The sequence below is a fragment of the Anolis carolinensis genome, chromosome 1 (genome assembly GCF_035594765.1).
Source record: "Anolis carolinensis isolate JA03-04 chromosome 1, rAnoCar3.1.pri, whole genome shotgun sequence".
Lineage (NCBI taxonomy): Eukaryota > Metazoa > Chordata > Lepidosauria > Squamata > Dactyloidae > Anolis > Anolis carolinensis.
Genome location: NC_085841.1, coordinates 29,145,965 through 29,264,461, shown reverse-complemented (window position 1 = coordinate 29,264,461; position 118,497 = coordinate 29,145,965). Strand labels below are relative to the sequence as shown.

The 118,497-nt window shown below is 40.4% G+C and overlaps 1 protein-coding gene across 3 annotated transcripts; it reads right to left on the bottom strand.

Moving 5' to 3' along the window:
• Window positions 1-5,422: 5,422 nt before the first annotated feature.
• trerf1 (transcriptional regulating factor 1) lies at window positions 5,423-93,591 on the bottom strand. 3 transcript variants are annotated; one of them, XM_008125794.3, is made up of 16 exons: window positions 93,296-93,590; window positions 92,896-93,079; window positions 34,990-36,529; window positions 33,104-33,150; window positions 29,356-29,506; window positions 27,550-27,807; window positions 26,063-26,429; window positions 25,081-25,147; window positions 23,146-23,285; window positions 19,113-19,216; window positions 17,321-17,396; window positions 17,086-17,174; window positions 15,381-15,494; window positions 13,244-13,435; window positions 11,000-11,211; window positions 5,423-10,031 (listed from the first exon to the last, which is right to left on the bottom strand). In XM_008125794.3, exons 3-16 carry the CDS (start codon window positions 36,316-36,318, stop codon window positions 9,713-9,715), a joined length of 3,465 nt encoding a protein of 1,154 aa, XP_008124001.2. In that variant the 5' UTR covers window positions 36,319-36,529; window positions 92,896-93,079; window positions 93,296-93,590; the 3' UTR covers window positions 5,423-9,712. The 3 variants fall into 3 exon arrangements, with proteins under 3 accessions (XP_008124001.2, XP_008124000.2, XP_062827723.1); XM_008125793.3 differs by lacking the exon at window positions 92,896-93,079; XM_062971653.1 differs by lacking the exons at window positions 27,550-27,807; window positions 92,896-93,079 and having other exon boundaries at window positions 93,296-93,591.
• Between the last annotated feature and the right edge of the window lie 24,906 nt (window positions 93,592-118,497).

Genomic DNA, 118,497 nt, shown 5'->3' with positions numbered 1-118,497 from the left:
CCAATTCAAACCTGTGGCCTTTCGGTCCAGAAGTTCAGCAGCTCAGCGCTTTAACACGCTGCGCCATCAGGGGATATTATTTCCTAAAGGTTGTGAATATACAATATTTCTAATTGGTTTTTTTTGTTTGTTGGAGGCAAGTATGAATGCTGCAATTAGGAAAAATGATTAGGATGTAATGGCCTTGCAGCTTTAAAGCCTGGCTGTTTCCTCCCTGAGTGAATTTTTTGTTGGGAGGTGTTAGCTGGCCCTGATTGTTTCCTGTCTGGAATTCCCTTGTTTTCAGAGTGGTGTTGTTTGCAATATTTTATGTGCTTCTACTGTCTGTGGCCCTGAGAAAACAGGATTTTCCAGACTTTGATGATGGGAATACTTTGTTGGGAGGTGTTAGCTGGCCCTGATTGTTTCCTGTCTGGAATTCCCTTGTTTTCAGAGTGGTGTTGTTTGCGATATTTTATGTGCTTCTACTGTCTGTGGCCCTGAGAAAACAGGATTTGCCAGACTTTGATGATGGGAATACTTTGTTGGGAGGTGTTAGCTGGCCCCGATTGTTTCCTGTGTGGAATTCCCCTGTTTATTTACTGTCCTGGTTTTAGAGATTATATTGTTCTGCATTATTCTATCCCAGTAATTATTTCATATTAAAGAAGAATCTCACTTATCCAACATTCGCTTATACAATGTTCTGGATTATCCAACGCAGTCTGCCTTTTCATAATCAATGTTTTTGTAGTCAGTGTTTTAAATTCATTGTGATATTTTAGTGGTAAATTTGTAAATACAGTACAGTAGAGTCTCACTTATCCAACATAAACGGGCCGGCAGAACGTTGGATAAGCGAATATGTTGGATAATGAGGAATTAAGGATAACCCTATTAAACATCAAATTAAGTTATGATTTTACAAATTAAGCACCAAAACTTCATGTTAGACAACAAATTTGTCAGAAAAAGTAGTTCAGTACACAGTAATGCTATATAGTAATTACTGTATTTATGAATTTAGCACCAAAATATCACGATATATTGAAAGCATTGACTACAAAAATGCGTTGGATAATCCAGAACGTTGGATAAGCGAGTGTTGGATAAGTGAGACTCTACTGTAAATACTACATAGCATTACTGCGCATGGAACTACTTTTTCTGTCAAATTTGTTGTATAATATGATGCTTTGGTGCTTAATTTGTATAACGATTACGTAATTTGATGTTTAATTGGCTTTTCCTGAATCCCTTCTTATTATCCAACATATTCACTTATCCTGCCGGCCTGTTTATGTTGGATAAGTGAGAGTCTACTGTATATTGATAATCTTATATTCTCTGCTTAGAACTGGATTATATGAGGCCCCTTCTTCACAGCTATATAAAATGCACACTGAAGTGGATGATATGGTAGTGTGGAGTCAAGATAATCCAGTGCAAAGCAGATAATATAAGATTATAAATGGCTTATATAGCTGTGTTGAAGGGCCTTGAGTCTACACTGCCATATAATCCAGTGCAAATTAGATAATCTGTGGAAGAAGTCTAAGTGAGGCCAGGGCCGGCCCCACTATTGAGGCACCTGACGCCGCCGCCTCGGGCGCAGGCCCGGGGGGGCGCCGTCAGGCTGGGCGGGAGGCGGGGCACCGCCCTGACGGTGCCCCGCCTCCCGCCCAGTGCGCCCTGGCCCGTCTGGCCTTTTCTAGCTGGCCAGACTGCAGCGGAGGTCCCTGCAGGCCGCAATCGCGGCCTGCAGGGACCTCCGCTGCAGTCTGGCCAGCTAGAAAAGGCCAGACGGGCGAGCAGGAGTAGCGTAGGAGGCGGAGCCAGCTCTGACGCCGCCCCCCCCGCCCAGCGTGCCTTGGCCCTGCCTCCCACGCAGCGTGGGAGGCGGGGCCAGGGCACGCTGGGCGGGGGGGGCAGAGCTGGCCCCGCCTCCCACGCTACTCCCGCTCGCCCGTCTGGCCTTTTCTAGCAGGCCAGACTGCAGCGGAGGTCCCTCCAGGCCGCAATCGGGGCCAGGGCACGCAGCGTGGGAGGCGGGGCCAGGGCACGCTGGGCGGGGCCAGGGCGCGGGAGGTGGGGCCGGTGGCGGGGGCGCTTTTCAGCACCCCCGCTTCACATTAAAAAATATCTCCGGCCGGCCCTGAGTGAGGTCTAAATCTGCCTGTCCCCTAACTGAACCCTGGCTGTCCCTTTGCTGACAGGCTGGTTGCTAGGCAACCAATTAGGCAGCAATTGGATAAAAAAAAAATTATTGCTCTCCCTCTAATTAGGACTTTATTTTTCTTTTCTTTTTGTTGTATCAACCTTGAGGCGTGGATGATGGGTTGTGTTGTCAAATTTTGAGGTTGGGGGGCCTGTACTTTTGTTGTTTTGTGAATTGTCGTGATGCCATCACTCTTTTATATATATAGACTAGCTGTGCCCAGCCACGCGTTGCTGTGGTGTTGTCTGGTGGTGTTGGTGAGAACTTGTTGAGGCTGGATGGCCATCTGTCGGGAGTGCTTGGATTGTGTCATCCTGCATGGTAGAAGGAAGTTGATCTGGATGATCACTCCAAACCTTAGGATTGTATGATGATGTTGTTATTATTATTAGTAGTATTGAGAGGCTGGGTGGCCATCAGTTGGGAGTGCTTGCATTGTGTCCTGCATGGCAGAATTGGGTTGGACTGTATGGCCTTTAGGGGTGTCTCCTTACTGTCTGATGCTATGATTTGATGTGTATTATTATTGTGCAGATATTGGATGGGCATCTGTCAGGAGTGATTGGATTGTGTCCTCCTGCATGGTAGAAGGAAGTTGAACTGGATGACCCTTAGGGGTATCTGCTAACCTTAGGATTGTATTATTATTATTATTATTATTATTATTATTATTATTATTATTATTATTATTATTATTATTGAGAGGCTGGGTGGGCTGAGTAGGTTGCTAGGAGACCAAGTGGGTGGAGCTTGGCAGCAATTGGATAAAAACAATTATTCCTCTCCCTCTAATTAGGACTTTATTTTTCTTTTCTTTTTGTTGTATCAACCTAGAGGCGTGGATGATGGGTTGTGTTGTCAAATTTCGAGGTTGGGGGGCCTGTAGTTTTGTTGTTTTGTAGGTCGCCGTGATGCCATCACTCTTTTATATATATAGATATATTATAGTATTATATAATACTATATTATATAATACTGAGTTGTTATGAGTTTTCTGGGCTGCATGGCCATGTTCCAGATGCATTCTCTCCTGACATTCTCTCCTGAATTATATTTCAACTTTATAGTTCCAAGTGTTTAGGACTGTGTGGTGTATTTTCGTATTATTATTATTATTATTGACACAACGACATAATATGACACAGCAAACAAGATAGATATCCTGGATTTCGTATCACAAAATCACAAGTCAAACACTTCCCAAGCGTTTAGGACTGTGTGATGTATTTTCGGATGATGCACGCAGATCCCAGTAAGGTGGCCTTTTGCAGTTGGCAGATCGTAATTTTGTCAATGTCTGTTGTTTCCAAATGCCGGCTGAGATCTTTTGGCACGGCACCCAGTGTGCCGATCACCACTGGGACCACCTGTACTGGTTTCTGCCAGTCTTTGAAGTTCAATCTTGAGGTCCTGATAGCGGCTGAGGTTTTCCTGTTGTTTTTCGTCAATGCAGCTGTCACCTGGTATGGCGACATCAATAATCCAAACCAAAGATAATGGCTGGTATACAGCATATGTTGTGTATCTTAAAAATTAAAGCTAATAGGGGAAAACTATTTCTAAACGTACAAGTAGGCAGAAGCCAGAGAAAAGTAGGACTCCTCTCTGCCCTGGAGTGTGTGCGGTGAAAGCTTCTTCCTTGGAGGCTTTAAAACTGAGGCTGGATGGCCATCTGTTGGGAGTGCTTTAATTGTCCTTTTCCAGCTTGGCAGGGGGTTGGACTAGATGGCCCATGTGATCTCTTCCAACCCTATTACTCTTGATTTACACAGTGGCGAGATTATCCCACAAGAGAAGGAGGAAGTTCCCTCATGCTCCCAAGCTTCATATTCTACTGTCGAACAGCTCTTACCTAATATTTCAGTGAAATCTCTTTTCCTGCAATTTCAACCCACTGCTCCATGTCCTAGGCTCCTTCTACATTGCCATATAATCCAGATTATCAAAACAGATAATCCACATTATCTGCTTTGAACCAGAGTATCTGAGTCTGCCATATAATCCAGTTCAAAGCAGATGATCTGGATGTTATATGGCAGTGTAGAAGGGGTCCTAGTCTCTAGAGCACCAGAAAGCAAGCTTGCCCTGTTATTAAAGGGCAAGTTATTAAAACATGGCTATCATGTCCTCTTCTCCAAGCTAAACACACTTAGAATAAGATGTTCTTCACAGGGATTTTAAATCTTTGATCACTTTAGTTGCCCTCCTGTGGACACCTTCCAGCTTGTCAATCTCTCTTTTGAACTGTGGGGCCCAGAACTGGACACAGTATTCCAGGTGAGGTCTAATCAAAGCAGACTACAGAGGCACAATGACTTCCCTCAATCTAGACATTAGACTCCTTTTGATGTAGTCCAAAATCCCATTGGCCTTTTAAGATGATGCAACACACTGTTGGCTCATGTTCAGCTTGAGATCTACTAAGACTCCAAGATCTTTCTCTTATGGACTGTTGTCAAGCCAAGCGTCACCCATTTTGTATCTTTGCATTTCATTTTTTTTCTGCCTAAGTGTAGTACTGTACTGTACATTTCTCCCTGTTGAAATGCATTTTGTTAGTTTTGGCCCAGCTCTCAAATCTACAGTCATTTTAGATTCTGATCCTGTCCTTTGGTGTCTTCTGCAAAATTGGTACCCTGTTTCCCCTAAAATAAGACATCCCCAGAAAATAAGACCTAGTAGAGGTTTTGCTGAATTGCTAAATATAAGGCCTCCCCCGAAAGTAAGACCTAGCAAAGTTTTTGTTTGTAAGCATGCCCGCCAAACAGAATGCATGCAAGACTGGTAAATGTACAAACCATAAAGTGTTGTACATGGAAATATTGGTAGTAACAAGAAATTCTTGATAGGATTCACAGTTTGTCTGGTTATGCCGGTTTATGATGACAACTACTGTACAATATATAATAAATGTTCATTTTTTTGTTCAACAATAAATGTGATTTTTTCTTCATGGAAAAATAAGACATCCCCTGAAAATAAGACCTAGAGCATCTTTGGGAGCAAAAATTAATATAAGACACTGTCTTATTTTCGGGAAAACATGGTAAGAGTACCTTCTATCTCTCCTGTCATCCAAGTCATCGATGAAGATCTTAAATAAAGATTATGAATAGCATCATAACTAAGCCTTCTGACACACCACTAGTCACTACTTTTAATTTAGTATAAACTGTCCACTGGTAAGTTAATGAACCCAGTCATTTTTAAAAAAGTCTGTACACATTTTAAATGTATATTAATTTATTTAAAAGATTTTTTTCACCCTGTGAACAAACAAAATAAAAATTAACAAAGTACATCATATAAAAAGTATAAAATACTGTCCTTTTTTGGCAGAATGCTTACACAGATTCCCTTTGATTTTACAAATACAATTATTTGTCCATATAAGAAAAGGCTGACATATTCTATACAAAGTGAGCGCTCTCTCTCTCCCGCTCTCTCTCTCCCTCCCTCCATGTACCAAACGAGATTCTTACCCCCAAAATGCACCCCTCCCAAAAGGGAAACCATCAAAAACTTTACTATGTCATATAATATGAAATTAAAGCATTTTAGTGCAAACCTGAATAAATTACATCCTGAAGTTAAAGCACATGCAGATCAGGTGCAATTAAGCCATAACAGGCAAGTTTTACTTTAAAATAAAAAGAATTACAGTATTTTTCCCTATAACCTTTTTTTACACAAACATTTTAAATTATTTATAGTCTTTCTGTAACAAGAAAACAACAGTAAAATATGTCTGAAAATAAGATTTCTCCATAAAAATATTTTTCTTTTTTTTCTTTTGTTATGTACATTTTAAATCTAACTTGCAATAGAAACCATGCTGTCATACACGTGAAACATAAGCATAGGAGGAACAATATCCCAAAATTTCTACAAAATTAAAAAAGTTGTGATCATATGTATCACTACACTTTTTTAGGAATACAGGATTTACATAGAAAGGTTAAACATGCACCAATATTTTTCCAGGGGTTATTTTGATATTCTCTTTGGTTCCTGTAAGCCACATCCAAATCTCTGTATTGTTTCTGGCAGCATAAAACAATGGTGTCACACATTGGTCCTCCAGTTTGGGACTCCAATTTCCAGAAGCCCTGGACAGCTTGTCCAATTATGAGGAATTCTGGGAGCACAAAATCACCTGGAGGAGCAAAGGCTAGCCACCACTGGCGTAAAATAAAACATACCTTTAGGACTTATTCACTTGTTACTACAATAACCCTGTGGTTCTGAAGCTACTACACCGTGCTTATGCTTCACAGCTTGAAAAGTTTACTTTGGGGGGGGGGGGACTTCCAGAAACCCCTAATTCTGGCATTATATTGTACTTATGTCTCCCAATGTTCTCCTGCAACATTTGATAACCAAAGCACTGTGGCCTTATCTATCAATTGAGTCCCCTCAGGGGAATAGGGCAGCCAATAAATAAAGTATTTTTATTATTATTGACTATAGTGATCACAGTAACAGCAATTCTTCTACCTGTGTAAGAATACTAAATAGGTAGTATCAGCTTCTAGCTGCAAATTTCAATCACCAACCAGTACAGACATATTTTAGAACACAGATATATAGCACATATAGGAAACATGCGCTCCAGTTTTTTGGATGGCACCTCCCATTTGTTCTAGCCAGTAAATTCAATTGTGTGTGTGATCTTCAGTTCAGAAACATCTGGAAAACATCTTCAAATTAAGGAAGGCTTAATGTTTTAAACAGGTGTCTCAATTAACAAGCAATTTCCATGCAGTCTCTTGTGTAGCTTCTCAGGTATTGAAATGTAAATCAAACCAATCAATTTGGAAGGCTCTGTTGCAAGAACTATGTATCATCTGCTCTCCTGGGACAATAGGAAAGGAGGGGCTGTGGGCAAATTCCCAGAAATTACATTATTTCTAGTCTTTCTGCTGTAAAGACCACTGTGCTGAATAGACCCAACTTTTACATTCAGGATAAAGAAGGAATGGAAGACAGCTCACATTATTTGTTTAGTTGCTCTTTCCCCAAAACCCTGGAAAAGCTCCTCTTGTTCACTACTAAAAAAGTTGTTTCTCCATTGTGAAAAAAAACCAAAAAAACCCAACCACCTCATAGTTTATATAAGTTAAATAATAGCAGAATTTGTCTAAGCTGCTACAAAATGCTGATAAAAATCTATGATCATGTAACCTAGTGGACTGCAAACTTGAGTGTAAATATTTTATTTCTTGTGGATTTTAACTTAATATATTTTTAATTGTCATGGCCAAGGACTCCAATAAATTTTGATACATGTATTATTCGATACAAGGCCAATATTAACTTCCCCCTAAATGAGGTAAACAAGGTGCATTATAAACAGTGATATACAATGAAAGAAAATATGAACGATCGTGTTGGAGGTGAAGTGTAATTCTTATTCCCTTTTGGCTTGTAATTATTTTTCCCTTTTGGCTTGACTAATTCTTTTCTAGCACCCAACTACACCTTTTTAGCATACAAGTAAAGACAAAACGCGGAAAAGTCTCAACTTTTGAGGATTCTGAAGACTCTCAGTCTACAACTTTCAATCTGAAGACAGACCATGATTGGCTTTCATCCCCAATTCTCTCTTGGCTAATCTTCCTTTGAAGAACAAGTAAAATTAATGACCAGGGATTAAAGTATTTCCATGCCGGTATGACTTTAAAAGGAAAAATCTTTGCAATGTTTGTTGACTGCTTGGAAAGCTTTCAATATTCCCAAAAGTCGAAACCTGAGTTTTTCACATTCTGAGCGTTAACTTGTAAACTCTTATATAGGCCTGATTCATTGTTTTCCCATGCAGAATCCAATCTGAAATTAATTTGGGGCTAATATTGCCTGGAAAGCCGGTGCCTAAAACTGTTTCCTGTCACAAATTTGTATGAACATCTTGGCTTACTGTGGAGAGGTTCAAAGCGTGCCACTTTTCTCCTTACGACCTTGGGAAGGGATGCTCCATACAGAGAAATGTTTAGCGATCTAATGATCTGAGGGATTAACTTTCATTTTATCATGTCAGTTTTTAATCCTGAGTTCAGAATTTGACAATGTAGATAGAGTTGGGGTGTAAGAGATTTTTTTTCTTAGACTACCGAACTCTGTTTTTTCTTAAAATTTGGCTCTAGGATAATACTCATGACTGGGCATGCGCAGAGTAATGGGACTCATATGATCCTTATAATTTTAACATTTATACACAGTGATCAGGATTGCAAACAACTATGCATGTCTGGCTCAGAAAAAAGAATAAAAGCAGGGTACAGAGATGAGTTATTGGAAAGTTCTTGCAAGATGAAATCCCTAGGAAGGGATTAATAATTTTGTGTACCCACCATTATTTGTTCAGTGCAGCATGGGTAAAGTGCAGTCTGTAAGCCATACATAGGTCCCAATGCTCTGTATAAGGTCCCTAACCACTTGTTCTTTTGCTTATCTTTTAACTAAAAATGACCTCATTCCCGTTAGGTGTGAAGGGAACAACTTCTCTGTGTCTGTCAGGCTATTTGAGGTCCAGCAGAGGCCTTCTGGAAACCAAAAAGTAAACCAGTTTACTTTGCAATTTGTAAAAACCCTAAAACCGGTCATTATCTAAAGTGATAATGACCCTCATGCCTCCTAGAAGATGAGAAGAGCATTTTGAGTGTAAAAACATTCAAATGAAAGAAAACGCAAGTCCAATATGGATATGCCGGGAGCGGAGAGCCCACCAACATCCTGTGTGCACCAGTTCTGTAGGAATTGTTTACCACTGGCATAAAACATGACTCTAAATAGGCTAAACTACAACTGCTTTTTGAATTAGAATAGACTCACTGAACAAACTAAAGGCTAAATCAACATTTATGAAAATCTGATTCTAGTTTGGACTTAGCTTTGGATTTAGGATAAAAGGTTTTTCAGAACCTGGCAAACTTTCTAGGACTGCAACTCCCATAATTATGCTGGTGCGATGGTCCAGAAGTGTCTAGTCCTGAAAATAAACATTTCAATGTTATTGTTTTAAACCTTTGTTTGAATGGGAAGATGTGTGCAGTCTTTCTCTCTGGGTTCAAGCTGTGTTTATTATACTGACAACTATGGATGATTAAACTGGTCCATTTGGAAGCACTCTTTGTCATCACAGACATTAAAACATTTATAATTGTATTGTGTTGGCTCATGGAAGAGGAGGAATAAAACCCTGAGGAACTAAAGAATTTGGGGCTTTTCATAAAACAAAAAGGAAAGAAAAACCCCAACTTCTAACAACATACCTGTTTCTATGATAGGTAGAAGAGAAACCATTAACAGCTCTGCATATTTTGAAAGCAAGTTATTGAAATAAAAAACAGTAACAACAATCAGTTTGTCCCCGCCCCCCACCAATTTGAGAAAACGCTCCATATATTCACATAGCGGAAAAACAAGCAAATACACAGAAATTGAGATCTAGCCCTTCTCTGTGGAGGCAACCAATTTCAAGTGGCACCTGCAATTTTATAGACTGCGATTCTGGCTTTACAGCTCAACATCATCCTGAAGTAATTCTGTGTTGTCTTCTTCCAGTAGGAGGGCAGGGTCTATCACTTCGGCACTGTCAATGACTGCACCCAGTTCCTGAACCACATCACTCCCAAGGTCAACTTGTTCAACCTGTTTTATCAAATCCAGATGATCCAGTGGAATCAAGTCATGTCCCACTGGCCCCGTAGTCCTTGCAATTGTAGCTGCCATTTCCGCTGCCACAGAAGCCTTTTGGGCTTTCTGCCTTTGCTGCTCTTCTTGTTGCCGGTGTGTTTTCATGTGTGCATTGCGACTTTTGATTTTGAAAAACATCCTGGAGCATGGCAAAAGAAAAAGGAAGTGAGAAGGCGACATATTTAAGGAGGAGCAATACTTCTGAACATGAGGCTGTGTCTGTCTATGTGTGTTTTACAATTCATGTCCTAAAATCTGGTGAATGTCAATTGAATGGATAACAAATCATAACTTGGAAAAGTTACTTTTTGGACTACAACCCCCAGAATCCCTTGATGACTATGATGGCTAGAAGGATGCTGGTAGTTGTAGTGACCATGCTATATGGGCCACTGTGGGACTTGGACATACGTAAGTAATTAACAGGATAGCAATGTGACACCAGTTGAATTTGCACATTTCTGGATGTGCAAATTCTGCTTCTTGAAAGCAAATATGTAGCACCATATTATGTTCAGAAATCAATCCCATCAAGTTTACTGGAATTTTAATTTCCATGGCAACTAGCACCATAAAGCAAGTCTGGCTCATGATGGTTAACTATGGTTGGTGTTGTGTGCCTTCAGGTTACTTCTGACACATCGCAACCCTATACTTACTTAGGCTGAGAAGGTATGACTTGTCCAACAAGAGCCAGTGGATTTCCATAGCAAAGTGGAAATTTGAATCCTAGTCTCCAAGAGTCCTTGTCCAACACTCAAGCCATTACATAATGCTGGCATCTCACAATAGCCGGTTGCCATCTTGAAAACAGGTGATAACATTACAATGTTGTCATTGTTCATAAAAGGATGAACAGTGACAATATGACATGCCACAAGTCCCCAATGTGTCCTGAAGCTCACTATTTCTCACATATACCGCACACACTCACCCTTCAAAAAGCCCCTGGAAACCATCAGAAGTTGTCTGCCTTTGATCGTGTCAGAATTACCAACAAGAATGTGGCAACACCTCTCTTATCTCAATGGGGCTCTATTTTCATCTGTGGTTTTTAATGGGGAATAGCAAATACCTCTGTGTTATCATGGATGCATGTTTACTCACTTGCCACATTCTTTGCAAGGGAAAACTGTGGGTGGGTCAGTCTCGCCACTCGTGGTACTGTGAGCTGGGGAGCTCTTGAGAGAGCAGTAGTCGTTGTTCTGGGAGGTGGGCTTCTGCTTTGTGCCAGCACCTCCAGAGCGAGATTTGACTGCAGAGATTGTGCTGCTATGAATGCGAACGTGGCCATTCAGGGCCTGTCTGGAGCTGAACATCTAGGGAGGAAAACAAGACAAAATATCAAGAACAAACCATTAAATTGTTCAGTGTATTGTCAAGGGCTTTCATGGCTGGAATCACAGGGTTGCTGTGAGTCTTTCGGGCTGTATGGCCATGTTCCAGAAGTTTTCTCTCCTTTTCCAATTTCATTGTATCTTGGAACAGTTTCTCCCCATAGAGATGTTCAATGTATTGTCTAAGGTTTTCATAGCCGGAATCACTGGGCTGCTGTGAGTCTTTTGGGCTGTATGGCCATTAGTGTTGTGCCGTAATAAAGTTTATATATTTATTAGTGTTGTGCTTTTGTATGGAATTGCTGTTCGTTTTGTGTAGTTTCATTCGTTTTGTCTCATTTTCGTTTTTGGTCCTGCTAAAGAAAACGGGGTGCCTATACGAACAGAATTTTCGTCTGGCTTACAAACAAAACAAAAAATTTTGGACCATTGGCTGCAATGAGAGGGCTTCTAAAGACTCACTCCACCCACCCTCGGTTTTTGGGCTAGAGGTGTGAAAATCACCACACAGAGGGCATTCGACTCCTTTCAGCCCACCAACTTTTAAAACGTTTGGGTTTTCCCCAGAATACTATTGTTATTAATATTATTATTATTATTATTATTATTATTATTATTATTATTATTATTATTATTATCATTATTATTCTTAACACAGATTGGCACACATCAGCACTCCTCTCCCAAACTCAATTTTGGGTTCCAGAGTAACTATTGTTATTAATATGAATATTAATATTATTAAGACCCATTTGTACACATCAGATATAATGGGGAAGACTCCTCTCTCAGACTCACCTTAGGATCCCAGGATAACTATTGTTATTTATATTAATATTATTATTAACACCCATTGGTACACATCAGCTGTAATGGGAAAGCAGCCATCTGTCAGTACCTGTTTATTGTTACGGGGCCGAAACAAAAGAAAAACGAAAGCAAGCACAATGACTGTGCAGTTTTCATTTTCATGTCGCCTCTCATTTCCTATGAAATTGCCATTATTTGTTGTGTTTAGACGAATGGTCAAAACAAAACAATAGTACAAAGGAAACGAAGGAAAAAATTTCACTCACATCTCTAATGGTCATGTTCATGGCCATACAGCCCAAAAGATTTACAGCAACCCATTAAATTGTTCTCTGAGGCATGTCCAAAGTCTGGAAAAGTCAATTGTTCCCTTGACTCTCAGAATTTACCAACCAGCATGAACACATGCTGTGTGTATAAAGAGCAGCAAGGGAATATCTGACATTGTGAATACACACACTGTCTAGCCTTCTGCTAGATGTCCATTCATATGAATTACCTTCAACACATATGAACACTACACAATGAAGCAGATATAGAGGTTATTTCCTATCTTCAGGAATCTGCTTTGAGCTTAATTTACAAGAAAATCAGAATATAATTGTTTAAACAGAGTAAAAGAATCAAACTTTCACATTTGTCAGAACTGTGGTAGTGCTAGTAAAGAGTTTTTTAAAAAAGCAATTTATATATTTTTTGTTTTAATATATCATGAAATTCCTTAATATTAAGTATTTTATTATTTCCATTATGGTTTTAGTTTATAACCCACTTTTTGTTAAAAAGCTATATATAAAATATTAAAATAAATGTCTTCCAAATTTGTTCTGTTCTTGGAACTTTAGGGTTGGGGGCTCATTGTGCTACATCTGAGATTTCACTATTCATTATATTTTTTCAGGGGCAGAAATGTACTGTTTGGAAAACGAAGGCAAAAATGTTTCTCCCAGGAATTAAAAGACAAATAACAAACATGAAATGCAACTGGCATGCAACAACATTATCAATAAGCAGTTTGATCACACAATATTAAACAGCCATAATTGCATACTCCCACCCTTGTGCTATAATGTCCTCAATCTTTCCAGATTCTGCCTGTAATAACAATTTCTTGATTTCTATACAAAAGAATCTGCACAAGCCCTTCTCCCTTCACACCCACTTGTTTCTGCAATGACTATTAACCATTATCAAATACACCTACAGCTCCACAGTCTGGCATTTCACAGGAAAATGAGGTGACAGGAAGCATGATGCTTTGCAGAGAAGGCAGGTTAATAGGTGCAGAAGCAACAATCGGCGGAGGATCAATCTGGATTTCAAGTTCCTCTTCTTTGACAGATTTTCTATCTTCCTCTGCCTGCTCCTCTTCCTCTAATTCTTCCTCTTCACTTGTCTGAAAGGTAATTTTACAGCAAATTAGTGAAATAAACCCTTGGTTTTTTCACAAACTAGCACATCTGAGTAAAACATACATAGATTGACCTTGTCTTGTTAGATGGTAAACCATGAATAGAGACAAAAATATTTTCCTTCATTTTAATTTCTGTCTTGGTCCAAAACAGGCATGGGCAAACTTGGGCCCTCAGGTGTTTTGGATTCAACTCCCACAATTCCTAAGAGCTTAAGTTTGCCCATGCTTACTCTACTGGCTTCATAAAAATGTTTGTTTTTAACTAAAGTGGCTATTCTTCCTTTTAGTCTTTGTTGAACATACAATAATGTAAATTCCGTTTCTTAGGGAGGGAACGAGTTCTTGCGTTCTTTATAAGATGGTATCTCCCATAACTTATTTTAAGAAATAAAGCAGTGCATTTATGTAATATGGCAAAGGCACTTTTCTGCCTCTTCCCACTGTTCTAAAAATGTTACCTCTATCTTTACTCTTGCCATTGCATTGGTGTTTAGAAAATTAACGTTTTTCTTGCACCCACAAAGTGGCTGGAATCTGCCTTAACCAGACCAGAGTATTTCTCTGTGCATCTTGATGCTGTGTACACAGACTGGTAGGACAGCAGGCCCCTTGTATTTGATGGGGTTTAGTACCAGGACCCCCACCCACAACCAGAGATGCCCAAATCCATGGATACTCAAGTTCTATAATGTACAATGGTGTAGTAAAATGGTGGGTTTTTTGTTTGTTTTTTAAATCATTTTTATTGATTTTGGAATACACTTTTAAAACTTGGACGTGGGGATCGTAGTGGGGAAAGAGGGGGGATTGGGTAGGGGGGGTAAAGGGTGGGGACGGAATGGGTGGAGGGTGAAGACAAAGGGAAAAGGGCGGGACAGGGGAGAGGATCTGTGAGGTCTATCCGGATTCCATCTGGTACAGTATAGTCTTCTGTTTGTGGAGGCTTTGGCAGTGGAGGACCTTCTTATAGCAACACCAGAGGCACTCCAAGTGGCCAGCTACTGGTCCAAGAACTTTTAGTATAATGCCAAGTTGTTGTTGTTATGTTTTTTTTAACTTTGTGTTTTCAAATACATTACAACTTGTACCCTTGGTTTGCTTCTGACACAATAAATAAATAAATAGCTTGACTCTCTCATCAGCTAAAGGCAGGCCCATGCTTCCCATTGAAATACTAATAAGTTTGTTAAAATTGCTCTTCATTTTAAATACTATATTGTTCTTTCGTGTTTTTTGAATGACAAATAAGATATGTGCAGTGTGCATAGGAATTCGTTCATGTCTCCCTCTCCCCTTAAGTCTGAGGGACCGTGAACCGGTTCTCGGCTTAAGACATTTGAGGACCCCTGCTATATAACATGACATACAACTCAAACAAGTGCCGGAAAGAGTCTGAGGATATGTAAATTTTTGGGAGGCTACAACAGGGCGTGCCTACACATCAGTGTGTAATGCTTGGTGTGTGGCAAAATCAAAGTCTGATTTTTCAATTTCCCTCCCAAATATTTTCATGCCATGGTTGCTTGAATTCATGGATGCAGAACCCATGGATACTGTACTTCCCTAGGCAGAGATCAACTTCATAGGACCAAGTACCCAATTCTTCTGACTGGAAATGCTAGGGATTGAATATGGGACCATCTGCTTGCAAAGCATGAGCTTCACACTGACTAATAATACCCCGAGGCTACCTTAATATATCTTAAAGTGGAAAAAAACACCTTATGTATGGAAGTAAGTGAAACACCAGGCCCTTGATGACTGAGGGGGAAAATAATATCTCCATCTGCAATGTTTACAACATGTAACAAAGCTACTTTTTTGAATTTCTTGTTTTGTTACCTACATCAGTCCCCAAAGGTCAAAATTACATTTAACACAAAACACCTGAATTTCATCTTTTAAATGCACTGTTAATATGGCTTACCAGATGGTCGTCTTTTATTTCTGCTAGGCGTGTTCTATGCTTTCTTACTAAATGCAGGATTTTCTTCCAGGTGTAGTAGTATTCCACACATTGTGCAACTGTCTTAGACTTCACCTACAATTAATCAAGCATTCAGATATACTGAAACCTTATTACATGATTATAACACTTAATATGCACAGAGACAAAATGAAAAGCATTAATAGTTCATGGTTTGATTAATATGTTGTGTTTTATCAAAAGACTATACTTGTCTGGAAACAATACATTGAGGGAGGGCATGGGTAAAGCCTGATTGGTGACAACTCTGGTATCATTTCGGCACAAAATAAAAGCATAGCTTTTAAAGCCTTCAGGCACTATTAATTTTATCCAGTTTGCACCTCGTGGCATGAATCTGATGCTTTAAAAATTAGATTTAAAATTGTCCAGTTTCAAGGAATAAACGTTTTATATACAGTAAACCCATGCAGCAGTAAAATCAATACCTGTGGTTTCATTTACCTGCATCTGATAAAATATATCCTCTCTAGGTATTTTCTAGGCTCTCCAGGCCATTCTATAGTAGTTGATAGTAGACTCACACTATACCAAGAGAGGGGTCCTCACTAGGCATTTCCTAGATCCTCTAGCACAACTCTACAGTATTCATCCAGCGGAAATAAGTTCTACGCAAAGTCTGGCGATGTATCACCATGGAAATGGGGTTGCAATGTATTTCAGTCTTTTAAAATTAATGGTTTTGTCCAGAATTCTACATGAGCTTAGATACCACAGTTGCATAGCCTTAATTGTATAGGTAAGTAATAGCTATTGCCCTGAACTCCCCCACTCAAACATGCTTCACCAGCATCAGCTCCACAGAGAGAAGCGGGTTTGTTCTGGGGCACAATGGATGGCATTTCCACTGTCTCCTACCAGCCAGAGAGGCTGCAACAAGCAAATGAAACGGGGCTCCTGCTTCTGATCGTCAATAGTCCCAGTGGCTGGAGAACAGGTGGAGACATCTTACACCTTCACCCAATCAGAAGAAGTTTGGATTTGAAGCTTGCAATCATTTTATTAAAGTCTTTATCAACTGTTCCTCTGAACATATCAGCTCTGTTCTCAGTAAGATGAGGACACCTCCATGCAAACAGCTTGCGAGGGTAGAGAAATACACACACACATACACACACACACACACTTTAATAAACAAGCAAATAGGTTTAAAGGATAGAAGAACCGGGCTTTGGGTTATACCAAGATATTCTTCCTACACACTCATATCTATCCCTGTTGACATTTCATGGAGATCTGGATGGTGGGATGAAGAAGATATCCTGCTTCAGTTCAGGCAATAACTAACTTCTCAGGTAGGCAAGCTGAGAGAAAAATAGCCTAAGTGGCCCATGTCACCCAGTGAACTTCACAGCTGCACAGGAGTGACTTGAACCCAAGTCTCTCCCCTCTGACACGTGCAAGGTCATTCATACTCTGTTTCAGTCTTTCCCTGACAACCATTTTGTCTAAATCAGGAAGATAACTCACACTGCCTATAATAGGCACCGTAAAAGAAAACTAAATACTCCAACACAAATTCAGAAGTGTGAAATTCTCCTTTCAGACCCTAAAATTCCAAACCAGATAAATTGGGGAATAACACGCAATTGGCAATCCCATCATCACAATTTCTAGGTCTGAAGAACAGGTGAGAATGTCTTACCATTTTCTGTACCAAAATAAAATCTTTGCTGTACATGGAGAGCGCTTTGTTGAATAGCTTTTTCTCAGCAGGTGTCCACTGGTCTGAACCTGGAGGAAACATATGGGCAAGAACCACTGATATTTTTACTTTCAACTAACTGACTCCTTCTTTTCAGCACTCAAGCTGACAGCACCCAACAGCTTCTTTTTTTCTGTCTCTCTTTTCCTTTCTTTCCAACTTTTCTGGAACTTACCAGCATAATGATAATTTGCCAAAGGGTGTGACTTTGCTCTTCTCGGTTTCAACAAAAGAAGCATTTCTACAGCAACCTGCATGATGAGGGAAAAAAGCAAAACCAAACCATGTTGAATTGTACAGTCCATTTTAAATTACTATTTGCTATGCAAATGCTCAACACACACCGTGTGTCCATATAGCAAGCCCAACTGAAACAGGAAAATTTACTTCTAACTATATGTACACATGATTGCAGTTACCAGTAATTATTTTTTAAAAAGTAAATTATTAGTAAAAAGTTGACTAAGAAGGATGCGGACAGGTGTCCAGTCTCGCTGTAAATGTAAAATGTGTGGGAAATAGCAACCCCCCAAGCCTCTCACTGTCCGTTTGTTAATGTATATATTTAGTAACCTGTATTCTATGTGTATGATGATTTACCAGTTTGACTGTACCTCTTTGGTGTGGGAGGGGTTATAGACATGTGATTGTACTGAGCATGTTCAGACGCAGGACTACATTTTGTATTCAGTTCACATCAGACCTCAGTGGAGGTGGATGTGTGGCTGCATCACATCTCAATGGAGGTGGATGCATATTGCTGTTTGGACTTCAGTAGAGAAGTATGACTTTTGGATTTTAGTGAGTACAACTATACCTAAAGACTATGGGCTGTTAATTAAGAATGATACTCTGTGTACTCAACACAGAGAGAACCTTATCTTATCTATAACTGAATTTTAATAAGATATGTGCCTGTATGGTGAATTAATACAAGATGTTTGTGAGTAAACAAGGTATGTTATTTTTCAAAAAAGCCTTTGTTTTTTTATCTCTGAGTGCATATTTTAAACTAAAAGGTTTCAAGGGAGTGTGTGTCTTTTGGGCAAACTGCAATTTCAATTTCAAAGAAACAACCATCCTCTGCTAACCAAATATATTTTTGTAGTGACATGTCTTTGTCCTTGGCAGTTCAAAGACATGGTTCTTCAGTTTAACAGCTGAGTTACCTGGGTGCCATTACATGAATGCTTATGAATATCACTTGTTCAAAGGGTTGACTTCTAACAAGGTCATGCTTTTCTTGACTAGTGGTTTTCAAAAAGTGGTCTCCACATGTTCATGGAGATTCACATTTGCCAAACAGATATGACATCGTTTTTCTTTTTCAATGAGGTTATGATTGCTATTTGAGGGCAACTAAAATGATCAAAGGTCTGGAGAACAAGCCCTATGAGAAGCAGCTTAAAGAACTGGGCATGTTTAGCCTGCAGAAGAGAAGGCTGAGAGGAGACATGATGAGGGCCATGTATAACTATGTGAGGGGAAGTCATAGGGAGGAGGGAGCAAGCTTGTTTTCTGCTGCCCTGCAGACTAGGATGCGGAACAATGGCTTCAAACTACAGGAAAGAAGATTCCACCTGAACATCAGGAAGAACTTCCTCACTGTGAGGGCTGTTTGGCAGTGGAACTCTCTCCCCCAGACTGTGGTGGAGGCTCCTTCTTTGGAGGCTTTTAAGCAGAGGCTGGATGGCCATCTGTCGGGGATGCTTTGAATGCGATTTCCTGCTTCTTGGCAGGGGGTTGGACTGGATGGCCCATGAGGCCTCTTCCAACACTACCATTCTATGATTCTATGATTTATTACCAAAGGGATATGTGCCCAGAGAATGGGTGCAGTTATTTCCAATAAAACGAGACTACAGTTTCATAATTAATCATTCAAAAACTTCTTTGTGCCTGATAATTTTCTAAATAACGTATTATTTTCAACATATTGAGAGAATGTAAAGAAAAAAAATTCTTACCATTATATCCCCTTTAGCCTCAAAGAGAGAATGAAGTCCATATTCTAGATTAGTTCCTCCACCAGTTAATACACTTGAACAACACATGTTTAACAGGTTGGTCACTGTAACAAAATAATCCAGAATCATGCTGTCAGATATTGCTATTTAGCCTGTCAGTGACCACAGGCAACTGAATCTCATGAAGCCAATCATACATTCTAATTTTAAAAAGCTTGGATTTTTATTTTGCAAGTACTGAAGCCAAACAAAACAAATTTAAACAGCCTGTCAAAGGAGACCGACAGATGGTTGCATATGTATATACTTATATGTAAATATGTTGAAAATCACACTATTATAGCCAATAATTTAAATTAAATTAAATAAGTGCATGTAAGCAAGAGAAAGGGTGTGTGTATGTTTGTGTGTGATGTAACGAAGCAAGTCTGGAGGAAATGAATCAGGATGAAATACTATGGAAGGTGTTCATCTAGAGAGACATATGGGTCCCTTTCACACTATATAATTATAGCACTATGATTTCACTTCAACTGCCATGACGGCATCCTACAGAATTCTGGGTTTGTTTGTTCTTTCTTTAACAGGAAATAAGAACAATACATAATGAAAAGCAGACAAATGTAGGCGTAGGACACGGATAGAGAAACAGCAGGTTGCTTCTTTTTATTTGTGTCAGCTAAAAATATAACAGAAAATCATTTAGTTCACGCTTGATTCAAGTGCTCTGTCTGCAGAATTGGTTGGGTTGGAGGGGAGAATCTGTCCTTCTATATGTACAGTTGGCACTGCTATGAGTTACTGTTGACAAGATCAATAAAAAGTGACCAGTGTTGTCTTTTTTGCATTCATATTCCAGGCCTTGTTTGACACCTCTCAGGAGATTAACTGATGCAGAATCCATCCCATTAATCTTTGGAAGGTTTTTCAGCAAGTTTTCTCACAGTCTTTCCAGCAAATTTGAGAAGCGTAGATCTGTTGCTTATTATTGCTATCTACCTTTCCTTTACTTCTTTGCTGTTTGGGCCCTGTACCATGTTTGAGTTCTCTGCAGAAAAGTTTTCAGTTTCTATATAGGCAGGCAGAAATTGGAGATTGGCTAGTCTGCAAACCACTTTGCTTCTTGTATTTAAAAATAAATATTTTTTGTAATTTTTGCTCCAATATTATAAGATTACTGAGACTGTGCACCACATTCTCTCTAAGCGCCTCCTCCCATAACCCTGGGTGTAAAGTTTACTGAAGTACTAGAACTCTGTGGCTGAGAATGATAAAACTTTCTTCCTAAACTACAAGACCTAGTATTCGATAGGATAGAACCATAGCAGTTAAAGTGGAATCATATTTTATAACTGTGTAGCTCGTAGGTAGAGTTTACCCTTATGCAATAATAATGGCTATGCGCATTTCATAAAATTGGTGACATACATTCAAGTCCAAATCATGCCCCCAAACAAGCTGATGCAGGTAGATGAATGTATACGTTTCAAACCACTCAGTCTAATAAGAACTCAGCAGTTACTTGAAATAACTGTAAAAATTTTCTTGGCAAACCGGAACTTATACTTAATTACCAGGTTGGCTGTCTTAACCCAGTAATGGGACTCCTCCCTGTTCCCCTCTTCTTTCTGTGAAAACAACAACTTACTAACAAATCAGAATTCTACCTATTCTCTGTTGAAATGAGAGTAAAAATATCAAACACCTAAGATAACTGGAGCATACACTATCAATTACAAATGCTTACAATACAGTAAGAAATGTCATGGATTCATTTTTGGTGGTTATATCACTTTAAGACAGTGGTTCCCAAACTTATTTGGCCTACCACCCCCTTTCCAGAAAAAATATTACTCAGCGCCCCCTGGAAAGGAGGGTGTGGCTTAGAGGGGTGGGCGTGGCTCCTGCTCAATAGGGCGGGGCTGAGCCTCTCCCCTAGTCCAAGATCCAGGGCTAGGAGGGGGAGGTGGGCGGGGCCACAAATGGGTGGCCAGGACTAAGATGGGCGGAGTTATGAGCTCTGAGGCAGGGCTGAGCTTCTATCCGTGTCCTGTGGCGCCTGCCAGGACACAGGGGGCAGGGCTAGAGGAGGGGGCAGGGCCTCTTCCCAAGTGCCTGATGGGGCTGAACCTCTATACCCCACCCCCGTGTTCTAACAAGCGCCTCAGGAGGTATACAGAGGCTCTGCCCTGTCTCGCACTCTTGAGAGAAGGCCCTGCCCCCACCCCTAGCCCCGCCGTTTAGTTTTAAAAGGCCTGTCAGGAGAGGTATAGAGGCTCAGCCCTGTCTTGAGCTCTTGGAAGGAGGCCCCACCCCCTTCCCTAGCTCCACCTTCTGTGTCCCAACAAGCGCCTCTGGAGAGGTAGATTCTTAGCCCTGTCTCGGGCTCTTGGGAAGAAGCCATGCCCACTCCTCTAGCTCCGCCCCCTGTGTTCTAACAGGCGCCTCAGGTGCTCAGCCCTGTCTCCGGTACTTGGGAAGAGGCCCCGCCCCTCCCGTGGTCCCGCCCCCATGTCCTAATAGTTGCTATCACTGCCCCCCTGAATCGCTGCAGTGCCCACCAGGGGTGGTAGTGCCCACTTTGGGAATCACTGCTTTAAGAGCATTTGAATTACTTCTTGTCTTTTTGTAACTTTTTTCCCCTATACAGAAAGCCCCTGGTATCTTCTGGGGTGAAGTTTCAGGATCCCTTGAGGATAACAAAATCTGGGGATGCTCAAGTCCCATTATTCACATGGGACCCCTTATGTAAAATGGCAAAATCACTGTTTGCTTCTGTGATATTTTTGATTTCAGAATTTTTTCAATCCATGCATGATTTTTTTTTTAATGTCAGGAGCGACTTGTGAAACTGCAAGTCACTTCTGGTGTGAGAGAATTGGCTGACTGCAAGGATGTTGCCCAGGGGATGCCCGTATGTTTCTGTGGGAGGCTTCCACACATGGGAAGTTGGAGCTGACAGACAGGAGCTCACCCCGCTCCCCGGATTCGAACCGCTGACCTTTTGGTCAGCGGTCCTGCCGGCACAAGGGTATAACTCATTGTACCATGCATGATGGAGTCCATGAATACACAATACACTGATACAGATAGCCAATTGTATCTTTATGTATAGAAGCAAAACCACTACAAACACTTTGGGGAATCCACTGGACTAAAATGCACATAAAGTATTATTTCAAAATTTAATTTTGTTCCAATTTAGTACTATTTAGAGACCAGAGTTGAGCCCCCTGATGGCGCAGTGGGTTTAACCGTTGAGCTGCTGAACTTGTTGACCCAAAGGTTGGAGGTTCAAATCTGGGGAGCAGGGTGAGTTCCCGCTGTTAGGCCCAGCTTCTGCCAACCCAGCAGTTCAAAACATGCAAATGTAAGTAGATCAATAGATACCGCTCCTGCGGCCACATGACCTTGGAGGTGTCTACGGACAATGCCAGCTCTTTGGTTTAGAAATGGAGATGAGCACCAACCCCCAGAGTCGGACACGACGAGACTTAATGTCACCTTTACCTTAGAGACCAGAGTTAACTTCACAGTCCAACATGACAAGTCAATCATTCTGGGGTTCAATATACCATACTGGAGGGAAGTTATGTTTTAGATTAGGGAATAGCTCTAAATATCGCCCTCTACAAAAGGAAGAACTTTCACATTTCCAAGAGGAATTGGGATGGAGTAGAGATGCTGCAGTGGAAGAAAGCAAAGAGCCAGTGATTTCTTTTCCTTCCACAGCTCTCTGGAGCTCATGTAACATAGTTCTGAAGGCTTTCTCAACTTGGAATAATCAAAGAAAATTCCCAAAGACCCATTGCTCTTGCCAACAAAAGAACTCAACTGGTCAGAACTCCTAATCCCTATCTTTCTGGAATGCAATGGCAACAAAAATTATTGTTAAACAACACTGGTATAATATGAATTTCATCACAACTGAATTCCAGCAAGGTCCCTAAGAAAACCAGAAAATAAAGAGCACAGTTGTAATACAAAAAAGGAAGAACATAGTGATGAGTTAAAAATGGAAACAACATCATACCCTTTTGTTGGAAAGCTTTGTCTTCCAGTTGCAGCCACGGTTTCCAAACTAAGATGGCCTTGTGATTCTCTTTCCTCAACGAGGCTCTGTCTTTAAGCTCTGGGATGTCAGCCTGAAATCTGGATCCAATATTGATGCGCCTGGAATCCGTAAAAGAAACAGAAAGTGTGAAAAGGTGAAAGCCTAATGTGTGGTTTGAAATCTGTACAAGTAAGTGAAGCCTTAAAACATAGAGTTTGAATAGAAGAAACAGTAAGTTATACAGGAAAGGAAGTCCCAATATACAGAGCAGAAGAGAGAAAAACAATGCCTTCACCGATATTTTAAAATGAACTGTTTTTAGGAAAAAAAGGAAGTAGAGCAGTAAAGGTGAAGTCAATCATATAGAGCAAGATAAAAAGAATAAAGGAGGGTTTTATCTGTTACTAACAACACCTCCCTGCATTCCCAATTAATGAGTGGAATTTAATTACAAAATGAAGCAGGAAAGACTTTACATCTCGGGTAATAAGTATTTGAAAATTATATGAAAATATGTATGTATCTTCTAAATTACATTGAAATATTATCCTGGTAAAGAAGGAGGAATCAAAATAGAGAGCATAAGACATACAAGCAAAACCATCTGTAGTTTAAAATTCATTTGTTTTTTAGTAAAGAAAGGAAGCTGAGCACTCAATGTGATGTTATTCCCACAGAGCAAGGAAAGTAGAACTTCGGAAGGTTTTATCTGCTGACAACAACACCTGCCTGCATTATCAATTAATGAGCTAAATTTAATTGCAACGGGAAGCAGGAAAGGCTTCACATCTCAGGCAATAACTGTTTAAAATCCATATGAAAATATGTATGTTGGATAGTGTTGGGTGTCATTCTGGACTCCACAAGTCTCCAGTCCCCAATGAGTAGCTAGACTAGAAAATAGGATTAGAATGAGGGATACCTTTCCCCATGTTCCTATGCATGCCATCCTTGTCCCAGAAGGGCTCATGTTTCTTCTCTTCCTGCTTGACCACTATCTCCTCCCCCTTTGTTGATGTAGCAATGTGATCTCTTGAGGGATGAGGCAACTTCCTCTCTATTGGTATTTTGCTTGACCTAGGCTTTATTGGCCATGTGGTCAGCCTCCATTACTTCTTCTTTCTGCCTTTGTCTCCTCCAGTGAGGACAATTTTGCCATTCTCCAGGAAAGATGTAGCTGCATTGATATTTTTGATATTTTTAAGTTTTAGCTTCCTTAGAATATGAGATTTAGAAAATTAGTTAACTCCAAGAACTTTCCTATCCAGAATGTATTTCTCTTACTTCAATAAATATTTTTGAACCTAAAGTTTGCCTCTGCAATCCTGTGCCATCCTAGAAGCTTATCCCAGCTCACTGCACATAGTTTCTGCTGGTTATGCAGTGTGCTTCTTTTAAGTGGAATCGCCTCAAGAGATGGTTATTTTGAGTCTAACAGCTCAGAGATTCCTAAGAGATAACAACCAAAAATACTTCATGAAAGTTTGAGGCATCTTCGATGATACTCAAAGGAGTCAGAACTATCACCCTATTTTTGCATTTCTCCAAGTTAAAATATAATAACTTTAGAAAACAAAAAGAAATACCAAGTTAGCTATTAAAAGCTTTTGCAAACATGCAGACATTCTCTTTTATTGTAAATGTAAATGGTAATGGACTTATAGGTATGGTTGCTGACTTGACAAGGATCTTTACAAACAGCACCATAGGTTGAACGTGACAGTAGTTACAGGCTTACAAATAAACCATGGTTTATTTCACTGTTTTCTGTTAATTGTGTTAACTCATATATTGTTTTTATTCTCTTATTTGAGTTATGTTAAGGCTTTCCGTAGTAATAAAAATAAAATTTAAAAACTCATCTGGACAACTAGGCTATTAAATGTTACGTGTACATATGAGAATTATGCTTACGGCTCTATGTCAATGGTCTGTTCTCCAGGTCCTGGGATCACTGGGATATTGTCGCCGTCAACACTATCTGGTGGAAAAACAAGAATATGGCTTTTAATACAAAAATGAAACCACCCTTCGCTTTTCCTTTTTCCCAGATATGCTTGACTCATTCTAGGAGAATTTTAAGTGAAACACATCAAAAATACAGGACAGGATTGGCAGGAAGAGGAATAGGGCAATCTAACTGACAGATTGGAAAAGGGATGAAAATGTGACTGGCTCTTTCATAAGGATAGGAGAAGACTGGGAAGGAGTAGTGGAGTAAGAATATCAATAAGCTCAAAAGGGGGTGAAAACCTGATTAGCTCTTTGGTAAGGCTTCCAAGAAGATCAAAGCACCCTTTAAACAGACTGCAGAGACCTCTCCTTATCAGAAATGGCCTCCCAGGTCTCCCACGGAAGCCTATTAAATTCTCTGACTTGAATTGTAATTAATTGGGCAGCACAAACCTGGACACTGCTCATAAATGATAAGCTGGGATCCTCACACATCCCTGGTTTGTTTATTGTGTCATCAGAACTAGTTTACTGTGAGGAGCACAAGTCAAATCCCAATGATTGTTAAGCGAGGTGAACCAACCAATATAGAAGAGAACGAAATTAACATTACAAGTTCAACATTCCGTATCCAGAATTCCAAAATACTCAGAAATCCCAAACTGTCCACATAGGTGGCTGAGACAGCAGCACCTTTGTTTTCTGATGGTTCAATGTAGACAAATTTTGTCTCATGCACAAAATTATTGAAAACACTGTCTAAAATTACCCTTAGGCTATTAATGATAGACTTGGCCCCATCTCCCAAATATCTCACTATGGACAGATATGCAAATCCAAATCCAATCCAATCTAAAATTTCTGGTCCAAAGTCATTCCAGATAAGGAATGCTCAACCTATATGGACATGTGCTATATTTATAACGCAGCACAGCATACTTACTGGATCGACAGAGCAGTACCCGAGGAGTGGGCGTCAGAGGAGTGAGTGGCAGCTGGGGCTGAGATGTACCAAGAGAAGATGCGATAACGCTGCTGAAGAGGCCGGATCCTTGGCGTACGGGGCTGAGCATAGGAGGAGGGGTGTAAGGAGGAGGATCGTGGATTTTGTCAAGCAAATGGTCTCCTAAAACCCGGGGAGAGCGAAGCTGGCTTTGGTAGAGTGTTGCACCTGAGTGACACACGCTGAGGCTGAAGGAAGGAGGTGGTATGAAAAGTGGTTCAGGCCGGTGCCGGTGTTTCTTCTTGTCTTGGAAAGACCTGAAGCCTTCAGACTTGGGAGTGCTCTCATTGTGTTGTTTGCTGAGATCCTGAACAGAATGTATAGCATTTAAATATTATAGCTATAATGAGACTGAATTAATTACACTATGTAACAAAATTTGAAAAAAATCTGTTCCTGATTTGAAAGTGTTATTCCTCTTTAATTGTGTGGTATTTACTTTGAAAGTAGTTGTTATACTCCAGAAACTTTGTTTTTGTGGCTGCCACAAACTATATCACATTGCTTGAGACTTGAGGAGATATTCATTGAAAAACTACAGCAAAATGTGCTGCACAATGTCCCTCAAAAATAAAGTTTTTTCAATTTAATAATTTCCCCCCCTGCTTTTATGATAGAACCAATTAGGAAATGACATTTGTAACCCAGGAACAAAGATTGTGTTACATAGTGTTTATATAGGGTTTATCCAACACTGGGTTCTCTCAGGTGATATACAAATGGGAGGTGTCTAAAGATGGTTATGGAAGAGAATACCAACCTCTACAAATGATCAAAAGAACACATATGCCACTACTGGTATAATTAAGACTTATAATAGATGTCCATAACAAACAGAGAAAAATAGTACAGTACAACCCCCTGATCTACCATTTCAATATCCCATGGTTTCATTGACCTACAGTCCAAATAATATCCCCCCTGGAAGAGTTTGTGGATCTCTCTAAGTCTTCTAGTGTGATTTTATGGTATACTTTCAGCCCAAATATGCTCAAAATATAGGGCTGTGGATACCTGAAACCTACGGTTTCAGGTATCCACAGGGGGTCTTGAAACAAATCCCTGTGGATACTGTGCTTGTATTGCACACTGTTGTATGCAAAGAAAACCAACATGTTTTTAGCGATCAATCAATTCTTGTCAAACTAATTATCTTCAGGAAACAGTATTATGCAAAATAACTCATCCCACCCCTCCTTGAGAGAAAAAACAAAAAGGCAACAATGCTAAAACAAAGACGCACACAGAACACTGACAGGCAATAAATCCCTTTATGTTCCTCTAGGAATATTAGAGCATGAAACAAAATGAAACTATGCATTAGTTTTCAATAAGCTGGTAGGAACCTGAGATGTTTAAAATGTGAGAAAAACACAAAAGTATTTATTTGGGTTCCATGGCATGGTTAGTGGTGAGAGAACACTCACAGAAGACACGCAGGGGCTGACCGCCTTAGGGGAGTGTGGTGGAGAGTAAGTCATCCTCACAAGGACAGGCATCTCATCGTCTGAGAGAGGCTTATCTCTGAGTGCGGCATTGCCTTCAGTGGCCTGCATGTTGGCCTCGGGTGACAGAAGCTTTACAGGGACAGAAACTGGCATGACGATGGGCATGAAACTCTCCACTTCTGAGGGCAGCTGTTCTTGCTGCTGCTGCTGCTGTTCTGGCAGAATCTTGCCTTCCTCCTGTACAGACAACCAAAGGTTTTTTTTCACCCTCAACTCGTAGACGGTTCTCAACTGGAATGCCAAAGGCAGCATAAACAAGGACTCTTATGGCCATTTTCAAAAAAAAAAAAAAAAAGGGGGGGGGGGGGAATAATCCAAACAATCACTGCCACATCAGCTTGATATCAATACCAGGAAAAATTCTAAAGCAGTATATAAAACAGTCTCTAAGCACTGAGAAAGGAATACTGTGATCACTAAAAGTCAACATAGATTTCTCAAAAACAATTCACACCAGACTAATTCTATCTCCTTTTCTGAACAGAATTCAAGCTTAGTAGATGAAGGGAATGCTGTAGATGTAGCCTATCTCGATTTCAGTATGGGTGTTGACAAGATTCCCCACAATATTCTTGCAAACACGCTAGTAAAATGTGGACTAGACAATGCTACTGTTAGGGTGATTTGGGAATTGGTTGATTGAACAAACCAAAGGGTGCTTCCTAATGGCTCCCCTTCGACCTGGAAAGAAGTGACCAGTGGGTTTCCACAGGGTTCTGCCCTGGGCCCGGTGCATTTCAACGTATGTATCAATGACTTGGATGATGGAATGGAGGGCATGCAAATCAAATTTGCAGATGATACCAGGGATAGCTAATATCCTAGAGAGCAGGATCAGAATTCAAATAGCCTCAATAGATTGGAGAGCTGGGCTCAAATGAATGAAATGAATTTCAACAGGGAGAAATGTAAGGTACTACATCCAAGCAGAAAAAATGAAATGCAGATATAAGATGGCTGACAACTGACTTAAAAACAGTACATGTGAAAGGGATCTAGGAGTTTTAGGATACCACAATCTGAACATGAGTCAACAGTGTGATGTGGCATCTTGAAAAGTTATTGGAATTCCAGACTGCGTCAAGTATGGTGTCGAGACTGAGGGAAGTAATAGTACCACTCTATTTTGCTTTGGGGTTCAGTTCTGGGCACATTTCAAGAAGAATACTGAGATGCTCTACTGTGTCTTGAGGATTATGAAAATGATACAAGGTCTGGAAATCATTCCCTATGAGGAGCAGCTTAGAGAGCTGGGTATCTTTCCGAGAGTGTTTAGAGAACATTAAGAAGGAGTATGATAGCTATGTTTAAATATTTAAAAGGGTTCAGACTACAGGTGGAACAAGCTTGTCCTCTGCTGTTCTGTAGGCTAGGCCACAAGACAATAGATTAAAAATACAGAGAAAGAGTTTCCATCTAAACATTAGGAATAATTTCCTGAGGTAACAACTGTTTGGCAGCGTAATGCACAACCTCTGAGGATTGTGGAGTCTCCTTTTCTAGAAGTATTTCAACAGAGCCTGGGTTAGACTGGGATACGCTCATGGCTTCTTCCTACTCTATGATTTCATTAAAGAAAAGCTGAAGAAAGACATATTTTAGGTGAACAGTAAGATCATTTCAAAAACTTCTACAAGTCTAAAAAGAAAAAAAGCAAAGCAAAGCAAGCAACAAACTTTAGCAAGAAAGGGCAAGTTAAAATATAAAAAGGGGGAATAAAGTTACCTGTCTGAAAATAGGCGATGCGCGCATCCCTGCATGAGACCTCATGTGTCCATTAAGGGCTGGTAAACTCTTAAACTCCTTCAAGCATACAGAGCAGGCTAGTTTGGTCTTTGCTTCAGATCTTTCAATGTAAGTTTCTTTATCATGACCACTGTTATTGTGAGAGAGACACAAACACAAGAGATACAGACATGAAGACACAATTTTCACAGGAAATTTAGAAAGTACTTTATATGCATCCAGATATAAATACTTGAATAAAATTTGAGACTCAGCACCAGATTACATGTTTATGATATGTATATGGATCCAATCACTTTAATTTTTGTTTATTCACACATCACACAACATCCAATTGTTTCCTGTGTTCACTGATCATACATAGAAATCAAATAGCTTTCTCCAACATGTGGAAGAAATATACAGAAGCCAAATCCCATCTGTGCTGAAATTAAATGCATCAAAATCAAAAGGGCTGGTTGCAAAATATAGGTATTTAAAATAAGTTTGCAAAATGTAGTAGTTGGCCTGTACGGAATCCCTGTAGATCCTCTCAAAATGCTGGAAAGATTAAAGGAATAGGATTTGAAAAACAGGGATGCCCCAAAACGAATAATGAAACCAGCATCTGATCACTTTCTGATCCATTTCCCACGCACCAGTTTTATAGGATTGGGTTATTTTTTTGTTTACCTGTTTTATAGTCGATGTGGCCCACAGCTGATGCCGAGGATATGGTTTTCTTCCCAGCCCTGCTCCTATCAATCTTGTTTTCCCCAAAATGCCTTTTTGGCATCAAACTTTTATCATTGAACCTTAAGGCTACAATCTTGCAGAAGCATGATAAAATATCCCTACAGAACCAAACTACAAGTGAAGTACAAGTTGGGAAGGATCCAATATGATCTCTCTGCCAAGGGAGTTATGTCCTTTCAAATCTGATCCAGAGGGTTGGAAAACCTCCAGGACACATACTCTGACGGCATAAGGGGCCTCAGGGGTGAGGTCCATCTCCAGGCCAGGAGTGATGGATATGCAGTCCCTGGGTTGTTTGAGGCCCCAGTCAAAATTTTAACCCCCCCCCCATGACTAACAAACTAATTTATGATTTTGAGGAGGGTGTTGAAGAATCAGCCCTAAAGAGCAAAGAATGGTGCAAGACCACCGCATGTATGACTACCATGTCAACCAACCATCCTTCCTCAAAGGCCAAAAATATTCTAATTCCAGGTTGCCAAAATCAAGGTTGCACTAATCACTGTGAGTCACGTTGGCTAAAAGTGAGCCCAAAAAATAGGGATGAGTGTGATAGTGACAATACTTATAATGATTTTAGTGCAAGGCCTTATGAAATAATTTAGAACAAATAGCTATAACAGTTATTAAATATTACAGTTATATTAGTTCAATAATATTATTTTAAATATTATTCTGACTATATTACAACTGTCTTTTGTTGGCTGGTTTGATTTCCTCCCATTTTTAAAGAATGTTGATGTACAAGTTTTTTACCAGTTGATAAGATGTTAGTTATTCAGTGTGTGTGTGTGTGTGTGTGTTTCAGAAGAGGGTTTCCAGTAATTAGGCAATGACAAACTAAGATCTGTAAGTATCTTGAAATTCAGAGCTTATTTATCATAGAAGGGGAGAGTTAATTCAGTAAGATCCTAGAAGTGTTATGTGGTTAAGCAGTATTACCTGTGAAACGGACTTTGGAATTATTGTTGATCAGAAGGTGAAAATGCGCCTGCAGTGGAATGCTGCGGCAAAGAAGGCAGATGCTATTTTAGCCTTCATTATTAGAAACGTAATTTCCAAGCTGAGCAAAGCAACAGTCCCATTATAATTTGCATTGTTGAGACCTTATCTGGAGAACTGCACTCTGTCCTGGGTACCTCATTCTAATATGTTGCTAGTTCACAGAAGGGCAACAAGGATGAGGACTAGATGTATGGAGAAAGTTCAAAAAGAAGGGCATGTCGGTGATCAGAAGATGGATGGGTGACATGACTGCACTCTTCAAGGGTTGTCACATACGATAGGACAAAGTCTAATTGAACTTTAGAGGGGCAATCCTGACATTAAAAGTGATTTAATAAGGGAACAAATTGCTAAATGGGCTCCATAGTCCATCAGATCATTTTTAACTCTATGATTCCATGTTCTCCATTATATTTAGACTAGTATTTAGAAATACCACCTGAAGCCTCTGCATGTTCACAGGTACATGGGGTTCTGTTTTCTCCTTAAGGATCTTTGTGCAGCCCTACATTACAGGACATAAAGAACGAATAGCTCATCCGTACTAAGATATTCTGCAGGACTGCTTTGTTCACACTAGTTTTCTCTGTGGCATCAAAAGTCATGTTGCAGGATGCCTTGGATAGCAATATTGGCTGCACAAACTTCTCCCAATAGTTTGCTCAATCCAGAATTCCTGAAGATAGCTGCTGTTTAATTTAAAAGCACAGTTCCTTGGCCAGTAGTTTTGATCAATGCGTGAGCTGTGGATGGTTTGTAAACAAGTAACTGGTTTGTAAACAAGCAGAATGAGAGAACATGGACAAAGGCGTTCTAAATTGAGATCTTTTTTTAGGCATGCTATACTCTCAGTAATGCAGAATATATTCTCTATCCTTAGAAAGTGGAAGGCAGGTGGGAATACAGCCAAAACCATATCTCAATTAACATGAAAAGATTAGACCTTAGGGAGACCTTTTTGGTTGTATCTCAAAACAGTCTTTATCTTTTTAAAAAATGAAATATTAATAAAACAAACATCAAGAAATACACTCTACTGAGAAACTTAAATTAAATGCTGGGTACTTTCTGGAGATTGCATAAACTCCAAAAATTAAAATGTAATTTTGGCAAAATAGCAAATTTTAGTGAAATATTAATAAATCTGGTAAATAGAAACCAAGCATTAAAATATTATTTCTGTTCTTCTGATTCTTTGTTTTCTGAATAATAAATATAGGAAACCAGCTTTTCCATTAAAGCAGTATTCCAGATTTTCATCCATCCATGCATCTATTGAGAGGTTATATAAATATTTCCACTGTAGAACAAACCTTATCTTTATGAGCTTTCAAGAAATGTCCAAAGTATCTAATTTTTTAAGTGACTGCTATTAAAACATTTAAAAGATAAAATAATGCAATGAAGATAGGGCCAGTGGCTTCAAATGATTAACTGTGAGAAATTATGGAAATAATCCATGAAGGAATAAGAACTTGAACTTGAGGAAAGATTATATGGTCACACTTAAAAGTTTTTAGCAGAAAGGCACCACAAGAGTGTTGGATGGAAACATATGTGTGCATCAAACACTTTTTAAAGCAATTTTAGGAGAGATAACAACATGTCTAATGTGCAATCTGCAAGTCTGCATAAGGTCGCTTGGAGACAGAGAACACAAAATTTTGTTTTCATTCAAGTGATCACTTTTGTCGATAGAAATTGTTACATACTCCCAGGACCACTTTAATAATGGAAGGGGAAAGACTGAATAAAAGTTTCCTCTACAGTCTAATAAGTAGCAGTTTTGGTAGAACAAGATCACTAAGGGCCATGTTTACAAACTCCCTTCGCTACATTAGTCCCCTCTTTCAATGCACTGAAACAACTGCCACCAAAAACAATAGGTCAAGAGTTAGTATTAAAAAGCACAAGACACTATAAAACATCAGCTATACAGGTGTTACATGGACAGATGAGAGTGTTTGATATTGAACAAATACAGTACCTTTGTTCAGGAGAAACCGATTGGCGTCTGCTCTCAGAGAGCTGGATCTGTTGCGATAGAAAGTAAAGAGATATAAACATGTGGAAAAATTATAATTCTCTTTAGAGAGGGGGCAACTAAGGCCTGTTTGGACTGCAGGGGACTTTGTAGGGCTGTATCCTCCTCCTATGTCTCCCAGCAAAAGAAGTCTTAACAAATTACTGGTCCCTCAAAACCCTGTAGGGCAGTGATTCTCAACCTGTGAGTCCCCAGATGTTTTGGCCCACAACTCCCAAAAATCCCAGCCAGTTTACCATCTGTTAGGATTTCTGGGAGTTGAAGGTCAAAACATTTGGGGACCCACAGGTTGAAAACCACTGCTCTCCTCATTTTTAGGGGCCAGGATAGGTCTTTTAAAATTAATATCTAGTCATTTCCTGTTTACTTCCTATTATGAAAAAGACCTCTCTGGAACCTAGGGGGGGGGGCAAAAAAATGCTCCCTTGCCCACTAAAAGGCATGTGATAGCATTTGAGCACAAAAGGTTACAAAATATTGACTTTGGGAGGCCACAGAAACAGCCTGGAACTGCACATTTGCTGGCTATGCCCTCTCACATGGATGCACTCAACATCCAAGAACTTAGCAATTAAATATTTGGTATCAGTGTGAAAGGTCTATATCCACATATGATTGTACATGTGCAACATTCTTATGGATTCACCTTCATGCAGAGAACACCTCTTTATGTATATCATCCCTGTATCTAGCTATCTATCTAACTAACTCAAGACAGCAGGGGATATGGGCAACACCTACACTGATAGCAGGACTGGAGTGTGACCCTGCTTCCCCTTCAATGAGAGAACAACCAGAAAGAGAACCCAGATGTGCAATGCAAGGGTAATCCTATGCAGACAGATGCTCATTTTTAGCATCATCCTAAATGTGACATGTATGGGGATGCCACTTCCAAAGCTCTGCTAGTATAAATAATCAAAAGCAGGAAATTTTGGCAGGGAGAGGGGGGAAGAGAATTTATTTATGTGCTGGCTTTATTTTATACCTGCTCAACTTCTGTCAATTAGGGTATTTGAGTGTTGTGTGGTTGTATGGCAGAGTATGGCAGAGTTCTAGCAGAAATCCCAATTAGAGGATTATTTGTGCGTGAATGTGGGCCTCCTAGTTGCCCAACATGGCCCAATATAGTTTCCCACAGGAGCCTTTGCTGACATCAACCAGCAAGACAGAGGGGGGGGGGGGGCTTGCATTCTGATCTGCAAAAGAAGTATATGAACAATTTAGCAAATTGCTGTGAAATACTTTGAGGCTATGATCACTCAGATCCTTTCTGATGTGGTTTCTACAGTTGACACTAGTCTTATGGCTGCAATGCTTGTCCAATGCTATTGGTTACACTTCACATTGTACCACCTAAGGATGTGGGCAGGAGCTGAGGGGGTCAAAGCCAGCATATGCGAATTGGAAGTTGACCATAGAGTCATGCTGTAAGACCTAGACATTCCTAGAGAATTGATCTTTCAAGTAAAAAAGAAAGGTTTTTTTTTGAAATTGTGACTTATCCTCTGCAAGAGGGTTCTGAGCCTCTAGCCCCAATAAATGTAAAAGGTTGACTGTATCAGTGCTTAGAAAAAATTACTTTTTAAAAAACGTGGTACTTCCAGAATCCGTCAGCCCTCATGGCCAGGAGTTATGCTAGATGAGGATTTCTAGGCATCGCAGTTCCAAAAAGGTACCCTTTCCAGTGCAGTGAAACAATAAAAGGTTCAACACCTTATCCACTTAATCTTCTTTGGTCATAGACCCTTTCTACATTGTCCCATCTACACCGCTTATACTCAGGCTGAGCTATCCAAAAGAAAACTTCATGGCAAACTTTGACATACCTGAGGCCATACTGTGTTTGGAGACAACTGCTGAGATCCTCTGTTGCTCATGTTGATATTTGCTGGAGATATAAGAGGCTGATGTGGGATGCTGCTATTACCAGAAGTGATGTCTTGCTGTGGTGGATGCTCAGCTCCTTCTGCCCCAGGAAGTCCAAGATGCGAGTCCATCAATGCCTGAGTCTTGTTGTCATTGTGAAAGTCGTTTGGCTGGTTGACATCTCCTGCTGGCTGTTGTTGCAATAGATTTTGTGGAAACAAATGTCCGAACCGTTGCTGTGGATCCTGGGGGAAGTAGTGAGGAACTGATGCCAGTTGGATAAGCTGTACAGAATGTCCCCGGTCTTGGGAATAATGGTGAGTTTCATGCAGAGGTCTCTGGTCAGGATCTCTGTGACTGAGAGGAAGTTGCATTTGCTGTGTCTGTTGTAACTGTTGCATCATAGGCTGTGATGGATAATATTGAGCTGTTTGCACTGGGCACTCTCTCTGTTGCTGGTGCATCTCATGCATCAAGAGCCTGTGCTGCCCTTGGTGGGAGGACTGCTGCTGCAGATAGTACTGATCCTGATGCAGCTGCTGTGGCAGAAGGTGCTGGGAATGCATCTGCTGCAAGTGGGCTTGGCCTTGGTGCACCGTAGAGTGCATCTGTAAGTGGGCTAAATGCTGCTGGTTCTCATAATAGAGAGGCTGCTGGTGCTGCATTAAGAGCATTTGTTGCTTCTGCTGGGCACTCGCAAACCCTTGATGAATTTGCTGTGGCATCTGCTGGTATCTCTGGACCGGCTGCATCTCCACAGACGGCTTTTGAGACAGCAGTTGCCGAAGGGCACTGTCACCAACATTCTCCATTCCTGAAGGCTGAATGATCTGAGACACATTGTTGACTTGGATTCTTAAGTTCTGGTTATTAAATGCTTGGGCAAAGGAGTCCAATTTATGCATTTTCTGGGACCTGACTTCATTGGCTTGGGAACACAGGTGGTCATATCCGTCCATAGGTTCGTTCTGTGCTGCCGAACTCCACATGACGTTCTGATTGTTTTTCAATGGGAGGTGGTTCCCAGAACCCAAATGGGACCAGCCTGTTTGCCTTGGAGAATCCAACAGCCCAAGAGATTTGGAGCCAACATTTGTATCATGCGAGAATGAGGGGGAAAGGGGGGAATCCTGAGACGAGTCCATGGTCGGTGTTCCATAGCTATGGTTTAATGGTGTGAGGGAATTCATGTGTTGCTGCTGCTGGTAATAAAAGTTTTCATTGTTGTTAAGAACGCGGTTTGTTTTGTACATTTGCTGATCCCCCATTTTTTTCTCACCAAGGACCATTTAAACAAGCAAACCAAGAACTGTCAACTCTCAGAGGTCTTTGGCATGCAGGCTTGGAATGGTGCAATATTATTGTTTTTCCAGATCCATTTGAACTACAAAATGAAAATCTTCCTGGACGGTCATTCTGATTTCAGTCTGAGGACGCTTCATGAAAATCCCAAAGTCTTTACATTCAAACAAAGTAAGAAGCATGGCATTTCCTAAGAACCTGAAAAGGAAAAGAAAAATTATGTTGTTTTCTTCTGGTGTGCATACCTACATAATTTGGCTTTTGGACAAAAATGTATCTAGCCAGTTTTTTAAAACCTACTGGGCTCCTGATAAATAATCATTTACAAGGCTTGCTAGGATAATTTTGCTTTTTATAATGTACATCTGAAGCATTTTCTGCAGAGTCTATTGCAAACACTGTACAACAGATTTGTGAAAAGGTCTAAACAGCAACCAGGTGTTATTCAAAAATGTTTTACTGCATACACATTTTTAAGGACCCAACATGAAACTAAGGGGATCCCCTTTGGGGTCGGGGCTCACAGTTTAAAAAGCCCTGGTAACTTGGTAACTACCCACCACCCTTTTCCTGCCTTCAAATCACTCCACTCTTCTGATTCCAAATCCAATTTCAATTGGTCGCATTGGGCACACGTGTAAAAAAGCCAGGATTTCTTTTTTTCCCCTTTTAAAAAAATATTTTTTATTTTGGATACAAAATATAAAAAAGAGAAACATCTATAGATAAACAAATACTGTATATACTCGAGTATAAGCCTAGTTTTTCAGCCCTTTTTTAGGGCTGAAAAAGCTCCCCTCGGCTTATACTCGAGTGAGGGTCCTGGCTGGCTTCTATTCAGGTCAGCTTATACTTGAGTATATAGGTATTCAGAGTTGGACAGTCTTATCTTATTAAAGTCTTATTATCATCTTAAATTACAGTTTTATATAAATATTCAAAAAAACATTTAACCTACTTATGCCTCAAATAACGCAATTTTATTAATATCTATTTTATTTTTGAAATTTACCTGTAGCTGCTGCATTTCCCACCCTCGTCTTATACTCAAGTCAATAAGTTTTCCCAGTTTCTGTGATAAAATTAGGTGCCTCGGCTTATATTCGGGTCGGCTTATACTAGATATACGGTACATCTAACCTTAACAACACTGGATTATGATCTGGAAGCACTCTCGGTAAAAATTCTACTTATTCAGTTTTTACCATCAGCTCTTTTGTTGCGAAAATGTAATCAATTCTGGATGAAGTTCCGTGTCTATGAGAATAATACTAGTATTCTCTTCTACCTAAATTATGTAATCTCTATGTGTCATATAATTCCCAATATTGTAATTCTTCCAACAGTGAGCCTGGAAGTCTCCCTTCCTTTATGGCCTTTTTTCTTCTGCAGTTTCTATCTAAATTAGGGTCCATTACCCCATTAAAGTCTCCCAGTCTAAACATTTCCTTTTCCCCATATTCTGCCAAAATTAATAGTTGAGTTTTTGTAAAATGTATTTTGATTACCATTTGATGCATAAATCCCTACTAATAAAACTTGCTTATATTGAAATTTCACTTTAACCATTAGAATCCTGCCTTCCTGGTCATCGTATACTTTCTCCAGCTCCAGCTCACTTTTTATATAAAACAACACCCCATTGGTTTTTTTTAGATACAGGAAGTAATTAGCTATCCTAATTTTTCTTGATTTAAGAGATATTTATGTTGATCCAAAAAGTGTGTCTCCTGAATACAGACTATGTCTATCCTATCCTATCATATTCAGATTTTTCATTACCTGCACAAAACTAGAATAGACATAGCCGCAAATAAAAAAGCCAAGTTCTCCTAAAATAGCAGAGTAAAAAGTGTTTTTTTTTTTTAAATCCACATTGAAGCCCAAAAGAAACAGTTTCACTTTAAAAATGGGGGAATGTCATGTGTGCACCCTGCAAGTCGCTTCTGGTGTGAGAAAATCAGAAAGACTGGAGAAATTATACTGTTTAGCTGGTATTGCACCACCTAACATCTGCCAGAAAGTAGCAACCAACAATGAAAGGACCAAGGCAGTGGCATTTCCGGTTCATCTCAGTTGGATATCACCAAGCACGCCAGCGCCTTAAATCAAGAAATAGCTTTCTAAGATCAACAGAGATACTCTCAGGAACATCTCAGCAAATGAGAGTGCAAAAGCGGCAGGCTAAAACCTGGGACCTCAATCTATGGCTGAGGCCGGATGAGAGACTCCCTCGTGGGCACACAGAAGACTGGGCAACTTGGAAAGCACTGAACAGACTGCGCTCTGGCACCATGAGGTACACAGCTAATCTTCAGAAATGGGGCTACAAAGTGAAGTCCACGACATACGAGTGTGGGGAAGAGCAAACCACAGAACACTTACTACAATGCGGTCTGAACCCTGCCACATGCACAATGGAGGACCTTCTCGCAGCGACACCAGAGGTACTCCAAGTGACCAGATTCTGGTAAAAGTACATTTAGTATAATGTCAAGTTTTTAATTTGGTGTTTCTAAATACATTACAACTGTACTCTTGGTTTCACTTCCGATACGATAATTATATATGTGTCTGCACCAAGTGCACTATCCTCACAAATGTTTTATTCCCCTCTTCTTTATTGGATCATAAAATTTAGAGAAGCGTGAATTCTGAAACAGACCTGTATTTTGCTCAACATCTTGTGCTCAAAAGTGTTCCATGAACTACTGAATTAAATCTCTCCCTCACCCGAGGAAAGCAGATGAGTTCAAATACGTTCTTGCCTAAGGAAGCTTCACTGAGAAAAACTGGAAAATAGTTTATTCAAAAGAGTTAGAATAATTCTGTATTTTTCTGGTGGTTTGCTCAAGGGTACCATCAAAGGACCATTTTTAATTATCTTCTCCACTTATTAAAATTTTGGGGAAAACATCAAGGGGACCATTATAGAAGCTAAAATAAGAAGAAATTTTAAAATAGGGGAACTAATGCACAACTATCAGTTTATTTAAGTAGTGAGTGATTAAAAATAAAACCAAATAGCACGATCACAGTACTGTATAATAAGAGAAGCATATTAATTTCTAACTACAGTAATTGCATTTATTCAATTTAGTGGAAAAGAGACACTTTCTTGTTGCTATAATTATTAAAGAAATCAAGCAATTCCATTCTGCAAATGTCTGCTCCTATCTTATAACTCTCCCCACCCCCCAAGATACTTCAAATAACTCTTGTGCCTAGGAGTAATACATTAAATGAGATAAATCTGGGGCACTACTACAAAATGCAAATGCTAATTCAAAAAACGGTTTAAGAATTTAGCAAAAGGACTCCAGGCTCAAATATCTATATTGTTATGTATGAGGTCCATCCATATTGAGGAGTATACTGTAGAACTGAAAAATGTACAGCAGCAAGCAACCACAAATGGTCAGAAAAAGGAAAAAAATAAGATTGCTGTTTCATAGAAACATAGAATAGTAGAGTTGGAAGAGACCTCATGGGCCATTCAGTCCAACCCCCTGCCAAGAAGCAGGAAATCGCATTCAAAGCACCCCCAACAGATGGCCATCCAGCCTCTGCTTAAAAGCCTCCAAAGAAGGAGCCTCCACCACACTCCGGGGCAGAGAGTTCCACTACCGAACAGCTCTCACAATGAGGAAGTTCTTCCTGATGTTCAGGTGGAATCTCCTTTCCTGTAGTTTAAAGCCATTGTTCCACATCCTAGTCTCCAGTTTACCTGTTTGTTGTTACGCAGTGTTACAAAAAGAAACACCCTACACATTCACATGGAACAATAAAAAACAAAGACCAACTTTAAAATGGTAGAAGCACAAAGTTGTGGCAAGGAAGCAAAGTGAAGAGGCAGAAGCATCATTTTCTTCATACTGTACTCATTCCAGCCTCCTTCCCTCTCTTGCTCTCTCTCTCTTCATGAAGCCAAACATACTAGGAATAAAAACCACACAAAATCAACTAACTCAGTGTTCCTCAAAGAAGGTAAGAGCAAAGCAGACAGCAATCTCCCAAAGCGGACAAGAGAATGAGGCACGGAGGCTGCTCCTCTGAAGCCCTAAAGTCCTGTATTCTGGCACCACCTCTTAACTCAAAATGCCATTCTTATGTCAAAGCAAAACAAGGCTGAGTGACAGCTCTTAACTCAAATACTCTTACGTTGTGACACTCTTAAGTCGAGGTTCTACTGTATTCCTAGGAAAAGAATTCCCCACTTAAGACATTCAAACAGATTGACTTGGAATGGCTAAAAACCCACAAATAACACAATAAAGTAGGAAGGGAGCTGAAATAAAATGGAGAAGAAACATGGCTACGCAAATTTGTAATTTTATTGGAGTATGCACACAAAGTCCAAACTTGAGTTTAGGACCTTCATAATGAAAAATGAAAAAGCTACGATGCTGTAGCTCCACCTTAGATCTTTGAAGGAAGAACATATTTCACTGAACTGAATTCATTCATATACAATAATAGTCAGCAAAGCCCTAAGGGACCTGTGTACATTTTATTCCAGCACCTCTATTTCAGGTGAGTTGAACAAAAGCCCAGTCTAGCCTGAATACCATATCTATGTCAAGAATTGGTTTGGATTTGAATAGTATTGTTACCACTTGATGCTCACATGCAAGTCAAGACTGTTGAGGTCCAAAGTATTTTTGAAATGACACAAAAGTAAAGAAACAAAGTGGTACTTGTTGCTTTCATAGATATTGTATTCAGTCACCCACCAAAAGTCCATATTTGGAAAAAATATTTTAATTTTTATTCCATTTTCTCCTAGTTTGAGATTCTACGTTCTTGTAAAACTTAAAACAGAACTTCCTAACAGTGAGAGCTGTTCAGCAGTGGAAGTCTCTGCCCCGGAGTGTGGTGGAGGCTCCATCTTTGGAGGCTTTTAAACAGAGGCTAGATGGCCATCTGTCTGGGGTGCTTTGAATGTAATTTTCCTGTTTCTTGGCAGGGGGCTGGACTGGAAGGCCCACGAGGTCTCTTCCAACTCTATGATTCTACGAACATTCTTTCAAAGAAGAATGTTACAGTAATCCAAACAGGAAACAACAAAGGGATGTGTCATTGTCACCAGACCTATAGGAACAAGTCCAGCCTAGCCCATAACTACTCTTCTGAAATTTGAGCTTCCAAGGTTTTGGGCTGAATCCAGAAATATGCTCAAACTATGAATTTACATCTTCAAGGAAAATGTAACCTTATTCAGAACATGCTGACTCTTATTTGCTGGTCTGTTTTTCAAGAAACCAGAAGTAGCATTGTCTTGTTTAGATTAAGTTTCATTTTTTTCCATATCCAGTATATTACAGACATCAGGCACCAGTATAGCAAAAACATAGCTTCTCTGGGATGAAATGAAAAGGAGAATAGAGCTGGGTGCCATCTGCACAGAAGCACTTTCAGAAGTATCGGTTTTTTGTATACCTGTGTAAGTCTTACCTGCCCTGGTTATTTCATTTCATACGTACATGTTATTCGTTCTGAATAAAACGTTTGCTGAAACATGAGAAGCAGTCATTTTTATTTTATAAGCCATTTCTACATGCATTTGCTTATAAATAAGTCCTACTGATGTCAACTGATCTAATTTCCAAATATAGTTACCAACACATACTGCACTTGCTTTATTCTGATTAAAATACATGAACACTGCGACAAAGAATTGTTCTATTTTGTGATATCACTGATTCGAAAACACTGAAGAACTAACTGCCTGCCACCTGCCTCAACCTCTTTTTTCTGTTATCTATAATTAGTTGCTTTTTTTTATCATATCTAGAAAAAGGCTCAGAATACAGACTCAAATGCTAAGAGACAATCGCAAGCTATGCAAAAAATATGTAATCTACATTAAGCTTGCACAGCTGCTTTCAAATATTTTGGTGTATTTATTTTGCTACATGCCAGGAATCCAAACAACACTCTAATGGCTCAATACTAAATGTCTGAAAGACAGTCCTTTAGCAATCTGAGAATATAGTATCTTTCTTTTGAATTTCTTTTGAACCTTCAACATTTGCTGGGATTTAGCTTGTAAATCTTGGATGGAGGGCGATTAATAAGTAATTAAATGATGATGATGATGATGATGATGATGATTAGAGGTGACAAGATTATGGCAACCAGACTGATTGATAACCGGCAAACAAAGGGAGAAAACGTGGAGGCAGTGACAGACTTTGTATGTAAATCAGAAGACGTTTACTTCTTGGGAGGAGAGCAATGACCAACCTCAAGAAAATAGTGAACAGTAGAGACATCACACTGGCAACGAAGGTCCGCATAGTTAAAGCAAAGGTATTCTCCATAGAGAGAGCTGGACTGTAAGGAAGACTGAGCAAAGGAAGATAGACGCTTTTGAACTGTGCTGTTGGAAGAAAATTCTGAGAGTTCCTTGGACCACAAGAAGATCAAACCAGTCCATACTCTAGGAAATAATGCCCGACTGCTCACTGGAGGGAAGGTTTAGAGCAAAAGATGAAGTACTTTGGCCACATAATGAGAAGACAGGAAAGCTTGGAGAAGATAATGATACTGGGGAAAATGGAAAGAAAAAGGAAGAGGGGCCAACCAAGTCACAATGGAGGATCTAGGTCAGTGGTTTTCAACCTGTGGGTCCCCACTCTCAGAAATCCCAGCCAGTTTACCAGCTGTTAGGATTTCTGGGAGTTGAAGGCCAAAACATCTGTGAACCCAAAGGTTGAGAACCACTGATCTAGAGATTCCTAAACAAGTAGTCTCTCAAGTTAAAAACCAATTTTAAAATTGTATTTACAGTTTTCCCACTTTTGCAAGGGTCCAATGCCCCTAGCCCCAGAGAATGGGGATGCCCCACTCTACATTATAAAAATTCTCTCACTCTTTCTTTCTCTCACTCTCAAAACTGGTATTTCAGCATGATCAAGGATAGTGGTACATAACTCAGTTAAGCAAAGATTCTCTGTACAATCAGGGGACTGACCTTGGGAGATGGAGAAGCAAAACAAAACATTTCTTTGTTTAACACAGATGTCTAGACTAGTTTAAACATCATTAAGAAATATCTACTCTATCACAAACACAGGCCAATGCCACTTTAAACAAACTAACGTCTTTTGGATTAATAGAAAGTTCTTATTCCTTACTTTAAAGAAATAATAAATATATGTAAACCATTTGGCAATTAAACATAGTGTGGAATTTTCCAATTTTTTAAAAAGACCTAGTACACAGTATTCATTTACATCTATGCAGCTTTTCTACCAAAACGTACAAAGATCTCTAATAACACTAAAAAAGAATAATTAAAAATAATTATTTTAACGAGCTAGATTATCAAGAGAAAGGAACCTTCACATTTTTACATTACTGACAAAGGGTAATATATGGCCAAGAAGGTGGTTATGAGTAATTCATATTTCAGAGTTAAAGTGCAATTTAATTCCTCTTGGCTGAATATGAATCTAGTCGATAAAGATCTTCACAGCTTATCATTCTGAGACTGCACTGACCCAGATCCACAAGAAATTGATTTTCTCTTCCTTTTACAGAAGTGCCTTGTGCTATTTTGATTTTATAAGCATTTTGGTAGTAGAGCTACACAAATTAACATTCTCAAATCTTGGTCACACTTAATTGTCCTTAACCTTATATTTCTAGTTCCTTCGTTCTTCTCTTAAGACATGTCACTTCCCAGACCTATCCTGCCTTTTATACATTATATGTGTAAACGTGTATGTGCTTATTTCAAATAAGAAAGAAAAAGAATACCCCACATTTAACTGAAATACTATTTTTAGCAAATGGCACACTACAATTGGAATAGTCAGAACAAATATTCCAGTGTTATACTCCTTCCTTCTCAATGTACCCCACTCTCCATCTGTCCTTACTTTCTTCTTCCACATTTCATCTTCACCAATGTTTCTGCTAAAGTGCCAGTCTCCTACTTTCATCAAACATCGAAGCTGTTCTGCAAACAGATCTCACTCTTCCAATATGAAATAACCCAACTCAACTGAAATATGGGAAACGCTCTTGCTTTAACTACCACTGGTTCATCAAATCCTTGTGACCCCTTGTTGATTTATACTTCAGACAAAAGATCAAGATGAATACTGGAAGCAAGGGGTACAATATACTAATAGTGTATAATTTAATGGCAGAAGGTGGAATTTTTTTGCTGTCACATTTTAGAGGTGGCAAAGATCTCTGCATTAACGTCCAAAGCGAGTATGGTCCAAAACATCAGGAGTGCCTAATGTTCCCCCTAAGCCTGGGATAGACAAAATGGCATAGATTGATAAATTATTCTACTCCACAAGTAATTATCTTCATGGGTACATACTCATGAATTGTATGCATACTTTGTGTTCCAATATCAGAGCCCAAGTGCAAAATGTCATGTAAGAAGCTGCTCCAAGAGATAATTATATAATCATAGTTACAGTTTGAAGAACAATAAGAAGAGATCACAGAATGGTAGAGTTGGAAATGGCCACAAGGGCCATGTGGTCCAACACTCATTGTACAGGAATAAACAATTACCAAAATTACTGAAAAATGAAGTTGACTCTAAGAGTGGTACAGGAGAACCTGTAGATTCTTAGAGGTGTGCCTCTGGGTGAATAAATAGCATTTTATTGATCCCTCACACACACACACACACACACACACACACACACACACCAATTTTCATAGCTACGTATGTTGCACCCTTAACTGCAGAATTGTGAAAGCAGAGAACATACTGTACCGGAAGAGAAAGCTCTGATGATGATGCAACATGAAGTCATGAAGGAACTAAGCCAATGGGCTCTCTTTATCATCCAGGGGGAAATAAAAATATATAAAAACATTAATTATCTAGGCTAGCTATACTATTTTTATTCAGTATTCATGTAGGACCTTTCTAAAAGAGTGGCCGTATTTAACTACTGGACTGGTTCCGACTAAGTCCATTTCTACCTATACCTCAAGTTTCTGAAATCCGGCAACTGCATCTGTTACTGAGACAGTTTCATTGTCATATCTGCAAGAATCCTGGCACAGAAGGGGAGAAGGACACTTAAAAATAACAATCTGATACGCAGTGCTTAGATAAAGCCATGCAATTATAAATATTTTCCTGGAAAGGAAGCATAAACACACTCTAACATGCCATATGTGCATTTTTCCATCATCTATTCAATACTGTAAATAGCATTTTAAAAATTCATGAGAGACCCTTTTCTGTCTATAATTACCTGAGGAACTTTTGGTAGACACATGAGGAAATATAGTTTTAGTTGCTGTGCCCAGGCAAGCGCCATGCTAGCTGGATAATGCTGGGAGCTGCTTTCCAACAAAGTAACTTGTCCTAAGTCTGAAAGAAAAGTCAACTTCCCAGGAGCAGTTCACCAGTATTTGGCTTTTTAAAAAAAGGTTTTAGATTACTGCAATTCTTAATTTGCCTTTTTTCTGGTTTTACCTGCTCTTGCTTTAACTTTTAAAACCTTCTTACCTGTGGCTTTTATATTTTGTATCTGCCTCTAGGCTGTAATTAAAAAATCACATATTATTACTGCTACAGGAATTTATGTAGAAAGGCAAGGCTTGAAATGATGTAATAAGTAACTTCCATATCATTACTATTTCTCAGTAACCATTAGGAATAAACAGAGGATAGGATTCCATTTAATTCATCATAATTTTCTTACAGAACAAATGAAAAATCACTGCTTCTGGTCCAATTGCGGTTTACATGAACCTACAGCTGCTATAGATTTGGGTGGTCTGTTTTACTTTTTTATTAGATTGTTGTTCCATCAAACAGATTTTCTGCTCCAAAGGTATTTGAGATGAGAAGGCTGCAAATAAATCTTCTACCTGAGTAGGCATCTGAAGCTTGATTTTTAGTGCAATTACTCTCCACATTTGCAATTATGACTTCTGCAGATTTGATTATTTATGGATTGGATTTAAAATATTCTCTTTAAGGATCTTTAGGTCCTACAGTGTGATTCTACGGTCAACTTTCTCCAGTCACGCTGGAGGACCTACAGCAGTGGTTCTCAACCTGGGGGTCCCCAGATGTTTTTGTTCAGCAACTACCAGAAATCCCAGCCAGTTTACCAGCTGTTAGGATTTCTGGGAGTTGAAGGCCAAAAACATGTAAGGACCCCCGGTTGAGAACAACTGACCTAGAGATATCAATAGACAACATCTCTCTAGTAACCTCTGTGTCCTCCCATTAGATTCTATAGTCAGTTTTCAGAAGAAATTGACTATGGATCTCATCACACGGAGATTGGTCTCCGTTTCTAGGCAGTTCAAACACAAAATCCCATGGATCTTATCAAATGATGCACGACCCAGATCCCCTCTCTGCAGCATGTAGTAATTGGTTGATTTTAAATACAGACTGGAGTCAACTCCACTCGTCTCTGTGTGCTGAGAAACACTTTAAAATGGGTATTTTTCAGTAGGATTGAAATGGTGCCTTTGACTGTTTTCTGACATTTCAAGTGTGGGCATGCATATGGGTGATCTTTTCATGTCCTTTGATCTCTGTCTGCTGCTATTACTCATCAGACACAGGGATGGACTAGTAAAAAATTATTTCCTCCTTAATTTTTTTTAAAAATGTTGCTGTAAATTCAAATCTTTAAAATCCTGAACTCGTAATTTTTAATTTTTTGAAAAAAAAACATCTTGTGAGGTGGGCACTTTGCCGAAGACAGAATGGGTGGCGACAACTGCCTCCTCCCAATCTGTTATCTGCGAAGTGCCCACATCACAGGATTGTTGTTTTTAATTGTGCGATTTCAGAATTTCAAAGGTTTGAAAATGTGAAGTGACAGAAACATTTTTAAGGAGGCTAATGTAATGAGGAATGAAGCACATAGTTTAACTAGAAACGAGCAAGAACGCATTCTGTGTGTTGGGCTAAGTAAATCTCCATCTTCTTTCAAAACAGAACGCCAGGGAACGTAACAGGAAAAAGACGCTACCAGCCACATTCACCCCAAAGTGTGATGTGGTCCTATAAAGTCATGCTGAAGACCTAGAAGTTCCTAGAGATGTATAATTTCCACTACACTCCAAAGCTACACATTCCATTGTTGAACAGGTCTTACCATCAAAATGTTTTTGCTCATGTTTACTGTCCCTTTTGTTATATTGTGAACTTTACTATTGAATACTCAAAAAGGTTCCAACTATGGTGACTTGGAAAAATAACTTCTTCAGGCTACATTTTTCAGATTCCCCCAGGCAGTATGGCCAACTTATACTGTGAATCTGGGTAATATAGAATCATAGAATCATAGAGTTGGAAGAGACCTCATGTGCCATCCAGTCCAACCCCCTGCCAAGAAGCAGGAAATCACATTCAAAGAAACCCTGACAGTTGGCCATCCAGCTTCTGCTTAAAAGCCTCCAAAGGAGGAGCCTCCACCACAGTCCGGGGCAGAGAGTTCCACTGCTGAACAGCTCTCACAGTGAGGAAGTTCTTCCTGATGTTCAGGTAGAATCTCATTTCCTGTAGTTTAAAGCCATTGTTCCGTGTCCTAATCCCCAGGGCAGCAGAAAACAAGCTGGCTCCTTCCTCCCTATGACTTCCCCTCACATATTTATACATGGCTATCATGTCTCCTCTCAGCCTTCTCTTCTGCAGGCTAAACATACCCGGCTCTTTAAGCCACTCCTCATAGGGCTTGTTCTCCAGACCCTTGATCATTTTAGTCGCCCTCCTCTGGACGCTTTCCAGCTTGTCAACATCTCCCTTCAATTGGAGTGCCCAGAATTGGACACAGTATTCCAGGTGTGGTCTGACCAAGGCAGAATAGCGGGGTAGCATGACTTCCCTGGATCTAGACACTAGACTCCTATTGATGCAGGCCAAAATCCCATTGGCTTTTTTAGCTGCCGCGTCACATTGTTGGCTCATGTTTAACTTGTTGTCCATAAGGACTCCAAGGTCTTTTTCACACATACTGCTGTTGAGACAGGCATCCCCCATTCTGTATCTTTGCATACAGAATGTTCTTTCATACAGCAGGTGAAGACATTTAATATTTACTAAGGCTTTGAATTTCAATTATGAGATTGTAGTTTTGTGTGCAAGCTGTTTATTAAAATTTATTGATAATATTTTAAAGGATGATTCTAAGTGTTTTAAACTGTTTTCAGAAATAGTTATACTTAAACTTATGTTTTAACTTTGTACATTTAAAGCTTTAGCTGCAACTTTTAAAAATGATTGTAAGCCATTCTGAATCCCATTTTGTGAAAAAAGTGAGATAAAAATTAAAAAAAATAAATACTATGTTGTCAATAGAGAGACTGGAAAAGTTACCCTTTTGGGCTAGATAACTAGTATTCAGCCATAATAATCTTAATAACACCAATAATGAACTTCAAGCAGGAGCTAACATTGCTGTGACATTGTTCCTTGTGGTTTCTCTCATTTCCTTTTTTAGAAAATGATTACAGCATTTCCTAGCTAGCTAGCTTCCTTTCTTAAAAAATGTGTTTGGTGGTAACTTCCTCACTTGGGGTAGTAGACTGTATTAGTAAATAATCAATCATTCTTTGTGTTGTTGTGTGCCTTCAGGTTGCTTCTGACTTAGGTGAACTTATCATGAGGGTTTTGGGGGACAGGATTTGTTCAGAGTGGAAACCTTTGCCTTCCTTTGAGACTGAGAAAATATAACTTAAGTTTTCTATGATCCAGCAGGGATTGAAACACTTGATTTCAGAATTATAGCCCAAAGACTGGCTTCCGTTTTTCAACAATTTTCTGTTTTTAACAGCACCCTGATCCCTAACCCATGGACCAGAGTCCTGAAAAGGTCAATGCATGGGAGAAAGTATGGCTGAAAAATAATGATGCTGAACAAGTATTCACAGCAATTGGGAATTATAGTTTCCTACCCTGTTTCCCTGAAAATAGGACATCCCTTGAAAATAAGACCTAGTAGGGGTTTAGCTGAATTGCTAAATATAAGGCCTCCCCCGAAAGTAAGACCTAGCAACGTTTTTGTTTGGAAGCATACCCACCAAACAGAACACCACAGCATGCAGGATCGGTAAATGTACGTACCATAGATTGTTCCATAGATCATGGAAATAATGGTAGTAACAAGCAATTCTTGATAGGATTCACAGTTTGTCTGGTTATGCTGGTTTGTGATGACAGCAACTGTACAGTATACACATTCATATTTTTTAAAACAATAATTGTGAATTCTTCTTCATGGAAAAATAAGACATCCCCTGAAAATAAGACCTAGAGCATCTTTGGGAGCAAATATTAATATAAAATATTTATTTATTTACAACATTTATACCCCGCTCTTCTCACCCGAGGGGACTCTTATTTTTGGGGAAACACGGTATTTGATAAGACTGTTGTCAATGAAATAATAAAAAGTTAGAGAATTTCGGCTGTTACTATGAGGGTTATCCAGAAAGTACATTACGTTTTGGAATTAAAAATGAGCAAAGTATAGGAGAAAACATTTGCCATATATGCAGTTGAAAGCCACACCCAAATACCACATCTCACGTAGTCGCCATTCAAATCTAGGCACTTACCGTAGCGATGAAGGAGCCCCCAGATGGCGTAGTGGACTAAGTGACTTGAAGGTTGGGTTGCTGACCTGAAAGCTGCCAGGTTCGAATCCCACCTGGGGAGAGTGCGGATGAGCTCCCTCTATCAGCTCCAGCTCCATGCGGGGACATGAGAGAAGCCTCCCACAAGGATGGTAAAAACATCAAAACATCCGGGCGTCCCCTGGGCAACGTCCTTGCAGACGGCCAATTCTCTCACTCCAGAAGCAACTCAAGTTGCTCCTGATACGAAAAAAAGAAAGAAAAAGTAGCGATGAAGGAGCTTTGCAACTCCTTCCCCACTAAGTTCTGCCTCTTGCTTCCCCAACCATTTCTTTCCAACAATGGGGGTGTGGCTGGCAATGCAGCGTTTTGGGAATGCAGCGTTTTGGCGATGCTGCGGGAATGGGTGGCTGGCTGGCTCATTACGTTTTTCTATTCTGGGATCCGTTTGCATAGTCATTTTAGGTTTCAATCAGCAGAGTACTCCTAGATCCATCTCTCCAAATGTCAGTCCAGGTAGATGCTACAGTCAGGAATGCTTACTATCAGCTTTGGCTGATACGCCAGTTGCACCCCTTCCTAGATTTGGAGGACCTGAAGATGGTCCTCACTGGCAACCTCAAGGTTGGACTTCAGCAATGCGCTTACATTGGGCTACCTTTGTACCATGTTCTGAAACTCCTGCTGGTTCAAAATACGGCAGTCAGATTGGTTACAGGAACATCTAGGAGTGAGCATATTACACCTATTCTAAAGTCACGCCACTGGCTGCTAATTAGTTTCTGGGCAAAGTACAAAGTGTTGGTTTTAACCTTTAAAGCCCTACATGGCTTTACCTAAAGGGTTACCTTTTCCCGTACAATCCATCTCGTACACTGAGGTCCTCTGAGGGGCATCTACTCCAACCAGCCAGAAACCGACTGGCAACCACCACCCAGAGATTCTTTGGAACAACCTGCTGGAAGAGCTCCAACAGCCAAATGAGCTGTCAGAATTTAAAAACCATGTAAAAACCTATCTCTTCCAGCAGGTCTACCCAGACAGTCTTTAAGCATGAATTTTAAATTCCTTTGTTTAATCTGTTTTGTGTATTTGAATATGTATTTTACAGAGATATGTTTTGGTGTTTAGCTTTTATAGAGGTACATTTTGATATGTGTGTTTGTGGTACTTTTTCAGTGTTTATGTATTTTAATTGTTCTGTAACCCACCTCGAGCCATGAGGAGAGGCAGGTTAGAAATAAAATTATAATAATATGGATGCAAAAATAACCCAAGAAAGCCAGCACAGTATAGCAACAAGAATTAATATACAGCCAGCCCTAAACATCTGTGGGATGACTCTTGTGACTCTTTGATTAAAATGTTATCTCTATAAATCTCTGTCTTTCTAACTCAAAGCTTACTATAGAGTCATGCTGGAGAAGCGAGAAATTCCTACAGAAATGTTCTTCCAAATCGAATAATAACATTTTTTTCCATTTTTCACTTTTCCACTGTGTCCCTAACTGTAGAGGGCTGACTGTACCAATAACTATCAAACAATTTGGCAATCTAGAATTAATTATAAATTAATACAATAATAATAACGGAATACTTTTTTACTGTCCTGTGTTTTTGTAAAGTCAGTCCCAATATACAAATCATAAACTGATAGCACAAGAAAACATCCAATAACTGGTATCATTTTTGTGAAATAAATACAAGGCTTCTGTTGAATGTAAGCCTACAGAAGCTTACTTATTTACATAATATATTTAAATGAATGCAAAAGTAGCCGCTGGCTTGTGTTGAAGCTAAGCTGAAAATAAATTAGTCAACAAAAAAAGAAAAATAACAACAGAGCAGTCAGCATTCTAAAAATATTGGAAATTTTGGGGATGGGACCCAAGTCTAAACATAGAGTTTATTTATGTTTCAGATATACCATCTACACATAAACTGATGGTAATTTGACACAATATTTGTAAGAGGTTTGGGCATAGAATGTTGTGTGTATATTGAGCCATGAGAAAGAAAAAGTGTCAGCCACCCATGTGGACAATCTCAAATTTTTGGAGTATTTCAGATTTTGGAATTCTGGATAAGGGATGTTCAACCTATATCTTGTCTTCTTTAAGAAGTATGCCTATGAGATGTGCACTGAATGGGGTTAATGCAAAATATTTACTACACGTTAACACATCTTTGTTATTATATTTCCACTTGGCATCATTTTGATCAGGATGGCAATGGTTATTAGGTCTCAGATTCCCTTAACCTACTTTTTTTTCATGCCAGAAGCAATTTGAGAAACTGCAAGTTGCTTCTTGTGTCAGAGATTTAGATGTCTGCAAGGACGTTGCCCACATGGGGAACTGGAGATGACAGAGAGAGCTTATCCACACTCTTTGAATCCACCGGATTCGAACTGGCAACCTTCACGTCAGCAACCCAGCCTTCAAGTCAGCAGTCCTGCAAGGACAAGGTTTAACCCATAGCACCACCAGGGCTCCTCTTAACCTACATGATCACTAGCCATTCAGCCCTAAGGGATTCTGGAGATTGTAGTTCAAAATGTAACTGCTCTAATCTTTACCTACCATCTTTCCCCGAAAATAAGACAGTGTCTTATATTAATTTTTGCTCCCAAAGATGTGCTAGGTCTTATTTTCAGGGGATGTCTTATTTTTCCATGAAGAAGAATTCACATTTATTGTTGAACAAAAAAAAATGAACATTTATTATATACTGTACAGTAGTTGTCATCACAAACCAGCATAACCAGACAAACTGTGAATCCTATCAAGAATTTCTTGTTATACTACCATTATTTCCATGTACAACTGGTAATGTACATTTACCAATCCTGCATTCTCTGGTGTTCTGTTTGGCAGGCACTGGGAATGCTTCCAAACAAAAACTTTGCTAGGTCTTACTTTCGGGGGAGGCCTTATATTTAGCAATTCAGCAAAACTTCTACTAGGTCTTATTTTTTGGGGATGTCTTATTTTCGGGGAAACAGGGTAGATCATACTCGAATATAAAATATTGACTTTTTTTCTTTGTTGGCAAATAGTGCCAACAAAGAAAAAAAATAAGACAAGTGGAAAGAAGCCAGAATGGATATCCAAAGAACTTCTAACCGGGCTAAGATTCAAAAGAGACATGCACAAGAAGTGGAAAAGGGGAGTAATCATCAAAGAAGAATTCAAATGAATAACCAACTCCTGTAGGGAAAAGGTTCGCAAGGCTAAAGCGCAAAATGAGCTCAGGCTTGCCAGGCACATTAAAAACAATTAAAAAAGGTTTCTTTGCTTACGTTGGTAGAAAAAGGAAGAACAAGGAGGTGATAGGGCCTCTGCGAGAAGAAGTTGGGGTAATGCTAACAGGGGATAGCGAAAAGGCAGAACTACTTAATGCTTTCTTTGCCTCAGTCTTCTCACAAAAAGAAAGCTGTCCTCAACCTCAGCAATATGGAGTGGATGGAGGATTAGGGGAAATCCAACTCCAAATAGGAAAACAGGGGGTTGGACTGGATAGCCGCCCTGAGTCCCCAATGGGTGAGAAGGGCGGGATATAAGTATTGTAATAAATAAATAAATAAATAGCCCATGAGGTCTCTTCCAACTCTTATGATTCTATGACTTTCATGGCTTACTATGCCTTACATGATACATGATATTATTTATGTTCTTGTGTTTGTTATGCACATTCATGTTGCTTCCAACATGGCAACCCCAAAGCAAATCTATCACAGGGGTTCTGAGGCTTAGATGTGTATAACTCACCTGGGGTCACGCAGTGGTTTTCAGGTACAATCCATTAAAGACTATACAAACAGGCATAAGAAAGCTGGATTTGTCATAGCTCCCTGTCAAACATACAGTCAAATGCAGCCCTGTAGATATTTCATAATGTCTAAAATGAGACTTCACCTTTCATTTTCCTCTTAATTATGGTGGGTAAAAAATAAATTACTAGCTATGGTTCTTTGCTTTAACCTATACACTACTAGCAAACAAATCAAACAAAAAACTGCATATGATACAATCATATTTAACCCACATGTATGCAGCAAATGGAGCAATGGAACAAGAAGAAGAAAATTCCAGCACTTCTTTTGAAATGACGAAGTGCCCCCTTCTTATTTTAGCCACAAGAATCTAGGTTTGCCAGGTTCTAAATTAGGCTATGGCAATATTTATTCATTGCAGCATAAATCTCATTTTACGCATCACTCATACTGCCTAATAATTTAATAGGCCATAACTTTAACTGGGTCTTGTTTGTAAAAAAAAAAAAAAAAGTAATCAGAAATAGGCATCTGGCTTACAGCCTATTTTCCATCTGTCTGTATTTTTAGAAATACGCATATTTTTGACATAAAAATGTGAATACTGTACATTTAGGTGCAAAGTAAATGAAGCAATTTGATTTTTAAAATGGGTTAGTACAAAGACTGCAAATTCTTTTCTCCCTGTAAATGCCAGCGAAATGTTTATCATTAGACTGGACTGTGGGGAAAGGAAAAATTAGAGCTTTAATGCTGCAGGGGCAGAGGACAAAATCTTCATCTTTTAACAATAGAGCTCACAAGCTGCAGATACAGTACTAAGGGCTTGCCTATAGGTTAGGTAAAGGTTTTCCCCTGACATTAAGTCCAGTCATGTCCAACTCTGGCGGTTGGTGCTCATCTCCATTTCTAACCCAAAGAGCCAGCATTGTCCGTAGAAACCTCCAAGGTCATGTGGCCGGCGTGACTGCATGGAGCGCCGTTACCTTCCCGCCAGAGCGGTGCCTATTGATTTACTCATATTTGCATGTTTTCAAACTACTAGGTTGGTAGAAACTGGGGCTCACAGTGGGCACTCCCTGGATTCGAATTTGCAACCTTTCAGTCCGCAAGTTCAGAAGCTCAGCACTTTAACATGTTGCGCCACCGGGTGCTCCCACGGCTTGCCTATAGTTGGGGAGAAAAACCCAACCTCACCTTGAATTGAAGGTTGTATGTATGTCTTTGTGATGCACAGCTACTTCTGGTGATTATCCCAGGTTTTTTTTTTTTAACGGTCTTTGCCCCACTTTGGGAAAGTTGGGATAGTCAAGTTTGTTGGAAATTGTGGACTGTTCCATTATTTTGTAGTCATCTGGACAGTTACATCAGGTTCAATTCGGAGTGATATACTGTTCAAATGAAGCATTGGTGCCATAACCCTGTCCTTGTGCTCACTGAACGGAGAAAGGGGGTGAATCATGGCCATCTTGTTCTGAAATCACCAGAAGCGCCTATGTGACCAGGTGGCCTCCCCTCCTTCTTCCTGGTTGCATGGGCATCTCTATCAATGTCAGAACAGGGCTGCCTTTGTGACCAAGAAGGAGGAAGGGGTCCAGCCCGTGCCTTCATGCTGATTATGTGGGAATCCAGTTCTGGTGCAAAGACCAGGAGCTTAGATCATGCCACCTCAGTGGAGCAGATGCATTGCCCAGCTATGTGAACAACAGCCCCGAATTCCGCACAAACATGTTGAAGCTTGGGCTGCTTCAGAGGAACATTTATACCAGGGGCTATGGTGTCAGTGGGCCCTAGATTCCTTGGGTTGGGGTAAATTCACTCCATTTGAAAATGCCACAAGCACACAATAGGTAAAGAAGATCTCAACATTATTGGTTACTGATGTAAACAAGATTGGACTAAGAACATGGGTACCAAATTTAGGCATCAACCAACCCCCCATTGATCAATATGCCTGATACTTTAGCCTGCTGCCAGAACCCATGAGATAACAAAAAATGGAACTGCAGACTAGGACGCGGAACAATGGCTTCAAACTACAGGAAAGGAGATTCCACCTGAACATCAGGAAGAACTTCCTCACTGTGAGAGCTGTTTGGCAGTGGAACTCTCTCCCCCGGACTGTGGTGGAGACTCCTTCTTTGGAGGCTTTTAAGCAAAGGCTGGATGGCCATCTGTCGGGGGTGCTTTGAATGCGATTTCCTGCTTCTTAGCAGGGGGTTGGACTGGATGGCCCATGAGATCTCTTCCAACTCTACTATTCTATGATTCTAGGGGGAGTGCGACCCCATCCAACGCAGGCTGTAATCCTATTCCCTGTTCAGCCTTACGACTGACCAGGAGGACCTCTGTCTTGTCTGGATTCAATTTCAATTTGTTGGTCCTCATCCAGTCCGACACAGCGGCCAGACACCGGTTCAGGACCTGATGCACAGCCGTAGCCAGAGGTTGGGGTTTAAAAGTTCAAAACTCCCCCTGAAACATGTCAGGTTTAAAAAAAAACTGGTTTACTTGTAAATTGGTTAACCAGTTAAAATTCATGAGTAAACCAGGTTTTGGGCGGTGGGGGACTGAACCCTTTCGGAGTAGAGTTAGAACCTTAACCAGCACCCCCACCAACACCACCACCACCAACACCACCCCCTCCGGGCTACAGCCCTGCATCTATGCCACTCTGGTGAGGCCCATCAGTCAAAGAGCTTGAGGCAATTTCGAGCTCATTGGCTGGTGGTTTCCATGTCTCCCAGGACCTCATCAGAGTCCACAGACCTCTTGGAGGAAGATGACATGGCAAGATAGCGCACTCTACAATGTATCACCATGCAATGCCGGAGTAGGCAGCTCCTGCTTGAATTCTGTTCCCGCACACCAAGCCGCAAATTTATTTATTAATATCCTGCTTTCTCTCTTTCAAGGACTGTCTGATCAGTAAGTCATGTATGTGGCTCCCTTTTATCTGTCCTGTAAAACTCAATAGGAATCACGTAAGAACCAGAGGTACATCTACACTTAGGTTGGTGCAAAAGGAGCAGAGAAGGAAGGGATTTCACTGGGAGGATGATTACACCACTTTAACTGCCATGGCTCAATGTTATGGAATCAAGGTAGTTATAGCTTCATAAGGTATTTTGCCTTCTCTGGCAAAGAGTACTAGTACCTCACCAAACTACACATCCCAATATTCCATAGGCTATTCCTTCTACTCTGCAAGATACTGGTCTGTCTACCAGAGAAGCTCTGTGCTTTATTTCCATTCATAAACAGACAAGATCATAACCTTTTGCTCACTGCATGCTCAAATCTAGTCCAATGCTGACTCAGCAGCCTACATCTTGCTTTCATTTTAGCAACATGTCTCTTGAAATGTTTGTGTGCTGTGTTTACTGGTTATGTTAGACAAAATATGGGGAAAGGGGGTTGGTTGTGCATCTTACAATCAATGGTGTCTTAGAATCAAAGAAATTCGGTAGTTTTTACCAGGTGAATAAACTGTAAATGACTGAGGTATATATTATGAGATGTTAAACATACTTCAACACTGCCCAATATCTAGTCAAATCTGTTCCTAAAATAGTTTAATGGGTTTGAAAGATCGTTAAAATCTGAAAAGTGTTTTTAGAAAGGCTGATCACAAGTTAATTGAATTCAAGGTCTATGATACATATGACACTTCTGCACCTCCTGAGATACACTCAGAAAAGAAACACATCTCACCCTAAGAATCTGCATGCTTACAAAACCTACAAGTTTATGTTTGTTTAGGAAGAAAGTGCACACAAAACTTTACTTTCTAAAATGTGAGCAGCTAAAAATATACACAACTGAAAAAAACCATACACATCAAATATACAGTCATATTTAAATAAGGTCACGAAGCAAAATGGGGAGGGGGGGAATGTATGGTTAAATGCTAAAAAAGAAAAACCCAAAATTTCAAACTCCAATTCAAAAGGGGGAGAAGAAAACGTAGGCGGGATTCCGAGAAACACAGCAAAATCAAAACAGAGGCATATTCACATTCTTAGCTAATAGAGTCAGCCCCAAATACAAATAGACATTCCTCTAACCCTTTTGGAGAGAACCAATTTTCTGTTCTCGTCTTTCAAGCCACAACTGGGTTAGTTTTGCTCCATTGATAACCACCATTCTTTTCTGATATTTTATTTTTGAACTTTAAATCATTTTAAGGTTAGAATAAAAATGACAGGGGTAAAATACCTGTGGCGCAAGCTATGTATGCCTATGAAAAAGATGAAAGAGATTTAATGTTTCAACCTAGGATTTAAAAGTGAATCCCAAGTCTTTAAAAGGATGAAGACAAATCCATCTGAATATTCCCAGACTTTCAAGTACATTACATTAGAAGTACTGACAACTGTTTTACTACCGATATTACCCTTGAACTGCAGATAGAAGAAATGAGATGATAAAATACCGACCTTCATAAAAACTCATAAAAGGACTTTATCATATGACGCAAGCAAACTGGAATTGCAGATGAACCATCACCAAAGATCTCCAAACTCTCTCCAAAATGTCTGTTATGTGTTTATTTTAGTTCAAAAAGTTGTATTTCCTTCTCTCTCTTTTTTGCTTTTTCAAAGCTTGAATTATAAAATTAGTTTAAAACAAAAATGTAAAACTTAAGGAACACAGAAGTTTGAGAAGACAGGGTTAGGAGGGTATGTGAACGTGCGATTGCAGGACACAAATTGGCAAAATTGAAGAGGGGTTTGATATCAAAAGCGGTCAACAATATGGATCCACTATCAATGATAACATACCTGCCAGGAGAAGAGGCAGGTCCATGCAAGTAAATCTTTAATGAAATCAGGCAGAGGCAATATCTGATTCAGTGACAGTACAATTCATGCATTTATACCAGGCATGGGCAAACTTCGGTCCTCCAGGCATTTTGGATTCTAACTCCCATAATTTTTAATAGCCGCTAGGCTGTTAGGAATTGTGGGAGTTGAAGTCCAAAACACGTAAAGGGTGAAGTTTGCCCATGCCTGATTTATACCATGCTTTAAATAAGACATAAGGTGGGATTAATTTTTTTTTAATCAGAAAAATAAAATTTCAAGCACCTAGAACCTGCAAAGATGCCACAAATAACACAGAAAGTATTAGATGGCAACATCATGCAATCCAAGCCACAAAGCTCCAATGTTGTTAATGATGACCCAATGACATGGATATTTTAGCCGTACGTATATCATCAGATTCAGAATTAGGACTGTGCAACTAGGTTAAAAGAAGAGAGCTTGTCCGTCGCAGTATCTCTAGCTCTTTTTTGAAAAATTACACAAGGATTAGGAACCTTGATGAATGGAGTGAGCTGCGATTAGAGGGAACTCGTGGAAGAAATCTTCCATGGACAGCAGAAGACAACTCTTGGATCCGAGCCATTAGGTCTCGGGTCCTTGATCTTTTTAAAGCATCAGACTGAAACCAGACCTTACCCAGTATACTAAATGAGCATTCATCGCCATATACGAGTCAAAGAGAAACCAAACTGCCAAGCTGATGAGTAAGAACATCAGTGTGTTTATGGGTCTAGAGAAACAACATACAACAAAATGGCTTCTTGGGATTGACAGTAAACAAAAGTATGCTTCATCTTCATCCTGCTGATATAAATCTGGCTAGTTATAGAATAAGACACAGATTGTGGCCGTGCTTACACTCCTTTACGTAGGTCATCTTGTTGGGCTTAACCCATTTCCCCCGCACACAAGCTTCCTCACACTCATAAGCACAGGTCTGGAATTTCTAATACTTTAAATGTTAAGTACATCTAGATTTCTGCATCTTTCGGTTTATTTTACATTCAGTAAAGAAATGAGATTTCACGATGATCAAAATACGAAACGGCATACACTAGTAACAAACAATGGCACAGCACCACTGTATTTCTTGCCACCATCACAAAGCTGCAGCCATTCAAGTCTATGCTCACACATCATTCTTGCATTCCTTTATATTGTACTTTGAACACTATTTTCTCTTTTAATCCTATTTTATCAGCCCGGAAAAATTCTTTCATGGCACTTTGAAATCAGATTTTCCCCTTATAATCCCAGAATAATTTGTTTTTATATAAGGCTGATTACTTACTTACAAATTAAGTACATAGAAAAGATAATTTCATCTGTTTGTTTGTTTGATTTATATCCTACCTAGTGACTTCAAGAAAATTAAAACATGATTAAATCAAAATCCCATTTTACAAATCTAAAAAAATAAGTAACTATATACTGAAACCACAATTAAAATGGTTAAAAAAAATTTTTTAAACACGAAGACAAATAAGAGATGAAAAATAAAATAAAACACTGCTTTAACTTCACCAGTACCACTGTTATATAAAGTGCAATCCAGGCCCCTTCTACACTGCCATATAAAATCCAGATTTGTTGTATGTCTTTCGGGCTGTGTGGCCATGTTCCAGAAGTATTCTCTCCTGACGTTTCGCCCACATCTATGGCAGGCATCCTCAGAGGTTGTGAGATTGTCTGTTCTGAACTGGATTATATGGAAGCGTGGACTCACATAATCCAGTTCAAAGCAGATGTGGATAATCTGATTTGATAATCTGGATTAAATGGCCATGTAGAAGGGACTTAAAGGCCTTCCTAAATAAAAACATCTTCACCTGCCAATGAAAACAGATCACCAGGAGAACTAAAGTGGATTTCCCATGGAAGGGAATTCTATAGCTGGGAAACAACAACTGTCTCCCAATGTCCTCGCCAAATGTGCCTCGGAAGGCAGTGGGTCGAAGAGAAAGTCTGCCTCTGCAGACCTTCAAACTCATGCTGGCTTGTATGGAGAAATGTCAGCTCCAAGCAAGCACTTCTGAAGATGACAGACACAGCTGCAGGTGAAACGTTGGCCATATAGCCCGAAAAACTCACCGCAACCCAAGCATGAAGTCCTATATGGACCCATAACACATAGGACTTCAAAAACCAAAAAGAGCAGTTTATTATGTCACCATGGCCATCTGCTAAAATACAGCCATAGAAATTACTCAAGGTTATTTATGGTTTAATAAAAAATCCAACTTACAAACAACTCACAGTTAAGAACGGGGAGAGACAACAGGAAGTGAGAGAAATCTACCACTCAAAAGGGAAATTCACTCCTGAAAGTGTTACCACAGGGAAAAGGTGTCTACTGAAGCTTTATCACCTATCCTTTTTTCCACAACAACCCAAATTTTAAAGCTCAATTATCAAAAGGATAGAAAGTGAGTTGAAATCTCCTGAACAAGGCCACAGACAGTAAAACAAACATTGGGGTGTTAACTCTTCCCTATGGTATCCAAAACGTTTTAAAAAATGAAATCTACCTGTTCCGACTTGTATGCAAACTCAGTGTAAGAATAAACCTACAGAACCTATGTTGTTTGTAATGTGGGGACTGCCTGTACATTGTGCATCTGGTCATCACAATCAAATGATTTCTCCAGACGATGACACATGCTTAGCAACCAGCTCACCATAATACGAAAACACTGGTCAACACACATTTTGGTGCCTCAAACGTTAGACCCATTTCTGGGTATGTTTGACTTGCTGATTTCAAAAATGGCACCAGTTTCCCCTTATCAGCTCTAGTTTTACAGAACATATTCCATATACCAGTCTTCATCTGCTCACACATAAAAAAATCATAACCATATCTACGAAACGAGAGCTGGTGTGGTCTATCTAAAGCAATTTTCTGGATCAGCACCCCAAATAATCCTAGGAACAGGCCAAAAGATTGAGGCACCAAGATTTTTATTGTTTCTTTCTTTTCTCTCTCTCTCTCTCTTTTTTTTGCTGGGCTGTGAAATCTACAAAAGGGTGACATATCAGATGTTTCTATTGTATTTTAATTGTTTTGGAGGGATCGCAATGCAGGTAAAGGTGAAAGTCTCAGTCTTGAAGATACAAGTATTTTTTCATTTTGTGTACTTTGGCCAATAAAGGCATTGCTCTTTTGTGGATTTTCTTGTGTTTGGCTGCATGGCCAACATGCCTAATTTCCACAACTCACAGATTCTCTGCACACCATATCAAGGCTCACTTGCTTATTGAAAGCTCCTCTGTATTTAGAGACATTGGCTTCAACAAAATGACAGGCTTAGATGGACACTAAAAATGAACAATACAGTATGTTATATGGGGGAGATATATAATGTAAATAGAACTTTTGTACCAAAATGGATACAATTATTTCTGCCCTACTTCTGAACTTTTGAGTTCCACTGAAACAACTTGAGTGATGAGTCTATTTAAGCAGAACAGGTCAAAATATAACTCAACTAGGAAGTTTTTATTTGCAAATCCTCCATGCTGTTTCAAAGTTTATAACTCAGTTTCATGCACCCACAGATTCTATTCCTTCTCTAGCAATTTAATTAAATGTAATAAGCAGAAGTCTTACGTAATAGCAGCAACTTTCCTTCTACCCTTTTCCCTTCAGATGTCTGCATGTCTCAATTTACTTCTAATTTTGACTCAGTGTGAAAACAGCATTTACAGTAAATCAGGTCACACTGTGAGTTATCACAAGCAACATATACGTACGTAAAGAATTACAGAAAGTGACACAATTAGTATTTGCAACATACATTGTTGATGAACCAGAGACTTAGATGAAAATGGTACTTAATTTACAGAAATGTTTAACATGCTTGAAAAAGACGCACATCGAAGACCCACTCTTCAATGTGTGTCTTTTTCAATCAAAAGCAAAACTGAACTTTTGATGTAAAAAAAGATCAGAATCTTGTTTAAATTGGAGAGACTCTCACAAAGACCTAAGAACAGAATATGGCCATGGTAGATGGGACACTCTGAGAGCCGCTCCCAAAATAACACTGTCTGTTTTCCATCATACTGGAAAATGTTGTTGATTTTTAATACTTCAGCCAATGTAACTGAAGGACTACTTCCTCTTATACGAACCTACCTGGAATTTGAAATCTTTGGTACCGGTTGTGTCGTCTATGACTCCTTCCAACCCCAAGAAGCTAGATGGGTGAGTACACAAGACAGGCTCTCTTTGTAGCAATACCTCACTTACAGAACATCCGCAAGTCAAAATGTCTTCCAACAGCCAGTGAAAAATATATTATTCAGTCTGACTTGTTATTTCTAAAACAGGTTCTAAAATTGGTTGTTGATCTGTTTTTAAATGACTGTTATACATTCTGCTGTACATCACTGTGAAGTCCCCGTGGGTGGAAAAGCAACACTAAATGTTTTCGACAAATAAAATAATGCAGTATCCCTTATCCAAAATGCTTAGGAGCGGAAGTGCTTGGATTTCACATCTTTTCAGATCTTGAAATACTTGCATATATATTCAGCCTCCATATCCACAGAATCAACCATCCACAGCTTGAAAATGTCCCTCCCCCCATTTTTAAAATAAATCTTGATATTATCATTTGATATAAAGAACACCATTTTACCATACCACTATATATTATGAGGAGCACTTATGGACTTTGGGGTCTTGGGGGGGGGGGCAGTCCTGAAAACAAAGCCGAGAAGATACCAAGGGCCCTCTGTAGAGAAAACGATATATCTTGGAAAAGGGACCAGAATTCATTTATAGTTCATATCCACCGTATGCACATAACCTGAAGGTAACTTTATACACAATATTTTTAATAATTTTGTGCATGGAACAAAATTTATGTACATTTAGCCATCAAAAAGCACACTATCTGAGACACCCATGTGAACAATGTTGGAGCATTTTGAATTTCCATATAATGGATGCTCAATCTGAACTTGTTCATCTAAAAATAAGGATGCATCTTCTCTTCCAGCCTTCTCTCCGATACAACCACAATTACTCTTTTTCTATCCACTGCATGCTAAGTATTTATTCATAGCTATTACTCACATATTTCACATATTTATTACACAGTGTTAGTAGCTCAAAGCTGAGATTGCTCCTGAAATTTCTAGCCCAAAAACACAGAAACTTTAGTTTACAGTAGAGTTCAACCTATTTGATGTCGGAGGCCAGTTATTTAATGCAGCGTGCTAGAAACCAGTATCATATTATTGTCAATTGGCTATAGTAACTTATTTCTTTCCTAAACTTTGCCACAGACCAGCAGCTGATGGCTCATCGACCAGCATTACCCACATCCCGTAGCTTTTGGTAGCACTGAGTAGCATCAAACAGTTTTTAGAAATGTTCTGTGGAATCCATTAAGCATGCAGATGCGGATTTGAATTTCACAGTGCCTAAAATAAATTGCATGTGTTCTTTTGTTTGGCTTTTTACTTTCCACGACTTAAAGGATTATAATTGGAAGGATCCACAAAAGAATATAGAAATTTAATTTGACATGCAACCAAAGCTACTACACTTAAGCAACGCATGAAGCTTAGAGCTAACAATTGTTCTTTGCAAATTACAATGTCAGTGCCTGCATAATTATAAAGCAAGTGTTATTTCTCCTCGAGAAAAAGAAACCACATTTGTAATTTTCTTACATAATGGTACAACTAGAAAAGGAGACAACTAAGCCCAACTCTCCTCAGTCTAGTACCTTCCAGCAGTTCTAGACTACTCTGGGCTCTGAAGATTTTGTCTACCTTTATTTTGCTCAAGTTTGTTCTTTCCCAGTGCTATGTTTATTCTATCTAAATTTTGTGGGGCAATGTGTATTCTTTTTTGAGTAATATGCATGATTTTTTCGTGTGAAAAAATTAGCAGTTACATATACTTTTTAAATGTGTGTGTTTTAGAAACAAAGAGACATTTCCCAATAATAAAGAATTTGTCCACTATTTTTTCCCAAAATATTTCTCAAATGTGTTTACTTGTTGTTGTTTTTTAAAAAAAAATGCTGTGCAAAATGATATTGTAGATGTCAAGGACAGTAGGAATATTCTATAAATGTTTTCCAGTGGGTGTTTATATTTTTGTAACAGAAATTTGGTAATGAAATGTCAAGCAAAGAAATTTCTCACAGTCCTTAACTACATCTTCCACCATCCCCAGCCAGCATGGGCAATGTGCTACAATCGTATCAGAACACACCATTATTGGAGAAGATTACTTACGTCTGTTTCTCTCCATGCTCCTATGTATACTGATTTGGTACAGCATCATGACTCTGAAAATGGTACCACAAAGGCATCCCATTCTTATTTTTGATAATTCTGATAGTACCTACCTTAATTTAACAATTCCTAGTATACTTTTCATAGCATCATAGAGTTGGAAAAAATGAGTTCAACTGGTTACCACAAACAATCAGAGCACTCTTGACAGATGACCTGTTTAAAAACTCAAAAAAATGAGACTAAAATGTGATCGAGGTGACCACCCTCCCCCCCCCAGGACTTTGTAAAAGATAGTTCAAAAGTCAAGAATTTATGTTCTATATTCCATATATTTATAGTAGAAGGTGATTGAGACTTTTTTACTGGAGTTTACTGTGGATTATCCCTGCACTCTGAGGCAAGAGATAATAACTTCATGAATTGTGAAATCATGCTGCTAGAACTCCACTCCTATGACTTTCCATATTGGGTTCCCCAGATGTTGTGAACTTCGTTCTTATCAAATGTTTTCAATTGTTTATATCATTCATGATTCCCCTTTATGCAATGTAACCCACCTTTATGGATTCTCCCTTGCTTCCTTGAAATCTATCTATCTGCCTATATGTATTTGTACTCTTTGGGATCCCCGGAAAATATGTGCTTTTCCCAGCTGGGTTTATGTTCCAACTTTATTTTAATTTTCATTCTATTTCATATAATTGTCAAATCATGAAATCAAATGGGAAATATTTTGACCCCAACATGAACCCCTGCTCCTATGACCCAGGCTCCCTTTCCCAAAAAAACAAAAGGATAATCTGCCACAGCTTAACCCAATCTAATTCAGATTGCATGGACAATATAAGGCTTGAGTCACCGAATTCGGAGTATAGTCCTAAAGGTGATTCAGCCCCCAGAGCAAACATTGTCATATCCCAGGAAATTCCAGGACACCTCAGGAAGGCGCCCTGTGGCTCATCAGCACCCATCACCACTTCCCCTCTGACACCCCAAGGCATATCTAAAATCTGTGAACGTGACAGGAACCCGGACATCCTTGATGGGTGCCATTAATTCCTTTAGAAATCGGTCTGGCAGGAGTTAATCTGATATTTCCTGCCCTGGCACTTCATTGTTTCAATAGCTCCCGCCTCCTCCTCTCTGATTGGCCCGAGTGGGGACAAAAAGCGGCTCCCCATTGGGCCAGCAGAGCAAGGCGGGAAACGAAAGCCCGCCTCGTTCAGCCTTCTAGCCTATCCGCGATCAGATGGGCGGGGGAGCGGGGCGGGAAATTCAAAGGGCTGTCAGACTGAAATTTTGTATAAATATGGCTGTATTTTGATTATATGGTACGCTAGTAGACTGAATGATCGCTACTAGTGTCCTTTTCAGCTGAATCGCTCAATAAAGACTCCTTGGCGGATTTTCCTTCATCTTTGGCGGACCTTCTTCATTTCGGCTCCAGGTTGTATTGCGGCTCATATTCTCTTATTGGCTCCGCCAAGGTCCGTTCTCTCAGGACCGGATCGGCTCTCTCCTTAAGGGGTCCGATCCCCTAGAAACGCGGTCGACAACATAATTTGGCTTTACCACGAAGGGACTTGCTTGGAAGTTCCAAAGATCAATTTCTAGGCTAAAATTCCAAGCGGCGACCTTGGTCCAGATATTCTGGAACAGGTTGGGGAGAGAAACGGCTGCAAGGAGGGCCCTCCGACCAACAATTTGACCTCATTTCACATCTAAATTTCTCTGGCAGTCCCTTTCTCTCTCTAGATCTGATTCAGGGTACTGAACAAAGGAGCCAGATAGGAGGAAGCAGATTTTTAGCTCCTCGAAGGAAAGGCGCCAACGTGAAACAGGGGACGCCCTGAAAAAAAGGGAACCGGCTCCGTTGTTGAGACCCAGGTGGGCGGAGCTCTGGAGGTATTGCACTTCGGATCAGGGCTCGGTAACAAATTCCTGGTGAAACGCGGGAACATCTGGCACCTGGAGGCGTGTGAGAACAGTCTGGCTTGCAGATTACAGGTTCAAGGATCGTGGGGTAGGGGAACGGTTGTGTTCCCGGGGCACCTGCGGATTCCACGAACGCCAGCCATTCAGCCTTGGTGGAAGGAACTCTTGGAAGGACGAGCTGCATCTGGCCGGTTGGGTGAGTCGTTACTCCATTAACTGTCAGTGTAGGCAGGGGCTGAGCCAAGGATGGGTGTTTGTTCAGCACGACTAGGGTGTCCCACCCCAGCAGACATCCCCAGGGATTCTCCATTGGGCAAGATCCTGGCCAATTGGGGTGGGCTTGCATCGAAAAGCATGGTGCAGGCCAGGTTGGGCTAACTCAGCGCGCATAAGTGGCCCCTTGTGGCCCTTGAAGGGGGAACAGCTTGCCCCCCCCCGCTTGAGTCGCCGAATTCGGAGTGTTGACCTAAGGTGACTCGCCATGGGGAAGGCAGGTGGTTCCAGCTTGCTTATGCCGCAATGTTCATGGCCCTAAGCCAGGGAGAGAATTGGAGGGGGGAGGGGGTCCACGTCTTCCCATGCAGAGATTTGGACTCCAAAAACAACCCCCCCCCAAAGATTCCTCTCTAGACCCTTTCCCCTTACCCCCTCCTCCAGAGGATTTTCTGGACACATTTGCTTGCCCTCTCCCCCACCCCATCAACCCCCCCCCCCCAGAGAAATCCTGCTGCTTCTGTGGTTTTAACTTTTTCTTGTCTCTCTCTCTTCTCAAACCTCCCTTATCTTAGGGACAAAGGGGGGGTGGAAGAATGCTTGTATTTTTCTATATGTGAGTTTTTTTTTTCTCTCTCTCTCCCTTCCACTTCATGTTTTCCTAGGCCAAAATGCACTTCAACATTCTCCTTTTTCAAAGCTTTCTCTCCCCCCTTCCTTCCCCTGTGAAGGGAACTCCCAGCATCCCCATTTCTCCTTATAAACATACAGTCAAAATCCTGGTTTACTTTTATAGTAAAGGCACTCTTTCACTCTTCGCAGTTCCCCAACAATCTCTTTTCTTCCTTTCGGGTCCTTCTCCCTCCCTTTCCCTGAGTGCATGCGTGTGAATGTTTTAAAAATCCCTCTAACTGTCTTTAAAATATGAGGAGGGCATTAGAAGTCCAGGGGACCTTCCAGGCACAGCTGAAGAGATCCAGAGGACCGGACCCAACCACCTGACTGAGGACATCAGACCAGACTGCAAGACCCATAATCCATACCTGCCACCATGAACAGTTCTAAGACCTGGGTAAGGGCTCTCGGAGTGCGCTGTGGATTTCATGCAGCAGCTAGAACCCGGAGGCCATTGGAGATGGTCCTGTGAGGGTAAGCCCGGACCCCCAGTCACCCAGAAGAGACAGCCCCACCTGTGGCTGATCTGAGACCCCTACGGGGGAAGCAGCCCCATCTGCCTGGCTCAGGGGCTAGAGACTAAGACACTGCTGAAAGGATTCTTGCGCATGGCAGGCTTTTATGGCCAGACCACCGTATGGTGCCCTCCAGCTGGCCTGGTTCTGCCCTGGCAAAGGGCTACTGAGTGCAGGTCTGCCTTTGACGCTGCCAAGGAGGCCCTCATGACATCACCAGGGGACAGAATTGGCCGCCATGGCAGAAGATGTCCCAGAAGAAATGAACAGGATTCTACCAGTGACCACCATGAGGGAAGGATGTTCCACTTTCACCAGAGCTGTGCCAAAGAAGGACCCCAGGACTGCTGGAGCCCTCACAAGGTATGAGTGACTTCCCTGACTAACCCCACCACGGGAGGGAGGGGGGCTTATAATTTGTCCTTAGTTTCCCTAGGCACTCTCTCCTTTCCGTCTCCTCTGTTGGAGTGCTGGACCTGCCTGCAGTCACCAGGAGGCGCCGTGCTGTGAGGCGCAGAAGCTGTGCCCAGTTGCCCCCAGCTGCCAACTACAAAGGGGGGCCCAAGCTGCAGCCAAGAAAAGGCAGCCAAATGGGAGTACTGCATCACAGCCTCCATCATCCCCAGCCCTCACCACCTCCACCTTCATGCTCCATTTCCCATGACTCCAGACCAAGGGACATCTGCTTCAACACCATAGGATCACCCACCACTGACTGAACCTCAGCTTTCACCTCTTCAAGCTCCTGCCCTCCAACAAAAAGGCACAACCTGATCTACCAAGGCAGAGGCCCTGCATGCAGTGAAATGTCGGGGCTTTGGGAAATGTTCATAGCCATTTCCAAGCCCCGAAGGGGGGAAAATGTGATCGAGGTGACCACCCTCCCCCCCCCCCCAGGACTTTGTAAAAGATAGTTTAAAAGTCAAGAATTTATGTTCTATATTCCATATATTTATAGTAGAAGGTGATTGAGACTTTTTTACTGGAGTTTACTGTGGATTATCCCTGCACTCTGAGGCAAGAGATAATAACTTCATGAATTGTGAAATCATGCTGCTAGAACTCCACTCCTATGACTTTCCATATTGGGTTCCCCAGATGTTGTGAACTTCGTTCTTATCAAATGTTTTCAATTGTTTATATCATTCATGATTCCCCTTTATGCAATGTAACCCACCTTTATGGATTCTCCCTTGCTTCCTTGAAATCTATCTATCTGCCTATATGTATTTGTACTCTTTGGGATCCCCGGAAAATATGTGCTTTTCCCAGCTGGGTTTATGTTCCAACTTTATTTTAATTTTCATTCTATTTCATATAATTGTCAAATCATGAAATCAAATGAGAAATATTTTGACCCCAACATGAACCCCTGCTCCTATGACCCAGGCTCCCTTTCCCAAAAAAACAAAAGGATAATCTGCCACAGCTTAACCCAATCTAATTCAGATTGCATGGACAATATAAGGCTTGAGTCACCAAATTCGGAGTATAGTCCTAAAGGTGATTCAGCCCCCAGAGCAAACATTGTCATATCCCAGGAAATTCCAGGACACCTCAGGAAGGCGCCCTGTGGCTCATCAACACCCATCACCACTTCCCCTCTGACACCCCAAGGCATATCTAAAATCTGTGAACGTGACAGGAACCCGGACATCCTTGATGGGTGCCATTAATTCCTTTAGAAATCGGTCTGGCAGGAGTTAATCTGATATTTCCTGCCCTGGCACTTCATTGTTTCAATAGCTCCCGCCTCCTCCTCTCTGATTGGCCCGAGTGGGGACAAAAAGCGGCTCCCCATTGGGCCAGCAGAGCAAGGCGGGAAACGAAAGCCCGCCTCGTTCAGCCTTCTAGCCTATCCGCGATCAGATGGGCGGGGGAGCGGGGCGGGAAATTCAAAGGGCTGTCAGACTGAAATTTTGTATAAATATGGCTGTATTTTGATTATATGGTACGCTAGTAGACTGAATGATCGCTACTAGTGTCCTTTTCAGCTGAATCGCTCAATAAAGACTCCTTGGCGGATTTTCCTTCATCTTTGGCGGACCTTCTTCATTTCGGCTCCAGGTTGTATTGCGGCTCATATTCTCTTATTGGCTCCGCCAAGGTCCGTTCTCTCAGGACCGGATCGGCTCTCTCCTTAAGGGGCCCGATCCCCTAGAAACGCGGTCGACAACACCACCACATTCCAAGGAAACGTATTCCACATATCTTACCACTAGGAAGTTCTTTCTAATGTTTAGATCAGTGGTTCTCAACCTGTGGGTCCCCAGATGTTTTGACCTTCTACTCCCAGAAATCCTAACAGCTGGCTTAACCCTTCCCTATTTTATCCAAAGTGTGTGTGTGTGTGTGTGTATATATATATATATATATATATATATATATATGTATGTGTGTGTGTGTATACATATATATATATATATATATATATATATATATATATATATATACACACACACACAAACAAACATATGTATATGTATCTGGCTGGAATTAAATTCGATGCTTTAAAAAATCTACATGCCATACCACAGTAGCATTATTGGGTGTACGCAGCACTTGTATCAAACTAAATTTTCTATATATGACAACACTAGGAAATATTTTTCTAGTAACAAAATATTGCATATCAAGTGCTGAGAAATTATTGTTATTATTATGTATTACCACACACAGAGTTGCTGCACAGTGATGGCAGAAATTGCTTAATTCTCCACAACAAATATCAATTTACCCTATTATTAGTGGATTCAATATCCCTGGTTCTACTTACACTCCAAAAGTATTCCTTCCTGGAAGTGTTTGTGAGCCTCTCTACAGTCAAAATGTACAGTTCGCTATTATCCACTCAAAGGACACACTAGGTCTTTGGAAAACAATCACTAGTATAAGAGCAAAATCAAGCATCAACTATAGTATACACTTATGGGAACCAGTATGGTGGTTTGAGTGCTGGATAAGGACCAGGATACTAGGTTTCATATCCCTACTCAGACATGGAAGCTACTGAGTGAATCTTGAGCAAGTCACATTCTCTCAGCCTCTGAGCAAAGCAAGGGCAAACTTGCTCAGAACAAAAACAAATTCATGATAGGGTCATCATATGTCAAAAAATGACTTGAAGATACAACAACAACAACAACAACTTAAAATAAACCACTGGAAAAAAACAACTGCACAATACACATTTATAAATATATGCCAAATAGTTCAAAAAGGTGTTTCTTTTTAAAGCCTAAAAGGTTAGTCTTATATGTGTAAAAAAATTAAAAACAGTAATATTCAATTTGAAACTGCTTTAAAGATTGGGTTTTAGAAGGCCTTAAAATTTTAAACATAACATAATGGAAGCCTTTTAAAATTAAAGAGAATATTTAGCAACACGCGTGCAAATATTTCATTCTTTAACATTAAAATATATTTTCACAGAAAGTTCAACCAATATTTATGAATAAGAAACACAAAAAAGAATGAGTAGACAAATAACATTGACATATTTATAAGGAAACTTAAAAATAATGATACAAAACATTTTTTTTAAATTACATTGCTAATTAGAATATCATGTGTCTACAAAGGAAAGTTTGAAGACAAATATCATGGGAATTTTGATCGTTAAATATACTGAATATATTAAACAAACAAAATTTCACAGACCTTGAAAAAAATTCCCAGTACCTCACTTACTTTACATATTTTTAGAATACAAGAAACCAACTTTACAATATAGCCTGTAACTTCCACGCAAAACTTGGAGAGTAAAATTTCCAGAGTCTTGGAGAGGAGGAAAAACATTTTGCTGCTTCCTCATAACAACTTAATGATAGGGCTAGGCAGGTCTCTCTAGGGAGAGAAATTCAAAGTTGCATCACTCCAAAAGGATGAGATAGCTCTGTGTGCTCCCTATATGAGCTTATATGACCAACATCTATGGTTCTCCAGAAGATTTAAGATAATCTTGTGTTTACCTTCTGCTTTGACCCAGGATACACAATACAATGAAAGGATGAAAGCAGGAAATGGAGAAGTGGCCAGTGTAGGGTTGGTATTGTCTTCTAGCTGTGTAAACCTCACAACTTTTCAATCCCAGGTTGGAATCTGAAGCCCTGTTGAAGTTCTAAGTCATTAGGAAGGCTTCTCCAAAAACATCTTCCAATGATATCTTAAATCAGAGCTTCCCAAAGTGTGTGTCACAACACATTAGTGTCGGCTGAAGAGTAGGTATGTCGCATGAACATGATGAGAAACCCGAGTCTATGTGAAATAAGCAATATATCATATATATCTAAAAGGTTTTCATGAGATAAGTTGTGTCCCCATAAATTTCTTTATTACAATTTTATGTATGTGCCATCACACATACATAAGTTGGTTTAGCCTCCGGTTTGCTAGTAAAACCAAGTTATTATTATTATTATTATTAAACTTTATTTGTACCCCGCTAGCATCTCCCGAAGGACTCGATGCGGCTTACAAAGGCCAAGAAGTTACTGTGTCGTGAAATGATGCATATCTAAAAAGTGTGTCCCCAACATGAAATGTTTGAAAAGCTCTGTGTTAAATTAACAGACCTTTTAGTCAAGAAACTACTGCTTCCGTAATGCCTCCATATTTTTCTGCCTGGCATTTATGTGGCATTTTATCACACATCCACATCACACCATTTAACATGGTAATTCTGAAACCTTATGGATTGTGACTCCACAAGCAACAGAGTCATTTACAAAATCTGGAAGTAATATATTACACACAAACAGGAATATCACAGTGGAGAACTGGAGAGCATTCCTATAGCTTTAACACTTCTATCAATGGTTCCCAACCTTTGGTCCTCCAGGTGTTTTGGACTTCAGCTCCCACAATTCCTAACAGCTGATAAGCTTGCTGGGATTTATGGGAGTTGAAGTCCAAAACACCTAGAGGACCAAAGGTTGGGAACCACTGGCTTATATGGAAGATGAGATTTCAGCAAGTGTTAGTTACCTGGTTGTGTAACAAGAAATACCTGCTAAACTTCCCTCTGCTGGACAACTACTAAAGATACAGAAGCCACCAGCAGCTTTACATATGGCAATCCAATACACACATTAGTTTTGGGGGTAATAAGAACATACCAAATTCCTTTCCCAAAATGTCAGATGACATTCATTCTTTTTTTTCCCCTGGGAAAAATAGTATTTGCTCATTATTATTTTTCTAGGATCTTTATTGAGTACAATGAGGGTATTTTTTCAATTATTAGATTATTTTCTTACGTTTTCAACTGGGTTTGGGAAAAATTATTCTTCTTTTTAGAATTACGTTTTTCTTCCAAAAGGAACTAAAAAAGTAACATGAAATATAAGGTGAGGGTTGTTGTATGTCTTTCGGGCTGTGTGGCCATGTTCCAGAAGCATTCTCTCCTGACGTTTCGCCCACATCTATGGCAGGCATCCTCAGAGGTTGTGAGGTAGGGTTCACAACCTCTGAGGATGCCTGCCATAGATGTGGGCGAAACGTCAGGAGAGAATGCTTCTGGAACATGGCCACACAGCCCTAAAGACATACAACAACCCTGTGATCCCGGCCATGAAAGCCTTCGACAACACAAATATAAGGTGAATTTTTTTAAAGGCAAAGTTGGTAGCAACAAGAAAGATTTTGGGGATTTAATAATGAATTACCCAATGAATTACTTTTGTAAAGTAACTTCCTAACCTCTGGTTACGTATCAGCTAGTTCCTTTGATTGAAATTGGCAATACCCCCTTGCATTATTTTAATAGTACCAACTGTGAAAACTGCACAAGTCACAACTTGATTTTTATGTAAGTAGGGTTTTCAAGCCTTGGGTCATGTTTGGATACATTAAGGTACAGAGAGAAATAATGTCCTTGATTTTGGTTTCTTAATAACCATAAATTGGTTGCCTTGTGAAGTGACTTGGTTAAAAGGGAACTCAGAAGTTTAATTAAGCAAAATAAATCCATGTGGTAGTGACATTTTTATTACTACGCTACAGCTGTATTTGCTTTCCACATATACTAAGCTGAGTCTGAAGGAAACCAAGCCAATTCTTTTTTAAACCTATAACATTTAAAAAGCCACATGATGCTAACCCGCTGCTTCTCTACTTTCATGGACATTAGCATTCATCTGAAACATAGCAAGTCATCACATCAGAGGTGACAAAACTTAATACAGAGCATGTTTTGAGTTTTCTTTTCTGCCTAATAGACCAGACACAGATGTCAGAAATAAGCTGCATTATTTGAATATCCTGCCATGTTAAAAATAGTGAAAATGCGCGGCGGGGACACCCCAACAGACTTGCCGTTGCACAGTACAACTACTATATTAAGAATCTGTACATACATAAAACTCAAGAAATCTTAAAAATTAAATTTAAATTGGAACCCAAAATGTATTTATTAAGCTTAACAAATACCAAATTTAGCAAAAATCAGGATAATATATTTTTCTACACAAGCACCGCGGCAAGACTGGTCCTGGCAAGAATGTGGAAAGAAACAAAAATACCAACCATAGAGGAATGGCTTTTCAAAGTGATTGACATAATTCAAATGGACAATCTGGCACAAAAAAATAAAGAGAAGTAAAAAAAAAAAAGCTGACTGGTCAGGTTTTAAAGACTTTATTAAAAAAACTAGTGTTATTCTAACAATAGATTTGTCTTACGCCTGAGGGACAATGAAATTAAAGGAAAGCTGGAATCTATATGAGAGACTAAACAACGGGAAAAGAACTCTTGAATGGAGGATGGGAAGTCATCACAACCCTAACCACCTTTTTTTTCCTCTGTGTATGGTTCTCCGTTTGTCTCTCTCTTTTTGTTTTCTTCACTTTTTCTTAAACAATTTATGTTTCCCCACTATCACTGTACACTATTTCACTGTACACTAAAAAATTAAATTTAAAAAAATCTGTACTTGCTAAATTGTAGTCTTCTTTTCATATATTAAGTGTTTCAACAGAAAATGCTAAAGAGGTTTTGCCACTATATTTATGTAACTGACATTCTCAACCAGGTACTTTTATACAAAAAATTATATAATGCTTCCTTTCACATTTCTGTCGTTGCCTATGTTCCAAAACATGGCCAACGGATAGTGACCCCCATACAGTAATTGTAATTTCTTAACAAGATTTATATTCGAAAAACTTTGCTATTGCCTTCCTAATAGCCTAGCAAAGTACAACTTAATCAGAGTCATCCAGAGCAGTGGTCCTCAACCTGTGGGTCCCCAGGTGTTTTGGCCTTCAACTCCCAGAAATCCTAACAGCTGGTAAACTGCCTGGGATTTCTGGGAGTTGTGGGCCAAAACACCCGGGGACCCACAGGTTGAGAAACACTGATCCAGAAGGAAGGGATTCATGAGAATCACCAACAGCAAGAGTGTCCCTGTGGGCAGCTAAACCAGGCAATTCTAACTGGATGGCCCCCAGGGGCAAACCAAGAATGGGCAACTCGGAAGTCCCTGAACAGACTCAGAAGGGGAGTGGGCAGATCAAAAGACAACTTGGCAAGGTGGCACTACCTGGAGGAACCCTCCGCCTTGTGTGACTGTGGAGCAGAACAAACAACTCCACATATGCATGCTTGCCCACAATGTCCTGCCTCATGTACAGAGGAGTTGTTGTTTAAAGCTACAGACAATGCAGTTGCTGTTGCCCGCTTTTGGTCTAAAACTATTTAGCTGCTTGTGATTTCCTTTATTTCATCACTTTTTAATTTATTTATTATGCAATGCTTTTGACACGAAATAGATAAAAAATAAAAGGGGGTTTCCATGACTGAATGGGGAATTGAATCCTGATCTCCTGTAGTCAAGGACTGGTCAAATGCAAACATAGAACCATACATCCAATAAATCACTTTTCAGTGAAATCATGGAAACTACAGGAGGGAAAAGAAGTGTAAGTAAACTTTTATTACGGTCAATGACCAGCTCATATCAAGAAAAGAAGTGGGAAAACGTTTTTTTTCCCCAGACCTATCAATCCACTGGTTGTACTTGAGTACCTTACCTTTCACAAAATATAGTAACAAGTCCATGAACATTTTACTGCCACACCAACATCCTATATAATGCTGGAATTTGTAGTTCCCCAATGCACTGAAGTCTTTGGTTGAGAATTCTAGGTATCTCTCCTGACTGGTCAAATCTCTGGACTCCACAAGATGTTGTCATGGCAGTTTAGATGGAATGAAATCACTACTATTGTATAATGCAAAAGAAAGGCCATGACCCTGCTGTAATATTTGAGGTCATACTTTGCCTTTGCTGGAAAAGCAGTCATGCTCTAGCATTGCTCATGTAGTTTCCCAATCTTGTTTCCTGACATTCCTGCTTTTCTGTTGTATTCCTGTTTATCTACTTCTCTGTTAACTACTCTATCCGTTTGCCTGTCCTACAGCTTTACTAATCCCCTCTTTCCAGTTCATGGTGTAATCCAGTTCTGCCTCCCCACTGACCCTACTGGGGTGCTCCCTAGTAGTCAATTGAACTCCAGTCCTAGTGCATTAGAACATGTACATCACGGTTCAAGAGCATTGCAGTCTTATAAGCTCCTGTGTCGCAGGATTAAAAAAAACTGCAGTGTATTGCTGCAAATTGAAAGAAGAAGTGATCATCTCAGACATTTATTTGGGGGGGGGGGGGTCATGGAAAAGTCACAAATAGTTAGTAATTTAATGTTACAGTATTGCATTTTTTATGCCCAGAGAAGACACATGTAGGATTATCAACCTAGCTACAATCTCCCCCTTTACTTATATAATTTTGAGCATCTTTGGGAACTATGAAGCTTAATGGAGACACAGGAGAGGGACACCGAAAATTTCAATGGGTTTAATCATGTTCAACTGTACAATACATTATAGCTTTGCATACTTAAATAGTATGATAAATTAGACTGTAGACAGAAACACGAACTCTTTATATGTAGATCTTGAACATATAGATTAAGCTAAAAGCTGCAACCTGGACAGCACTTCAAAGGAAAGAATTTTTACTAAAAACAGAACATGATCAACTAGGACTGGGAACTGGGCTGAAGAAAAGTGGACAGCCTGCCACTGATTTCCCTTCCACCTCTGCCACAAAGTCTATATGGGAAGGGAAGGAAACTTTACTTACATGGATAAATATTTTAAGGCATGCATCTTTTAAACCTGAACTAGCTCAAGTCCCAGCATTGGAGAAAAAACAGGAATAACACAATAAATAAACAGATTACAATCCCCATATCCACATGCCTGCTATCTGATATTTCATTTATCCGTGTCTAACATATTCCTCTCTAGATATTTTTGAGATCGTCTAACAAAACGCCATGGTATTCTTGGGCCACAAAGCCTTCATTTCATTAAGGTTGCTATTATCTGCAATTTCATGCAGTCATGGAAGATCCAGTAATGTATCCTCCATGGATATGGAGGGGTCTAGTATACTACCATTACTACCATCACCTTAATCTCCGCCCACAACCATTTATGTCAGAACTATCTAAATTGTGTGTCACGAGACGTTAGTGTATAGGGATGTCGCATGAACATAACGAGAAACGTCTATCAGTCTATGTGAAATAAGCAATAAATCATATATTTTAAAATATATAAATGAAAGGTTTTCATGAGATATTTTGTGTCACCATACATTTTGTTATTACAATGTATATATGTATCTGTATTTCTTATAAGGGGTTGGTTTAACATCCGGTTTGCTAGTAAAATTTAATTACTGGGTAATGCAATGATGCATGTCAAAAAATGTGTCACCAACCCTGTTTTATGGCACATAGAGCCTGCTTCACACGTTGGTGTAGTGCAGTGCTTCTCAACTTGTTGGTACCCAGATGTTTTGGCCTTCAACTCCAAGAAATCCTAACAGCTGGCAAACTTGCTGGGATTGCTGGGAGTTGCTGGCCAAAACACCTGGGGACCCACAGGTTGAGAACCACTGGTGTAGTGGGAGAGGTGGGACACACTTCCCATTCTCTGAATAGTCTTTGAGAACGCGTCCTCTAAAGAATTATGAGCTCGATCATTTGTCTCCAAGTATACACTTCCTCAGTGCCTAACTTCAATGGCAAAGACACAAACATTTCTTGAATACATCTTAGCACAACTTTTGTGATACCCACTTAGGGGACATCAGAAATCTATGCTGTCTGGCATCATCACATGTATGGGCATCAGAGTGCCAAATAAGAAAGACTGGGTGAGGAGATTGCTATTTGTCATTTGGTGAGATATTTCAGACACACCCTGCCTTCACTAATAAGTCCTACCCACACTATGGTATGGGTGAGGCACTCTCTAGCATGCACTCTTTGCAATATACCTGTCAGAGTTGTTGTTGGGCGAATGCCACAGCTTAGCAGCAAAGCATATAAAGTGCATACACAAATAGAGGTTCCTGGGAACAAATGAGGGGGGAAACAGCCAAAGTTTTACAGAGCAAATAACAATCAAAACAGCTGAAAATATTGAGCGAGACAAGCAACTGCCTAGTTCAATATAAGGCAGCATAATACATTTACTGCATTTCACACTTGCTCTTGCAACATGACATACCCCCTTACTCATGAGTAACACAGTTTTTCCTCTCTACAGCATCCCAGCTCTCATTCTGGGTTGCTAGGGGAAATGTTCTTGTTTTACCAAAGTCAAAGTCTGGCATGATTAAAAGCCTGAGAGTTAATTTCTCATTAGTCGAAAATAACCTTTGGAACCCCTTCCCTTCCAAGCGATGATATTCAATATTTTTATGAGTTGTTTTGAATTACAGCAAATCATTAATCAGTTTGATGGGGTTAGTACATGGTAACAGAATGCCTCAACTATGCTGGAAAACTGCCAAAGTTTCATTTCCATTTTAGCCTCCTTGGCTGGTAAGTTGTACAGCGCGGCCAAAGCCTAGCAATTAAAAACCCAATTTGTAAGCACCTCTAACCTAATGCCCACCAAACCCTTCCCTGAAGAATGTGTACAGTAATTATGTGCCCGTCACAACCGGCTTCCTCAGCAGTTCGAGAGCCACTGCAGTAAAATGCAAACCAAAAATGGAATAATAAAAGTCAAAGGAACTATTTATGTGAGATTTTCCTCTTGCGGTCACACTGTCCATAGAGAAATCATCACATACCTAGCTTCTGGTTCACTAGAGTAGATATTTGCAGTGTCTTCCATATACATTTTATTTTCATTTTTTCTCCTATTTCATCTCAAAAACCAACACCATAAAAATATCTCACGCAGTTTTAAAGGCCCATGTAAAAACAAAATACTCCAAAGCTCCAGAGCAGATGAGAACTATGAGCCATAAATTATCTGTGCTACAATTTACACATTCAAAATAATTCATCAAATGCTCACCAGAACATTATAGTCTTCATCATTATCCCTCCGGAATTGAAGAAATAGAAAACCTGACAAACTATTCTCAGAAGTAGTTTTGCAAACATTCTCAAGTCGGAGTTTCAACTGTGCTCATCCATCTGACCTCAAACATCATCTGAAATACATTCTGCCAGGTCTGTAACTGACATAAAAGCAAAGTTGGGCAGTACTATTCAGACTTAACAAGATCTACTTCATTTTCGTTGTTACATTAGAACCCACTAATTTGAGTATGGTGCAAAAATAAGAATTTAAGGCTAGGGATTTATTTTTCAGTACCAGAATTGCATGGAGCTCATATTTCTTCCACATACAAAACCCATTCTTGGTTTTTCCTGTACGGTCTTCATTTCCACAGTAGTATTTAGGCATTTTGTTGCTGCAGTTAAAACAGACATAAATCTTTGACAATCTATGGCAGTAGTTCACAACCTGTGGTTTCCCAAATGTTTTGGCCTTCAGCTCCCAGAAATCCTAACAGCTGGTTAACAGGCTGGGATTTCTGAACGTTATAGGCCAAAACACCTGGGGACCCACAGGTTGAGAACCACTGATAAGGCAAGACATCCCTTAATCTACTGGTAAATCCAGATCTGCCTTCTACCCACACCTAAGCAGAGCTTGTGTAAGTGGCAGACTTAATGTAACTGTATCAGTGGCCGAGCTGGATTCTAGCCACTGTGGGTCAATTAAAGTAACACTGACAAGCTCTATCCCTGAATTAGAGGTTGTGCATGACATATATATTATTTACAACTTAATAGTGGGGTGCATGTGACTGATTATGCAGGTGTAGTGTGGAAATATTATTACACTAATGAAAAACAAAATATTTCAAGATTTCCACAGTATGCAAGGTAAACCAGAATAGAGATGAAGAAATCTGAAAATCCATCTCTGACTAACATCTCAGTCTGGAGCTTTCGGACTGCAGTGCACACAACACTCTTCTATAGAAAGTAACTTCTTGAGGCTCAATGTCGCACTCACCCCACTACCTTGCAAAACTACTGCCAAACTCTTTAAACTGAATGTTGGTGAAAAGATTTTCTTTCTGAAGACAAAACACAACACTTTTTCTAAAAACGCCCAGACAAAACAAACTGCTGCTGAACGTGGGCAGGTTGCCTTTTCCTCCTGAGAACAGAGTCACTCCCCTCTGACAATCTATTTGAAGGAAGAATGAGCTACCAGAAATGAAAAGTTATTGGCAGAATGTTGAAATCACCTTGCATTATTCCAGTGTGTTTCAATGCATACAGTTAACGGTGAGTCATTTTGATAAGAAATTAAGTGACTTTGTAGACATGTATGGACTTGCATGAACTTTTCCAGTTTGTCTACATGCAGATGAGAAAGAAGGGCAGAAACTGAAAATCAACAGTTAAGGAGATATGAATTGCTCCTGTTAGATCAGACATCTTTGGCAAAGCACCCAATAGTTCTGGCCAAATGTCCGACTATTCAATTTTGAGATTTTGAACACTGAATTGTTTACAATGGCATTTTCCACTCCTACATCCATTCATATCTACATCCATTCATGTCCTAGATATACCAGGCTTTTGGTCAATGTGTGTTGCTGGCTCAGCAGACTCTCAAACAATATGCAACTTTTAATTCCTACCTGGGAAGCAATTTTCATGCATCCCTTCTATGAATACAGACACATTCCTCCCATAAGGTTGTCCCTTAATATCTATGGCTCCCTTATACACTGCCATATAAAATCCAGATTATTTGATTTGAACTGGATTATATCGAACTGTAGACATATAATCCAGTTCAAAGCAGATAATGGGGATTATTTGTTTTGATAATCTGGATTACATGGCAGTGTGGAAGGGACCTGTGTTCCCAGTCATGCACAATATCTATTTTCTAATTTTTCTTTATTATTTCAGGTTTTTATATAATATATGCCTACATACCCCAAATGCATCAGATCCTGTCTGATCAGGCCAGATTAGTACTTAGGCCCCTTCTACACTGGCATATAATCCAGATTATCAAAGCAGATAATCCATATATGAGTCCACCCTGCCATATAATCTGGATTGTATATGGCAGTATAGAAGGGACCTTAGAAAGGAAACTACAGTATTAGGGAAAACCAGTTGATGCAGGCTATATTCAAAGGAACACAACAGTAAACGGTCTCTGAATAAATATTGCCAGGAAATCATATGATAGTGTTGCTATAATTGACTTGAAGGTACGTAACAACAACCAATATGAATAATACTAAAGTAATATAAGGCTATAGCATTTTACAATTGTAATTTTGAAAAAGATACAGAAAGCTTCAATCTGGTAACCGGGACCTATAATTATGATTTTTATTTATCTATTTATACTCCGCTTTTCTCTCCTGGTTGAGACCCAACAACAGATCTAAGTTCCCTGTCTTTCACATTATTTGTATTTTCTATTTTTAGCTTTCTAATTTTTTTTCTTTTAGCTTTTCTCATTAGTCATAATGATAACACACTATTATCACAATAGAACTGCAAGTCTAAAAAAGCGAGGCGGGAGCAGAACATTCAATTCTGCAAACCAGAAATATAATATAATGAGGGAACAAAGGTCAGCAGGAAACCTCAGTGACACCCATTCAAAATGTCATCAGTGTAACCACCAAAAATATATCAGGAGGAACCAAGGCAATGGATACTGACATGTGATAGTTATCCTGATGTGTTTCAGAAACTCCCACACAGAAAAAAGGCACCCATCCCCCGCAGTTAGTATAAAACGTTGCTTTAAGTAAACTAGTTGAATTTCAGAAGAGAAAAAAGAGACAGGAAGAATGCTATATCAATGTTCAAAAAATCAATACACCTACAATATCCACTACAACTTTGGGCTTATAACCTGACAGAAGAGGTGCTAATGGTCAACATAAAATTCCCATTTCTTCTTCTAATGGTGCATCTACACTGTAGAATTAATGCAATTTGACACCACTTTAATTGCCATGGCTCAATACAATGAATTCATGAAAGCTGTAGTTTTACAAGGTCTTTAGCCAACTCTCTGCCAACAAGTGTTGGCGCCTCACCAAACTACAAATCACACGATTGAGCCATAGCAGTGAAAGTGGTGTCAAACTGCATTAATCCTACAGTGTAGATGAAACCTAAGATGGACAAACTAAAAGACTATTTTAAAGGCTAAACAATTTTATATTATCTCACAACAATTGCACATGAAGACTGAACATTTCCACATTTTGGAACCAAACGAGAAATGTTTTGAAGGCTAAACAGTCTAATATATTTTCACACAATTTTATAAAATTGTGCTCAGAAGCAAAAACATATGAATGTTCATGCATATACTATTGCTGATTCAGATGCAATGCCAAATTGTGATTCTGATATTCCATGAATGGGCTTCAGGCTGTTATGTTCCCCAAATTTCATAATATACCCAGACCAATCTAGTAATATAATTAAAGATTAGTACTGAAATGTGGGTTTGTTGGGGAAAAAATCAAGACTATATACTATCATTGCAAACAGCTCAGGGCATTCGGTTCTGCTATGCCTCTAATATTCATTCTATGGTGGATACCCAACAGTAGTCAATGGGATTACTTTATAAATCAGCATGCATTTAAATGTACATGCTAATGAACATTGGCATTTCCTTCTTCACCTGGAGGCATGGGCCTATTTAAAACCCCTTAAGTTAAATGCAGTCTAAAAATGTACCTGCGCTGCATGTATTTACTAACTAAATTCAAATGCCAATCCACATCCAGCATGTAAGAATTGCTCTATAATTTGTATCTCGCCTATTTGTGTCGGGCAGGAATACAAACATGGAAAATAAATGTGACATTGACAGTTAGGATGTATCTACACTGTAGACTTAATATAATTTGACACAACTTTAACTGCCATAGCTATCCGTGAGACAGAGTGATCTCCCATCTGTCAGCCCTAGCTTCCCATGCGGGCACATGAGAGAAGCCTCCCAGCAGGATGGTAACACATCAGGGCGTCCCCTGGGCAACATCTTTGTAGACGGCCAATTCTCTCACACCAGAAGCGACTTGCAATATGTTCTCACTTCGCTTCTGACACATTAAAAAAAAACTGCCATAGCTCAAACATGTGGGATCTTGGGACTTGTAGTTTAGTGAGTCACCAGCATTCTTTGGCCAAGAAAGCTAAAGACTTTGGAAAGCTACAACTCCTATGGTCCCACAGCATTAAGTCCAAGCAGTTAAAGTTGTATCAAACTGCATTAATCATACAGTATAGATGCCCGACAAAAAAATATAGCAGTTGGAGATCAACTGCTTGATGTTTGGCATCCAAAGCTACTACGCAATCTCTGTTTGAAAGCAAATGAAGAACAGAGAATTGGGGAGGGGGTTATAATATCCTGCTATTTAAGATGTTTAACAGATGTTACCACATCTGTCCTTAGTCTACTCTTCTCCATGCTGAACATATCCACTTCCAAGAAACATTAACAAAAGGTGTAGTTTTCCATATCCCGGCTCATCTCTGCACCTCTATTTTGTGCTCATTTTAATTTGTTTACATCGTTCTTGGTGTCTAAAAGTGCATCTGAACTGTAAAATAAATGCAATTTGGCACAACTCTAACTGCGAGAACTCAACTCTGTGGAATTGAATGTTGGAATTGTAGTTTTACAAGGTATTTAGCCTTCTTTGCCATAGAATCCTGGTGCCCTACCAAACTACAACTCCCAGGGTTCTATAGTATTGAGCCATGTGGTGGTTCAAGTGGTGTCAAGCTGAATTCATTCCACAATGTAGATGCACCCTAAGACTGGTGGATACAGAGTTCCAATTGAGGCCTTTACATTATTTTGCTGCAAAAAAAAAAGTTTAATGGGGTCACACCCACCCCACCAAATTTATTTTATCAAAGTGCAGGGGACCAACAGGCACAATTATGACGAATAACAGACAGACCTGGATTATGACTCAAATTGCGCTCTCTAAATGTATGTTTATATGGATGTTTTAATTAATATTTAATTGTTTTAATTGCAATTGTTTTAAATATTATGTTTTTAAGCATCTAATGATTGCTGATTGTAAAGTCCCCCCTTGGGGGTGAGAAGGACAGGATATAAATGTCCAAAATAAATAAATAAATTTGCTTTGTTAAATTGTCACCATCTCACCACACCCATGTTAATCCTTTTCCCCCTTTAAATGAAAAAAACCCCACACAGACTAAAATAATGTCAGCTTCCTTTCAAATTCATCGATATTTACCTTTCTTTTTCATACAAACCACACTTGCAAAATAAATTCTGCAAAATTATTTGATGCACACCAATGTCGAGATTGTTCTTCATGAGAAAACTATGTTAAAGTGCTTCACAAAGTAAGCGGTTAATTTTCATATGGAAATCTTTCTCCAAAGGAGGTTAAGTTCGGGCTGAAAGTACAGGCCTTGCTGCACCCAATACAAGTATTTGTTAAGGCTGCAAAGGACATAAGGAGCCACTTCCTCACTGAGAGCAGGGAAGGGCCTCTCCTTCCTTCTTGAGGAATGGCACAGGATGGGAGAGAGAGGGGTCATTACTAGTATGTTTATAGAAATGTATGAAAACAGTAAAACTCGCCATTGCGCACACAGTTTAAGAGCTGAGACTACATAAAGCCCAGTGCATTACTGAAAACATTTTTTTCAACTGCTGCTGTAAGGTGAAATTTAAAACTAACTGAGCAGTTGTCAATCTCCTCTACAGGAACAGTATCAAATATTGAGGCTTTTTTCTAAGGGTGCATCTACACCAGGCATGGGCAAACTTTGGCCCTCCAGGTGTTTTGGACTTTAACTCCCACAATTCCTAACAGCCGGTAGGCTGTTAGGAATTGTGGGAGTTGAAGTCCAAAACACCCGGAGGGCCGAAGTTTGCCCATGCCTGATCTACACTGTCAAATTATAGCAGTTTGAAACCACATAAACAGCTATGGGTCAAAGCTATGGAATCCAAGGATCTGCAGTTTGGTAAAGCATCAGCTAAAGATCTTGTGACATTTCAAGTCCCATGATTCCACAGCATTGAGCCACGGCAGCTAAAGTGATATCAAAGTGCATTAATTCTACAGTATAGATGCACCCCTAGTCCCAGGTTTGAGACTAAGCACATACTAAGGACTAATAATAGCATTTGAGTTGAGATGCATTGCTAGATCCCGTGATATGTTTTATCAAATTTGGTAAATGGAGCTGAAAAAAGGCATAGATTTTATAGCACAAAAAAAGAGTAGTTCAAGATATTTCAGTGAACTTTTGATGCAAAATTAGCAATATGTGCATGTGAAATGAACAAACAAGGAAGCCCCACATAAATAAACCGGGGAGGGGGATTACGAATCTAGAAATTATTTGAGAGCTTCTTCTTGAGCCAGGCATGACTTTTGCCTCCACTTCCTAAAATTATTCCTCCCTGTTTTGCTGTTCACACATACTGTGTTACCCCGAAAATAAGACAGTGTCTTATATTAATTTTTGCTCCCAAAGATTCTCTAGGTCTTATTTTCAGATGATGTCTTATTTTACCATGAAAAAGAATTCACATTCATTGAACAAAAAAAATGAACATTTATTATATACTGTACAGTAGTTGTCATCATAAACCAGCATAACCAGACAAACTGGGAATCCTATCAAGAATTTCTTGTTACTGCCAATATTTCCATGTATAACACTTTATGGTACGTACATTTACTGATCCTGCATGCTCTGGTGTTCTGTTCGGCTGGCATACTTCCAAACAAAAACTTTGCTAGGTCTTACTTTTGGGGGAGGCCTTATATTTAGAAATTCAGCAAAACCTCTACTAGGTCTTATTTTCTGGGGATGTCTTATTTTAGGGGAAACAGGGTACTAAGTAAGGAATTCTGGAGGAAATTCCCATTTCCCTTGACTGTTGCAGGCAGGCTAACACAGCTATAGTGCAAACACACCACTGCAATACAACAACAAAAATCTGTATTTCTGGGAGATGCTGACAGACTGGAATGTGTCCAGAGGAGGACGACTAAAATGATCAAAGGTCCGGAGAAAAAGCCCTATGAGGAGCGGTTGAAAGAGCCAGGCATGTTGAGCCTGCAGAAGAGAAGGCTGAGGAGACATGATAGCCGTGTATAAATACCGCATGTGAGGGGAAGTCATAGGGAGGAGGGAGCAGGCTTGTTTTCTGCTGCCCTGGAGGAAAGGAGATTCCACCTGAACATTGGGAAGAACTTCCTAACTGTGAGAGCTGTTCAGCAGTGGAACTCTCTGCCCTGGAGTGTGGTGGAGGCTCCTTCTTTGGAGGCTTTTAAACAGAGGCTGGATGGCTATCTGTCGGGGGAGCTTTGAATGCGATTCTCCTGCTTCTTGGCAGGGGGTTGGACTGGATAGTCTACTAGGTCTCTCCCAACTCTATGATTTTAGGATTCTATGGTTTTCTATCCTTCCTTTACCATTTTCCTTTTAAGGACGCCGATAAAAAGAAGTCCAGCTAGACTAGAGAAAGAAGGAAAAATGGGAAGTTGGCAGGGCACAAACAGTTTTCATAAAAATGAGTTTCCTTGTCAGAGGTTTTCTAAACTGATGAATGGCTGGCTATACATACAGAGGGATTCATTAGGCCATTTGCTTTGCCCAGGCATGTAAGGAGAAAAGATGGGCCCTGAGACATTAGAATGAAATTTCATGAACACATAGAATGGTTATAATTGGGAGTTGTGACCCAGTAGGCTGTTAGGAATGGTGGGAGTTGAAGTCGAAAATACCTGGAGGGCCGAAGTTCGCCCATGCCTGGACTAGAACATGAACCAACAAATTGCAAAAAAGAATGGTTTGGTAGTGGAACAGATTGATTCATAGGCTGGCGACCTAAATGGCCCTTGTGGCCCCTTCCAACCTTAAGAGTGCATCTACAGGCTTAAGCTGTTGTGAAACTACAACTTCCAGGATTCTGCAGTCATCACAGTTCAACAGGTGTCAAACTGCATTCATTCCACATTGTAGATGCACTCTATGATTCTATAATCTCTACAGTTTGTGAAATAAACCAGCCTCCTGTTTCCCATTGTGATCCAAGCATGGATCCCAGAGAAATAGACCACTACCTCAACCAGAATCTCAAGCTCCCAAGTGAACTAAAAACAGATACCTCCTAGACATGAAGCTAATTATTTCGGTGTAGCAATAGAACAATTTTTATTACTATTCTGAAAGAGGGGGGGGGGGGTTGAATAGCTATTATCCCCAAATACCAGACAGGTTATAGTGATAATGAACTTTAACTAAAACTGGTCCATGAGTCGACTGCATGAACCAGGTTCAGTTAGGTCCATAGATCCATCATTGTTTGGAGTCCACAGTGTTCTCTGGGTGTAGGTGAACTACAACTCCCAAACTCAAGGTCAATTCTCACCAAACCCTTCCAGTATTCTCTGTTGGTCATGGGAGTTCTGTGTGCCAAGTTTGGTTCAATTCCATTGTTGGTGGAGTTCCGAATGCTTTTTGATTGTAGGTTAACTATAAATCCCAGAAACTACAACTCCCAAATGTCAAAATCAATCCCCCCCAACCCCACCAGTATTCAGATTTTCGCGTATCGGGTATTTGTGCCAAATTTGATACATTTACATTACGATTCATAATAGTAGCAAAATTACGGTTATGAAGTAGCAACAAAAATAATTTTATGGTTGGAGGTCATCACAACATGAGGAACTGTATTAAGGGGTCGCGGCAGTAGGAAGGTTGAGAACCAGTGATCTAGATTATATGGCAGTGTAGAAGGGGCCATAGAGTTCCTCTCTACTGACAAGGGTGTATTACCACCCCCCATCCTAACCTTTTAAAACCACAAAAGATGGCTCCACATCTGTACATAAAGTATTATGTTACATGTTTGAAAGGACCAAGCTATAGAACAACTGATCTTATTTCTGAAGATCCATTCGCACAACACAATTATAGCCCCATTCACTTTAATTGCCATGGTTCCAATCCACGGAATTCTGAGATTTGTAGTTTAGTAAGGCAGTTAAAGTGGAATAATGGCACTATAATAGTGTAGTATGAAGTCACCCTTGGTCTACAGCATTACTCATCAATTTCAATTCTTGAACAATTCCTGAACAAGAACAATTATTATTATTTGAAACACAACAAGATGAGTCCACAGCAGACACTCTGCTGACTGTTGTATTGGATCACATGTCGGACACTTCCCAAGTGTCTAGGACTGTGTGATGTATCGGCGAATAATGTGCACAGATCCCAGTAAGGTGGCCTTCTGCAGCTGGCAGATGGTAATTTTGTCAGCGCCGATTGTGTTTAAGTGCAGACCAAGGTCTTTAGGCACTGCACCCAGTGTGCCAATCACCACTGGGACCACCTTGACTGGCTTGTGCCAGTCTTTGTAATTCGATCTTTAAATCCTCATATTGTGTCAGCTTTTTATTATTATTATTATTATTATTATTATTATTATTGACAATTTCAACAATAGGAGGAAACAATGAAAATGAACAAAATCTGGCTACCAGTATTTAAAAAACCTCTAAAATTAGGACAGTAAATAAAGAACAACACTCAGAAAACAGGGGAATTCAGGGCAGAAAACAATCAAGGCCAGCTAACACCTTCCAACAAAGGATTCCTCTGAGCAAGAAGAAGCCAGGCTTTGAAGCTGTAAGGCTATTCAATGCAATCAAGCTAGCCAATTGCAACATTCACACTTTCCTCAGGCAGACAAGTGTTCTTTCTCCCACCCTGGACCTTCCACAGATATATAAATCCCACTTGCCTAGTTCACAACTTCTGAAGATGCCTGCCATGGGTGTGGGCGAAATGTCAGAAGAAAACGCTTCTGGAACATGGCCATATAGCTCAGAAAGCTCACAACAACCCAGTGATTCCAGCCATGAAAGCCTTCAACAACACATTATTACTACTACTATTTACCCCTTTTGGTATCTGAAAAAGACTCAAAACATATAAAGACTTGAAAACTTTAACATTCAACTTGAACGGCTCGACGCGGTCTGAATTACGGCTCTTGTATAAGGTCTGGTGGATGAATGGCATAAGCACTTTGCATTGTTTTAAACTTGTATATTGTATTTTATGACTATTTTATGACTGTTTTAACTGTTTTAATTGTTTTAGTTTATTGTATATCAGTGTAATGGCATCAATTGCCACTTGTAAGCCGCCCTGAGTCCCCTCGGGTGAGAAGGGCGGGGTATAAATAATTGAAATAAATAAATAAATAAAAATAAACGGTGAGCTGGAGTGCATCTATACTGTAGGATTAATGCAGTTTGATACTCCTACAACAGCCTTGGCTCAATGCTGTGGAATTGTGGGAGTTGCAGTTTTACAAGGACTTTAGCCTTCTCTGCCAAAGAGTGCTGGTGCCTTGCCAAAGTATAACCACTCTGATTCCATAGTAGTTAAAGTGGTGCCAAACTCCATTAATTCTACAGTGTAGATGCACCTTAGGTTAAAGAAATCACAATGGATGGATTATTCAAGTGTTAATCAATTGATAAAGGAATCAAATCAATGGGTAGTTATTAGTTAAATAGCAGCAAAGGTTCTGAAGGCAGGAGAACACTGCTTTCCCCCCAGGAGGTGAAGGTTTCCTACAAAACACAATAAAACAACAGATGCGTCTGCAAACATGGAGCCCTGCAGCCAATTTTTTTCTATGTACAGCATTTGATTTGAAAATAATTTGTTTTTAAAGGGAAATTGCTGGCAAGTGAATTAGGGGTAATCTTTTCAGCAAAAAAAAAAAAAGAGCAGCTGATCAGTGGTAAAGTTGTGGTCATAAAACATACACCCCTTGACTCTGAGGATGTATCTACACTGTAGAATTAATGCAGTTTGACTCCAATTCAACGGCCATGGCTCAAGGCTATGGAACCCTGGGAGTTGTAGTTTAGGGAGGTCTCAGTACTCTGCAGAAAAGGCTAAAGACTTTCAAAACTAGTGCGAAACTGCATTAATTCTACAGTGAAATGTACCCATGATCATGCCTGGATTCTGTCCCTGTAAAGCATGAAATGATCTTGAGTCTTAATTCCTCAAAAAATGGGCAGTATTAGTATTTCATATCTCCCTCTCCAGCTTTTATTTGATGAAACAAAAACCCCTCCATATCATTTTTCTGAGTTTTCAAGAGTAGAATCTGACTCATCTTTTGGTTCTTCTTGTTTCCTTTGTATTTATTTCATTTTTTAAGAAGTGCATCCATTTTACTTTAAGCGTCTCTTTTGCTTTTGCAGAATGCGAAACAGCAGGCGCCATGGGGAGAGAAAAAGCATGGCTTAGGGAGTGGCTAACATGCAAATCTCTCTTTTTCCCAAGCCCCCACTGCTTGCAAACAGGTAAAGCAGCATGGTGTGCCCAAGTGTCAGAGCCACACAAACGGTCACTTGCCACATTGAGTAAAAACCCTGGGACACAAAACATCATAATTTAAAATACCACCCCCTTCTCCCCTCTCATTTATGCATGTTTGGTTGCTGCAGCATACGGCTTTCTCCCAGATCCCCTTCAAACTTTGCATGAAGAAACATTAATACAGATACAATATATATTTCAAAATCTATCAGTCTATTTTCTTATTCATTTCCTGCATCATATATCTCTGTATATATGTATATAGATATTTTTAAATTGCCTATTTCCTTGCTCTTTTCCTGCTTGCAGGATATGTAAATGTATATAATTGTTTTAATATTGCCAGTCCCAATTTTCTTGCTCTTTTCCTGCTTGAAGCTTATAAACGTGTATATGTATAAATGTATATAGTTTAAAAACGGCCAGTCCCTTTTCCTGCTTGTAGAAAATGTGTGTGTGTGTGTGTGTATAAATGTATAGAATTTTAAAACTCAGTCCCAGTTTTATTGCTCATTCCTGCTTGCAGGAGATATATATGTACATGTACATATACATGTACATATACATAACATTTATTTATTTATTCAAAAACCTGAAAGTGTTTTCTTCTTTTCCTGCTTGCAACATGTTGAAAACTGACAGTCCCAGTTTTGTTGCTCTTTTCCTGTTTGCAGCACACACACACATATATATACATAGTGTGTGTGTGGATATATATTTACATGTACATATATGCATTATTTATTTATTTATTTATTTATTCAAAAGTATGTTTTCTTGTTCTTTTCCTGCTTGCATCATATTAAAAACTGCCAGTCCAAGTTCTGTTGCTCTTTTTCTATTTGCAGCACATATTTATGTGTGTGTGTGTGTGTGTGTGTGTGTGTATAAACCTGGTCTGTTTCCTAGCTCTTTTCTTGCTTGCAGCATATATGTGTGTGTATATATATCTCTGTGTATATGTGCATATATGTACAGTATGTGTGTATATATATTAACCTCCAAATCTAAGGCCTCATCTATACTGCCATAGAATGCAGCTTGAAACAGCATTATATGGTCAGTGTAGACCCATATATGGCAGTTCAATGCATTTGAACTACATTATAGGGCTCGACATGGACTTCATAATGCTTTTCCAAACTGCATGCCATGGGCAGTGTAGATCCAGCCTAAGTTTGTGTGTGTGTGTATATATTGAATATATGTATGTATGCATATATGTATATATTTTAACTTCCAAATCTAAGGCCCCATCCACACTGCCACAGAATTCAGCTCAAAATTGCATTATATGATCAGTGCAGACTCATATATAGCAGCTCAATGCATTTAAACTACATTATAGGGCTCTATACTGACTACATAATGCTGTTCTAAACTGCATGACAACGACAGTGTAGATCCAGCCTAAGTTTGTGTGTGTGCGTGTTGTATACATGGCAGTTCAATGCATTTAAACTATATTATAGGGCTCTACACTGACTACATAATGGTGTTCTAAACTGCATGACAACGACAGTGTAGATCCAGCCTAAGTTTGTGTGTGTGTGTGTGTGTGTGTGTGTGTGTGTGTGATATACATGGCAGTTCAATGCATTTAAACTACATTATAGGGCTCTATACTGACTACAGAATTCTGTTCTAAACTGCATGACAACGACAGTGTAGATCCAGCCTAAGTTTGTGTGTTGTATACATGGCAGTTCAATGCATTTAACCTACATTATAGGGCTCTACACAGGCTACATAATGCTGTTCCAGACTGCATGCCCTGGGCAGTGTGGACCCAGCCTAAGTTTCCTCGCCCTGTTCCTGCTTGCAGCATGGGAGGGCCTCGCCTTCCTCGGTCCTTCATACCGAAAGTAAGTGAGCTGCAAACTTAATCACCAAACAGAAAAAAAAGTAACTCGAGCTGGTCTTAATGCAAGTTGCAAAAAGGTCTGCCTACCTGGTGCCAGGCTGCAACAAGTGCATGTAGGGTCCGAGCTCGGGGTGGGTGCAAATGCAAAAAAATAAAACCAAACTGCGGTGTGTTTCTCTTTTGACACCCATCGGTTTGAATGTATTGTGGTGCTGGTGCTGCTGCTGCAATGGGACTCGGGTCCTACTTTGCTTCGACAGTGAAGCTCATCCTGTAAACACAGATCGCTCCGCCAGGAAACATACCGAGAATCGGCTCCCCTTCCCTCCCTCCCTCCCCCACCACAAAAAATACCCTGCCTTTTCCACCTCCTAGTACTGCATGCGAGGCATTTCAGTGAATGTATGGGAGGGAGGAGGAAAGGAGGAGGACAACCACGCCAGGGAGGGGGGCAAAGAGAGATTAAACTCAAGGTAGCTGGACTTACCTTGTGCAGGCAATGCCAGGCATGCCTCTTTTTGCAAAGGGGGGACTCCAGCGTGGAACAGACTCCCCCTCCTCGGGTGGCAAAATCCTGATGTCAGCAAAACGCTGTCAAATTATATTTTCGCGCAAAAGACGAGGAAAGGGGGGAGGGGGAGGGAGAGCAAAAGCAGAAGCAAAAAAAAAAGTGGGAGGAGGCTGGAGGAGGAGAAGAGAAGAAGAAGAAAAATGGTCGGATCCCTCCGCCGAGATGGGTCTGGTCCTGAGTTTGCAAAGCAGGAAGTCAAGAGTGGCAGAGGCAGGACCACCCACTGAGGCCCCCAATTAGGGGCCACCTGCTTTGGGCAAAGCAAGGCCCTGCAAAAGAGTTGGTGTGGCTGTAAAATTATAATAATAGTAAAGCGAGAGGTTTGGATTGCCCCAGTTTTTCCTCTCCATGGTTTGCAGGTTCAGTGAACGAATTAGGGCTCCATCTACAGTGGCCTACAGTGCAGCTTGAAACAGCATTATGTGGTCAGTGTGTAACTCATGTCATAGAATCATAGAATAGTAGAGTTGGAAGAGACCTCATGGGCCATCCAGTCCAACCCCCCGCTAAGAAGCAGGAATTCGCATTCAAAGCACCCCCGACAGATGGCCATCCAGCCTCTGCTTAAAAACCTCCAAAGAAGGAGCCTCCACCACAGCCCGGGGGAGAGAGTTCCACTCTCATGCAGTTCAACTTCATTATCACAGGATGTCTACGCCCCATAGGGCCGTAGCTGGAGGGTAAAGGTAAAGGTTTTCCCCTGACGTTAAGTCTAGTCGTGACCGACTCTGGGGGTTGGTGCTCATCTCCATTTCTAAGCCGAAGAGCCGGCGTTGTCCGTAGACACCTCCAGGGTCATGTGGCAGGCATGACTGCACGGAATGCCGTTACCTTCCCGCCGGAGCGGTACCTATTGATCTACTCTCATTTGCATGTTTTTGAACTGCTAGGTTGGCAGAAGCTGGGGCTAACAGTGGGAGCTCACCCCACTCCCTGGATTTGAACCGCTGACCTTTTAGTCAGCAAGTTCAGCAGCTCAGTGGTTTAATCCGCTGCACCACTGGGGGGAAAGGAAAGGGCCTGAGGCTATTAGGGATTGTGGGAGTTCCAAAACACCTGGAGGGACAAGTTTGCCCATGCCTGCTCTAGACTGACTGTGTAATGCTATGGAATTCTGGGAGTTGTAGTTTGATCGTTCCAGTCTATATCCAAGATTCAGTTGGCAATAAAGTTGTGCTGGGGGGCTTAGAAATTCCTAGAAATGTGTTTTCTCAGGTTTAGAAAACACCAGCAATTTCTTTGTTCTGATTTTTCCCCTTTCATTTGGGTCCTGAGCCTCTAACTCTAACAAATGTGGAGAGCTGAAACTCACACACACTTAACCAGTGCTTGGTGCATCTTGCTGCCTACGCTCCACACTTGCAAGTCTGATCTGTGCATAGTTTGGTCCTTATGGTTACATGAGCTTAAGAGAAGGATTACAGCTGACTCAATCCACCACCTGTAAAACAATGCAGCGTTGGGTTGCTGTGAGTTTTCCAGGCTGTATGGCCATGTAGCAGAAGCATTGTGTCCTGACGTTTCACCCACATGTATGGCAGGCATCCTCAGAGGCTGTGAGGTTTGTTGGAAACTAGACAAGTGGGGTTTATATATCTGTGGAAGGTCCAGGGTAGGAGACAGAACTCTTGTCTGCCTGAAGCAAGTGTGAATGTTGCAATTGGCCACCTTGATTATCATTGCATAGCCTTGCAGCTTCAAAGCCTGGTTTCTTCCTGCCTGGGGGAATCCTTCATTGGGAGGTGTTAACTTGCCCTGATTGGTTCTTGTCTGAATTCCCCTGTCTTCTGAGTGTTGTTTATTATTTACTGTCCTGATTTTAGACTTTTTTTTTAATCCTGGTAGCCAGATTTTGTTCATTTTCATGGTTTCCTCCTTTCTGTTGAAATTGTCCACATGCTTATGGATTTCAATGGCTTCTCTATGTAGTCTGACATGGTGGTTGGTCTACACAGAGTGGTCTGGATAGTTGATGCAGATAAAGGTGCAGGAGGAGCGAACCCAGCCATACACTCAGCCAGCTCTTGAAGGCACTGGAAGGAGTGATTGAGGACAAGTTCCAAGCCAAAGCATAAGGGACCTCAGTGGCATCAGGCAATGTGCTCTTGAGAGCATCCACCCTGCATGGGCTTTGAGGGAACTGTCCCGCAGGGCTCTAAACTGGTTTCCCAGCTCTTGCCTTGATGAGATCTCAAGATTGCCGGCAGCCCTGTGATTCCTACCTCTTTGTAATACTTCTTTGTTGACGGAGCTGTCAATGTGAATTCCCCTGAGGCATAATCTCTTAAGACCTGACAAAAGATAGTTGGTCACCCTTCTTCGTATTCAGGTGATGTTGACTCAAGAAGTCATAGGCGGTGGGCGTATATGACTTACTCACACCCACCCCACGCACATACACACTAGGTAAGAGGGAAAGATGCCGGACTTAATTCGTTCATTGCTTATATAACCTTAAAAAAGCAAGAAATATAAGTATGCTGTATCCACCTCCTCTACAGGAGCCTAAGACTGGATATAAACTGCCAAATTATGTAGTTTGAACTGCATTATATGGTCAGTGTAGACCAGGCAAGGACAAACTTTTGGCCCTCCAGGTCTTTTGGACTTCAACTCCCACAATTCCTAACAGCCTACCGGCTGTTAGGAATTGTGGGAGTTGAAGTCCAAAAGACCTGGAGGGCCAAAAGTTTGCCCTTGCCTGGTCTACACTGACCATATAATGCAGTTCAATCTGTATTATATGTCAGTGTAGATCCAGCCTTTGTTGCAAGGGCAGCAACCTTATGAATTGTAGAATAATAGAGTTGGAAGAGACCACACGGGCCATCTAGTCCAACCCACGGCCATGCAAGAAAAGCACAATCAAAGCACCCCTGACGGATGGCCATCCAGCCCGAAGTAGAGAGCTGTCTTTGCCTATGGAAATTCTCCATGAGAGCCAGAATTTAAGGGGGGAAATAATCTCTTTCCATGTTTAGGCTAATTTAAGTATTTAATAATTGCAGTATTTGGAATGCAGGAAGAAGAAAAAAACAGAACTTCAGTTATCCCACAATTTACTGATTTCCACCACTAATTGAGGGCACATCTACACTGAATGCACTTTGACACCAATTTAAGTGCTATGGATCAATGCTATGGAATCCTGGGGGTTCCATAGCATTAGACCACAGCTATTGAAGTGGTATCGAGCTGCATTCATCACGCAGTGTAGTTGTACCCTAACTGAAGACACACTCACCCCAAGTATAATGCAGCCATCATGTCAAAGCTTAGAATAGCTCTGATCGGTGCACAGATGGGAGGCTACCTGAAAACATTCTGCACGTTGCTTTAAACCTCACAGCCAGAAAAAGGCAATAAAATTAAAATGTAATGTGTATATTAAATTTATGACAGTTTTAATGTATTTTTAAATGCTTCAGAGCGAGAGGGGTTAGTTAGTGGCTGTTGTAAAAAGCAGATGCTTTTACATATTGCTATCAAAGTAAGGGATAGCCCTGCATTTCCAGGCATCTTTCTTTGGTCTATCTCCTTGATTCTTTTGCATCCTTCCTACCTAGAGAAGTCACATCTCCCTTCTTTTATGGCGCCTTCCACACAGCTGGATAAAATTCACATTGAATTGGATTATCTGGCAGTGTGGACTCAGATATTCCAGTTCAAAGAAGATATTGTGAATTATCTGCCTTGATATTTTGGGTTATATGGCTGTGTGGGTGGAAGGGCCCTAAGTCTCATTATTCCCTTTATATGGGAAGGAATAATCCATTGGGCTACAATAAGAAATGGTAGCTTAAACCCAAGCAGGAGAGCCAACGTAACCAATTTAGGATTGACTTATTTTTCCTATCTCCACTCCTATCCTAAGATAGATTTCCTGAATTAACAAACATAAGTTTTCAGTTTTACCCTACAAGATCATCCTGAATAATGATCACTTTTTCTACCTGTAGAAGTGCATCTACACTGTAGAATTAATGCAGTTTTACACCACTTTGCCTACCGTGGCTCAATGCTGTGGGATCCTGGGAGGTGTAGTTTGGTGAGCCACCAGCCCTCTTTGGCAGAAAGGACAAAAGACCTTGTAAACTATGACACCCCAAGCCATGGCAGTTAAAGTGGTGTCAAACTGAATTAATTCTATAGTGTAGATGCACTCAAGCTGATATTGCACTTGCTCTGCTATAATATTGCTTAGTGTAGATACCAAATATTTCTATAGGAGTTAACAGGTAAACTAACTCTTGTGACTTTTGGGTTTGTTGATTGTGTAAGTGGGCCACCATGTAAACTGGCCTAGATTTTCAATACAATTCTGGTAAGCGACAAATGTGCTAACCAGAGCCCTGAGGAAATAAAACTGTAAAGCATATTTTTGGCAGCTTAGTGGGTAACAAAATGCAGTTGCTGCCATTTCCACTTGATCTCTAATCCTTACCTATCACACATCACATCCCACGGGGGAATTTTGCCGGTAGACTTACTACCCAGCCCACCCAGTTTATATTACTGCTGCCAGATCACGATAAGAAGGTTCACATTTCCTCCAAACATTTCTCAGATTAAAACTAGGACATGTGGCCAAGCAAACAGGAAAGTGTGGATGAAACTCCAAAAGTTATTAATGGGGAAGTAGAAGCACATACAAACTATGAGGGGCCGCAGCAAGCTGCTTTTGCCTGAGGTTTCAGGGAAGGACAAGATTCTGCCTCCTGCCTTCTCTCTCCTGCTGAGTTAATTGAGCATAAAGTAATTTTGCACTTTGAACTCAGTTTGCAGCAAGTGAAATAAAAAGAGGATAGTCAAATGGGAAGAAGAGACCAAAAATACATAGAACATTGGAGACAACAGAGAGTTAATTGGCACTGTTCCCACTAAATCATAATAGTTGGACAGTTTATATTGGCCTAAATATGCTAAAGGCATCTAATCCTGGTCTCCTTACATGGACGCTGAGCAGAATCAGCCCTGGTTAATACATGGATGGGAAACTGCCAAGGAATATCAGGTACTGTAGGCTGTATTTCAGGGCCCTTCTACACAACCCTATAACCCAGAATATCAAGGCAGAAAATCCCACATTATCAGCTTTGAACTGGAATATATGGCAGTGTGGACTCTAATAACCCAGTTAAAAGTAGATATTGTGGGATTTTCTGCCTTGATATTCAGGGATATAGAGCTGTGTGGAAGGGTCCTCAGAGGAAGGAACTGGCAAAACCATTTCTGAATATTCCTTGCCTAAAAGAAACCTCTGGAATTAATGGGGTCGCCATAAGTGGACTGATGTCTGGAAGGCACATACAAACCCTTGGGTTCAGGAATAACAATACTGACCCTACATTTCTTGTTTCAAATGGCATAAAAGGCTACTAAATAAGCCCCTACCAACCATCTCCCAGCCCCCCCCCCCCAAGTTCCTTCCTCTTGCTCCTGACAGTTTGGTGCATCAATTTTGCATAAACACAACATACAAACATATTGACATGGAGCCAGAGAACCAAGGTGCCAGCTAGAAATTGATGGCAAAAGATTCCTGTTGCAAGAGCCTGTTCACAGGCAAGATGTAAACTTTCTCCTTTTCTAGTGCTGCTTGCCCTGAGATTTGTGTCTCTGTCTGAAGACCCGGAGAAACATATAAATACTTTGGAAGTTTAAACAGCACCTCAAGACCTGGCAAGCTTTAAGGCAGCTGTTGTTTGTTTTTACATATGAGATAGACCCAATGAGATACAGGAAGAAGTGAATTTAAAACCAGAAATTACTGACAGGTGGGTGTGGCCACTGTTCATCTGTCTGAAGTGCTGGTATTTCTGATGTGTCCCAGAATTATAGATTAAAATAAATCGGGTGCATATACACCATAGATTTTATGCAGTTTGACACAGTTTTAACCGCCAATGCTCAGTTCTATGGAATCTTGAAAGTTGTAAATCCGAAGTTGAATTTAGACCGCAATTAAATGAGAGTCCGGCTTGGCAAGCATTTATGCCAAGTTCCAGATTAAAGACTCATCAGGGTCAAAGATAGAGACAGAGGCTTTTAATTACCTTCTGCCCAATAACTGATGCAAATGGGACTGCGCCCAAAAGTATAAACATACCATATTGGAAAAGGAGCCCTCGGTGGCACAATGACTTAAACCCTTGTGCCGGCAGGACTGCTGAATTGAAGGTTGCTGACCTGAAGGTTGCCAGTTCGAATCCGTGGAAAGCATGGATGAGCTCCCTCTGTCAGATCCAGCTCTCCATGTGTGCACATGAGAGAAGCCCACAAGGATAGTAAAACATCAAACATCTGGGCATCTGTCTTGTTGGGTTGATGGCAAGGGTCCCACCTGAAGCACTATTGGATAGGAAATCATAAGCCCATCAGTTGAGCTGTTTGTCTATGAAACAGTCCATGCTGCACCTCTAGCTTGAGGCGCAATGAGGTATTGTGAGTTGTTGTCCCTGACCTGGGTCAAGCAGAGATTGAATAGTGTCTCATGCTTTCAGAAATAAAGTACAGTAGAGTGAGTCTCACTTATCCAACATAAATGGGCCAGCAGAATGTTGGATAAGCGAATATGTTGGATAATAAGGAGAGATTAAGAAAAAGCTTATTAAACATCAAAATAGGTTATGATTTTACAAATTAAGCACCAAAACATCATGTTATACAACAAATTTGACAGAAAAAGTAGTTCATTACACATTAATGCTATGTAGTAATTACTGTATTTACGAATTTAGCACCAAAATATCACAATGCACTGAAAACATTGACTACAAAAATGCGTTGGATAATCCAGAACGTTGGATAAGTGAGACTTTACTGTATATTTAATTATCAGATATATATTGACTAGAAAAGAATAGGAAAGGGGGAGGCAAGGGGATACAGTGTGTTTTGGGCCAGGTTAGACAGGATACAGTTTATAGAAGAAGTTGTTATATTGTTTCCTTTAATTAGCAGTGGTCCAGATATGATTAGCAAATAGGGGTACGGAGCAAGGCAGAGTGAGAGAAAGGAAGATACTTTGTAATGGTGAGAAATATAAATTTTATTTAGAAAGTTGATACTAAAGGCCCCTTCCATACAGCTGAATAAAATCCCACATGATCTGCTTTGAGCTGGAATATATGGCAGTGTGGACTCAACCCAGTTCAAAGCAGATATTGTGGGATTTTCTGCCTTGATATTCTGGGTTATATGACTGAGTGGAAGGGCCCTAAGTTGCCCTTTGCGGGAGGCTCACAACATTAGGCTTGGCTCACTTAAATGTGCGTTGATACGAATCAGCACATATTAAGACACTTATGTGTGTGTGTGTGTGTGTGTGTGTGTGTCTTCAAAAGGGTTTGGTTGCTGCTGCTCCATTGCGGGGTGGCAAAGACTTCATATAAAAGGGAAGAAGACCACTTTATTTCATTCTGGCCCAATGTCCTTTGAAAACTATAAATCTTTTGGGATGGGAGGTCCTGTGTTCGATCACAGTTTTACAAAACCTTTAGCCTTCTCAGCCAAAGTCTGCTGGTGCCTCATCAAACTACACCTCCCAGGATTCTATAACACTGAGACATTACAGTTCAAGTGGTATCAAACTGCATTAAATCTCCCTTTTGCGAGGGTGCATGTTAGCATCCAAATAATAAATACCCCAAACGCTTTCCAAAAAGGGCAGATGAACTGAAGGAACTTTCCCCTTGCTCTTGAATGTCACATTAGAGTTTGGATCTACTTTAAATCTATTTCAGGGAGGAACTTTTAAACAGCTCAGCCAGACAGGTCCTGGGCCTCACCAAACTACAAACCCCAGAATCCTGCAGGAGGCAGAAACTGGATTTAAAGTGGATAAATGCTCAAGTGTGATGAGGCCCTAGGGCCCTTCAACGCAGCCATATAACCCCAGAATATCAAGGCAGATAATCTACAACATCTGCTTTGAACTGTGTTATTTGAGTTCACACTGACATATAATCCAGTTCAATGTGGATTTTATTCATCTGAGTGGAAGGGGCCCCAGTTGATAAGCAAAGATCCTGCATTTTCACTGCAATAATTCCTATTTATTCCATTGCTGTTTTATCTTTTTCCTCAAGGAGCTGAAAGCAAGCAGAAATGGTATTTCCCAATCATATTTACATATTTTGTTTTTAACACATGAAGCACTATCTGTAATATCTGGTGTCACTTTCACCTCCTTGATAAAATGCCTGTGTGTAAATAGAACAAAATATAATAAGACACTGCGAGGAACAGAGATGCTTATCTTTGAAGTTTTACAATTGCAAAAGTGTTTGCAGATGGCCTATATCAAACATCACAAAGCCTTCTTCCTTAAAAATGCAATGTCACCTTGGCCAAGAATGCAGAGTCATTCTTCCGCAAGAGCTTAGGAGGGGAAAGTGAGATCATTTCCCCCATTCTGCCTGAAACTCTGTGCACAAGATCAAGGCAATCTCTTTGTACTGTTTGCAAGGGAGTTGAGACAACGGAGATGATGGATGGAGGGAGAATGAATTAGATGAGAAACTCCAAATGTGCATCTAATGGGTAAATGTACCACTTCTGATGTAAGCTGTTGCAGTTTCATTCCACAGGGGAAGTGGTTGCTTAAACAGGGTACGGTATTTCTGTATGGGAGGGAGTATATTTCGGTGTACTTTCTTAGAGGTTTCTGAATCATCACTGCATTTACTCAGAAAACCACCATCACTCCACCCCTCTTCTAACCATTTAGGACGCTCATTTAGGATGCGTCTACCCCTTCAAAGTTGTAATCCAAAGGTACATCTACACCGTTGAATTAATGCAATTTGACACCACTTAATCTGCTATGGTTCAATGGTATCAGATCATGGGAGCTGTAGTTTTACAAGGTCTTTAGCATTCTCTTCCAAATAGTGCTGGTGCTCACCCAGCTACAAATCTTGTGATTCCATAGAACTGAGCCATGATTGTTCAAGTGGTGTCAAACTGCATTAATTCAACAGTGTAGCTGCACTTTTTGATAACAACTCTGAAACAAATAGTGCTTTATAGGAAAGGTAAAGTTTCCCCCTTGGCATTAAATCTAGTTGAGCCTGACTCTGGGGGGTGGTGCTCATCTCCATTTCTAAGATGAAGAGCCAGCGTTGTCCATAGACATCTCCTAGGTCATGTGGTCCGCATGACTGCATGGAGCACTGTTACCTTCCCGCTGAAGCAGTACCTATTGATCTACTCATATTTGTATGTTTTTGAACTGCTAGGTTGGCAGAATTTATAAGGCCAAGAATTAATAAATGGGGAAGCAATCACATTAAATAACCATGATAGAAAGAGAAGGATGTAATCCATTTCTGGATTCATGAGAACGTCAACAGATATGATTAACTGACAAGATATAAATGTTTCATTTGAAGGTGGTTGCTGCAGTTTTGTCATCAGCCAGTTGTTTAATTACTTTGCATATCTCTTATAAGTAATTTTGAACCCCGTGCCCACAAATTAGAGACCAAAAATAAATTAGACAAGTGCACAGGAGGTCCCATCTCTCCAACCAGTAGAAAATATAATTTCCTTTTTCATTTAGTTGATCACTTAATGATTAATCTACGTAATTTTGTTTATATAAAAATTATGGGAAAATTACTGGGAAATTCAGGAAATCCCAAGAGTTATTTTTTTCTAGATTCTATGACACATGTGTCAAACTCAAAGCCCCCAAACCAGCCTGCCATGCCATTTTATGTGGATCTCCTGATGCTGGACTATAACTCCTGTAGTTCTCATCATTAGACATCTTGACTAGAGCTGATGGGAGTTGTGATACAGTAACATTTGGAAGGCTGCCATTTGTTCTATTTAGTCAGGAGCATGGGGTTTGAATTTAGATACAATGCTTGTGGATATGACACTTGGTTTTAAAGTGTCCTTTAGCCTTTCCCCAACCTTAGAACCACAAGTGCCTTTTTTTTGGTGTCAGGAGTGACTTGAGAAACTGCAAGTTGCTTCTGGTGTGAGAGAATTGGCTGTTTGCAAGGACATTGCCCAGGGGACGCCCAGATGTTTTGATGTTTTTACGATCCTTGTGGGAGGCTTCTCTCATGTCCCCGCATGGAGCTGGAGTTGATAGAGAGAGCTCGTCCGTGCTCTCCTTGGGTTGGATTCAAACAGGTCAGCAACCCAACCTTCAAGATAGCAATCCTGCCGGCACAAGGGTTTAACCCACTGCGCCACTAGGGGCTCCTACCACAAGTGCTGTAGGGTTACAATTCCATTATCTGCATGGTAGACAACAAAAAATGTTGGGAGTTGTCATTCAAAAACATTTGGGGACCCAAATCTGGTAGAAACTAAAGAACACTATACTAAAAATATATAGTTGGTCTTCTGTATCTACTGATTATCCATCCATGGCCCTTTGAAGACAACCATAAGGCTGATGAGGCCCTCGATGAAAATTAGTTTGACATTCTTGACCTATGACTACCATCTTAATTTCTGCTTGGTGATGTGTTTTTTGCCCAAAATACCTTTTTGAATTGCAGCCAGCTCTATAATTTCAGAAGAGGAGGGATGCCATTGCCTCTCCATCCCAAAATGAATTGCAAGGTGTAATCTAGTACCTACCTACATGTCTATGAATGACTCATTCAGTCTAATCAACCTTTCTATTTTGGGACTAAATTGAACTTTGTTTGTACAACATATAGTCATATTTTTTTTACACTTTTGTGTTTCTTCCCTCACATGTTAATGTTTCTTCCATCCAATCTGATAAAGATTTCTGTCCAATTTAGAAGTACATTGATTGTTCCTGATAAATATATTGTTCCACTGAGGCTTTTGAGGAGGTGTTTTCCTTCTCATCAAAAAGACTAGCTGCTTTTATAAAAAAGTTTTTGAAAAGCCGCAGATTCTTATGCCAGTTGAGTTTTTGCTTTTCATTGCTCCTCTCCAAACCCTATCAGAAATTTATGGATTTTTTAAATCCAAGGTCAATAGGGGAATGGCCTCTATAAGTTGATGGATATGTGATGGAGAAGATGGAGAATGGCAGATTGACAGAGTTTTTAAAGTGTGTTTTTAAAAGGACAGTAGTGTTGCAAATGAATGAACTCAAACTTAACTTGGATAACAGTATAAAAATAAGTTTTGGATGTAAATTTACCACATTTAAGTGACAAAGGAAAATGTCTGAGAGTAGGAGAAGAGGTGTTTGTAAGTGTAAGAAAATGGTCACGTTGTACTAAAGGATTACAAAATAATTTGCAGAGAGACACTGCCAACAGTGGATTTCTAACTAATTCAGATTGTGTTTATTTGCTACCTGATGTGTTCTCCATTCATGTGTAGAATCTCCATATTCTCAAAATACAAACCTATAAGGGAGCTTTGAACCTTAATAGTAGCAGATTTTGGATTTAACGATCAAACTGAATTGAAAAACTATTTTTTTTAAAGCTGAACACGGAAAGATCAAGATGCACACAATATTTGCATTAAGGATTTTCAAACAATATTATAGCACTCCAATTAGGAAACAGATTAGCTTGTAAATAACTGCCTAACACAATTAAAAGAATTCCATAAAGAAAATACAGTTTCACAAAACACTGTGTTCAAATTGAGCCTCACTTGTTTTAATTCAAAGGGTACACTCCCCACAAAAGTAGATGACCGAGAGGATTATAGGATAAGAAAAGGAGGAAAAACATACAAACTGTAATTGGCTGCACTAGCTTGCTTTTGCCAGAACTTACAAAGAAGGCTAATATTTTGGCCTCTTTCCACCTGCTGAGTTAATTGAGCACAAAATACTTTTTCACTTTGAATTTCATTTGCGGCAATTAAAGTAAACTAGAGGAGAAGTGGGAGGATTTTGATGCACAGCCTTGACTGAATCAGATAATAGGTGATGATCATGACCCAATTCTTCTCCAAGTCTGAAACTCAAGACTGTTCATAAGAGGCAAAACAGATACAGATAAAAGGTTTAGTTCAAGTTAAAAATAAAATTATATTATCAATAAAGTTCATGGCAATTAAAAGCAAGCCATGAAAAAAAAGAGCAACAAATAAAGACAATACAGCATATAAGAAGGATGTTATGACATGATGCTCCTAAACTGGTTCTGCTATTGCAAACCCATCTTGCTTGAGATTGGAGCACGCTTGCCTAGTCCCTCTTCTTATCACATCAAAGCTTATTGAAAGCACTTTTAAGAAGCTCAGAGTACATCAAGATTATCGCAGCTGCAAGGACATTGCTCCTCCCAATCTGTGCATCCCCTCCCCTTTTAGTAAATGCCACCCTTTTTTGTTTCTTATGCAAGAATTGCAGATCTCAGAGAGTTCAGAGGTCCAAAATGGCACACCTTTGTTCTTTCAGCTTTTCATAGTACTGGAGCACCATCCATATGAACACTTAAAATATTAATTAAAAAAATTAATATGTTTCTATTAAAGACTTTTCCCATTGTGCTCACTCTGCAAGACCAGAGTGTTTTGACCTTCAACTCCCAGAAATCCTAACAGCTGGTAAACTGGCTGGGATTTCTGGGAGTTGTAGGCCAAAACACCTGGGGATCCACAGGTTGAGAACCACTGACCTAAGTGGTCAGTATAGATGTGCCCTTAATCTTGAAGTAAGTACTTGAAAAAAAATAGCTAAGAAAAGCTTTGATAGTGTTGGCATATATTGGAGTTGGCTTGAAAACACATAACAGATCAAGTAGCTGTGAAGATTTAGTATAAGTTGAAGGCTTGCCACTGCTGACCAGGAGCTGATCTATACTGACTACTTAGGTCGGTTCGGAACATGTTTAACTGAAACCAATGTCATTGTGTGGATGATTGGATTGCCATTTCTGAAACTGGTTAAAGGCCAGGTTGGTACAACCATAACCAAAGAAGGTTGGCTCAAACCAGTTCAAGAATCCAGAGTATCTCCAGCTTGACAACTGTTTACACCCTTCTCTATGCTATCAAAAGCATGCATATATATATGTTTGGCTACAGTTACACTTAAACATGTACCTGTTCTGACTTACAAACAAATTCTACTTAAGAGCAAACCTGCAAAACCTAGCTTGTTCACAACTTGGGGACCTCCTGTATTCAATTACCTATCCCAAGGGGTCAGTTGGCCATGTCCTTAGTATTTTTTACCAGCCTCCGTTCCAGATTTAACAACAAACATCAGCATGTTGGGTGTCCACAATGCACTTAACATCCTGCAGAGCCAATTCCACCATACAATATGGTTTACATTGAATAATAATAATAATAATAATAATAATAATAATAATAATAATAATAATAATAATTTATTTTTATACCCCGCCTCCATCTCCCCGCAGGGACTCGGGGTGGCTTACATGGGGCCAATCCCGGGTAAAACAACAAACCAAAATAAAATGACATCAGAAAATACAGACACAAAAATTAACACTCTAAACGTGATAAAATATAAAATGATAACCAAAGTAAAAACATGGATTTGGCACCCAAGTAGAGGGGATAAGATGAACTGGGTAAAGTGCAACGAGTGAATATTGTAAACAAGATAGTTCTAGAGACCAGAACACACAGCAATGAATTCAAATTTCAGAAAAAAAAATATTCCATCTAAACATTAGGAAGACTTTCCCGCTGGCAAGAGCTGTTCAACAGTGGAATATGCTGCCTCGGAGTGGGATAGAGTCTCCTTCTCTGAAGGGTTTTAAGCAGAGGTGGGATAGTGCTTTGCATGGCAGGGGGTTAGGCTGAATGGTCCTTGTGGGCTCTTTCAACTCTATTATGCTAATTCTGAAAGTTATGTGCTTGGACTGAAATATTTATACTGTGTAATAAGTCTCCCAAGGGGAATGAAAACTGTATATATTAAACTGATTATATAAACAAAACACTCTAAAATATTACAAGGGTGCCTATTTATTCTGTCTTATTACCCAATGCTAAGCACTTTTTTCTTTATTCATGTTTTAAGGGCTTACTCAACTTGGTTGCTTCATGCCCCATAGGCATACAATATGACCCTCATATCTGCAGGGGATATAGGGACTTTGTGTAGATATGCAAGAATGCAGATAATAGCAAACTCGATTGAAATAAAACACTTCTGTTCCCAAGATATCATAGACCTGTACTGGAGGACCTTGAAAATGTCAAGAGAAGTCATGTAACTGAAGCCAGGCACTTTATAGACATTGAAATATGGGAATTTTAGACTTTTATCTTTAATGTTTAAACCATGGATAGTTTTAAGTATCAAGGAGGATTACACATGGGTTTTAATTAATGGTTTGAATATTTTATGTGCATTTTAAATATGTTGTAAAAATAATATATTGTTTCTATGTTGTTTTTGCCTTTTATAATGCAGTATTAGTGAGGTATAGCTGCATATAACAATGTTGAAACGATGAGAAGTCAAATCCTATTTCTATTACGGCTCTACAGATGTTTGTTGTTTGCATAATTTCTAACCAGTACAGGAAAATAGTGATGTATGCTGGGAGCAACACTCTCATAACAGCTGGAGGACTGTATTTTACAAATCTCTGTACTAAAATAATAAATGTATGCAAATCATATTACCACAAGTCTCCCACAGGAATTCTGAATTTTAAAACAAAGCAGATGAACATGAATTAATTCAAGTCACTCTCAGTTCTGCTGAAACCAGGAGTGGGAATCATGTGACCTACCAATGTTGTTGGTGCAACTCTCAGCATTTCTAGCCTTTAAATGGTTTGGCTAGGACTTGGTCCAAATAAAAGACCCAATTTTAATTTGTCTTTGCTTATTGCCCAGAAGAATTCCTCTTTGTGAGGGCTAACCTAAACCATTTCCTAGATCTGCTTCATTATGGTCTGTGTTCATTCTTGATGTAAGGGTTAAAGGGCCAGACTTGAAATAACATGGCCTTGTTTATCCTTGCTAGAGTGGCTTGACTAGGAGTATCTTGTCTTCCCATTTGGATCAATTGTCTGCCTTATCAGTTGCCCTGAGTTTATTATCTGTCTTTAGGCCAAATACTCAATGTTGCAGCTGTCTCATGTGAAATTATTTTAGCCATGAGGGCATTCTCATGGACCTCTGCATACCCACATAAATCTGGAATTTGGTAGATTGAGATACAATGATCGGTTAAACCATCATGGGGTAACTGTGGGTTTGAAATTCTATAAAATATCTCTGGAGCACTTGCAAATGAAACTGTTAATGAGCTGTGGGAGGTTGGTGAGAGAATGGGATGCTGAGAGCAAGTGCTGATCGGTCAAATGTCTGATGAGATTTGAGTGAAATTAATGAATGACAGTTGAGATAATCATTGGTTAGAAAAAATGAATGAAGAGAGAATGAGGATTGAGTCAGTCAGGTTTTGTCCTGTTTTGTCTTTCAAGAACAGCCTTAAAACAATGTGGTAAGTAAATGAAAACTGCTTTACTTCAGCAAAACATACAGAACAGCACACTCAGTGGTATAATGCAAAAGAAAGCAAACACAGTTCTTAAGTCTCTGATCAATTTCCAAATCAAGAGGCAGTCTTACTTCAGACAAAGAAACAGCAATAAATCCTTAGGAGCAGTTTCCCAGATGCAGACTCGAAGTAGGCACAAGGGGAGCGAAGGCTTAGGCTTTAGAGTCAGTTTGTTACCAGCAAAAGTTGACTGCACCTGCTTCTGCTTTATAGCCCTGAGTTCCCTCACAGCTGCTAGGGCAGTTCCCAATTACTCAGTTGCATTTCTGGCAGCTATTCTAGCTGAACGATGTCTCTGCTCTGTTTCCTTTCGCTTCTCCTGAAATGTGGGTACTTGACCAAGGGCAAATCTCCTCATATTCATGAACACTTTCCTGTTCCCCTTCCCCTTCTGAAGAAGAGGAATCCCTAACAGGTTTGGAAATTAATGCATGGGGTTTAAGGGTCTGAATCAGCTGGAAATGGAGTGCAAGAAAGAATGGGAGATGCGTTTTAAATTTATTAGATAATCATCTGTTTTATTACCATATTCTCAACTTTTGTTAATAATGTATTGCCTTTTTATTTGCAATATGACCCGCGTATTGGTCGGACACCGTTTTATCTATACTCATCCAAAAGATATGTCCTCCCCATAAATTTTCTATGGTTTTCCAAGTGACAACCAGACTTAGGTTGTTGTGACTGCGCCTTCAGGGATTATGGTTGATGGGGATGGAATTCGAAGAGGAAGAAAAAACCCTCGTGATGAGGGTTCACTGGAGGAGTTGCGCAGGAAGCGACTTAGAGAGCTATATGGGGGATCTTCTGAGGAAGATTCAGATGGGGAGATGGATGCTGAAGAACAGGTGGTGGCTGGGGAAGCGAGCACTGAATGGGCACAGCCACCGGAGATGTCTGGGGATTTGGGGTCTATGGATACTTCTGAACCTGGGGTTTCTGCAGGAGCTGATCCCAATTTGGATGCTTGGAAAAGGGAGGATGGTTCTTTAAGTGTTCATGGGGCTAAGTGTGGACAGGATGATTGGGACTCCGACGAATTGCTAGGTACTCCAAATCCACGAGCTCTAGCTGTGTGGAGCTCAGACTCTGAGTAGATTTGGGACACCTGGTGTTTGGGTGTGAGTGCTTGGTCACCCAGGAGGAAGGGGAATAAAATGGGAATGTTTGGCCACTGCACTTTGCGTGTGGCAAGGTGTTGCTGAGGCGCCATTGGGATCTCTGAGTTTCCATGAAGACTGGACTTGGACTATGATTTGAATCTGCTGTTATCACCTAGCTTAGCTCTCGCTGTGTCTTATCGTGGACCTGTTTTGGATGACTGCACCCTCTTCAGACCTTGGATCGGAATTTGACCTTGCTACTGCCTTCGCCCTGTGATTGATGACTACTATCGACTTTTGACTCCTGGCTTGCTCTTTGGACACCGCTGTTATCTCCTGACCTGACCTTGGAATCCCGGACTGTCAGGCTCACTTCAAAGGACCAGTCTGAACGCAGATCAAAGATAGCTGCTCTCAAATCCAATCTTTATTGAAGAATACATGACTTTGGAAAAAGTCGAGAATGACCTAATGTTTACATACAATCATTTTTATCACCTCTGATGCAACGTAACACCACACGCAAATATCATCATCAAACCCCACCCCTTGTATCACATTTCTACTATTCCCACACACTCTACCAATTATAATTGTTTACACTTTCAACCCCGAGTTCCCAGGCTCTTCTATCTTCTTCTGCCAGGTGCTTCCAGGATTATTTATGTTATGACTCCAAGTCCAGGGCTTGGAAATTCAGCCCTGGGACTTGGTTCCATGACATGGCGCCCTCTTTTTCTCCATCCTCCTCTTCGGTGCTTCTTTCATCACAATTCTGAAATAAATCAAACAATAACTCTATGTGTCCATTTTGTCCAAAGTACCCATATACTTTTTCAGTAAGCTGCGATGGAATACTGGGTGTATTTTCCCTAAACTTTTTGGCAATGCCAACTGGAAAGTTACTTCGTTGATAACACCCTGTATTCTGAATGGTCCAATATATTTGGGGCCCAGTTTTCTCGAAGGCAGCCCCAATTTGATGTTTTGGGTACTTAACCACACTAAATCTCCTTTCTCCAATTTATCGCCTTCCATCCTTTTTCTGTCTGCGAATGTTTTATACTTTTTGTGTGCTTCCTTTAAGGATGCAGTCACTTGACTCCAGCATTCTAGCATTTGAGTTTTCCATTTCCCTGCCCCTGTTTCTTCATTCTCTGTCCATCTTGGCAACTGGGGCAGAGGCTGTATTTCATACCCGTAAACTACTTCAAAGGGAGTTTTATTTGTTGCGGAATGTATAGTCGAATTAAAAGCTAGTTCTGCGAAAGCCAGCCACTTAGACCAGTCATTTTGTCTCATGTTAGAGTACATTCGAAGGAACTGCCCAAGCGTCTGTTGAGTACGTTCTACTGCCCCGTTTGTCATGGGGTGAAAAGCAGAACTTAGACTCCTTTCTGCTCCTAGCATTTCCAAGAATTTTTCCCAGAATTTTGCTGTGAACTGAACCCCTCTGTCACTGACCACTCTACTGGGACATCCATGAAGTTTGTAAATATGGTTTATGTACAATTCAGCTAGTTTCTCTGCCGATGGTAGTTTCGTCAGTGCTATAAAGTGGGCCTGTTTGGAAAACAGGTCTAATACTGTCCAAATATAACGATGTCCTTTGCTAACCGGCAGTTCCCCCACAAAGTCCATAGCTACACATTCCCAAGGCCTGGTAGGTTCTGCTACTGTTTGTAATAATCCCATTGGCTTCCCTCCTCTCGATTTATTTCTGGCACAATCATCACATTGAACAACATGATTCTTTATGTCCTTCCTCATCCCTGGCCACCAACAATGTTTTGCTATTGCCTTTGTTGTTTTTGTAATTCCTGTATGACCAGCGCTCTGGTTATTGTGAAAACGATGCAAAATCTTAATCCTTAATATTGCTGGGATATACAGTTTCTTGTTCACAAACCAGAATCCCCCCTTCTGCTCCCCCTTTTCTGCGTTGGATGCGATCCACTGATCTCCTTCGTATGACTGTTTCAGTTCTTTTCCCCAACTATTCTCCTTGTCGAATTTAATAATAGCAGTGTTCTCTCTTTGGGTCTGCGCTCTTGTACTGACAGCTAAGCCCCATTGTTTATCAGAGAATACTGTTCCCTCTTTTGCTGTGGTTATGCCTTCGTGTTGAGGCATGCGTGAAAGAGCATCTGCCAAGACATTCTGTTTCCCTTGGAAAAACTTTAATTGGAAATCGAACCTGCTGAAGTATTGTGCCCATCTAATTTGTTTGGGGGACAATTTTCGAGGAGATTTTAAATACTGGAGGTTCTTATGGTCAGACCAAATTTCAAATGGGATTCCGCTCCCTTCGAGGAAGTGTCGCCAGCATTCTAAGGCTTTTAATATGGCTAATGCTTCTTTTTCCCAAATGGGCCAACATTTTTCAGTTTCACTGAACTTCCGGGACAAATATCCACAAGGTTTTAAGTTCCCATTTTGATCTTTTTGCAATAGTACTGCCCCGTATGCACAGTCTGAAGCATCGCAATGGATTATGAAAGGGCTCCGGATATCGGGGTGTTTTAGGACGGGTTCTTCTGTGAAGCATCCTTTTAGGGTTTCAAATGCCTTTTGGCATTCTGGCGTCCAACTCAGTTTGGCGCCAGGAGCTTTCACTTTTGCTGTCTCCCCTTTCCCTTTTGTTTTTAAAAGTTCAGTAAGGGGTGCGGTTATTTGCGCAAAGCCTTTTATGAACGATCTATAAAAATTTGCAAACCCCAGAAATGATTGCAATTGCCTCCTTGTTTGAGGTACTCCCCATTCTTTTACGTCTGATACTTTAGACGGGTCCATAGCTAACCCTTCTGGAGATATCCGATACCCCAGAAAGTCAATTTGAGTTTTATTAAATTCACATTTGGACAGTTTTGCATACAGCTTTGCTTCCCTTAGTCTCTGCAAAACTTCCCGGACCAATTCCACGTGCTTTTCTTTATCTTCGCTCACGATCAAGATGTCATCAAGGAATATGAATACTCCTCGGTACAACAATGGGTGCAGTATTTCATTTATAAGCTGCATAAAGGAACTGCCGCCATTTTTTAACCCAAATGGCAAAATTTTATATTCAAAATGGCCGAATGCGCAGGAAAATGCAGTTTTCCAAGTATCCTCGGGTTTGATTCTTAATTTATGATATGCTTCAATTAAATCCAGTTTAGTAAATATGCTCCCTTTCTTCAATACGGTAATTAAATCCTTTACTAAGGGCATAGGGTATTTATTGTCCTTAGTAATTGCATTTAAATTTCGATAGTCAATGCACAATCTTAGAGAGTTGTCTTTTTTTCTCCTAAATAACACTGGGGCTCCGAGAGGAGAATTGGATGGCTTAATGAAGCCTCGCGCCAGGTTCTTATCAATATATTTCCTCAATTCCTCCTTCTCCTGAACAGACATGGGATACACTTTTGGTTTTGGTAAGTTTGCTCCTGGGGTTATTTCAATTTCTACTTCTATATTCCTCTTGGGAGGTAATTTACTTGCCTCTTTCTGATTGAAAACATCCACAAAGTCTCTGTATTCAGGTGGCAATAGCTGTGGGTCTATTTCCCCTGCTTCATTTCCCTCGTCCTCCTCTCCTGCTATTTTGCTTATCTCCCATTGCGTTTGTTGTTCTTTAAATGCTAGGCTCTTTCCTCTCCAATCTACTTCAGGATTTGCCTGTTCGAGCCATGGGATCCCTAGTATTACATGGTATGTGGCAATAGGGGCTATCACAAAGGATATTCTTCCTTCCCATTTGCCTATTTTACATGGGACCCCCCGTATTTCCTTCGTAGATACTTCCCCAGCAGCAACTGATCCATCTAGCTGCGAAAATGCAATTGGGGAGTCAAGCAACATCTGCTGGCATTTCAGCGCTCCTGCTAATTCCGGAGTTATAATGTTCCTAGAACAACCGCAATCCACGAATGCCCTGCAGGTGGCCCGATTCTCTAGCCCCGATAGGCAGATTGGCACTACTAGCATGCGTTTGTCTCGACTCACCAGCCTTTCCGGAGATTCTGGGGCTCGCACCTCCTCCTCCGCTCGTCTCCCGGCTGCTGGCTTGGGCTTTGAGGGTTTTGGCGGCTCCCCCTTCCGGGCCCAACATTCTGCTGCTCGATGGCCCGTCTTCCCACATACAAAGCATCCCGGCTTGGGTTTGTTGTCATCTCCTTTGAAGGGGATCCCCGGCCTCCCTCCGGGCCTTTCCTGCTTCCTCGTTTCTCCTCGACCCCTCGCCACCGGTCTTTGCTGGCCGCCGCCGCCCCTGAAACGCTTTACTTGGGCCAGGGTGGATTCGACGCGCCCCGCTAGTTGTATCCAGCCCTGGAGTGTTTCTGGGTCGTCTCTGTGCGCTGCCCAACTGAAAACCTCGGGGCGTAGTCCCTCTTTGAATATCTCCACTTTGGTCACTTCAGACCACTCTGGCACCCTTTCCGCGAGATGGAGGAATTCCTCTGCATACTCGGGCACCGTTTTGTCCCTCTGCTTTATTCCTTTAAGCTGGTCTCGAGCCCTCAATTGCTCTAGCCGGTCTCTGAACCGGTTTTCCAGTGCGGCGAGGAAGCGGGGTACTGACCTCAGGCACGGGTCGCGTCTGGCATGTAGTTGCACATACCAGCTGGCTGCTCCTCTCTTTAGTGTGTTGCCGATGGCCCGAACCATGCTTCCTTCGGAGGGGAATGTGTGTGCATTGTCTTCCATATATCCTCTGATGCTAATGAGGAAAAAGTTCAGTTCAGATGATTCCCCTCCGTATTCCAGTTTGAGCTCTTCCCTCCTTTGCATCCATTCTGCGGCCCGTTGATGCTGTCTGGGAGGCATGGGGAAGGGTTGCATCGGGTTTCCTTGGACGGCCCCTTTGAACACGCCGCGCCCCACTCCGGCGGTCGTTCTGCGCGGCTCCCGAAATTCTGCCGCTGCTGTCGGCCCTTCCACCCATCCGAATGCGGGCCTCGCTGTAGCCCCCGCACCTCGCCTTCCCTCGTCGTATGGCACATCCTCCTCCTCTTCCTGGATCTCCGGTTCCTCTCCGCCTTCGTCCGCCAATCCACTGGACCCGATCCCTGGCCCCAGTGGTCTTTCCACCCCGACGCCCATTCGGGGGGTTGGAAGTCCTGTTGGAATTGGCGGCCTCAGAGTTCCCAGAGCTTGCTGGCGCTCCACTTCGTGCGCCATTCTGTCTCAGAACTCCAGTTCCTGCCAGTATTCCTCATCCCCCTCGCCCCTCGCCGCCACGGGGCTCTGCGTTGAGGCGCGCTGGCCCCTCTGGCTCCAAGCTTCTTCTTTACTTGGCTCTCTCTCGGCGCCATATCGGGTGGGCTCCTTCTGGAGATTCTCTTCCAATAGTGGCACCAACCTCCCCACGGTTTCCGACAGCCTGGATAAATTAGTTTCCAGGATTGATAACCGCAGGGCCACGGTCTCCGGCATGCTTCCTCCAGATCCCCAACTGGTTTCTGCAGCCGCAGAGACGCCTCTTCCTCCTCTGGGAATCCTCTGGGTCACGCCGTTCGGCCTGGGGTACCCCGTAGAGGAAGCTATGGCTTGCAGCGTCTCTTCCCCCAACGGCCGGGCCCCTGGCAAAGGCCTCTCTGCTCCATTTAGGCTTTGATCGCCTTCTCCACTCATTATCACTTCACTGCGAATCCGCAGGAGGGTGAGAACGGGATTCTCGACTTAAATGTCAGGCTCACTTCAAAGGACCAGTCTGAACGCAGATCAAAGATAGCTGCTCTCAAATCCAATCTTTATTGAAGAATACATGACTTTGGAAAAAGTCGAGAATGACCTAATGTTTACATACAATCATTTTTATCACCTCTGATGCAACGTAACACCACACGCAAATATCATCATCAAACCCCACCCCTTGTATCACATTTCTACTATCCCCACACACTCTACCAATTATAATTGTTTACACTTTCAACCCCGAGTTCCCAGGCTCTTCTATCTTCTTCTGCCAGGTGCTTCCAGGATTATTTATGTTATGACTCCAAGTCCAGGGCTTGGAAATTCAGCCCTGGGACTTGGTTCCATGACACCGGACGACGTCTTTTCACCATCCTTTTGGAGCCTTCGGCTTTATCCACATTGTGGAAGCAGTCTACTGCATTCTTTGTTTGTTTGTTTGTTTCCTGACCAATTTGGTGTTTTCTTTTGGGAACTGTTCCTTTGAAAACTACAGAGCCGGCTGGCAGGGCTTGGACTCAGAAAGTGCAGTTTGCACTAAGTTTGTTTAGCTTTGTTTTTACTTGCTTGTGTTGCTGAATTATATTTTTGTTTGAACTGCTCTTGAAGCACTGATAGTGAAGTGTTTCAAGGTTTTTTCTGTGTTAACATTACCTTTTGGCTTATCTGCTGAATAAACTCTATTTTTGTTCGCTAATTGGCGTCTGACTCTTGACATAGGTGGTGTGGAAAGTGATCAGCCCCATGGTGGCTAAACACCACATGGAGCTGATGTGATTTAATCTGGTGCAAAACTGCTTAACAGGGCTTTATTATGGATTTCCTAGACAAACTACTTTTTCTTTTTATGAAGTAAAGCTGAAGCACTCCTTGCAAAGCACGTTGTAAACACTACATGTTGTTGCTAACAGATTTGTGTAAATGTCCAAAATAGCCATTAAGTTTACTCTTGCCAGATTTTTTACGATCCCAACATTGAGCTAAGGGCACCTCATTTGGGGTTGGGACCCACAATTTAAGAAGCAGTGCTCTATAGTTTGCTAATTCAGCCTAATGGGATTTGCAGTTACATGAAGCAATATTTTTTTACTTTCAGTCTGATCGAAATTATATTTCTTGAAGCTATTTTTAAAAAATTCTTGAAAAGCCATGAATCCTCTCTATTGTTTATTTCTGGGAACTCTATAATGGAGCTTCTTTGGAATTCAGTACAGAGATGAGAAGTTACATTCTGAAACGGAATGCCTTGTAAGAGCTTATTCAACAGAACACTAGCAAGGAAGGGTAAGAAAATGAGATTGCTGCTTCACTGTTTTCTTTCTTCAATCCATTGTCGAGAATACAAAATTCCTGATAGATATATAAGTTTGTCATTCATGGTTTGCCATCTTTAGGCTTTTGATGCACCCAATAACACACTTGTTTTTAATAAAACTTTCTTGCTTCAAATTTGCTGTCTATCACTCTTTCTCACATCGGGGGAATTCCAACAACATATTTGTCGGAATTATTACGTCATGTGAAGTAGTGATTTCACCAAAATAACCCTCAATGTTCCCTTAATAACTGTGGATGTTCTCCTGAATTAGCAAGTGATCTGTATGTATAATAAACAGAATAAACAGTTTGCAACTGGAGGAGGGCTTCCTTCTATTGTCAGCAGGGTAATGGAGTGAAGCTTTGGTTTCCACAAATTTGTGGGATACATGCTACCAGTTTTAGAATATATTTGCTTTAAAAATCTCTGTGCATTTATACTCAAATATTATAAAGGAGCCCCCAATAGCGCAGCGGGTTAAACCGCTAAGCTGCTGAACTTGCTGACCGAAAGGTTGGTGGTTCAAATCTGGGGAGTGGGGTGATCTCCCACAGTTAGCCCCAGCTTCTGCCAACCCAGCAGTTCAAAAACATGCAAATGTGAGTAGATCAATAGGTACCGCTCCGGCAGGAAGGTAACGGGGTTCCATGCAGTCATACAGGCCACATGACCTTGGAGGTGTTTACGGACAACGCCAAATCTTCAGCTTAGAAATTGAGATAAGCACCAACCCCAGAGTCGGATACAACTAGGCTTAATGTCAGGGGAAAGTTTTTACCTTTACCTAATATGTGTATATAGTGTTCTCTCTTATAATAAACAGAAGAATTGTATAGGAAGAAGAATCATGAGACATTCCTCCCACCCACATACACACACACATACAAAAGGTTTAGATATTCCAGCCTTCATTTTTACTGTTGATATTTATTGGGGAAGACAGGACAATTTTTAATGGTTCATTGTCACTGGGGTCAAAATTCAAAAATGTGAGGCTCATGTACATCTCACGTTGATGAATGCGAATCTCAAATTCTGGAATTTTAACACTGGAGATCACGATCCAGTTGAAATGTCCATACCTTTGCCAAGGGAACCTTTCAGTATTTGGGGATAGGACCATAATTTGAAGGAAGCTTCTTGAATACAATGAAACTTATTTCAATTAAGCATAAAAAGTTCTGGCTGCATGGTTCACTGTCCTGACCAAGGGATTCAGCAGTAAACTGGATAAGAAGTTAATGAACCAAAAATGCCAACAAAAGGGAAACTAGACCCAAGCTAACTGAAGAACTAGATATTCCAGAGCTCAAGATAACCAAGACTGGAGTGATTCTTTGGTTTTCACAAATTTGTGGGATACATGCTACTACAGGGTAAACAGACCTTAATTTAACCCAAAATTACTTTTTAAGGAGGCATCTACTGTAAAACAGTGGTTCTTAAACTGTGCTCCTCCAGATGATTTGGACTTCAGCTCCCACAATTCCTAACAGCTGCTAAGATGGTTGAGATTTCTTGGAGCTGAAGTCCAAAACACCTGGAGGAGCAC

What these genes read in the sequence shown, in the direction of transcription:
- trerf1 (XM_008125794.3), bottom strand. Translation starts at nt 36,318, where the DNA reads ATGGTCCTTGGTGAGAAAAAAATGGGGGATCAGCAAATGTACAAAACA. An exon ending in TCAGCCCCTGCGTGTCTTCT is followed by an intron (nt 26,430 to 27,549) that starts GTGAGTGTTCTC and finishes CATTCTGTTCAG; the next exon opens with GATCTCAGCAAACAACACAA. An exon ending in AAATGCCAGACTGTGGAGCT is followed by an intron (nt 11,212 to 13,243) that starts GTAGGTGTATTT and finishes TTTCCTCCCTAG; the next exon opens with ATGTTCAGCTCCAGACAGGC.